Here is a 143,772-nt window from a genome sequence, read left to right as displayed (position 1 = left end):
TGTCCTGGATGGTGACGATGCAGCAGCTGTGGGGTGGGGGTGGGCTGAACATTACACCAGACAAGGGGAGAAAGGAAGATGCAAATTGGAAGCTGAATGTCCCCAAGGGCCTGACTGACAGAAAAATCTTTCCATTGATTGTGCCATAAAAGCCAATCCCTTTCTGCCTTCCGGGGCCAAATTGGCAAAGCCTGGACGGTGTTTGCTACAAACCAGAGCACAGAGGAAGCCATTTCTTGTCAACAGAACAGTGCTTCCCAAACTCACCCAATCTTAAGAGTTACCTAGGAACTTAAGAACGAGGAATCCCAGGGCCCCTCCTGCAGGTTCTGGGTGAGTAGGTCTGGGCCCCCGGTATGAACATTTTTATGTGTAACAAGTACCCCAGCTGATTGTGCTGATTAGGCAGGTTTGGGGACAGGCATTGGATAGTTGGCCCCATTTCTCCTTCTTTTGCTGATTCACCCATCTTCCAGGCAAGCCCCAGCAGCTGCCTTCCCAATCTTTGAAGAATCTCAGTATGCTCTCTTGGTTTACTCATTCAGAGCTAGAGTGTGGTTCTGCCAACAGGACTGTGGTGGAGATGCCCCAGTGTTAAAGGTGGAACTGGATGTGGAGGCAGAGGTATCAGGAAAGAATCCCTTTAGGGAGGGAGCAGCCTTCTCCACCTCTAGGCATTCTCGAGGCCTCTCTTTATGCTCCCAATCCAATCACCTCTCCCCCCACAATTTCCTCCACCACCTCTAAGCTCATTCCTGAATCTTTTTCTCTGTCTTTTGGAACTTCACAGCCTTCTCTTCATCTGTGCGTTTCCACGTCACACTCTACTGGTTCAACTCTGTACTCATTTGCTGTCCTCTCCAACCCACACCTGTTTCTCTTCCTGAGCTCACCTCCTGAGTTACTTCTTCTACAAGTGGAACCCTCATCCCCTTAGTTACCCAGGCCTGGATCCTGATGTCTCTCTCTTTCTAATTCCTTCCATCCAATTCTAATTATCTGCTTATGGCAGTGGTTTGCAACCCAGGCTGCAAAACAGAATCATTTGGAAAGATTTTAAAACATAACCATGCCTGGGCTCCACTCCCAGAAATTCTGATGTAATTGGTCTGTGGTGAGGTCAGGCCATGGAGAGCTGTTAAAACTTCCCAGGTGATTCTACTGTGCAGCTTGGGCTCCCTCTCCTTTCCCGCTCACACCCTTCCACAGGAGGCAAGTCTGATCTGCAGGGCTGGGGTTAGGAGAGCCAGGCACTCACCTTGGGCACAGAATTCCAGGGAGTGTCCAAACCCTCAGTAATCACGATCAATAATATTTTATACAAAAATTTAATAATGCAAATTAATGCAAAAAAGTCCATGATAAACAACACATCAAAATTTTATAAAACAGGCTGTGTTGGTGTGTTTGCTTTATAACCCTGTGTTATTTTGCAACAGGAGCAATTGTTCCCAATCAGGCTGGGGTTCCCAGGCTGGTGTGGCTGTCACAGTCCTCTCATGGGTTTAGGAGGGTTGACCAAGGCTGCAAACAGATTAGGCAATGAGGCGCTCGAGATTTTTCAAGAGTTTATTTTACTTTTAATTTTTTTAGTCATTGATTTTAGAGAGAAAAAGGGAGAGAATATGAGAGAGACAAATGTTGATTTGTTGTTCCACTTATCTATGCATTCATGGGTTGATTCTTGCATGTGCCCCAATCGGGGATCAAATCCGCAACCCTGGCTTTGGGACCATGCTCCAACCAACTGAGCTACCCAGCCAGGCTTGAGAGTTTATACTAACTTTTTTCTATTTGATTTAAAACATGGGAGAGTATTTTGATAAGATCAATATTAGAAATTCATCATTCAACTCACTTCTTCAATCGGACAGTTTAACCCTCATAGTAATCCAGTCCCACTGATTTCCTTGAGACATCCTTGAAGGCAGTCCAGGAAAGGCATTCTAATCAGAGTTTAAGCAATGGTGCATCTCTGTGTCTCCTGAGGTAGCCACTTTGAAGTTCTTTAAATAAGCGAGTTCTGCTATATGTTAAAATGCAAACTTAATTCTAACTAATCTATCTTTGAAGAGCAGCAAACATGATCTCTCAGAAGAGACCAGTAGCTTCAAACTGGCCTGAGCCATTAAGACATTTTTAACAATTCCAAGAAAAGTCTTTCTTTGCTCAGATGTCAAGTATTACTTCTCAAAGTCAAGGTCTTCATGATCACTCCCATTTAATGTTAATTGAGAAGCATCTCCCTCAAGTGCAAAATACAGAGGCTTTTCTACCAAGGAAACAACATAGATTTTCTGGTTTATTTCTCATTGTGTGCTTTTAAAATAGATGATTAGGCTTATTCTGAGAAAGGTGCTACAGAAGTATCTTGTTTACTATCTAAGTGTGAAGAGAAAAAAGGGAACCTCATTGTGCCATAAGTTAAGTTGGTCTTGGTGTGTGACAACTCTGTGTCCCCATGTCTCTAGAGGAAGTGGGTTAGAACTGATTGTGGGAGGATGAAAAGTAGGATAAAAAGGCACAAATCTGACCAATACGAAGAAGATATAATCCTAGGAAAAGGGAGCATTGATGTAAAAGAAGAATGAAGAAATAATGGGTAGAGAGAGTGAGGGACAGTTAGCCTAACCACACCACAGGTTGAAATAAGGGATGATAAGTAGAGACCCTTTAAGTTTATGGGGCGATTATGAGATTTAATGTGGAGGGACATAAACCTTTGATGCTCTTTGAATTAGGAAAAAAAGCATCAAGATGAAGGATATATTAAATAATACCTACCCGGGCAGATATTTTGTTAGCTCTGTGCTCTAACTGAGCTAACCAGCCATTTTCATTAGGAAGGTATTTTATAGTGAAGTTTTTCATTGATACCCTTTCTTTTGGATAAATAAATGAAATTAGAAGAGGACTATTTAAAATACTTAAGAGAATAAGTGCCTTTCAAATTATGTAACCCATTACATATAAGTAAATGAGTTTAGATCATCAAGTAATACTTATTGAATTGAGTAATTGAGTACAATAGGTAATCATAGTTTTATTTATTCTTTTAAATGGTTCTTCATAAATTTCAACTTAGAAGACTATTGGGGTTTTTAGCTTTATGTGAATTGCTTCATAAACTCAAAAGGAATAAAATTGTATTTTCATTAAAATATTCTATAACTTAATAAAATTTTATTTTCCTGGATTAATCTCTCCTGAGTTGGTCAGTCATGATGCATGTTATGCCTTCCCCTGTTGCCCAAAGAACACTTCTCACTAGGGAGCAGACATATGTGACCAAGTCTGTACCACATGACCAACCCAGCTGAATGGACCAATGGTGGGTACTGGACCCAAGGGCATCCAATCCACAGGCTGATTGTAAATTAAGAGGAGGAACAACGCAAAAGAGCTACCAATCAGAGACAGTGAAGAATAGCTGGACCAATCAGACCCTCTCTTAGGAGTCTGAATTATGATATATAGGGAGAAAGTCAGTCAGCTGATAGTGGCTAAGGAGGGGTTGTGGGACCAGGGCAGGGGACAGCAAGCTCCTCCCAATGCCTGACAGTAGTCCATCTAGATTCTAGATGAAGCCGGATGAGTGACTATACTGGGTTCCCAAAGAGGGTTTTGTCTCCCTGCTGCCATGTGTAACCTTACAGTACAACTTCATTCCTGAAACAGCCTGAATGAAATACTTGGAACATACAGCCCCCCAAATCTAACTAATACATAGTCCAACTTTTGGTTGAATTGTGCTATATACACTTCAGAGGCAATTTGGTACAAAGACGTTAATTTTACCTCTACTAATTTTAGGACAAACGTTTTGGGAAACAGTATGAGCTATCATATATGTCCTCAATATGTTCATTAAAATTTGTGAGCTGACTCAACAGAAACATTTCCTGCCTATAAAACAAACAAAATAAACAAAATTATGTCAAAGGTGTCATTGCTATCATTTGGGGGTTAGAAACAAGGAGACTCAGTGATGATGGTTTTCTTCCAGAGATGGGAGATTGCATGGATTGCCATTCCCTCTCAAATTAGGGTCTTTATGTGGTTTGTTAAGTAGTATGCCACCTAATCAATAGGTCCAAGGCTTAATGTTTGGTGGTTTTTTTTTCTTATTACCAGTAAAAGCAGAAGGTAAAACTCTGGTCACGTAACCTAGGTACTGGTTTGTGCTGAGCACATTGCTCAGGGCACAGATTTAAAAAAGGAGCAGCTAATCTGAGGGTAGCAGAAAAATATATGAAAATGGAACATTGTGTAGAAGGTGAGCATTTGAACAGAAGCTGGGGACCTGGATTCTAGATGGTTCTGTCACTAACAAGCCATGTTATCCTGGGCAAGTCCCTTTCCTCATCTCTAAAAGGAGAGAGCTGTTGCCTTGGCTGGTGTAGCTCAGTAGGTTGGGCATCCCATGCACCAAAAGGCCGTCGGTTCCATTCCCTGTCAAGGCACATGCCCAGGTTGTGGGCTTAATCCCAGTACGGATGTGCAGGAGGCAGCCAATCGACGTTTTGTTCTCTTTTTCCTTCTGCCTTTCCCTCTCTCTAAAAATCAATAAAAATAAAAAAAATATTTGCATTGTGTTATCTCCCCCACAAATAACGTAAATCTACCAAAGCAGTGCTGTTTGCCCAGGACCGAGCCTGAGAATGGTTCCGGGTACCTTGCACATGCTCAGGAGATACTGCTGACATAGAAGAAGTCCATGCTGTACATTGGTCATTAAAGAGGCCTCCCCCCCCCCCCCCCCCCCCCGCACCCATGTATGGAGTCTTAGCTATCTTTCAAAGACCTTTCACACAGCAGCGCTCAACACTCACTGGTCTGAAATATCCCATTTGCTTTTCAGGGGAGGAGCACACCTTCCTTGTAAATACAGAAATGTAGGCATGGACAGCCTCCTGGAGTGGGACAAAAGAGTTGTCTATGTGTTGGAAAACCACTAACTACTGTGTGATTTGGGGCAAGTCATTCCATCTCTCTAGGGTTCTGCTTCCTCATCTGCAAGGTCATTGGGCTGAATTAGATCCTTAGAACCCTTCCGGAAGCACACCTCTGACTCTGTCCTGGTCTACCTGCTACATGTTACAAGTGGGTACTAAGGACAGATGAATCCATGGGGAAGGACGTGGGGCTGCATGAGGAATGAAGGCAGAGTTATTAGTACAGAGGCATCGGTTCATTAGAAACTTCAAGACAGGCAGACCCTGCTTTTTATGTGCAGCACCTAAAATCCTTTATGAGCATCAACTGGGTGGCTCTTTCTTTGCTGTTATTGGTTCATCAAAGCAGGTCACTGACCTCAGCCGCATATGCCATCATACTCGCTGTCTGGGATGAAGACATCATGGGAGAGAGCCTGCCAGCCTCCAAGTCTATGAAATGTCCGCGTTATTTAAAATGCCCAACTGTGGGATCCTGAGGATTCTGCTATGACTTTTATCACAAATGCTGGGTCACTGATATGTAAGGGCCCCTTATAAAAAGTGACTAGCCCTGGCTGGTTAGAGCATTGGCCTGTACACCGAAGGGTCTCGGGTTTGATTCCCTGTCCAAGGCACGTACTTACCTGGGTTGCAGGTTCAATCCCTGACCCTGGGCAGGTGCCTGTGGGAGGCAACCAATCCATGTGTTTCTCTCACATCGATATTTCTCTCTTCTCTTTTTCTATCTCTTTTCCCCTCTTCCCTCCCTTCCACTCTCTCTAAAAATCAATGGAAGAATATCCTTGGGGTGAGGATTAACAAAACAAAAAAACACACAAATAAACAAAAATGACTAGAAGAGTATTCCAAAAGTGAGTTGCTACTGACCTCTAGACTTTGTCATATTAGCGTGACCCTAATTTCTTCAGACCAGGGTCTTTCAGTCCCATTGGTAGGAGGAACCAATTTGTTCTAGCATTGCTAAGGAAGGGAAGCTTTCAGTTACAAAATGAAGAAAGAGACACATAGTCAGGTAGGGTGGCCAGCAAGACTGTAATTATGCTTGAACAGGCAGTCTTCTGATGAAGGGTCCAGATGGATGGAGAGGACCAGGAAGCAGAGCAGGAAGGATGAGGCGATATTTGTTGGCAGTGTGATTCTGTGGGCTCCCCAGCGGCCCACCAGGGCTACATTAGGATGGTCTTCTGGGTTTTCACTACTCGTGATTCCTGGGGACTTTATAATTCTGCAGCAGAGTTTAGCCGTGGGATGACATACTCTTGTGTGAGATCAACAGTCTAGAAAGGAAGAAATGCCGTCATAAACTTTCTGAGCCAACATAGGGAATGATATTCTCTAGAACTATGCTTAAAATATTATTATTTCACCATCATTGAATGCTTTCTTAATAAAAAAGGAAAAAAACATCGAGTCTACCCATATCAGAACTTCTTTACTCTTAGTCATTAACAAGAATCTCTGCAAGATTCTTGAATAGCTGATCACCGGAAGTTAAAAGTAACCCAAGAGATTCTCACAGGGGATACTAAAGATTTTCCCATCATGTAAAGGCTCCCCAGAGGGTTAATTATAGCAAATGATACAGTTATGTCCTGGACTGTGCATCATTCTAGGAAAAGGCCGAGTCTCAGATAACAGACCAGAGGGATTAGCCTAGAGTTGCCTAGTACAGTTTGTGACTTTCACTCTTGCATTTTAGTTACTTCTGATCCCCATAGTACAAGAATTGTGTCTGGATTGTGTGACTTCAGGCCATCTCAGCACAAAAACAAGTTTCCTCCAATTCTACTCAGCAGTGTTCCCTCTGCTTTTGCCCAGAAGGATTAAAATTGGTACATCCATCTGGACATGCAGATGATGATGTCAAGACCTAGCCCAGCTCTTGGGGCAGCCTGGGCAGCTGGAGCTGGACAGTGACTCAGACAGGCAGCCAGTGGGGCTCAGGGGATCATTTCGACAGCTGATACTAAAAACTTACTTACAATCCCCCGCTCTTGTGCCTAGGGCAAACAGCAGGCTTCTCTGCAACCTCAAACAAACCCTCAAGCTACCTTTTCTTTCCAGGGACACTCACTGCACCAGAATATACTGTTGATGGCAGTGGCGATGGGGATTGGGAGGGGCTTGGGCAGAGGCAAAAGGCCTGACTTGCCTTTATTGTGCCACTCTGGTATGGTTTAATCTAGAAGGCTCAAGCTCTCTCAGGTCAGTAGAAGCCATCGGAGACGTAGCCTGACCGCTCTCCTAAGGTGGGAGTGCTTGCTCTGGGCCTCTCTGGTGAATGTAGATGAGCACATTTACCTGTAGCTGAATATGAAGTTAATGCTACATCCTCCTCAGCTCCATCACTGTCTCGGGCTGAAAGCCAAAGGAGGGAAGGGCTGGGTTAGTGTCAGAGCTTCACTGGGAAACAGCACACGAGGACTAGGAGAAGATTTCATGGTTTGCAAAGAGGCTCTTGGCCCTTTAAAAAGGAATTCTCCATTGAGGCTGTTCGAACAACAACAAAAAATCTGTAATTTAAAAAAGAGTATTTTTTAAAGCTTCTGAGGAAGATTGTCTATGGAGAGCCTTTTGTGTTCAGGAGAAGCTCATCTGTGGTTAGTAATTAAGGGGCTGAAGATTCCTCATTGCTTTCTAGAGAAAAAACACGGGCACTGGGTCCGAGCCTTGGCTCTCTAGTATCACCGCAAGACCAGGGCATCTCACTGTCTTCAACAGCAGAATAAAAAACCTCAACCAAGTCATCTCTAAAGTCTCTTGAGGCTTGACACTACACATTTTGATTCAATGTAAAAAAACTGGACGTGATATAAAACATCATTAAAGACAATTTTATATTGTTGTAGAATATCACACATGTAGTTATTTGTTGAATGTCTGTCTCCTCAACAGGACTGTAGCTTTATGAAGAAAGTGGCTGTGTTTGTCTCTAAGGCTAGGCCCTGGCTCGATACACGTTTGTTGTTTGATGGTTACAGACGTAGCGAGGCCACTAGTATTCACACTTGGTGGCTGTAGAGTTGGCTCTGCTCTCTCATTGGTTAGCTGTGTGACCCAGGGCCCAATTCCTTAACTGATTGTTGCCTTTGTTTCCTGATGGAAGTAAAAGAGGGATCATGATGATCAAAACAGTAAATCTATTTCATTGGTTTGTTTTGGAGATTAAATCAACTAATAGATATAAAGCCCTTGGAATAGAGTATGATATATAAAAACTGCCACAGTGCTATCCCTTATGTTTTATTATTGGTGGTAGTGCTGGTGGCATAGTTATAAATGATGCTCTGGCATCCTCCTACTGGCATTTTTTAGAGGGGTTGGGTCCGGTGATATATGAAAGGCTCTTTTTTCCTTCACAGGAGAATGAACTGAATTTTTGGTTTAACTTTGTTCCTTGTGGCATAACAAGACTCCTTCACACTCAACCCCTTGGTAACCAATGTTCATTCAACATTCTTATCAGACCAGATCATAAATTAGAGAAGCCCAATTCTCCAGCTCACTGCCTTCCTCCCCACTTTATGCCAGTTCTCTCTCTTGAGGGTGACAAAAGAGTGGCTTTGCAATTTGTTCCCATGAAAGAACAAATGAAAGTCATACCCCCTGGGACCATTCAAATTGGGTTTCTCATAGTAAGGTGGGTGCCTTGAAGAAAAAACTGTTGAGAATTCTCAAAAAGAACTATGTTCAGCAAAAGTGAGGAGTTGCTATAAGGAAAACAACCCAAAGGGCCTATGTTGGCAAAAACATTTTTCTCTTGGTTCATATTATTTTATAGTCATTGACCCATTTTTATATTACATGGATTTATTACTTTTGTCTTAAAACCTTCAAATGAGATAATATGAGGTTTGTTTGTACACATTCAAACACTGGACGGAAAAATGCCCACAATAATGTGATACTTTCGAATATTCATGGGTCTTGCTTTTACCAAGCCTGATACAACAATATTCTAATTAGTCTAAAACAGGTAAAGTAGGCAATAATTATAAAAGGAGCTTTCCCATCCTAAAAAAAAGATTCATAGCTGATATTCTACTATACTTAAGGTCTCTGCAAATTCTATCACATTTAAAATTCTCAGTTAAAAGAACAACTAATTTAAAAAGATCAATCAATATACTGCTTTTTAGGAACACATTTGTAACAGGGCATAGAATATTTATACCCAATTGTTTGGTGTCCTGTGGCAACATGACTGCATTGTCATTCTTCATCCAGATGTTTTTATATCTTGGAGTTAAGTCCGTAAGCCACTTCAGAGAGATAAAGCCTAATCTTCTTTCGAAAGCCTTCCAGGGAAATGGGGTCCTTAATCCCCTTTGCTGATCTGTTTCAGTGTTTACCAACCCTTATTTTCCTATTTCATCTAAATCCCTCATGCTTTGGTTTGAGTCCATTTCTACCCATTGTCTTCAGTTGGAGACAGAAAATAACAGGACAACAGCCTCTGGGAGAGAGGTTTGTATACTTGTGTGAAATTCCCTGCTAATTCCCTCTTGGCTTATTCTTCTTGCAGTTGAATAATTCTGGTCCCACAACCCAGTGGTAAATCAAATAATTATGTGGCTGGAGTCACAGCTACGAACAGTATTAATCAGAAGAGTCGCATAACAAACGCATACTTCACAGACTCAAACAAGATGTCATGTTTTAGTACAGAACTGAGAGAGAGGTAATTTAAACAGTCTACGCGAATGGCACATCCAGAACGGCCATCTCAGTTTCATTGTCTTAGTCTTTCCGAAGAGGCCTGACGTTCTAACCCTTTAATCATCACTGTGGTTTCCCACCGAAACCTCTCCAAGTTCCCCACACTTCTCATTAGTGGATCCCAGGACTGGAAGGGGTGTTCTTGTTAGAGACTGACCCATGTTGAGTACAATGGCCTCATTGTTCTTGCTGACCACATGTCTGTTTATATAGAACGGTGATTGTTTCCTGAGCAAACAAAAACAAAGAGTGCTAAGCTGCTGTCCCACTGTCAGCTCATGACCTATGACACACTTAGGATTTTTCAAGTAATTGTTATTATACTGTACTTACTATACTATACTTGCCTGGTTCTTATCTATTTTGTGTCTCTTTGTATGTTTTTCCTAGCTAGGTGTAATCCTGTACTTTTTATTGAATTTTAATCATTCTTCTAATATTTGATATTTGTACTTTTTCCAGGTGACCTAAATTCTGATTCCATTCTCTAAAACTGAAGGTTCTGGTTATTCTGCCTGATTTTGGAGCATGATCTATGTGTTCTTTACTACACAATTGTCCCCCCCACCCCACCGCCCCCAACAAAGTATCAAACTACGCTGACACTGACTATCACCGGCAGGCTATTTTCTGCTCAGAAATGGACTTTCTAACCATGCTCGAGAAACAGGGCTAGTCCCAGGAAACACTGTGCATTTGCAAACTCTTAATCTTCCACAAGGACACTCCTTCAACAACTTTAAACACTGGCCCAATATTTTTGAGGTATGGAATATTGATCATTACCAATTCCAGTGTGTTTGGGGTTTATGAAACTAAGACTTCTCTTTCTCTCTCCTCCTCTCTCTGACTTTTGTTTCCTGGAAACATGAAACAACAATAAAACAAACACAGGAAGTTTTATCCTATCTTCTGGTGAGAACTATGAGAAGTAGTTTCAAGAAAGATGGACTCGGCAATTCTGCCACAAACCTCAGCGAGCTGATTACACAGCATCGGCAAGCAATGAAAAACTTCTATCGGAAGGATATATATATACTGTCAGGGTCTGATTCTCGGTCATCTGAACTGAAAAGAATTAATGGATGCATCTATCTGAGAAGGATTTAATGGGAATGTGTAATTAGCCATAGATTACAGCTTTAAAAAGTGTATGCACTTGGAAGGAAAGTTTCTATTAATTTTTTGAGCCTAGTGAACATTATATGTGCTTTGCAGTAGTCTATTAAATAGCATCATCTTTGCACATTAGAAATAAATTGTGAGAAATCAGATGCCTATTAAGACACAGGAATTGATGTACAACTATGACATTTGGTTATGAATGATATGCCAGATGTTTTAGAAAGGAAATAAAGAATTTTGACATATTTCCAGATGACTGAAATTAGCTACCATTTTCCCCAGGTTGTTGGTGTCCAAGCCTCCTTATTGGCATGGATAATATATTTTATTCTTTAATAAAGGATAGTCAGGTGGCTTGCTCTTACATAAGGATCAAAATGTGACCTAGAAATTATCATGAAAATGTCACAGAAGCACATTGCTTTATTTCTATTAATGATTGTACATCTGTGCCTTGACTCAGGATTCTGATTTAATGCCTCTTCCTGTGCCTTTTTGTAAACCCTGAAGGGTTTTAAGCAGTGAACACTTTGAAAAGCAGAGATCCAGAGTTATTGGGCTTTGTGACTTTAACGAGGTGCTGAGTCCTGCAAATCAGTTTATTATGATGTTTGGGCAAATTAACTTTGAGACTTAACTTCTAAAATGTCAATCACTGTTGCCAGGATTGACTTTTGTACTTGACAGCCACAACATCTGGATTTAGCATTATATGTCATGCAATTGCGTGGTGCAAGCCTAATTTGGGGCTGATTAGCTCATTTTATAGTGGGTGCCTCTCTTTACCCAGCATGAGCACTAGAGCCACACCCTCTTTACTTAGGGCCTTTGATTCATTTCTGTCTTGGTCTCATTCCATTGGTCGCTCTGTATTTTGGAAGAACTCATTTTTCAAAACAGTTTAACCTTGATTCTGGGGTCTTCATTTCCATGCTTGAACTATTTAGCCATCCACTAAATTCTGACCACTCCCTTTTTGTTCCCTCTTGGCTATCCTCTTGTCCTATGTCTCTCCTGTTTCTCCCACAGAAGAACCTCCCTGCTCTCTGAATACCCCCAGGAAAGTACCTCTTGAGAGTTCCTGGTTCTCCGCTCTGAAGCTGCATTGGTAGACGGGGGCTGAGCAGGCGTTGCCCTGTACAGAGCAATCCTGTTTACACGATCTGTAGAGAATGCAGAGCTCAGGTATGATGTAAAGCAGCAGGAACACCCATGCATTGGTGACCAGGGCAATGCAGACGACAGGGTCATCCCACTGGGGCTGCCGCTGGAGCTGTGGGTTGCCTCTCAGGAGCATGGAGATCCACACCACCCAGATAATGATGGAGATGAGCATAGTGGCAAAGATGAACTTTCCATGCTGCTTCCAGTTCTCACACGGGCCACAAAAGGTGGCTTTGGAGACGAAGAAGGTGATGGCCATCAGGAGAAGGACATAGACCAGGAGTACCACAAAGTCCACATTGAGCTGACAGGGTGCCATTTGTACAAACATCATACATCTGGTCGTTATGAGAGTCACATACTCAATGGCAATGATTGTCTGCAACAGGCTACAACCAATAGCAATGCACAAAATTGTCGTCCAAGAGAAGGAGACCCCACCGCGGACTAGCTTCACCAGGTTGGAGGCATGAGCCAAGAGGCATGAGAAACAGAGAGCAAAGAGAACCCCAAAGAAAAAGTAGCGGACAGGGGCAGTCTGCTGATTGAACTGGAAGATGAAGGCAAAAGCAAGGCTAAAGAGCCCCAGCACACCCAGGAGGAAGAGGACCTGGGTGGGGAGGACATTCCACCGGCAACAGTCTTGAACCTTTCGCATGAGGAAGAGAAATGCCAAGAGCAGAATAATTGTAACCACTATGCCAATTATTGCCAGGCACTCCAGCACGATGCCCCATGGCCCCTCTGTGTCACAGAGGAAATAATAGTCCCCAGTGGACTGGCTGTAGTCCTCATACATGGTGACTGTAAGTGGACCTCACGAGAATGGACTTCTGTTTTCCTGCAGAAAAAAAGATGAGACAAACTTATAACTTTACATCTACCCACAAGAATGCATGTTAGGTATATGTATGTCACTATAATGTCTCTCAGGCTAAAATAAAGACATCTGCACATACTAAAGGAAATAGCCCCAAACTATCAAGCCCTCAAAACTATCCTAGCTCTCTCCTGTTGGGAAGAACAGAACAGTCTTTCCAGATAGTTCATCCATTTCTATGTTACTATTTCTCCGTTATAAGGCTTTTTGAAGTTAATGCAGAATCTTTTTCATAAATTGGTGTGTTTGACAAGGTATGCATGATCTATAGGATTCCAGTTAAATCAGGCTCCAGGGCAAGGGCTGTTGACATTAATGGATCATTGGATCACTCAAGACACTGATGCACTGCTTGAGGGAGACAGACAGGTGATTTTTCCTAGTAATATTAATGACTGTTCCTTCTTTAAATTCAAATCAATTCAATGCATCATGTTATTGTTCAATATTTATTATTTGTTCACCAAAGAATGAACAAATACAACATGGTCCCTGCCTTTAAATGACTTTTTGGATAGTTTAGCACCAAAATCTATGTCTTAACAGAGGTTGTCTAGGAAAAAAATTCCACATATTCATTTGGAAAAAAAGTACCTTGCAATCGAATACTCCTAGCTCTCCTCCTCTTCAGTTATTCCCAAGCCAGATGGCTGGAGTGACCCAGGTTTACAGATGAGGGCATGGTCCCTTCATTCCGACTTACCTTCTCTGTGTCCACCCTGGAAGCTGAGGCTGTGGTGACTGCGAGGTTGTAACTGCCAATGAGTAAGAAGGAGACAACCTCAGCTTCTTTATTCTCTCCCCAAATGGGCGGAAGGACTGAGGCCCTCACTCAGATTCCTGCAGTGCCTATAAAAAAACCCGGAAGGTCAGAAAGACACACCTATTCCAGTTTCACAGCAACTTTTCTACAGAGACTTCTTCGGTGATAACAATTATTTTCCACTCCACTGCTCACTCCAGGCACCTTGGCCTTAGGGAGGTCCTGAAGCGGGAGTGAACTTAGGAACGACTGCTTGCTCCCCATATACACCAATGTGTTCTGGAAGCTGGGAGAAGCCTTCAGTTGGTCTTACATGAGGACCCTTCATTCTTCTCCTGACCTACTTCCTGCAAAGCTGTCTCCAGAGTCTTCCTCACATCTTGATTTTGATTGTAAGATCCAAAGAGCATTCATTCAACAAAGGAATAAAACTTTTACTGGGCCAGAAAGAGGGTATGGGCATTTAAAGAGCCAGTCATTGGCAAAATTGTGAATTGGGGGAAATTTGTCTTCTCTGCTACTCTCTTTTAGAAGTCCTTGCTCAAGTCTTGGCTGTCCATCAAGTGTGGGCTTTGGCTTAAGTTCCCTCTATCCCTCTTCTCCTCACCCTGTATCAGAATGTATTTGTTCTGGCTCTCATTCTACTGGGGCATTCCTAGGGCTCAAGATAGAACCCAAAACTGAAAGTTACCAGCTGATGTTGGCAGATCATATTCCTTTTCTCTTGCGGTCACATATAGTAGAACACACAGTACTGTGTCCCACCTATACTGGCTATGGGCCCCCTCCTCATCCTTCCACTCCTGCTCCCAATGTACTCCTTGGTTCTTTTCCTGGATATTTGTAGTTTGACAGAGACATCTGAAGACCCCAAATCAGTACCTCTTAGTCTCATTTCAAATTGCTCTGTGACCTGGCCCTACCTTTCTCATCCATATTTCTTTCAGGTCTCCTGGCCCTGTGGTTTATCCAGGTTGGTTTTCCCACTGCCTCCCAAGGAAACAAGCGCCCATCTGCTTGCCTTCTCTTTGATGTTGTCCCTGACCTGGACTGCCTTTGCTTTATTCCTGTTTATCCTTTGTGCTTTATTCCCATTGATCCTGTTTCCTACCCAAATACTTTCCCTACCTTTAAAATCTAGCTCAGCCCTAGCTGGTTTGGTTCAGTGGGTAGAGTGTTGGCCTGCAGACCGAAGGGTCCCAGGTTTGATTCCAGTGAAGGGCGTGTACCTCAATTGCAGAATCCTTCCTGGCCTGTGCCCTGGTTGGGGCGTGCGCAGGAGGCAACCGACTGATGTATTTCTCTCACATCGATATTTCTCGCTGTCTTTCCATCTCTCTTCCACTCTCCCTAAAAATCAATAGAAAAATATCCAGGAGTGAGGATTTAAAAAAAAAAAAGAAAGGTCTAGCAATCAGTGATGGCGAACCTATGACACGTGAACTCATTTTTTTGGTTGATTTTTCTCTGTTAAATGGCATTTAAATATATAAAATAAATATCAAAAATATGTCTTTGTTTTACTATGGTTGCAAATATCAAAAAATTTCTATATGTGACACGTCACCAGAGTTAACTTAGGGTTTTTCAAAATGCTGACACGCCGAGCTCAAAAGGTTCGCTATCACTGGTAGCTCATCCTATCTCGTCTATGAGCTTTCCTGCCTTCCTGATCACTCCAGCTCTCATTTGTCCCCTCTTTCTGTGAACTCAACAAGCAAGCACATAGGGCCTATCTGTTCAAAATTAAAGAAACCATATTTTCTGCCTATTTTAGTTGCATTAATTAATTTATTAATAAAATAAATGTATTAAAAATAATAACTACATTTATTAATTTATTTTATTTGTATTAGCCTCATCCTCTTGATTAGATTGATAGCTGCTTAGGGGTCAAATTCTACATTTTATGTACCCATAGCACCTGGCCCCAAGTGGAGTACCTCCTGGGTGGTGGACAGATTGTTTAATTGGAGGATCCCAATGATAGCATTCCAGGCCTTGTGACGGTACTTTTCATCAATGTGCTTTTCCAATAGATGCTTCCTAATGAAACCCACTTTAAACAAGTCAGGACTTTAACTGACCCCAAAGTCACCCTGAAGTGGGGTGGTTCCATTTTAGAGATGGCTTAACTTTAAAAAGCCGTGCTGTTGTTGTTGTTTTTTCCCTTTGAGAGAAGAATATTCTAGGGAGGCGAGTCCTCCCCTTTACTTGCTTTAGGAATAATTGTGGTCATACTGAAGCTGTGAGGCTAATCTAAAGTTTACATGAAAGGGTAAAGAGATTTTCTAGATGATGAAATGTGACATCCATGAGAATTCACTCAAAAAGCCTAGTGAGTGGTTAAATTGTTGTCAGTAGACCAAGAGAGGATTTCTCACTTAATTCTTCCAAGAGAATTATTTTGGTGACCTTTTCCCTCCTTCCAGCCCCTCTAGTTAGTCAGTCATTCCTCACTGTTGTGATGTTCTGGCCAGCCTGTCTTCTAAGGAGATTCCTCCTCACCTGAGGGCTTGAGGCAGGGAGATTAATGGGTTAACGACACAAAGCCCTTTGAATACCTGAGATAAAAGAACTTGTCCTAGGTACTAATTATTGTTACTTAAACACCTGGGGTGATAGAATTAACCCATGTGCTGCTAGGCCTTAAGGAAACGAAGCCTCCTTTTGCCTACGCACCTCCACATGGCACGCCTCATTTCTTTTGGCTTTTGTGTGGCAACAACATCACACGAAACAGTTCAGATATGGCTTTGATGAATCTAAGTGTATTGATTACCACGAGTCCATTAAAAATGGAGATAAAACAGTCAAGAGGTCAAATGCCATTTGTCAAACATCTATTTGTGTTGTTTCCTTCTCCCAGAGACAGAGCTGGAGGAAATATTAGAGGTCACCTGTCCTAACCCTTTCATTAATAATTCATAATAAGAAAGCCAACTTTATTACATGAGGAGTTAAATAAAAGGAAGCAGAGGGCCAGAGAAATGAAGCAATGTAGCAAACATGTGGAAAGGTAGAGAAGCAGCCAGGGTTGCTGACTCCTGGTCACATTTCTTTTTTTTCTTCTTTCTTTATATTTGTTACCTGGTCACATTCTTGCTGCCAGGAGGACAGGCTTCCTACCTCAGGAGGACACGTGGGTCATAATTATAAAGAAAGAAAAAAAGAACCACTGTGCTGTTTACCTAAAATTAATACAAAATAATATTCTCTTTTTAATACAAAATAATGTTGAATGTAAACTGTAATTGAAAAAAATAGTTACAGGATGTAAAGTTCAGACTAGGGAATATAGTCAATAGTCCATAATAATAAAAGCGTAATATGCTAATTAGACTGGACAGCTGAACAACCTTCCAGACGTCCTTATGGACAAAGCTGGGGCTGCAAGGACTGAGCCCCTTGCACGAATTTTGTGCATTGGGCCTCTAATATTGCAATAACTATGTATGGTGTCAGATGGGTACTAGACTTATTGGGGTGCTCACTTTGTAAGTTATATAAATGTATAATCACTATGTTGTACACCTGAAGCTAATATAATGTTGTATATCAACTGTTAATTGAAAAATAAAAAGATAGAGTTCAATACAAAACAACAACAACAACAACAAACCCACCCCAAAACAAAACAAACAAACCCAGAAAAGAATAGATTATGAGAGAGAGTGCATCAGATATTCTTCATTCTGCAACAAATCCTGCAGCTGTCATGACTGGCCATGTGCAGGCTGGCTGTGTGAGACGGGGTGCGCTGGCCAGGAACACATCATTTGCTCTTTTGTTCACAGTCATTTCCAAGGCTGGCTTTGTGGGGGTGCGACCAGTGCAGCTGTTCAGGGCCCCTCACTCAGAAGGATCCTGTGCTTGGAGTTTAATGCTTTGTGGTCACCATCTTGAAATTCTTAAACATTTTATCTCTGAGTTTGTGTTTTGTAAGTGAAGTCAGATGGGACAGTGGAGCATGTGCAGGGGCTGAGAGCCTTGGCCCATGTATGATCCTGCCTCCATTGCCTCCCAGCATCCACTCCATGCTACCCTTTGGTGCCCTGGGTTACCCCATTTCTCCTTTCTGCCTCTGCCTCATGGATGCTGCCACACTCCCCCTGGGGTCACCTATCCATCATGGGTTGCGCAGTGGGCTCTTGGAAAAATGGATTGACATCAGCATGTCTAGGCAGGGTGTCACATTTTCATTTGGCCCTGCAAATTAGGTAGCTGGCATGGGCATTAATTCAATTGTCTGATATATGGTGGTTAACTTGATTAATATTATATCAGGATGTAAACATGGTCCGTTGAATTGTATATTATGTAATGTGCAGTTAGTTGCGAAGAACCTCAGTGTTTTATCTGGATCAGCAAATCGTCAAGACTGGGTGTCATTTATGAATGTTCAGGATATTTTTTGGAAAGAAAGTTTTCTGACATTTATAACATTTTGAGTGAAGTAGTATACATTGTTCTTATATTGGGTTGTTTTATCATTATTAGAGGAAAGCAGATGGTGTGAAAAGTATAGAGGCATGTTTAAGGTCAGTTGCTGGATCTGGAAGTGTAAATACAACAATAGTGAGAAAAATGTTAACTAATAAAAATTTTGATTTTACTTGGGCTGCATTATAAAAAGGAAAAGTAGATATAGACCCTTATAATAAATATTATTTAAATGTGACTTATTAAAATAAGCAAAGTTTAATAAAATGACAGAGAGCATATAATTTATAATGAAAATTTTACAAATGAAAACTTAAAATCTTCAAAATGAAAAACATACCTGGGGAAACAACATGCTATCTTATCAGTAAGTCCCTCACATGTTTCCAAAGAAAAATACGTAAATTTGTCAATAGTTTTTAAGTTGTCATCTACTATTAATAAAAAAGCTTTATAATAATTTAGTAGTGTAGTAGGTGGCAAAACAAAAATGGGTCACACAGCTGTTAAAAATTATTCTTCCAGGATGTATGGAACAATCTATACTAATAAAAGGGTGATATGCTAATTAGAGCGGATGTCTTCCGGACGTCCATCTGGACAAAGCCACAGTGGCTGCGAGGCCCAGGGCTCAGGCCTTACAGCTATGGCGGCGGCAGTGGCAACAGCAGCAGGGTGATGGGGGTGGTGCCTTCCCCTGACTGGTCCTGTTGCCTCCCACAGAGGAAGGCCAGACTGTGGCCTAGGCTAAGCCGTCAGTAGGACATCCCCTGAGGGCTCCCGGACTGTGAGAGGGGGCAGGCCGGGCTGAGGAACCCCTGACCCCCAGTGCACAAATTTTCGTGCACTGGGCCTCTAGTACATATGATATTGATGATAAAATGATCAATCAGCTGACAAAATTAATATGATACCTCTTAATATACCATAATACCTCATCAAATCTGTACTATTATAGAATATAGGAAAGCCATTTTATGACAGTACAGTTAACATGCAAGATTATATTAGTTTCAGGTGTACAACATAGTGATCTGACATTTATATTCCTTATGATGTGATCACCACAGTAAGTCTAGTAACTACCTGCCACCATACAAAGTTATTATGATAATATTGCCTATTTTTCCTCTGCTGTACATTATATACCTGTGACTTATTTGAAAAGCAATGTTTTAACACAATTACAATCTGATATAGATTTTGTGATTCAAGTTAATGAAAGCACTAATGCTATCAGTTGTCAATACCTGCAGTTAGATCAGATATGAGTGATATAGTTTTTACAGAAGATTTTTTGTATTGTTTAGATTTAATTTTATTTACAATTGGATTAGGTATAATCTCCAAGTTGGAAAAGTGCATTGTTGTTGATTCAATATTATTTAATTGTAAAGGGATTACAAGCTTGGACAACAAAACTGGAAAAATTGGTAAAGGGATTATAAGCTTGGACAACAAATATGACCAGAAAATATGGCAGTTATTAAAAGTTGTTCAAAATGACTAACAACCATGGTTTATTCATCACAAAGCATTGGCTCCTAAATAAATTTTACTTGAACCCCATGGATTTATTGAAATCAGATGAGATGTCAGTAAACACAACTTTTAGAAATATTTTGTTCAGATGTTGGAGCCGACCTTTTCCACTTAGTATTCATGGTAGAATTGCTGGTTGTCATAAGGTAAAGTATTAAGCTAAGCATGATACATAAACTTAGATTTCTAGATTTGGAAAAGAATCTCACTTGGCAAATATTTTTGGACATGATATCTACACTAATAAAAGAGAAACATGGTAATTAGCGTACGACCACTACCCTTCCCATTGGCTAATCAGCATATCCTTATGCAAATTAACTGTCAGCCAAGATGGCGGCCGGCAGCCAGGCAGCTAGAAGCAAACATGAGGCTTGCTTGCTCCAGGGACTGCAGACTCCAATGTTCCCTGCCTGCGCTGCCGGCCTCTGAGCTGGCAGTTTGAAAGATTCTAACAAATATAGCCGGCGGGATCTCAGAGCTGGAGTTATACATTGTTTCGATTATAGAACGCTCAGCAGCGGAAGTCTCAGAGCTAGAGCCAGAGCTAAAGCTGGCCCAGAATAAAATAAAAAAAAGAGAAAAAAAAAGGAGCGGTTGGGAGCTTCCGTCAACAACCACCAGCCTGAAAGCAGCCCTCAGCTCCTCACCCAGACTGGCCAGGCACCCCAGTGGGGACCCCCACCCTGATCCAGGACACCCTTCAGGGCAAACCAGCCAGCCCCCAGGCTTCTATCCTATATAGTAAAAGGGTAATATGCCTCCTAGCACCAGGATCAGCATGACAGGGGGCAGCGCCCAAACCCCCTGATCATCCTGCGACTCTGTGTATGACAGGGTGCGGCGTCCCAACACCCTGATCCGCCCTGCTCTGTGTGTGACAGGGTAGAGCCATAACCTCCCCATCGGCCCTGCCCTGAGTGTGACAGTGGTGGCGCCCCAACCCCCTGATTGGCCCTGCTCTGTGCATGACCGGGGGTGGCGCTGCAACCTCCCCATCGACCCTGCCTTGAGTGTGACAGGGGGCAGTGCCCCAACCCCCCAATCGGCCCTACCCTGAGCGTGACTGAGGGTGGCATCACAACATCCCACTCTGCCCTGCTCTGTGCATGACAGGGGGCGGTGCCCCAACTCCCCAATCGGCCCTGCTCTGAGCCCGACCAGGGGCTGAACCTAGGGATTGGGCCTGCCCTCTGCCACCCAGGAGCAGGCCTAAGTCAGCAGGTCGTTATCTCCTGAGGGGTCCCAGACTGCGAGAGGGCACAGGCTGGGCTGAGGGCCCGCCCCCCCCCCCCCCCCCCCCCCCGCCGAGTGCACAAATTTTTGTGCACCAGGCCTCTAGTTTGGGTAATAAAAGCGCACACTTAGATAACTCTTGGGCATTCTTAACTACAATTTTGGGAGAAAACTGATATATTTTAACATGTCAAACACATTCAAGGATTCCAAGAGAAGTGGAAGTTTTTAAAAATGGCTGTGATTCTCTGAGATTCCTCCCATCAGGGGTCGAATTTCCCTTCACTTGAATCTTGGCTGGCTTTAGTGATTCTCTTGTAACCCGTAAACTGTGGTGGAAGTGGTGATGCATGAGTCCTGAGACTAGGTCAAAACAAGCCTTGCAGCTTCTGCTTTGCTCCTTTGGGATACTTGGTCTCCAGATGCTATCTCCTGAGACACAGCTGCCATGCTCTGAGAATCCTGAGCCACACAAGAGACCACACACACATAGGTACTTTAGTCAACAGCACCAGCAGAGCCCAGCCTTCCAGTCATCCTTGCCAAATCACTGGACATGGCAATGGAAACGCCATCTGGGAAATGGATCCTCTTGTTCCCACTGTTCAACTGAACCTTCAGAGTTTATATACATACTAGAGGCCCAGTGCACAAAATTTGTGCACTGGGGAGGATCGATCCTTCAGCCCAGCCTGCACCCTTTCCAATCTGGGACCCCTTGGGGGATGTCCAACTGCCAGTGGGATCTGGTCTAAACTGGCAGTTGGACATGCCTCTCACAATCTAGGACCTCTGGCTCCCAACTGCTTGCCTGTCTGCCTGCTTCTGCCTGCCAGCCTGATCACCCCCTAACCACTCCCCTGCCAGCCTGATCAATGCCTAACTGCTCCCCTGCTGGCCTGATTGCCCCCAACTGCCCTCCCCTGCTGGCCTGGTCCCCCCCAACTGCCCTCCCTTGCAGGCCTGGTCACCACACTGCCCTCCCCCGCCAGCCAACTTGCAGCTGTGGGCGTTGCCATCTTTGAGGGTGGGACAGTCAATTAGCATATTCCCTCCTTATTGGCTGTGGGCGCTGCCATCTTTGCAATGACGCGAGGGTCAATTAGCATATCCCCTCTTTTTTTTTTTTTTTTAGATTTCAAAAAGTCTTTTATTTTATTTTTTTTTTATTTTTTTTTTTTCGCTTAAAGTATTACAAAGGGTATTACATAAGTGTCCTTTTTTCCCCCCGCCCTTGACAAACCCCTACCCTCCCTTACCCCCCAGTGTCTTATGTCCATTAGTTAGCATATCCCCTCTTTATTAGATAGAATTTACATGTAAGAATTATTAGGATTGCTATGAGTGTTCTACAGGTTAACATCTATTTCTATTGAGTTCTAAAAAGCCTAGTCAAAGCCAAAGGCACACATCCATATAGGACCAGATAATCCCAAAGGCACCAGCATTCCATTGAAAGGATGTTCATTCCATTTTTCTAATAAATATAATAATTTTTGCTGCTGTATGTTCCCAATATTATTATAACACATAGAAGGGAACATTATAAAGTCAGTTTGAATAAAATAAAATTAGAGATATTTTACCTCACTTTTCTCTCAGTCACAGTCATGACTTTTTAGAGGAAAAGTTGAAACTGTAAAGAAAGACATTTGAATAAGCAATCTATTTGCATTTCAAAACTCAGTCAAAAATTGAATTAAACTTGGTGAACAAGGAAGAGAATAAATGAATTTAATGCTTATACTGAAGAATGATTAAAAGATATTATGGCCCAGGCTGGTGTAGCTCAGTTGGTTGGAGTGTCATCTGGTACACCAAGAGGTGATGGAGAGAGCCAGTAAGATTCAAGACACTTTGGAAGTGGAATCTCTGTCTTGCTGGTGGTTGGGAGAAGAAGAATGAAGGGAACTGGGTTCATGATACCTCCAAACCTGTTCCACAAGCAGCCATCCATATCTCAGTTTATAGCAAATCAATTCTTCAGTTGCTCAAATAAAAAATCCTCGAGTCACCTTGACTTTTTCATTCACCCAGAATGTAGTCGAACAGGAAATCCTGTTGGTTCTACCTTGAAAATATATATATACAGACTCTGATCACTTCTCACCACTGCAATGTCACCACCTGGGTCCTGGTAACTGTCATCGCTTGTCTGCATTGCTGCAGTAGACTCCTACTAACTGGCTATCTGCTCCCACTCTTGTCCCTCAACCCCCATCCCAACTTGAATCTCTTACAGTGTACAATCAATATAGTTGCCAGAGGGACCCTTTGAAAAGCTGGGTTTGATTATGTCACTTCTCTGCTTCTAATCCTGTAATGGGTTTCTCCACTTTATATAGAGAAAAAGCCCAAGTCTTGAAAGTGGCCTCAAAGGACTTAAATGACCTGGCCCTTCCCATTATCTCTCTGATCTCTTTTTGTGCTCACCCTGCTTTAGCCTCTCTGACCTGTCCCTCAATCACATAGACTCACCTTGTCTTGGAGCCTTTGCACGGGCTGTTTCTATGCCTATAATATTTTCTCCCCAGATACCCACATGGCTAACTCACTCACTCCTTTCAAATCTTTCTTCTCTATGAGGCCTTCCCTGACCATACTAGTAAAAATTTCACACCACCGTCTTCATCCCGTACTCTCAAACACTGTCTATTTTCTTATCCTGCTCTACTTTTTAATTCTGCCATAGCATTTATTCCTTTCTAAAACACAAATCAAGAAACAATTTATTATGCCTATTGTTTACTATCTATATCCCCTATTCTACAAGGATGGGTCTTTGTTTTGTTCACTGGTAACTCTAATTCCCAGAACAATGCCTGGCATATAACAGGGGCTTGATGAATATTTGCGAATGAATGAATGATGAGATGGAATCCAAGAATGTATTAAGCCAGAGCGTGGAGACAAGCACAGGCAAACCAGGGTTAATAGAGAAGAAAGACACAGAGGGTAGCAAAATGCCTGTGTTCTTCTAAACCAGCGGTCGCCAACATTTCAGACCTCATGGACCACCAGTGGTCCACGTACTACCCGTTGGCGACTGCTGTTCTAAACTCTCACTTTGGCCAGGCATGTCTGGAGGCACTGTTGCCTTGTGTTGTGGGAGGATCACTCTCTACCCCACCCACCCCTTCATTTTAAGTAAGAGAAATTGGGAGGAGACAGAAAACAACTGGCCAACTGATCAAGTTCACAGTAGGGCTATCCAAGGTGGGGCAAATGGCCTCATTGGCGAGAGAAACATTCTGATCTCAGATGATAGCTGCACGGGGGAGGACCATCCAGCAAACAGGGAAACTCTGTCTCTCCTTAAGATGATTTCCAGTGTTTTGACTTGAGCAAGTAGGTGAATGGTGGTGCTATTTAGAGAGACAAGGAAGAGTGAGGGAGGAAAAGATTTTGGGGGATGGAAGAGTCTGAAGCAAGAGTTCAGTGTTGGACATGTCAAGTCTGAGCTATCTGTGAATTACTTGTGTGACTATGTCAAGTGGGTCATAGCATCTGGGAGTTATAGACTTACTTCTTTCTTTTTCTACTTTCCTTTATGTGCCAGGTTCCTGTTGGCCTCCTAGACATGTACCAAGCTGTGTGGTATACAGGCAGACAGGTTAGCCCTCTTCATCCTCATTTCTCAGTGATCTTTCAGCAGTTGCATGAATTGGGAAACACATTCATTCATTTATTTCCTCCCACAATCATATACCGAGCTTTTTTTGCTGTGAACTAGTATTCTGCTGGGAACTAAAAGTGGGAAAATACATAATACTAAATATCAGCACTTAAGAAAATCACAATTAATTGGGGAGATATGCTGACAAATCATTGAAATCTATGTATTCTTAGTAATGTGTAACTTGAAGAATAAATTAATACTTCCATACTAGTAAAAATTCTACTGGAAAGAGACCCCTCCCCCAAAGAGAGGGACTCATCAATTCCTTATGAGCCCTCATGAGTAATAGTTTCAAAGCTTTAGTTATTTGTTTGTGTTCACTAAGGGAGGGACTATTCAGTGTATGTCTTAGCAATGGATCCATTTCTTATTTCAGCATTGGTGAAGGTCACATTTTGAAAGGAGATGGTATGTAGAAAAAAATAAAGTCAGGAAGAGAGGTGGGCTGGAAATGAATCCTTGGGAGTCACCAGGACATGAATGTCACAGAACCTATGGGCATAATCCAAATCGTCATTGATGGGCTCATCTTGGGAGAGTGATTAGATATAATAGAGGATAGTATATGTCCCCCGGAGAACACCAACATTTAAGGGCTGGGCAGGGAGAGAGAAGACTGTGAAGGAAGTAGGGGAGTAGGTGCACCTGGAGAATGACAGGTCACAGGTGCCAAAGAAGGAACACAAAGGAGAAAGAAGAAGCTGTCTTAGTGTCAAGTGATACAGAGGAGCCAGAGGAGCCAGCTAACTTGATAAAGACTAAAAATGCACCTGATGGATTTTGCAAATGGAGGTCCATTTCAGAGGAAGTAAACGTGGATGAATAGAGTGAATGGAATGAAAGGAAAGAAAACACTTAGTGAGTAATTTGTAAGGCAATCCTATATAATAAAAGCCTAATATGCAAATCGACCGAACAGCAAAAGGACCGGTGGAACGACTGGTCGCTATGATGCACACTGACCACCAGGGGCAGATGCTCAATGCAGGAGCTGCCCCCAGCTCACAGGCCCCAGGCCAGTCAAGGTGGGTGCCAGCGGGGCCCCCCAATTGCCCTGCCAGTAGCCCCACAGAGGGAGGCAACTGCCGGCAGCAGTGGGGGGTGGGGCTGGTGAGCGGGCGGCTCCAGGCTGGGCAAGGCAGGTGCCACCGGGGGCCTCCTGATCCACTCCAGTCATCCCACAGATTGGCCCTGATTGCTGGCCAGGCCTAGGGACTCTACCCATGCATGAATTTTGTGCATCGGGTCTCTAGTTGGTGAAGAAAACGAGAGAACTGAGGTGGTACCTAGAAAGCAAGATAGGACTGAGGGAAGTATTTTTTGTTTTAATTGAAGAGTCTGAGCATGATTATATGTTGAGAGGAAAGAGCCAGGGAAGAGGGAGACATTGAAATCACAAGGACAGAGTGAAATAGAATGGAATTCCTAAGGAAGTGGGAGAGCTGACCCCCAGCATAGGTGACAAGATTAACCTTGGTTGGCAGGTGGGACACCTTATCCTCTGAGAGAGGAAAGGAGTCAAGGATGGAGTTCTCTAATGGCCATCGAGCTTCTTCTAGGAATGAAATCAACTCCCTGAGCTTCACTTCCTTCATGAAGCCCTTGAGGAGACATCCAAGTGCTGAAAGTTCCTCTTGATTCCTCGAATGGTCGAGCCTCCACTGAGCTCTGCTTCTAGCTTAGGGCCCCCCACTCATAAAACACAGGGTGAATATCCACAACCTGTTAGCCCATAAGAAAGGGCTCTAAAATGAGAGCAGAGACAACATGATTACAAGCACACATTATATATTTAAAAGTTTTTTATAAACATTATTTTTATTTAAGGAGGGGAAATGGTCCTGTGTTTGTATTGGTGGCATAAGAACTTCTTTTAGCTGAACTAGAGAGGGAAGGGGAGAAAAGATAGACAGGGCTGCGGATCTAACAGGTGGCACGTAGGTGGCTGTTGGGTACCCGTGCTATTTCTGCAGCATACACCCTAGGGACATAGGGTTATATCACTGCCTCCTTGGCTGAGCCTCAAAATAACTTCTACAGGGAGGCGGGAGCATCCACCCAGTGTACTCACTTGTAGAGTCACATTCTGCCTCATTTCCTTTCTTGCCAGACAAGGAAACCAGACACCGAACTGAGTGTTTAGTAGTATTTGGTTCTGGAGTTAAACTGCCTGAGTTCAAATTCTGGCTTTGTCATGTACCATCTGTGTAGCCTGGAGCATGTTAATGAACCTGCTGAGCTGCCCCAGTTAATCTGTAAATGGGGTAGAGAATACAGTGCCTGTGACTACCTCTTAGGGTTATTGTGTCAAATAAATAAGGCAGTTCATGGAATGAGTGTGCATAGTGCCTGGGACAGGGTGAATGCTCAATAAATGTGAGCTATCAACACCTCTTATTTTGTAAATTAGTAAGTTTTAAAACTAATCTACATTAATAAGACTGAGCATCTACTATGCACATATCTTTGTCCTCTGGGGGTGATATAGGGACCATAAAACACAGAGGAAGAGGGGTGTGACTGGAGGGATCAGGGAAGAATTCAAAGACTCTGAGGCTGGGACTTGAGGGATGGGTACAGGATGGACAGGCAGGCATGAGGGGATTCAAGGTGTGGGAGCAGTGTGAGCAAAGGCTTGGAGTGGGGAGGTGAGGAGTGCCTTAGGGGAACAAACATTTATTCTTGTGATACTAGGAAAAGGAACCCAGGAGGGAGGATGAAGCATGATATGAGAGGAGGCTGGGATTCCAGCCCGCTCATAAAATGACTTTTTGATGAAAGTCTAATTAATTCATTGCCAGGGAAAACTTAATTCATGTTCTACCTGAAGTTTGATTATGAGGTAGGTCTACACAGCTCACACCAATTCCTACCACACCTTCAGTCTGCTCTGGAATTCCTACTTGACATGAATTGATTCTTGATTCTGCATTTCTGGATATTGCTTGGGTGTTTCCCCAAATTCCTAGAGTGATGGTTGCTATAGGAACAAAATATTTCTAAAGAAAACACACACACACTAGAACTAGTCAAGAATATAGATTCTAAGGCAAAATCCATGGCACTCAACCAAATAAATACCCAGCAATGTGGCATGCTGTGAAGCTTTAATTACTGTGCTCAAAGATCAAAGTGCCATTACTCAAGAGTGGAGAAGCCAAATGTAAATGAGGGAGGTCTTCCTTAAACAAGTGGTGACCAACTCCCTGAGCTCAGCCAAGGGTTCCACAGTGTTTATACACAGGATCAGCTGGTGGCCCTTAAACACTCACAGGAGATGGACAATGTGGTATTGTGCTGTGTTGCTTACAAAATGTACAAGAGGGTTAATGTCACAGGAAGATGGCTTCAGGCAGAAGGCGGGGCATCTTTATATAAGCAGTTCCAGAGAGGCTGCAGCCTTAAGCCTGCCATCCTGAGCACTAACCCCAGAGCATAGTCTGGATACTTGTTCATTAATATCTGTACTCTACTGCTGATGGTTTTCCAACTTAATTATACAACAATCTAAAAACTGGCCATATGCTCTACTCCAGACCCTGGGGAGAGGAGGAGTGAGATGGGACCACAGGGTGGTCTTTTCATCAACATTTATTTTGGGAAAGATATTGATAAAAGAATGGGCTAGAGCAGTGGTCGACAAACTTGCGGCTCGGCAAACCGCAGCTCACGAGCCACATGCGGCTCTTTGCCCCCTTGAGTGTGGCGGTATTTTGTGGAAGACCCACATTCAAGGGGTCTTGCAACCACGGGGCTAGAGTAAGGGAGAGAGATTGCTTTACTGATTGGCAATTAGCAATCCTGGTCTCTGTGGTTCTGTTTTTCATTATTGAATCCAGAATGAGGATAAACAACTTATTTCCTTAGCTCCTGTCCCTCTTTTTCCTTTCTTTCTTTTTTAAAAATCCTACCCAGGATATTTTTCCATTGTTTTTTAGAGAGTGGAAGGGAGGGGGAGAGACAGAGAGAAACATTAATGTGAGAGAGACACATCAACTGGTTGCCTCCCACACATGCTTAAGCCTGCAACTGAGATATGTGTCCTTGACTAGAATCAAACCTGGGACCCTTCAGTCTGTGGGCCAACACTCTATCCACTGAGCCAAAACTGGCTAGGGCCCCTCTTTTTTCTAAATCACTATATCCACACTATCCAGCCAACCTATGTCCTCACTGTGGGGGAGGGGACAACCACTTCCTTCTTCACCTTGAGAATGTTCCACTGTTTTGGATTTTCTTTTCTTCCTTCCTTCCTTCCTTCCTTCCTTCCTTCCTTCCTTCCTTCCTTCCTTCCTTCCTTCCTCCCTCCCTCCCTCCCTCCCTCCCTCCCTCCCTCTTTCTTTCTTTCTTTCTTTCTTTCTTTCTTTCTTTCTTTCTTTCTTTCTTTCCTTCTTTCAAAATATGTTTTTATTGATTTTAGAGAGAGAGGAAGGGAAAGGGAGAGAGATAGAGATAGAAACATCCATAAGAGCCCTAACCGGTTTGGCTCAGTGGCTAGAGCGTTGGCCTGCGGACTGAAAGGTCTCAGGTTTGATTCTGGCTAAGGGCATTTACCTTGATTGCGGGCACATCCCCAGTAGGAGGTGTGCAGGAGGCAGCTGATCAATGTTTCTCTCTCATTGATGTTTCTAACTCTCTCTCCCTCTCCCATCCTCTCTGTGAAAAATCAATAAAATATATTTTTAAAAAAGAAGAAACATCCATAAGAGAGAGAGAAACATTGATAGGCTGCCTCCTGCATGCCCCCTACTGGGGATCTAGCCTGCAACCCAGCATGTGCCCTGACAGGGAATCGAACGAACCAGCAACCTCTTGGTGCATAGGACAATGCTCAATCCAGGGCTGTTTTGGATTTTCATAGGGGGAGAGAGGAGAGATGGGGGGAGCAGGAGATACTGGGAAGAGAGCTTATTTGGTGCTCCTGATCCATTTGCATTGGCTCAGAAGTTAGAATGTAGAACTAAAACCTTTAAGATTCTGTGCAATCTGGCCTCAGTCAGTCTCTCCAGCTGTCCCCCAATTCTCACCTTCCAAACTCTTGACTCAAGGTGTACATACCTACTCACTGTCTCATTGCAGAAATCACTGTAGATTAACTGCCGTAAAGCCATTCTGAATATCATTCACCTTTGCTGCTCCCCACTAGAGAGGCTGGAAAACCAGACACATACACTTTCCCATCTCCACTGCAGTTTCAGGTCTGGACCATTAGAGGTAAATGGAAATCTTCTGGGAACTCTTGTTTCTTCAAAAAGTGAGACAGATGCAACAGAGACAGCTTTGCCTCCTCTCCCCTTTTTCCTGACTTGAACGAACATGGCAGGAGCTGCACCAGCCATCTTGCAGCCATGAGGGAAAGAGGGAGGCAAGTGCAGAGATATAATCATGTAGCTACTAAATCTACCTCTAGATTTCTTGCTATGCAAGAAAATAAAACCTTAGTAGTTTAAGCTACTGTTGGTTCAGTTTTCTGGTACAGTTTAATTAATTCCTAAATGATATATGACCCCAGGCTGGGTGCTGGGGGTATAATGAAGAAGAAAGCAGGTATGGGGGTTCTTCTTATCAAACATAATCAGTATGAGGCACAGAAAAAAAGGAAAGAAATAAGTCCAAAAACTATAAATGGTGGTTTGTGTTATGACATAAAAAATAATGCTATAACAGAGAACTCTGGGGGGGGGGGGGGGCACTTTAGATCAGGGGTCATGAAAAGTCTCTTGGAAGAGGAGGAGGTAAAGTTAGGGCTTGTAGGATGAGAAGACCCTGCCATTCACAAAGGAAGTAAAAAGGGTTTCAGGCAAACTTAACAGCTAGTGCAAAGGTCAAAAGAGCGAAGTATATGCAAGGAAGTACAAGCTCACCATGGCTGGAGGATAGTAAGGGAGAGATTCAAAAGACAGGAATTGGAGAGGTGGTCAGGGGCCAAAGCACACAGGCCTGGCAGGTCATAAAATGGAGTTTGTCTTTTAGTCTAAGGGTAAAGTGAGTTTTTAAGCAAAGATCCCCCTGGATATTGGGTAGAAAATGGAGCAAAGGGAGGTGAGAGTGGAGACGTGGAGACCAGTCAGGAGGCCGCTGCAGGAATCCAGGGAAGAAAGATGGCGACGTGTCCTAGGATGGTGCCAGTGGAGATAAACTGGAGATCATTTAGGACTTGCTTCATGGCAGCTCTTGATGGAGTTTAACACTCACTGGGCACCTCTTTCTTTTTAATTTTCTGATTTCCTTCTATACTACTGGCTGTTTCTTTTAGATCATTGTTCAGGCTCTTTTCCTTAGCTCTCCTCTAAATATTGGGGTTCCTCCCGATTCTTCTCTAGGCTCTCTTCTCTCTTTACTCCATTCAGGGTCCATAATTCATGCACTCTGTCTGTATTTTGCTGATATCACCCATATCTTTAGATTAGGTTTCTCTTTTTAGCAGCAGACATACTTCCAGCTGCTCATGAGATGGCGTCACTCAGATGAACCACAGGCCTAAATACCCTCTTGTGGACACGGTTCTCCAGTCAACCTGCTTCTCGCCTGTGCTTCCTACTCAGAGAGTGGCAGCCCCATCCTGGGCACTTTGACCCCTGCTCCCTTATCTCACTCACCTGCTGCTCACCAGGTCCGGTTGATCCTATTTCTCTCTCCAAACTGTCCACTTCTCCCCATCCCTACGCCATAACCCTAATTGAGGCCTCTATCATCTTTTACTTAGAATCTTGTGATTGGCCTCCCTGCCTCCTGTGTCATCTACTTCCAATCCACTTTCCACATTGAAGATGAATTTTCCCTCTTACACATGAAGTATCATGTTCCTGCTCAGAGCCATCGACTTGTCATTTTTCTAAGGATAAAATTCAAACTCCTTGACATGACCTAATGCAGCTGCATTTTTGGCCCCAAGTCTGGTGCCTGTCCTCCTACCCCAGGATTGTTGGGTTTACATTTGGGAGGATTTTGGAATTCTAAATACAGGATTCCTGCCACAGTAAACACCATCAGTAATACTCATAACTGTATTATTTATAAGATGGTAAAATCATTTTTTTTTTATTTTTCAATGACAGTTTACTTTCAATATTGTTTTGTATTGATTTCAGGTGTACAGCATAGTGGTTAGGCAATCATGTACTTTACAAAGTGTTCCCCCCAGTGTTTCCAGTACCCACTTGGCATTATACATAGTTATTACAATTTATATTATATTCCCTATGCTGTACTTTTACACCCCTGTGACTATTTTGTAACTACAAATTTGTACTTAATCCCTTCCTTTTTCACCCAGCCCTCCAACCCCTTCCCTTCTGGCAACCAAGGACTGTAGAATCTTGAAATAATTACACTTGGATTTGTCTTAGCTATTTAAGTCAAATAACTTTATTTTTAGTTTCTTTTTAGACAAAGCTCTTATAAGAATCACAGATAAAGATCACACACAAATTACATTTTCCCCTCAATCACAGAAATACAGATTCGGTAATTTTAAAATATCAATTTTTTGAAACCCAGATAGCTGGGAAAATGCTGTTGGGGCCTATCTCCGCTGTATTTCCCACCACGAGGAAAAGAGCCCTATTGTATTGAACATGCTTATTTCAGAAAATGGGCAGTAACTGGCTTTGAAGGAAAGTTGGTTGAGCTGATGTTGCAGTTCGAAGCCCCTCCTGTCCGTCCAGTGAGTGGACCCAGCACACATTCCCGAAGTGCTGGCTCTGAACAACTCATGTCTTCACCAGCCAGACCTCATTTCGACGTCCAATGGGTTTCATAGGCGGGTCATACCCAGTGCAGAAGTAGATGTCACTCCGGTAGGTCGCTGTGCCCTCCAGGGCGGTGCGTAGCTGGGCGGCTTGGGCTACGTAGTCGGCTTCCTTGGCATAACCTCCAAACTGCCTGAGGGTACAAGAGCAAGAGACTGGTTAAGAAAGGACGTGGTCTCTGAGAGAGGGGGATCTTTCAAAAAAGGTCACTCACCACACTTATTATGACAATCACGTTATGATGGTGAGATTGTGAACTTCCTAGATGAGTAGATTTGAGCTTTCTGACCCTCAGATCCTCATTTGTAAAATTGGGATATGTTTTCTTTTTTCTTCAAGGTTTTTATGAGCATTAAGTGCAATAATGGATGTGAAAAACTCTAATGCAGAGTCTGAAACAGAGTAGTTCCATAGGAAATGTGAGCTTCCCCTTCCCTCTCTGAAATTACCCCGAGAGGGCAGGCTGACCTTCTGCCCCAAGGCACACCCTTTTCTCTAGCTCCCTCTACTGTCCAGCGGCTCCTCTTCTTGGCCTCTATCTCCAGCTGGGGAAGGAGGAAGGATCAAGGGGGGTCAGGGTGCAGCTGCCGGTAACGTTTCTCCCAGAGCAGAGCAGTTTCCTAATGAGTGAGCACCTCATGGCAGTGAGAGGTAGCAGCCAGCTTTGTTCAAAAACAGAGCTGCCAAAGGCAGGGACCTGAGGAAGTTTTGGAGGACTCCTTGGCAAGCTTTAAGCATGCCCAAAGAAAGAAATGGCTTCTAATAAATCCCTTCCCCTGCTCAGATCACGAAAGCCTTCTTTTCCTAGTAAATAAAGAGACTTTCCCTAAATCAGGCTTTTCTCCTGATGGCAGAAGGTGGGAACAGGAAAGCAACAAAGTCTCTCTTTTCAAGATTATTATTCTCTCCTTACGTCATGTGCCTACGCTCCAAAATTCATCCTGTGGCCTACCCTAAATATACCACTCTAAATATGTGTTGCCCTAAGATCTTTATGAGAGTCAAATACATTCCCATTTCTAATGAGCTTTATGACTCAGAAGTCTGAATCCGCATCAGGCCAAGATTAGGCCAAATGCATTATTTTTGGTGGGGTTCTCTGACTCATGCTTTGCTCTTTTATAAGTGGTTAGTCATGTTCCACAAGCATTCAGCACGTTGATTACAGGGCTATTGACGTGAAAACACCCAGGATTTCATCTTTAAGAGATTGGTTATTATAATGTCTAGACAACAGCTACAGAACGTGGACAGTGCTGAGACCAATTTGGAATAGAGGAGGCTTGGCTCTTCAAATATATCGAAGAAAAATTATGAGGCAGGAAAAAGTTGAGCTCTAGCTTCATTGAGGCTCAAATGAGAGGAAACTGGATTAGTAGACAGAGGATGGACATGAAGGAAGTATTTTTCTGGCAATAAAAGCCTGCACTGAGGCTGAGAACCATCTGTCTGAAAATAATCAGATGCTGGATGTGGGAGCAGGTGTTGAGTGTTCTCTGTAGCCCCTCTCATGCTGTGATACTAAATTGTTCTCTTGTGAAAATGGATGGTGTTGGCTCTTTAAGCTACTGGTTTTGGGAAACATCCAAAGGAGTGGTTCTCAACTATCTTCATTTGTCAGTTGGAGGCAAAATGGCTAGTCATGTGCTCAACTCCTGCCTTGGCTACTTTCTAGCTCATGGGTTTGGGCAAATGCTTTAATTTCTCTAATCTTTGGTCTGTAATCTGTTAAATAGGGATGATAGCATCAATCTTTGAAGGCTGTTGTAAAGCTTAAAGGAGAAAAAACTATGCAAACTTCTCAGCCCAGTGCCTGTCACATAGTAAGCTCCTGTCACAGGAAAATGTAGCTATTATTGTTATTTCATAATTTGTTCAGAACAACCATTCAATTCCCTGACTCCAGAGGTGAGGGAAAGTAGTATATGAACACAGGAAGAAAGCCTAATAATAAAGAATAAACTCCATTAGCAATCTCACCTTCTCAGTTAGATTTAATCTCAAAATCCTGATTAATCTTATACACCTTCTTCTGTTCCTCTTTCTTCTTCCTTTGATCATTTTCTTTTTTTAAAAAATATATTTTATTGATTTTTCACAGAGAGGAAGGGAGAGAGATAGAGAGCTAGAAACATCGATGAGAGAGAAACATCGATCAGCCGCCTCCCGCACATCTCCCACTGGGGACGCGCCCGCAACCCAGGTATATGCCCCTGACTGGAATCGAACCCGGGACCCCTCAGTCCGCAGGCCGACGCTCTATCCACTGAGCCAAACCGGTTTCGGCTTGATCATTTTCTTTACTCATCACGTTCATAGCTTATGGTCTGAGTTACCTGATAGAATACAAGCTCCATGAAGGCAAGGATCTTTGTCACTTTTTGTTCACTGGTGTATCCTGAGCACCTAACACACTGCCTGACACATATTAGACTTCTTGTAGATAGAGCAATTCTGGGATAAACAATGGAAGTTACTGTCTTCGGGTTGATAGACCTCAAGCCTGTTTGCCTCCATGTTCACATACTCATATAATAAACACTGGAAGTACATATTGAGGGGACGGTAGAGGGAATTCAAACAGGAAACGTGTATTGACTGGAGGTACATTGTGAAGGGTCTTGAATGCCATGCTAAGGACTTTGAACCTTACCCTAGATGCAAATGTAGACTTACAAAGGGGCAAATATGATCAGATTGTACTTTGGACTGATACTTCTGGTGGCAGTGGAGGGATAGGAGAAATGAAGTCACTGGAGGCCAGGAATAGCCAACTATGAGACGACACAGGCCTGGACAAAGGCAAATTTGAAAGCTGCCTGGGTGGGTGGGGACTGGAGGGCTGGGAAGAGGAGAGTTGGGATGATCCAGGGCTTCCAGTTAAGCCTCTGGATGGATTGATGCCACTAACCAGATTAGGGGTTCTAGGCTGAAGAGTCACTTTGGAAGGAGGGTTGGGAGGGTTAATAATTTGTTTTTTGGCATGCTGATATGAAGTTGCCACTGTGAAATACATTCATGCAACAATTATTGTGTACCTAAGCATGTGGCGGGCACTGTGAAAATCTCCTTAGATTTGGGAAAGAACTGGAGTCAGAGCTATTGATTTGGGAAATAGATGAGAGAAATGTGGGAGTCACCAATGAGGAGGTGCTAGTTATAATCATGGTAAGGAGGGAGACCAGGCATAGATGGTGAGCAAACAGAGAATCAGTAAACTGCTTTTGGGGATCCTAGGCCCCAAGTGGTGGGAAGACTGAGGCCTTGGCCAAGGACCCTGAGAAGTTGTCTGAGAGGTATAAGGAGATTGGCAGAGAGTGATACAAAGAATGTCATCATTTGGGATTTCCTAAGTTCATTATTGGAAAGAACATCCCAACTGTTTATATTTGCCCTCCGGTGGACTGAGATGCTGGTATAATGAGCATAAAAATTTCACTGTTGCTTCATCCTGGGAGCCTTCTACTAGAAGCAAGCAAAGCTAGGTGGGCTATGGAACAGATACTTGTGTTATCCTTTCTGCCAATCTAACCACGTCATAGAACTGCATGAATCAGCCAGAAGACCAAACCCTACCAGGCACATAACCCTGATAAATGGAGGAAGCCCAGCTCTGGCTGCCTCGTTTGTGTTCTGGGACAAGCTCCCTCATTCCTCCCTGCCTCAGCTTCCAAGCTGTACTCGAGGGTAACATCACAGTGCCCACAGCTCTCCAAGTTCACCAGCATGTATGAGTATGAGTTAAGGCATGCTCGTAAAGTGCCTTGAGCTCCTCAAAGGAAATAAACATGAAGTCTACACATTATTTTTGTAAGCCTATTAACAAGTCTCTAAGTCTCCATCTTCAAAGAAGCTCTCCTGGGGGCACTGTATTTTATCTCACCCAGCATCAGAGCTCAGCATTCCTAACAACTACTTTTGGTTACCATGGGAACCAAGGAGCTAACACCTGTCTTGGATTCCAGAAACACAAAAGACTTTTTGCCTTGACTAAAAAGGAATGGGGGTGCCCGGCTAGCTCAGTCGGTAGAGCATGAGACTCTTAAAAAGGAATGGAAGAGTTGGAGGTGGAGTGCGGGGAGGAGATGATGCAGGCTCAAGGATGCAAAAAAATCCTAATGTGTTGTCTTTCAAGGAGTGTCTGCTGCAGGCAGATAGTGAGGAAGAAAGAAAAATAAAATGACTCTGAGCCTGACCATCCAACTTGGTCTAAAACAATCAACAAGTCAACACAGATTTGTGGAGAGTCTGATATGCATGTAGCTCTGTGCCAGACCAAAGAAGTGTAAGACTAGCAGCTGACAATCTCATGTTAACAGAAAGAGGCTTAACACTGTAAGACATGTCCTTCTATCAGGTTGAACCAAGCTTAGTGAGCTGAGCATCACTGAGCACAAAGCACAAGCTAGATACCACAGAGCTGTAAAGATGATAAAGACGTCTTTTTGCCCTTGCGAGGTCTAACTGTAGCGGCTGGGACAGAGAGACATATAGATGATACAGGGCAGAAGGCACTAGACTGGAGGTTAAAGGCACCAACAGAATGACCTGAGGATGGGCAATAGAGAATGATCTGACTTTGAATACAAAGGTAAGGCACTATGAAAGATGAGATATTAAGCAACTATTATTGAGTATCTCTTCTTAATACTAGCAATGAAGAATTATGACAAAAATTCCTGTCCTCCCAGAGCTTCCAATAAGCAGAGACTGGGGAGAACATTTGAGAGGAGCTGGGTCAGTGTGAGCGGAGGTATGGAAGTGAACATTTATGTGTCGTTAGGGGGCTGTTGGGAAGTGGGGTGAGAATGCTCTGAGATCAGGTGGACAGTGGAGTGGGGCTATGTGTGGAGGGCAGTAAATGCCACATCAAAGCATTTTTACTAGGCTTCCCTGCCGGGTCAAGCATTTGGGGACCCAATCCAAAGTTCACCCATTCCCCTACTCATGGCAAAGGAGCATTTTATGACTAGCTTGGCCTTTGGTCCCAGCCTTAATGTGTGCCTGGGTCAGAGGCAGGCCGAGGCCCACAATCAGAGCTGAGCAGCAGGGGGAAGTAGTGTGATCAGTCCTGTGCTTCCAGCTGGCCATGATCAAAGGACACCTTAGAAAGGGCAGAGGTGGAAGAACTAGAAACAATCAGGAGGCCATGGTTGTAGTGTAGACAAGAGGTGATGAAGACCTGTGGCAGTGTGGATGGAAGGAAGGGCCAGCTAGGAGGTGACTAGAACTTGGCCAATAATTAGGTAAAGGAGTCAGGGTGACATTTGCACAGGGTGGGTAGGAGGATGGAGGGGACCTTCGGTAAGATGGAGAACATGGGATCAGGTTTGGGGAGGAAAGCTGAGTTCCATCTCAGACATGTTGATTTGGAAGATGGTTGAGGAGGTTGATGTGGTGATACCTCCTGGTGAGAAGGAATGTAAGGCTGGTGCTTGGGAGAAAACAATAAACTTGGGCTTATCACCCAGAAATGTCATCCTATATAATAAAGAGGTAATATGCAAATTGACACCCACACCCTCACAAGATGGCTGCCTATGACCAGGCCGGCAGGGGGGTTAGTGAGGGACGACCAAATGACTGAATAAGCAGGCTGCGTGGGGCGACCAGGCCGGCAGGGGTGTTAGTGAGGAATGACCAAACGACTGAACAGCAGGCTGCCTGGGGCGACCAGGCTGGCGGGGGTGGGGGGGGGGGTGGGGGGGGGTGGGGGGGGGCAGTAAGAGGTGACCAGGCCAAGCGGGGGTGGCAGTTAGGGGTGACCAAGTTGGTGGGGGGGGTGGGGTGGTGCAGTTGGGGGCAACCAGGCCAGCGGGGGGGCAGTAAGGGGTGACCAGGCCAGCAAGCGGGGGGGGGGGGGGGGAAGTTAGGAGCAACCAGGCTGGCAGGGAGGGGGCAGTTGGGGGCGATCAGGCTGGTATGCAGAGGCAGTGAGGGGTAATTGGGCTGGCGGGGGGGGGGCATTTAGGGGCAACCCCCCCCCCCCCCCATACACGAATTTCATGCACCAGGCCTCTAGTCATTTATAAAAGACTGGTGGGACAATTGACAAGTTGGGGGGTAATAAATGGTGATTAATTTAAATTTTAGGTGATTAGGTTTTAGAAATAGAATCTTATCATTGACAGTGCTCTTGGAGGTGAGGTAGGCTTATGTATCAGAGGTACTCAATAAACATTTGTCAAATTGAACCAAACTTCCCACCTAGTACAAATGTTACATAGCATAATTGTCATATGTCTGTCCAGATCAGGGGTCCTCAAACTTTTTAAACAGGGGCCAGTTCACTGTCCCTCAGACTGTTGGAGGGCTGGACTATAGTTTAAAAAAAAACTATGAACAAATTCCTATGCACACTGCACATACCTTATTTTGAAGTAAAAAAACAAAACGGGAACAAATACAATATTTGTATTTGCATGTGGCCCGCGGGCCATAGTTTGAGGACCCCTGGTCCAGATGGTGCTTGAATTCCTCCAGGGCAAGGACTTCATTACCTCATCATCTGTCCATTTTACTGATAGATACCTTATGCCAGAATGTTTTTATTTTTGAATAGAAATATGCTTTCCTATAATTTCAATCCATAGAATACCAGTTCTTATCTCTGAAACAACACAGTTCTGAAATATCTTGAGGCATTTGTTTCTTTTGTGATGTTCTCCCACTTCAAGGAGCAGTTCCTTTGCTTGGGAGCTAAAACAATTCCTGGTACAGAGTAAGTAAAAAATGAATATGTGATTTTTAAAAATAAACGAATGAATGAATGTGTAAATGCCCTTGCCTTAGCATTCATGATAAGTCTATGAATAATAAGACATTCAAGGGAGATGGACAGAGGTCAGGTTGGAGAATTACTGATGAAAGGCAACAAGTGATACCATGGAAGGGGACTAAGATCTTTAGAGAAGAAGGAAAAAGAGAGAAATGCAGAGAAGACAAGGACCAAAACCCTGGACCCTCACTACAATGCACCATACATTCTATTTTATAGCTCAGAAAGCCCAAAGTTATAAAACTCAATTATTAGAGTTGAGGTTTGAACTCAAGGGTATCTGCAGTAACTTGACCTTTTTGTTGTTAATTCTAAGAAAACTAATCTTAGAGGGAAGTGAAGTCAAGAAGTAGACAACATTTCCGGAGTGTTTACCTTATATCTAACATTGTGTAGGCATTTATAGGTATCATATTCCATCCTCACAACACTCCCATTTTACAGATGAGAAACTGACGTACACAGAGGCTCAATAACAAGCAAAAAGTTCTAGCTATTAAGTTGTAGAGCTGGGACTAGAGGACAGGTTGCTCTGACAATGATCTCCATGTGTCCAACCCTTTCCTTTATACCCAGACATACTATTAAAACCATGAAAGTTTCATTAAAATTATCAGACCTCAGCTGCTGTTAGTCTCTTTTGAGAACCCAGTGCTGAAATGAGTAGAGGAGGCTTAGCTTTAACCTAAGTGGTCTTTACAGACGACAGAGGGAGGACAGTGTGGTGGGATGTGGCCACTCATCTAAGTGTAAGGATAATTCTTTGGTCTTTTGTGAAAATGAAAAATATTCTGATAGTGTTATTTCTTCATAGCCTTCTATTCATTTTAAAAGCACTTGTAATGAATACTGTGAATAAATGTATAATCCCTTTGTGGACATCCTTCACAAGGTCATAGAACAGGAAGACTGAATTCAGGACACCAGGCTTTCCTTTTAGAACGAATTTTGTCATCCAATGCACTCATGGTATATTTGAAATAGGGCTTTTACCATCTACTACCTCATTCACTCTGCCTTCCATCCTAAGGTACTCTTAAATGCACATTTGACTGTGCAGCGACACCAAGTGGCTAGTTGAGGAATGTTTATATGCTAACTTAAGACTATAGGTTAGGTTAAAAAAAATTCACTGAGCCAGGCTGCACACCATATTTGTTACTTTCATCTGTTTAGATCTCAGAGAATTAAAAGGAAACTTCCACAAACCTGGCTTTAACAGTACCTTTTAATAGATACCTTTTCCCACCACAAGGAACCAGGGTTCCTTAGCGAAATGGCTAATTCCAGCTGTAGAACAAGAAATGTCAAGGTGTGCTTGAAACATACCAGAGAGCAACACTATCTCACCTCTGGAGGCTGCTAAGGAATGGAATCATTATTCTGAAAACTGATTAACGAAGAGAAGGTATCAAGCTAAAGAGAAGGCATCTTGCTTTTTCTCTCCGACTCTGTCTCACGGGAACTAAATAGTAGGTAAGGGGAAATTTTTCTTTAGCAACGGACTCCAGCTAATAAATGAAGAGGAAAAAATAGAGGATATTATCATTTTACAACCTCTGGTGAGACAGGGCATCTAGGTAAGAGTGAGCTCTATGACTAACATCACAAAAACAGAGGCAAGCAGATGTTATGAGCCAGTGATGGAGGAATACACCACCCATGAAATATCTTGGCAAACACCTGAATCTAATCATGCCTCTAGTTCCAACTACTAATTTACAGGCAACGCAGAGGACAGAGGGACATGTTAAAAAGCCACAGAAAGGCAACCAGCAGGATTCAGACTATGAAAAACAATAGGACAAATGATTCATAAACAGCAGGAAAAAATGAAAAGGTGTGGCGGTGAGAAAAGCTACAGATTAATAAAAATGTAAAAGGTGTACCAACCAATTGAAATGGATGGATCTTATTTGGGTCCAGATTTAAACAAACTAAAAACAAATGAGCTATGGGAGCAGTCTGAACGCTGGATGATTTATATTGTTATAACATTAATGAATGACTGCTAAAATTTTAGGAGTAATAAGTTAGTCTGATCATTTATTTAAGAGTCTTCAGCAGTCACACTGAAATATTGACAAATGAAATAATACAATATCTGGAATTCACCTAAAACTGACCCAGAGTAGGGACTGGGTGGAAGTTGTGAAGGTACACATGACACAGAACTGGCCTTGAGTTAATTATTATTGAAGGTGAGTGATGGGTGCATAGGGTTTCATAATCTTATTCCTGTTATCGTGTTATGAGTTGGAGAGTTTCCATACTAAAAAGTTAAAGACAAATGAAAAAAATCGTACCAACTCATTATCCTGGGTCTGGTCATACATATGATTAACAAGGGTGGGGAACATCCGGTCCTTGGGACATATAAGGCCCACAAAATCATTTGGTTTGGCCCTGCCAAGGCATTAGGGGTGAGTTAATTAAATGTTTGACCAAATATAGCAGGCTAGTTTCTAAGTTGATAATTTTGTATGGCCCGCGAATGATGTTATAAATATCCAAATGGCCCTTGGCAGGAAAAAGGTTCCCCACCCCTGAATTAGAAACTAGCCTTAGAGTCTAATGTGAACAAATTTAATCACCAACCTCATTCCTTATGGAATAAGAAGGGAAAGAATTATTACTGAGACCTATTACAGGTCATAAACATTAAGTAACTTATAAATAGCATCTTAGTAAATACTGAAAGATACTCTTTAACAGTAATCCTATGAGGTAGATGATAGTATCAGTACTCAACGGATGGGGAAAGTAAGTCTTAAAAACTTCCCAAGCATCATCCCGGAATTCAAACTATACTAAAATATAACTGTTCATTATATTGCACCAGGTTGCCTCCCAAGACACAGGAAAGAGACACAGGAGAAGAAGAGCAGGAACTAGGGTGAGTCAGCTGAGACACCTAGTGTGCAAGATTTAAGGAGGTACCCACTCTCAGTGCCAATCCTGTGCTTGGACAACTGTGAGAGCAAGTGCCTCCTTAAATCTTGCACCACAGGTGCCTCACTTCCCCACCCTAGTCCCTGCACTGGAAAGAAATTCTTTAATTAGAGTTTACTTTCTCTGCAGCCTCTATAGTGAAGGCTGGAGAGTCTGAATGAAGATTAGAGTGGAAGAGTTGGGGGTCTCCATTTACTGCTGCCCAGCTGTAGTACCCTCAGTGTCCTCTGGGGGGCCCTGGGTCTCCTGGACTAACTGCCCAGTTCAGCCACGCTCACAGTATCATTATGCATCGTCTACACTACAGAGAAAACTGCACCCTCAGGTGTAGAGTTGGAGCAAGTCTGCCAAATAACTAAGTTTGGAGGCCCCCCTGCGAGCGGACTGAAACTGTCCAGTGCAAGATTAATCGTATATTTATTTTTCATGAGGTTGTTCTATGGTAACTAGTGGTGAAACTCCTGGTGTCTGCCTACATGTGGTTGGGTGCCCATCACACTGTAGGATTTTAACACATAGTCACTGATTATCTAGAAAAGACTTGGTTTCTAAGGGGAGTTGGAGTCCGAAGAATAAGAGCATGCAACCATTTGCACCTGTTATTCACTGCAGTCACGGGAACTTGGCCACAAATGAGGCCCTGGAAACAGGACCAGGATGAAAATAGGATGCATGTGTGCTCTGCTCAAAGGACCACAGATCATGAACCACCAAAGGGGATGGCAGTCCAGCTCTGGCATATACTCCCTGCCCTCCCAGCATTTAGGGAAGTGTGAGGTAAAACTGAGGTATCCCAGCCTTATGCCTCCTATGTATTTATGACCCTAAACTACAGCTTGACTTAACTTTTTTCTGAGTCTCCCAGAACCTTGCTGTGGTTAATGTTCAGCTTAAGCTGAAAAGATATTCTCTATAGTCAAGTCAACTTGCCAACTGACAAAAGTGTGTATTCAGATACAATGCATATGTTTGTGTGCTGTAGGCTGAGGAAATGGAAGTGAGAAATCATCTGGACTCAGTATTTCTTAATTAATCAACAATCTGAATTTAGAAAGTGAGACTAAGAAATAATCCTATTTACAATTGCATCAAAAAGAATAAAATCTAGAAATAAATTTATGTAAGGAGGTGAAAGATCTATACACTGAAAACTATAAGACATTAATTAAAGAAATTGAAGAAAAAACAAATAAATGGAAAGATAATCCATGCTCATAGATTGTAAGAATATCATTAAAATGTCCATACTACCCAAGCAATCTACAGATTAATGCAATCCCTTTCAAAATCCCAATTTTCACAGAAATGGAAAAACAATCTTAAAATTGTTATGGAATCATAAAAGATCCTGAATAGCTAGAGAAATCTTGAAAAAAGAACAAAGCTGGAGGTATCACACATTTCCTGACTTCAAACGATATTACAAACCTATTGTAATCAAAACAATATGGTATTGGCATAAAAATAGATACATAGATCAATGAAATAAAATAGAGAACCCAGAACTAAATCCATGCATATATGGTCACCTAATTTACAATCAAGGAGTAAAAAATATATAATGAGGATGGGATAGTTTCTTCAATAAATGATGTTGGGAAAACTGGACAGCCACATTACAAAAGATTGAAACTGAACCCCTATCTTACACCATATATAAAAATCAACTTAAAAATATTAAAGACTCTAACATAAGACCTGAAATGTAAAGTTTCTAGGAGAAAACACAGGTGGTAAGCTTCTTGACATCAGTGTGGCAATGGTTATATTTGACAGCAAAAACAAAGGAAACAAAAGCAAAAATAAACAAGTGGGACTACATCAGACTAAATAGCTTCTGCACAGCAAAAAAACAAAAACAAAAACAAAAACAAAAAACAACAACCCAAAACACAAAACCATCAACAAAATGAAAAGGCAACCTACCAAATGGGAGGAAATATTTGCAAATCTGATAAGGGGTTAATTTGGTAAGAGCCAAATCTGAGGAGAGGTTAAATCTGATAAGGGGCAAGTTTGAAGAGGAGTAACATTTGCAACTCTGATAAGGGGTTAATATCCAAATATAGGGTGTCCCCCAAAAATGTATATACAACTTTGAATAATGATAAAGGCAGTGTGTATTAAAATATATTTCATTTTCAAAACTGAGCTATCAGCTGTTAAAGTGTGTATACAATTTTTGGAACACATATATATAAAAAACTCAATAGCAAAAAAGCCAATCTGATTAAAAAAAAAAAAAGGCAGAGGATCTGAATAGACATTTTGCCAAAAAAGATATGCAAAAGGCCAAAAGGTATATAAAAAGGTGCTCAATATCACTAATCATCAGGGAAATACAAATCAAAGCCACAATGAGCTATGACCTCACACCTATTAGGATGGCTATTATCCAAAAGACAAGAAATAACAAGCATCGAGGATGTGAAGAAAAGGGAACTCTTGTGCACTGTTGGTGGGTATATAAATTGGTGCAGCCACTGTGGAAAATGATATGGAGAGTCCTCAAAAAATTAAAAATAGAACTTTTGCATGATCCAGCAATTCCATGTGTGAGTATATATCCCAAGGAAACAAAATTACTACCTTGAAGTGATATCTGAATCCCCATGTACAATGCAGCATTATTTATAATAGCCAAGATCTGGAAATAGCCTAAGTATCCATCTGCTGATAAATGGATACAGAAGATGTGATACATCTATAAAATGGAATATTATTCAGCCACAAAAAGAAGAAAATCTTGCCATTTGTGACAACATGGGTGGATCTCGAGGGTATTATGCTAAATGAAATAGGTCAGACAGAGACAGACAAATACTGTATGATCTCACTTATATGTGGAATTAAAAAAAGAAAAAGAACTCATAGATACACAGAACATATTGCTAGTTGCCAGATAAGGGGGAGGGGTGGAGAAATGGGCAAAGGTGGTGAAAAGGTACAAACTCCCAGCTGTAAGATAAATTAGTTCCGGGGATGTAATGTACAGTAAGGTGGCTACAGTTAACAATATTGCATTGTATATTTGAAAGTTACTCAGCCCTAACTGGTTTGGCTCAGTGGATAGAGCATCAGCCTGCGGACTCAAGGGTCCCAGGTTCTATTCTGGTCAAGGGCATGTACCTTGGTTGCGGGCACATCCCCAGTAGGTAGAGTGCAGGAGGCAGCTGATAGATGTTTCTCTCTCATCAATGTTTCCAACTCTTATCCCTCTCCCTTCCTCTCTGTAAAAAATCAATGAAATATATATTTTTTTAAAAAGTGACACAACAGAATTACCAGGCAAGACAGCAATCAAAGGTAATTTAAGACAAACCAAATAGAAAAAAAAAAAAAAAAAAAAGAAAGTTACTAAGAGAGTAGGCCTTAAAAGTTCTCATTTCAAGAAAAAAAATTCATAACTATGTCAGGTGATGGATGATAACTAAACTTATTGTGGTAATCATTTATCAAAGCATTATGTGTACACCTTAAAGTAATACAATGTTATATATCAATTATACCTCAGCAGAGCTGGAAAAAATATAAGTGTAATGCAAACGCTCAAGTACACCCTTAGATGCTAAAAAATGGTCTCCTTACGTGGAATAGACAGTGATGCTTTCCCTCTCCTCGATTTTAATGCTGTTGTCACTGGGAACAGGCGGGTCGCTCTGAAACTGGTTTGGAATCCGGAACCAGACTTTGATTTTCTTCTGTAGGGAGCCATCGTCACTGGGGAACACGGCGAAGGAAATGGGGACCGTCATCCCCATCCCAATTCCTGCAAACAGAAAAGCCCACGGAGTGAGGTGGGATTGAGAGACAGGACTTGCTCAGGCCTGTGAAAATCTGCTAGCCTCCTTCTCCTTCCATGACAATATTCTCTGATCACGAAATTGATAATAAACACTTGAGGCATTAAAAAAAATTTGGTGGGCACACTTCATACACACAAAAGACCTCCAATTTGCATATATTGGAAGTAGGGGGTGTAGTAATTCAACTCTCTTAGAAAAAATTATTTAGTAATATATATCAAAACCGTAAATATTATCAGTACTTAATTACTTCCTATCTAAATGTCAATTTTAAGGAAATACCCAAAATACGGAAAAGGCTTTTAGTAATAGGATATTCATTGCAGCAGAGTTTATAATTGTGAGAAACTGGGAGCCATATAAATAGGCTCAAAATAGGAATATGTCCTAATAAACTGTAGGCACATGATGCAGTACAATGTAGCTAGTAATAATTATGCTTAAGAAGACTATTTCACAACAGTGGAAAAACAGTGATGCAATAAGTAACAGAAGCAGGATATATGATTACACAAACACTACGATTATATTTTAAAAGCCTATTAAAGAGCCCTAAAGAAATACATTCAAAAGACAACAATGATTATACTAGAAAAGATGGATGAGGGGGGCTGTTTTGTGATTTTCTTTAATGAGTTTTATAATTTTTACACATATTTTATTATAAAATATGTTATGCTGATGTTAAGAAGAAAAAGATTTCTTCTTGACCTCCTATGGGTCAGCTTATTGTTCAAAGCCTGATTACTGTGGTCCTAGTAAATGTAGCTAAGGTTAATACCAGTTTCTAGCCTTCTAAGCGATCAGCTTGAGAACTACCCTAAAAATTAACCATGCCATCTCTTTTTTCACCTTGCTTTCTGACCCATTTTAAGTTTTCAGCGATTCCAAAGTATAGTAGAAATTAGAGAGTTTAAGAGTTAAATTCATATTTAAATGTGGTTTACATGCTAACAGGTACACAGAAACATCAGGCCTATCATTTTAAAGTAGGGAGGTAGCCCATACAACTGCCCAGTCTTTAGGAGTGGGACAGGTTTAGAATCCTCAGACCCTTCCATTGTCAGGGATCTGCCACAGTCATCACTCGCTAACTCTCAGGACCCCTCAAACTCTGAGCTACCAGGGGGCTGACCGGAGATTTCCATTCTTGGAGTTAAGATCTCAAGTCAGAGGCTGACCCCCTCTTTGTGGCTTGACTTACCGTGGGCACACTTCACTGAGTTCACCAATCCGAAGACATGATAAGCACTGTACGGTTAAAAAACAACCACAAACCACCCTGGCTGGCTCAGTGGGTTGAACATCATCCAGTGCATGGAAAGGTGGCTGGTTCGATTTTGGTCAGGGTACATGGCCAGGTTATGGGCTCAATCCCTGGTAGGGGTGTATGTGGGAGGCAACTGGTCAATGTTTCTCTCCTCCCATTCTCTCTCTCAAAATCAATAAAAAACATATAAAAAACCAAAAAAACCAACCTAAAACAGGTAGAAAGAGGTCAGTGCAGCAAGTTCACATGTCACTGAAACAGGTAGTGACAGGTGCACTGTGGCCCCTCCCTGTGTTTTCCACGAATGAAGTGAAGACCATGCAAGGCTCGCCTCTGAGACCAGAGCCACATCCTTCAGGGGCACTCACCCTTGTCATTGGTGCCTCCCACATACTTCATGACTTTGGGCATTGCTTCCCGTAGAGCCTCATCCACAGGCTTATCTGTCACTTCCACTGTGGCAAACTTCCCACCTTCACAGGTCCTTTCCTCATAGGTCACTTCTTCCTAGAGACAGAGAATACACAGTTCTTATGAGGTAGATGAGAGCAACCTGGGATGACTTTTAGAAACAGAAATAATCCAGTTACAGGAGGCACGAGCTGCTAAGGAACTTTCCATAACAAGCTTGGGTATGTCCACAGGGTAGAAGAAACAGCCTGAATATAAAGGGCTATGAGAAATAGACTCTGGGATTTCTTACGATGTAGAGACAGCAGAAAAAACTTCATGCAATCAGTATTCTTAGAGAGGTAAGAGAAGACACTGCTTCCAACACCATCCATGAACATCTCCAGAAAGAATGTTCAGAGATCAAAGAGCCCTTGGAAATGAAAATACAACAGAAATTGAAAAATTCTGTAGAAAGGTTGGATGATTACGTTGAAGGAAATCTTACAATGGAGAAACAAGTTCTCACTGCAGAAAGCTAGCAGGATCTTTTCTTCTTTTATTCATTCAGCCAACAACTACAGAACATTGACTATGTGCTGAGCACTGTGCCAGGTGCTACAAAACAGAAATAAAAGATATGATTTCTGACCTCATGAGAGGCACGGTCTAATAGAAGTAGCCAGGAAACAGGTTATAACATGATGACATGTTTAAGGGGAGAGGAATGTAAGGGCAGTGTGGGAACACAGAAGAGAGTTAGTTAGGTTAGTTTAGGGGGCATGGGTGTGTGTGTTTATGTGTCTGGGTAGGTTATGCTGACTTTGAGGTGCTTACAGATCATCCCACTGGACATTCAGTCACTGCTGCATTGATTCATTGAGTAAACATTTATTGAAAACCTCCGCCAGGTGCTACATATTTTAGAGTTCAATATGACAGAGGCAGTCTAGTTGGGTGGTGAGAAGAATTACATGATTGTTATACAATGTCGTAAATGCTTGGATAGTTTAGGGAGGGCAATTCCAGACAGTAGGCATCACAGGGTGAAAGAGAAGAGTTAAAGAACAGTGTGTTGATGGTGATGAATACAGGTGGTTCTTAGTGGCTGGAGCATGACTGTCCAGCAGGGCAGGGCAAAAGAGGAGGCCAGAGGTCTGGCTGTGGCCGGAACCTAAAGAACTTGTAGGCTGTCATGGGGAGTTGAGTTTGTAACTAACAGTCCAATGATGGTGATCTGACAGCAAGTCAGTTTCATCTGCCCCAAATTAGTTCAACTGATTTTGTGTGATCTAAATATGGAATTTTGCAAGTGTGTCTGAATCTTGAGTTCTGGGAAATGGTATAGGTGATCTGTGCTCTTAGCCTGTTCCCCAGGACGGCTGCCAAGGAAGCAATCCAGTTTGGTGCAGAGGGTCAAGGGCCCCATGAAAAGTCTACCATCATTTAAGGCTTAACTCAACCTCTTCTTCCTAAGCGATCCTTCCTTCCTATGAACTCCAAAGGCAGATAACTCTAGAACTGGAAGGGCCCTTCCATATCTGTCCGTTCACCTGCCTCCTGCTATAAATGAGCAAACTGTCCACTGTGCAGCTGAACACACAGGTCTGGAGCTCAGCAGGCGACTGGCATAGGGATAGGAATTTGGGAGTCATCAGCATACAGAGTAACTAAAGCTGTGATGAGGATGAGCTTGCCCAGAGAACATTTATGGAACATTTTATATAAATCCAATCATGTTCATTAATCGCCTGTCCACAAGCCTTCATTCACCAAGTTCTTATGGTCCAGGGACCACCTAGCTTCTACCTGCCTTGCCAGCTACACCCAGAGCACCTCTTCATTGGCCTTCTGCTATCTCTTTAAATGCCAAGGTCATTCCTGCCTCAGGGCCTCTGTATCTGTTGCTTCCTCTGCCTGGAGTATTCGTTCCTGTCTCTGCCCCTACTCATCTAAAAGTCACTTCCTCAGAGAAGATCCTTATTAAAAACAGCTTCCCAATGATATTTTTATAGGCCATTGTACTTTCACAAATTGTAATTATAACTGAATGATAATGTTTTTAACCTCTGCCTGCAACCATAAGCCAGCCTCATGGGGTCAGGGGATTATCTGTCTTGTTTATCACTGTATCTCTTAACACCTAAGCACTACGTCTACGTCTTGCACATAGTAGGCATGCTATTTGTGGGAAAGAAGGCTGTGGAGTGAAATCTGGTTTTTACTCTATTGACAAGGGATACAATAGGCATAGCTGGGTGGAGAGATGAGAATCTTGTCTAGTTATATTTATCCTAAAGAAAAGGTGGTTACAGTGTCTTAAGGTGGTTCTATGGCAGCTATTGCCTGTTTTTCACAGCCTCTGTGTCCCTAACCTCTCACTGGAATCACTGGATCTCTGAGAAAATTTAGGCTTGAAAAATTGACATTATAAAACTATTTTAGTTCATCAGGGAGCTGAATTTAAGTAGAGTTCACTCTATTTTTTTGCAGAAAATAAAGCAGCTAAGTTAATACAGTTAACACATTTGATTTTTTCAAGTCTAATATCTGTAAGTGCATTTCCTTGTTACTTGAAACATGAGAATAGTCCTTCTCCACCCTATATTCAGCTAGCTCACGCTCCCAATTGTTACTAGATGAGGATTTTGGCCTGTGGCCACAAACACCAATTTTCAACATTCATTGGGAACCCTGGTCAAGTTCAAGTCCCAGACAGAGGCCTTACAAGAGTGCTTCTTGGTATGGGATTTGCAAGGTCCTCTGCAGGGTCAGTTTTTTCCCTTGTCACATGCTGATTTTGGAAGCTAACTTTCTCATTATAAGAAAATATCAATCATCGTTATCATCATCATCAACAACAACATCAACCTAACTGAGTACTGTCTGTGTGTCAGGTATTATTTTAAACATTTTACCTGGATCCATTCATTCAATCCCTCCAGCAACCCTGTGAAGAAGTTAGTTTTTTTTTTAATCTTTATTTTCAGATGAAACAGGAGCACAAGAGGTTAAGTAAGTAATGTGCCCAAGTTATAGTGGACAAGTGGTAGAACCAGGATTCAAACCCCAGGCAGTTAGATGCCAACCAGTGTGCACCCAACTAGACACAAATCCAATAAAGATGTCAGTTATTAATATCAGTCTGCTCTGAGCATCCACAAGGCCCACCCAACCCAACACAGAGACCATGTGTCCTCCCCCCTCCCTGAGCAATGCAGAAGGCGCATGATAAGGTCTGCAGCAGCCTGGGCCTCCCCTGTGGGTGCATGGAATCAGTCTTGAACATCTGGTGAGCCCAAACCCAAGTTACACGGGACACATCATGTGCCACCCATGTGCCCAGGAGTTTCTCACTCAGACTCTTTCCAGGGTAAGAGATAATTTCAGGGAGAGGCTCTTTTCAAAATAATAATACCCTGGATTTTCATATATATATATATATATATATATATATATATATATGAATATGTATGACAGGCTTACAAGTATCTGAACATTTAATTGTTACACAGATATTATCATTCTCATAATTGTGGAATTTTAGTATTCAGAGTGGTTGAGAGGTTAAGTAACTTTCCTATAAAATTACCTGTAAAACTAAGAGGAAGCTAACAGTTACCACCCCCCACCAAATGCTAGGTAGTGTGTTGAACAACTTATAATTGGTTATCTCATTTAAATTTCAAAACAATCTTATAAAATATGACATTATTTTCTCTCGGGATTAGCTTTAGAGAGGTTAAGAAAGTTGCCTGTGACCACACAGCTAGTAAGAGTGGAAATGAGGTAAGTTCTGACATAATGATATTACCACCTTGGTAGGTGGTTTACAAAATATTTTCATGTTTTTTTAAAATTTTAATATTTATAGTAACTCTGGAATCAGATGGGAAGGGCATTTGTATACTTATTCTACAACTACAGAACCTGAGGTTCGTTCAGGTTAAATGAGTTGCTTTGGCCTGGTGACAATATCCCATATTGCCCCATATGCCCATCAGATGCTGAGGGAAGATGCTTATCAGGCAGCTGCTTCTATCCCTAGAGGCATCAAATCAGGGGCAGGTGATGCTGTATCAATAAACGTCTAAGAGGAAGCAGAAACTACTAGAGTATTTTTAACAGAGGCATCTTAATTCAAGGACTTGATTTCACAGATAATAAAGGACTGAGATACATAACAGTGGACAGTAAGGCAACCCAGAGGTCCGTAAGCGCCTTAGTAGAGGTAGAAGGAAGATTATCTGTTACCTGAGTTCAGGTACCTGGATCACTTGGTGGAAGCTAGAACCATGGTGACTTGTCTAGCAAGAGCCACAGAGAAGCACCTTGTGCCAGAAATATGACAGGGTGGACAAGGAGAGGGAAAAATACCCTGGCTTCTCCTTTCCTCAGGCCCTCTTATCTCCCGCTAGTGCCTCCCACTGGGCGAACCTCGATGGGAGAGAGCGGATACTGCAGCCTGGGAAACAGCCCACAGGGGTCAGTTCCCACTCCAGGTGCAGACACAGAGAGCGGAACAGGAAATGGGGGCGGGGGGGGGGGGTTTGGGGGGCGGGCCAGGAAGGGATCTGAGGGCAAACAGGCAGCAGACCAGCCCAGACCATCAGCCTGCATTTGCACTGTCTGTTAACCCAAACAGACCAAGTGAGCCAGACTCCACCACAGAAAGAAAAGCTCTCTGGGAGCTGATGGTGACATGTGGATTCCTCAAGTGTTAGAGCCAACAGGGACCCTAGAGACCACTAGGCTGAGTTCACAGGCATTTGAATGTCCCCCTTGTTCAGGGCTAAACTGCTCATCCTATAGCCGAGGAAACAAATACAGACCGGTGAAGTGACAGCTATGGCTGCTTGGAGAATCCAGAATCCAGTTGAGGGCTTTTGTGTGATGATCACTGTACTAGGTACCAGAACTTGACCCCAGACAACTCAGTCTTTTAACAAACCAGGCGCTGAGTTGGCAGCTGAGTATACAGCCACTAAGTGCACAAAGTACCTGGGCAAGGAAAGGCTCATCTAGTGGCAGACTCCTTGTTTTGAGGGGGCAGTCCAATTTGCCTGTGTTAGCAGTGATGTCAGTCTCAGGGGAGCACAGCAATTATGCCCTGCTCACTCCTCCTGTATTCTAGGCACCCAACTCTGGGAGTCCCACGGGCCAGCAGCCGTTTTACTGGGCCTTTGCACACGCTCTCGCTTTTCTGTGCACTCTTGCACATTCCCAAGGCCCAGCTGACCACACTTCCTCCCCAAGGCTCACCCTCACCCCCAGGCGATATGATTGCTTCTCCCCTGTGCTCCGGCCTTGCACATTTACCTCGATCTTGTTCTTAAGGGTGTGTCTTAAGGACAGCAGTTTTCCAGTCCTTTCTGCCACGGAGGGTTTCTCGGCAAACCCAAGTTCAGGATGTTTAAATGCATTCAACAGGCGCTGTCCACCTCGCCGAGCTAGGATTCTCCCTGCCAATCAACCTCGCCTGTGTGTGTGTGTCCCCTCCTCAGCAGAGCCCTGAGCCCCGCTGCACCGGACCTCCCCCTTCCCTCCTTCCCAGTCCAAGTGCTGGGCCATGGAGGGCCGTGCCCAAGGCAGAAGCCATAACGCACGATCCGGGGCACATTTCTGTCCCGCTGGCCCCTCAGAACCCGCTCCAACCCCTTCCGGGTGCGCGGGGCGCAGCCACCCAGCAAGCCCTGCGGGCCTACCTTGCCCCCTTTGCTCAGGACCTGCCAAGGCCACGTCTCTACGCTCCCGAACAACGAGTTTCTGATCATGCCCAGCATGGTGTCGCCGCGGCAATCGGGACAACCGAGCGGACGTGGGGTGGCGGGGGCAACTGGGTGACCGGGGGCGACCAGTGCAGACTAGCTCGGCAGCGCGTACGGGGGCGGGAGGGCGGGGAGCCTCGGGCTCCGCCCGCGGTACAGCGTTCGGTGGGGCGGCCCCGGAGCAGGGCGCCTTGGGCGGGGGAGAGGCGGGAAGAGCCGCGCTCCGCCTCTGCCTGGAATTCCTCCAGGTCCTGGGGAAGTCCGGCCAGGCCGCCTCCTCTGCTGAGTCTGACTGGTTCGCGGGATGTCTGTCTGCAAACTGATTGTCTCCCCGCTCCCCCCCACTCCCAAATGATTTAGGCAGGGGCGGTGTAGAACTTCCCACCTCTCCCGCCCCCCATCCTCTGTCCACCGCTGTGGCCTCTCTCATGCACCTGGGCGCCAAACTTGGAGGACACCCCTCTCCTCCCGCGGGCTCTCCTCGCCCCCCATTCCATTCCTTGCGTGCTTTTCTGAGCCTCCACCCTAAGGCTCGGTCCCGGGCCGGTACTGCGCAGTCCAGGTTCACAGTCTTGATTCTCCCCCGCCCCCACCCCCCCCATCTAACTGCCACATCTCCACCCTCAGATACCCTTAGTTTGCCACTCTCCCCCCTCACCTCCCTTCTGGATGATTGAAAAAGCATCTTAACTAGCTCTCTACTTACCAGTATTTTCCCCTCTAATCTGTTTTAATCACAGATTCTACATTAATTTTCCAAAGCATGGCTTTGCTCATTCACTCCTTCTATTCTAACCTTCTAACCAATGCCATTACCATTCATTGAGTGCCTACTCTCCCTGCCAAGTGTTTTGCAAATATTATTTCTACTCACACAACTAAACATAAATATTTTACTAGGGAGGAACCCGAAGCTCAAAATAATTAAGTGACTTTCCCAAGGTCAAAAGCCAGTGTGTGGCTTGGCCAGGATTTGAATCTCACTCTGTTTTCAATGTCCATCACGCTGTTATTACACCCTGTCACCCAACCTGCTACATGTCCACATATACCCTCTGTATATTCCTGACTCTGTGCCACACTGATGCCTCCATAGGACATTTTCCCCCTCTGATTCACCCCTTGAAGTCGGACTTCTCTGAAAATACAACTTTTATTGTGCCTCCAGGAACACTGGGTCAGATCCTTCCATCTGAACTTGAGCTATTTTGTTTATTCTTCTCACAGGCAGCTCTGAACCAATGCTGAGGGACTTCCTGCTACACCTGCATCTGAAGAGAGGGAACATTGAACTTGAACCAGGCAGTGGGAATCAATAATGGTGATACTGATGACCTCTAGTTTTGTGGTAACAGATATTAACTTAATTAACTGCATACAAAAAAGGTTTACTTTTTGACAAATAGATATTTGCTGATTGCTATAAAATAAATGGCCATTTAATTATTTTATATTTTCTTGACTCTAAGATGCCATTGATTATAAGAGACACTGTATTTTATGTGCCACCAAGAAAGAAAACAAATGCTACCAAGTAAACTATGACATTCAATTGATTTGAAAGCATCCAGAGACCTCAACGTGTGAACTGGCATACAGCTCACAATTCATGAGATTGTATGTTGCTTTGTAAGAGTTCCTGAGTATTTTTCCTGCTCACAGCCACATCGTCTCCTTTTTAGACTAATCTCTTAAAGGGCAAAGACGTATTTTCCTTTAGCTTTGATCTCACTCGCCACTCCTAGGGGTTGCTTAATAACTGCGGAATGATTAACAAGACTTCTTGATATTAGATCTAATTACCTATTTTAGTTACTGAACTAGGTACAGTGAAATGGCCTATTACTCAGCATAGTCAAGTAACAAAAGCATTTGGGAATCAGAAGACATTGGGTCAGAAGAGCTGGGTTGCAATATGACTCTGTTCTACTACTGTGACTAGTGTCTTTTCTGCAAATTTCCTAACTTCTGCAGGCCTCATTTTCTACATCTGCAATATTGGGGTAATAAGGTCACCTCACAGTGCTGTTGGGAGGATTAAAGGAGTTCAGGAACTTAAAAGCCCTCTGTACACTGTTAGGGGATAGACTCTCTCCACCTCTAAGGTCAAGTTGGTTCTGCTACCAAGAACTGAACCCAGCTGCTTCAAGAGCATTGGATGGTACATCATTTTAAAGCACAGATTACTAGATGTTTTCCTTTACCTAAAGACTTTGATATGCTGTGAAATACTTTCTTTAGCAATTTATTAGGTATTATGATTGAATAACATTGAGTGTGTGTGTACTGTGGACAAATGAAATTGTATGTGTTGTTATGCAATGGTTTTACTAGTAAGAATAAAATGAGCCAGTAAGCATTCTAAGTGCTCTGCTTGGTTTATCTCATTTAACCTTGACAGTAACCTTGGAAGGAAGGTACTATTATTTCCCCAACGTTGTAATTAGGAAATTGTGGCATAGAGAGGCTTGATTATCCAGCTAAGAGAAGACAGCCAATAATGGTGAGGGCAGGGTACAAAGGCAGGTATTATATGGCCAGTCATGTTGCTCTTAATGCTCCTCTAAGCACTTAGGGCAGCGGGGCAGGAAGTATGAACCCAAACTCCCAAATCCCCAAATGCTGAAGAGGATGGGAAAGAAGACACTAGGGCAGTGGTTCTCAACCTCCCTAATGCCGCGACCCTTTAATATAGTTCCTCATGTTGTGGTGACCCCAACCATAAAATTATTTTCGTTGCTACTTCATAACTGTAATTTTGCTACTGTTATGAATTGTAATGTAAATATCTGATATGCAGAATGTATTTTCATTGTTACAAATTGAACATAATTAAAGCATGGCGATTAATCACAAAAACAATATGTAATTATATATGTGTTTTCTGATGGTCTTAGGTGACCCCTGTGAAAGGGTTGTTTGACCCCCAAAGGGGTCGCGACCCACAGGTTGAGAACCACTGCACTAGGGGACTTCACAGTTAATCAGAGCAATTGCTGCAGCTGCTTGTAGTTGTTTCCCTGGAAATGATACCCAGGATGAGAGATTAGTTCAAGGGATCCCGGGTGAGAGGTGGAGGCTGTTATCTGCAGCAGAAGAACCTACTCAAAATATGAAGCTTGATGGGCAGAGCACTCAGAAGCCGAGTACACCTTGCCTGAGAGTGAAGTAATGGAGGCAGTAATATCTATGTGCAAAGCAGACCCTATCAACAAAGTTGTATGCATGTTAAATAGTCTACTAAAAATTTACAAGGGCAGGAATGCAAGACCAGGGGCTATGGGAAGAGAGGCTGGTGAAGAAAGTGTTAAAGAGAGAGCGAAGTCAGCCTCTGAGAAAAGAGGAAGATTGTGAAGAAAGAGACTTTAGGGGGAAGGTGTCCTTCCTGATACGTGAGATGATTTTCCCTTTTGTCTGACTTTTTTTTTTCCCCTATGTTTCTGATCTGGGCACTACTGGGGGCACTTACTGCCCATGCCAGTGAATCAAGATCAGCAGATTCTCTCCAAGAACTGTAGCACACCAGGACAATAGCTGTCAAGATGTGACTCTAGAGAGAGAAACCAAGATGGCGGCATAGGTAAACACCGGAGATTGCTGCCTCGCACAACCACTTCAAAAATACAACTAAAAGACGGAATGGACATCATCCAGAACCACAGGAAGGCTGGCTGAGTGGAAATTCTACAACTAGAAGGAAAGAGAAAAGCATATCGAGACTCAGAGGAGGTGCGGTACGTAAGTAAAATACAGAGGTACAGAGGCGCATGCGGAGAGGGTTGGCAGCTGAGGACACGGTTGTCTTTTTCAATTGGGAGGGAGTCTCAAGCTCTGAGCTCCAGTTCCGGGCGAGTCTCTGGGGACCCAGACTCATACAGGAGAAACTGGACTGTCTGGCATCGGTCGGAACTCGAGGGCAGCTTTCTCTCAGGGGTGCTTGCAGCGATTGCCAGGACACTGAGAAGCAGGGCCTCTGAGGGCAAGACTGAGAGCAGCCATAACTGCTCGCTCCGCCCTGTTGATCCCCTGGGACCCCGCCCTGCCCAAGCCACAGAGGCTTTTGCATATTAAAGGCCTGGCCCTTTGCAATCTGATAATTACCTAACAAACTGCAGCTTGCCCAAGGCCCCAGGGCAACTTGCATTGTGTCACAGCTGGCTCCTGCTGGATAGCCTCAGGCAGAGGCTAGATTAGTACCTCCTTAGAGATCCAGGAGCCAGTGTGCCTGGTGGTCAGAGTGGGACCATCCAGATTGCAGCTCCTTGGATTCATGAAGGACACACTCAGGGGGCAGACTCAGTGAACACCAAAGCCCCATTGAAGCAAGTCTTGCCCCGGAGGGGTGTCTCCAGCACAGAAGTTATCCCACTGCAGACACAACTGATTCTCACAGCCAATTGGCCTGGAGGTCAATCCCTCCCAGTGATACCTACAACAATCAAGGCTTAACTACAACAAGACTGTGCACAAAGCCCACAAGGGGGTGCACCAAGAGTGTCTACCTCAGGTAATTGGGGAGGCTGAGCCACTGGGCCCTATAGGACACCTAGTACAGAAAGCCACTCTATCGACACAGCGAAGCATAAAAAAATGCAGAGACAAAGAAACAGGTCACAAAGGACAGAAATGGAGGAAAGCAAACTACTGGATATAGAGTTCAAAACCACACTTTTAAGGTTTTTCAAGAATTTTCTAGAAACCGCCGATAAACTTAATGAGACCCTCAAGAAATCTAATGAGACCCTCAAGGTCGTGATAAAGGACCAACTAGAAATTAAGCATACACTGACTGAAATAAAGAATATTATACAGACTCCCAACAGCAGACTAGAGGATCGCAAGAATCAAGTCAAAGATTTGAAATACGAAGAAGCAAAAAACACCCAACTGGAAAAGCAAAAGGAAAAAAGAATCCAAAAATATGAAGATAGTGTAAGGAGCCACTGGGACAGCTTCAAGCGTACCAACATCCAAATTATAGGGGTGCCAGAAGAAGAGAGAGAGCAAGATATTGAAAACCTATTTGAAGAAATAATGACAGAAAACTTCCCCTACCTGGTGAAAGAAATAGACTTACAAGTCCAGGAAGCGCAGAGAACCCCAAACAAAAGGAATCCAAAGAGGACCACACCAAGACACATCATAATTAAAATGCCAAGAGCAAAAGACAAAGAGAGAATCTTAAAAGCAGCAAGAGAAAGACAGTCAGTTACCTACAAGGGAGTACCCATACGACTGTCAGCTGATTTCTCAACAGAAACTTTGCAGGCCAGAAGGGAGTGGCAAGAAATATTCAAAGTGATGAATACCAAGAATCTACAACCAAGATTACTTTACCCAGCAAAGCTATCATTCAGAATTGAAGGTCAGATAAAGAGCTTCACAGATAAGAAAAAGCTAAAGGAGTTCATCACCACCAAACCAGTATTATATGAAATGCTGAAAGGTATCCTTTAAGAAGAGGAAGAAGAAGAAAATGGTAAAGATACAAACTATGACCAACAAACACACATCTATCAACAAGTAAATCTAAAAATCAAGTGAATAAATAATCTGATGAACAGAATAAACTGGTGATTATAATAGAATCAGGGACATAGAAAGGGAATGGACTGACTATTCTTGGGGGGAAAGGGGTGTGGGGGATGCAGGAAGAGACTGAACAAAAATCGTGCACCTATGGATGAGGACAGTGGGGGGGGGGGGTGAGGGCAGAGGGTGGGGTGGGAAACAGGTGGAGGGGAGCTATGGGGGGGAAAAAGAGGAACAACTGTAATAATCTGAACAATAAAGATTTAATTTAAAAAAAAAGATGTGACTCTAGTCTTGGGCTTGTCTGACTTTTTCCTCTAGAATGTACACATCATAAGAGGAGGGACCTTGATTAGTAATCTGTCTCCAGTACTTAGAATCATGCCAGCCCTAGCTGGTTTGACTCAGTGGATAAAGCCTCGGCCTGCAGACTAAAGAGTCCCAGGTTCGATTCCAGTCAAGGGGACAAGCCCGAATTGGGGGCTTGATCCACAGTGGGGAGCATGCAAGAGGCAGCAGATCAATGATTCTCTCTCATCATTGTTTCTATCTCTCTTCCTCTCCCTTCCTCTCTGAAATCAATAACAAATATATTAAAAAAAAGAGAATCATGCCAGAAACATAAGCTCTCAATAAGCATTTGCTGAATGAATAAAAGTGGGATGGTGTGGGAGGGGCAGACTGTAGGAAGGGTGGCAACATGAGCAGGGTTACTGGAGAGGTTGTGTGTGTGTGTGTGTGTGTGTGTGTGTGTGTGTGTGTGTTAGCATCTAGGGTTCCGTCCTACACCAAATACATTTTTTAGAAGGGAGAAGGAAATAATATGCAAAATATGCTTATATTTGAAACTTAGAGGCTGATCAGCAATTTTGGAGAAAAAGAGGAATCAAGAGAGAGGAACTTTATTATGTCCATAACTCAACTGTAACATCAGCTATTTCTTTTTGATGACAGAGTCTATATTAAAATTGCATCTAGAATGGTAGAAGGATCTAGTTTCCATTTACATCTTAGATCATAGCCCCAGCTTTCTTTTCAGTTGGATTTTCCTGATGCCTTTTCCTTATTTTATTTTTAACTTTTTCTGAATTTGGGGCACACATATTTGAACTATGGACAAAGAATCCTACCTCTGCCTATATGTTCTTTAATGTACCCTATATCTGAAATCACACTTTTCATTTGCAGAGATCCATCCATAATTGTATAATCAGTATCAGAGAAGTTTCCAAATTGATTTGTGACATACAAAGGTAATATAGGGTCAGGGTTACCTTTAGGGGTAGCATACTCCTCTTGACTCAGCTCCTACTGAGCAATGAGAGATTCGTTTTCAAATGGTCAAAGCAATATTCAGTAGAAAATCTCCATTACATGTGCCCTTATACAGAGCAGAGTTTCACTTTGTGATCTAATCTGAAAACTTTTTCTTTTAAAAGGCGAGTTTAATAATTTCACATTAATTACAAGACTAATGTTTGGTCATAAAATTTTAAGTTATATTTTCTGTTTTCACAATTTATAGCATCTTTGTTTTTTGTGTGTTTCTTCTGTAAACACTAAAGTATTTGTGTTTTTGTACAAGTGGTTTCCTTTATAACTATGTTAATTATAGCACTCTAGTTCACCTGTATTTCTTGAGATAATGCTTATTAATTCCCTACAATGACCAATAATAAATTTAGTATATTGATTTTCTGCCTCCCTCTTTGAATTAGTGCGTTAGAGCTGCTGTAACAAAGTACCACAAACTGGGTGGCTTAAGCAACAGAAATTTACTGTCTTAATAGAGGCCCGGTGCATGAAATTTGTGCATGGGGGGGGGGGTCTCCTCAGCCCAGCCTGCACCCTCTCCAATCCAGGACCCCTTGGCAGTCGGACATCCCTCTCACAATCCTGGACTGCTGGCTCCTAATTGCTCACCTGCCTGCCTGCCTGATTGCCCCTAACTGCCACCCCTGCCAGCCTGATTGCCCCTAACTGCCCCCCCTGCCGGCCTGGTTGCCCCTCATGCTCGCGCCCCCCCCCCCCCCAGGCCTGGTTGTAGGTAGCCATCTTGTGAGGGCATGAGGGTTAATTTGCACATTATATCTTTATTATATGGAATAAATTTAGGGGCTAGAAGTTCAAGATCAAGGTGTTGGCAGGGTTGGTTCCTTCTGAGGATTGGGAGGAAAAGGTCTATTCTAGGTTTCTTTTCTAGTTTCTGGTGGTCTCAGATAAAAGAAGGAAGAATGAAGCAGAAAAGGAGGAAAAGATTACCTGAAAACACCTCACTGAGTTGATCCCACTGTGGGGAGCTAGAGGTTAATCCTTCTTGGGATTCTTTGGGAAGCAATGTAGAGTACATGTGAGAATTGTCTGCTTGAAAGGGAAGAAAGGAATGTTTATCACTCACTCCCATTCTTGTATGAGGATTGGCTATGTGGTATTAACTTCCTTGCATTTTCAGCTTTTAGAAAAATTATTCGGTTCTTTTGTATCCGCTAAAGTTTAGGTTTTAAAAAAAATATATATATATTTTATTGATTTTTTACAGAGAGGAAGGGAGAGGGATAGAGAGTTAGAAACATCGATGAGAGAGAAACATCAATCAGCTGCCTCCTACACACTTCCTCCTGGGGATGTGCCTGCAACCAAGGTACATGTCCTTGACCGGAATTGAACCTGGGACCCTCAGTCCGCAGGCCAACGCTCTATCCACTGAGCCAAACCTGTTAGTACGGGTTTTTTTTTTTTTTTAAGTATCATAAACTTACAGACTTTATCAATGTTATATGTTTTTATTGCAATCATTATCCTTATTGATAATGTTCTATATTTGGCTATTGGGAGCCCTTTCAAACTGTTTCAGTTTTGACCATTGCAAGCTTCTTCACATTGGTTCCTGTGATCTTTCAAAGTGACCCCAGTGGACTTCAATAGCGCCCTTGTTTCCTAGTATGAGTAGGTATTCCATCTTATTCCTGCTCACACAGGAACTCATCCATTCCCCAAGGAGCCCAGGTTCTTTTTCATGAGAAAAGGTATTTAGAGATTGCAATCTGGGCACTAGGGGTCCTCATTGGGTTGGTCATTGCTTTGAGGCCTTTTCCCTTGATAGAGCTAGAAATATGTATTCTACGAAAAAGGAAAATACCTCATGAGTTAATACTCATATTTCCAATTCAAATACAATGTTATTTATAGTTTTCTTTATCTAACTTCTTTGATTTTATATCTTTTTACTCTTACTCAGTAACATAATTACTTAATTTTCTTGAGCTTATTCTATGTGTATATGTGGTAGTTTCAAACAGCATTAACAGATTTCTTATTTGCTTTATCTTATTATATACATGCGCATAACAGTTTCATACTGTTGTTATTAGCAATAGGACCTCTGCATGGAATTTAAGATTCTTTTTGCAATTCTAGTTTTCCCTTTAGAATGTATTCCAGTAGGATGGTATAGTCAAATTGCTGTATTTTAAGTTATCAAATTAATTCTTCTCTATGTAGTTAGTCTATCAACATGATATACTTGATATTTTGTTTTCCATTTTCAAGGATTGATATTCTATCTTGATTTAGTTTTGTTTTAAAACTATTTAAATGGTTTTTAAGTTAAAAGCTATAAGGCAAAATATATTCAGAGAAGTTAACTTCTAACTCTATTCTTTCTAACCTGCTCCTTCCTTTCTCCCTTTTCTATTACATTTTAATATATTCTTCCATTTTTGAAAATATGTGCATTTTTTTTCATATTTTCTCTATTTTTAGGTAAAAGGTGGAGTCTATACACTTTATCCTGCACTTGCTTTTTTTTCACCTAATCACACATCAGGGAATTCACTCCATACAGGTGTGAATTCCTTTCTACATCTGCATAGTTCTCCATTGTGTGAATTTATAAATTGAATACAGTACCAATAGATTTGGAATCAGTAACTAGACAGATAGAATTGTCACTTATTGCAATAGGGAAGGCTGAAAAATGACCAGGTTTTAGGGAGAATATCAGGAGTTTGGTTGAGGATACATTTTGTTTGAGATGCCTATTAAAAGTCCACAGAGAGTTATGAATAGACAGTTTTGTCTGTATGAGTCCGGAGTTCAAGGCAAGGTCCAGACTAGATGTGTAACTTGGAAGTTAGTCGGGAAGCATGGTGAAGAAATGGAGGAGTACATGCTTCAGGCCCACAAGTTCTCCACTGTTTTTATTAACTCCTAACTCTGGCTGAGATTTTGGTTGCCTGATTTTATTTGCTGGTCCCCTATTTCACTGATTTCCCTGGTGAACACAGAGGCAATCATTGCCTTAAAGCAGAATAGGGAAGAAGCAAAAGGAAGTGTAAAGTTGTTGTCACTAACCTACTTCCCTCTGAAATATTCTGCCCCAGGCTATAGCCAACCCCTGCCTCACCCCCTTCATCTCCCCTGAAGTTTCTTACTGTCCACGTCATTAGCTTCTAGAATTCATGTTCCCTTTAAGCTTTTCCTTGTTTGATTCTCGGGAAGGGAGACAGCAATCTGTGCCAGGTTTTCATCTTTACAGGAACCAGAAATTCTGTTTGATTTTTAATTAAACAAGGGAAACAAATATTTATTTATTTTTAGGAGAAAAAAGGTGGAGAAACTCTGGTTTATCATCTCTTTCAAACATCCTATGAAAACATAACAAAGAGATTGAACCTGATTAGAGTCAAGTCGAGGAAAACAGGGATTCAACAAAGCTGGGAACTGCATACTGCATCAGAAAATGAAAAATTGACTACTGCTAGAAAAAAAGTCTTTCTATGTAAAGAAATATTATAACAAAAAATTCTGAAATTCTACCATAGATAAACTTGTGTAATGTCTCCTCAAGAGATACTTTCCCTGTCTAAGTATGCTGAACCCAGGTCCAATCTGACCCCATGGATCAGACACCTGATGTGCTCCTGCTACCTACAACAGAAATTAGTATTATATAACTTCTCTTGATTGACTATATATATATATATATATATATATATTTTTTTTTTTTCTATTTCTGTTCTGATGGCAACTTAAGATTTTTTTTACAAGAAATATATCCTTTCAGTCCATTAGTACAAGTGAATATAGAGTCAAAGTGAACGTTTTCCTGTAACAGTAATCTCCCTTCATGGGTACAAAGCAACATACTTCCCAGAGATAACCACTCTTGACTGAGTATTTATCTTGCCTACCTTCATCTGTTCATGCTGCTACAACAAAAGCATCATAGACTGGGTGGCGTATAAACAACAGAAGTTTCTCTCTCACAGTTCTGGAGGCTGGGAAGTCTGAGATCAAGGTGCCAGTGTTGTAGGTAGTGTCTGATCCATGAGGTCAGATTGGACCTGGGTTCAGCAACCTCAGTACTTGGGTTCTGGCTAGGAAAGAATTCAGAGCCAAGACCCAAACTGTAAGAGAACATTTATTGGGTAAATTACTGAGGTAGAAAAAGTAATTCCTAGAAGAAATGGGCTTATGAAATAACTTCTAGAGGTAAAGCAAGGGCCCTTGGAACTTGGGAGTGAGGAGGGTAATGGTAACGTGCCTAGGGGGTAGTGGGGAGAAGGTGTGGGCATGCATGCTCCCAGGAGGGAGAGGGAGAGGGAGAGGGAGAGGGAGAGGGAGAGGGAGAGGGAGAGGGAGAGGGAGAGGGAGAGGGAGAGGGAGAGGGAGAGGGAGAGGGAGAGGGAGAGGGAGAGTACACTGGGTCCTCTGTCCTAAGAGTTTTAAGGGTGGTGATTTTAGCAAAGTTTCCAGGGGGAAGATCTTAATAGAATATTCAGTAGCTTTCCAGGTGTGTCCTTTCAGGGTTGTGGTCTCCACTGATTGGTTGGCTGGCACCAGGGCAGGGGTTATTATTCGATGCTGCTGGTCCTGAGGCTGTTTCTGTTGCTTATCTGGGCCTAGAGCTGAAATACAACTTGAGGCTTAGATGTTAGCTCTAGGGAAGGAAGGTCAGCGGGTCCAAACCACAGGACCAGCGATATGCTAGGGTAAGAAAGTCACCCTAGAGGGGAGGTCCCACTCTACAATTGATCTTCCGTTGCTAGGCACCTGGGGCTTTCCACCCTAGTGACCTTCTGTACTTGGCTCATCATCCTTGCTCCGCTCACATCTGTCTAATTGCCTCCCACACAAGTAGATTTGGTGTCTGGTAAGGACCTGCTTCCTGATTCAGAGATGGCATATACTTGTGTCCTTGCATGGCAAAGTGGGGAGTGGGCTCTCTGGAGTCTCTTTTATCAGGGCACTAATCCCACCCCTTTGCCCTCTTGCCCTTATCACCTCCCAAAGACCTCACCTCAAAATACCATTACACTGGGGATTAGGTTTCAACATACAAATCTGTGTGTGTGTGTCTGTGTGTGTGTGTGTGTGTGTGTGTAACAAACATTCAGTCCATTGAATCTTTTTATATGTATCAGACATTTTTACATGTACACATATTCCCACGGTCACATTCCCACGTTAATACATTTAGATCTATGTCATTATTTTAGGTAGCTGAAATGTATTTTGTACATATATTAATACACTACATTTTTATTTTATTGAAATGACACACAAAAAATAACATTGAAATGAATCATACCTTCTTGGTTTTTTTAAAATGAAAACATAAATATAGGGTGGGGCAAAAGTAGGTTTATAGTTGTGAATACTACACAAAAGTTTATTCTTGAATTATTTATTAATTATTGTATTATTTTCCATATGAACAACTGTGAACCTACTTCTGAATAAGTAGTGCATGGTCATTGGCCCCAGTTGTATCTCTTCTTTTCTAAGTTGCTATGATATGTATATTTTGCTCACTAAAAGAGAGAACAAAGCCACAGATCTATAATGCTCAGGGGTAAGAAGCAATACATTAGTAACAGAAAGCATCCTGATCTTTAAGACTGGTGAGTGGAGGAAAATGTCTTCAACAGTTTCTCAGATCAGGAAACAAAGGTGCAGGATTAAAATGAACATTAAAGAAATAATTTGTAAAAGATTATATGGGGTGGGCAGAAAAGCTTCATGCAAAATTCCTTTCTCTAAGGTGCTTTCTCTTATTTAAGGTTGGCCTGTTAAAGAAGAAAGGAGCTGCATGCTTAGAAATGAGGACAAGACCTCAGGTCTTTAAGGTTAACATGGAAAAAGAAACAAGGAGAGAATTCTCCTTAAAAAGACTGCTCTCTATCGAATGTGAGGCTTGATTGCTGAAGGATAAAATTAATGTCAAAGGAAGCCTCTTGCATTAGGAGACAAAACTTCATGTACTTAAAGCAAAGGGAAGGGGACGGGGGAGGAAAAATATTTTTTATAAAAAAGAGGAAATAACTTCCAGTGAAATTTCTTAAGAGCCCTGCCTCATATTTCAGGCATTTTAACAATTGCCATATGGACCAGGGATTAGGCCTTGGAAGGGAGAGTTAGTATTGCTGGGTGTGGTCACGGGTAACAGGCACAAAGTTATCCAACCGTATATATCTACTGCATGCCACCCCCTCCCAGGATCTGATAATGTCCACGCAGAGATGAAATGACTATTACAGAAGCAATTCCTACTCAGTGGAGATTAGATTTGCAGACCTCTGAGATCCCTTCCAATATTGAGATCCAATGTTATTAAAAGAAACAACCATGCATAGTCAAATCCCCTTCAGCAGGGCTGACACTGGACATGGGGGTGGGAGTGAAGTGGGGTGCCTCTGTGTGGTGGGGAGACTATGGGTGGGTGGAGGAGGGGCTGTGGAAATATTTCTAGCAGGCCTCTTCAATCAAAACACTTTAATTTAAAAAAATGAGACATATGCAATACTTTCAACAATAAAGAATTTAAATAAAAAAAAATGCGTTGTGAAGTTCACGGGCATATGGGTGGGAGCAGGGTCGGAGAGCTCCCCTAAGGAGAGAAACAGGAGCCCGCAGGGATATGCTCCCCCAGAACGGTACCGAAGCCCCCTTGGTCCCAGGTGTTGGAGGGGGCTTGGAGCATTTCAAGGAAGATACTTCAAAGCCTGGGGTGCCTTGAGGCATAAGGCCCAGAACAGTAGCCCCTTTTGCCCTAGTGTGAAGGTGTGAAGGCCGTACTGCTCTTAAGACTGAAATTGTCACCCTGTTACTGAGGCCTTTCATTGAACACCCCACAAAACTTACCACCTATAACTTCTATACTTCATTCTTCTTCCCTCTTCTGTTTTTCTCCATAACATCTGACACCTTCTCCCCTGCCTGGCTCCATACACCATGAGGACAAAGATTTTTGTCTATTTTGTTTGATCTTACAGTTCTAGCATCTAGAATAGGTTCCAGAAAGTAGCAGTCACTCAAATATTTGTTGAATGAATAATTTTAAAAAATGAACGAATGAATGAGTCCCATAGGGAAACAGAGAGGTAAGCATGTTCTCCTTCCTTCTTCTGACTCATCAGAAAATTCACTTCTTCCATGGTGCTCAAGCAGAAATCTGAGGAGTGGGAACAAGCATTCCCCTAGAAAAGTAATGAAGGAAAAATATGACAACTTATTTGAAAATATTCCCTCAAACAAGACCATATCAAATAAGGTGGCATTTAAAACTGAGGAAATAGAAGATTAGCTTCATGCAAAATCTTCTAAGTGAAGAACAAAACTCAGGTTTTTAAGATTAACTTAAAAAAAAAGACACAAAATGAGACAATTTGTGTTAGGAAGGAGGAAATACCTTTACACAAAATTTCATCTTTAAGCAAACCACCTTGGTTTTTAAGACTGGGGTAGGGAATAAAAAGTAAATACTCAGATGAAAGAATAAAATTTAAAAGTCTTGAAGATTAAGGTATAAAAAGATAGTATTTATAAGAGAGAGAGAAAAAAGGAATGAGTAAGATTTTAGAAACTAGATAAGTAAAAAGAGAAATTTCCTAGAGCCTTTAGTTCTTTAAAGACAAGCTCTTGGGAGGAAAACAAAATAGAAAAGAATGAGTGAAAATATTTGTGGTGGCAAAGGTAGATTTATTTCTCACAACCTCTGCATGGTTTGTGGCCACATACATCCCATCCGTTTAGCTCTGCCATTGTGATTGCTCCTCTCAAACTCTCAAACAACAGCTGAGAGATGAATTAAGCATCAGATCAAGTACTGTGTCATATTAAACCTCAGACTGACAAACCAAGCGTGTTGCCAAACCCAGAAAGTCAGCCAGATGAAATGATGATCGGTTTTATTAGATTATTATAGAGGCAAGATTATAATAAAAATATGTAAGAAATAATTTTTAGATCATAAGATTATAATGAAGGGCATCTAAGAAACAATTTTTAGGTCAAATATTTTTAGGTTTAATGTAATTTCTGAAATTACATTATAACACTGTGCTTCCAATGAGGAAAGCTGAAAATGTTCATTGTATAGAAATGAGAATAATCTATAGTATTTAATATAATTGTGTGTTAGAGAGAACTTTTATCTCATATCATGCTGTTTATCTTTCCTTCAGGACAGATCAATATGGAGGGAAAGACATCGTGTGTTGGGCTGTCATCTAAGGGGATGGTTCCACATAGCCCAGAGGCATCGTTCAGGGCTGGAGTGAGCCAGGAGCCTCAGTGTCTGTGTGGGTTGATCTAGTCCTTTGACAGGTGAGAGCAGGGAGACTGGCTGCTGGAGTGGCAGGTCCACCCTTCAGGCTGGGTATAGGCAAGTGTGCCATCTTCTCCCAGGAGAAGAAATATGAATTCTGTAAGGTTTAATAGTTTGTGTAATAAGAGGAAAATAAACAGGAACCACCCTTTCTTTCTTGCTAGAACAGGAAAGCAGGTAGAACAAGTCAGAATCTGTACACGAATTGTGTGAGAGAGACAACGCATGAGTAACTTAATTCACTGTGACCTCTTTCTTGTAACTTGGTGTGACCAGAAGCAGTGACAGAATTTGAGAACATTTGGATGACACGAATCAAGGAATGTGAACTTAGAATAAAAGGGTTTTATTAATTATAAAGATGTCTTCCCTGTTTTTAAAACTTTTCTCTAAGTTGATTTCATTTCTCTTCTATAATGTGCTATTCATTTGTGAATTTACATTTATTCAATAAACATCTGGGGCAATGTGCTCTGCATTGTTTAGGGCTAAAAATATATACAGATTTCATCTTATTCTTAAGAACTCAACATTTAGTAGGAGAGTTTGAATATGGCAGACATATATTCAAATAATTACAGCACACAGATTCCTGTGATAAATACTCTAAGGAGAGAACAATGAAGTGCTCTGGCATGCCAGTGACACACCAGTGGCACCCTAATTACTGACTTTTAGAGGATTACTTAGGACTTAACCAGTGAGCTAGAAGTACAGAACTAAAAAGACTCAACCAGGGGTGTAGTCTAAATATTAACAAACCAACACTGCCTGGGTCCTGACCATCAATCAGAACGTGTCGGACTCATCAGCTAAGACTCCCAACAGAGTAGAACAAACGTTGGCCAAGTATCAGCTATAGTCAACACTGAATACCTACCATAAATCAGGTACTGTCTTAGCAGGGGTTTTAGTCTGGTTACTATGATATATGTGAGGCATGGGTTATAAATAATTTTCATTTTTTTAGCCAAGTCAAATTGATAGGTAGTGGCCCCCTGGATAGCTGAGTTAGGGATTCTAAAGCTGAGTGTAGGCTCCCTGTGAAAGAATGTGGTGACTGATGTGTGCTATGGATGATGAAAGGACAAATTGTACTACATGTGCCATGTATTTGATGTATTTGCTCACAATTAAATTACAGACACCCCTGCATTCAAGTCCTCCTTCAAGCACATAGACCCTGTGACTTTGGGCAAGTGGCTTTATCTATCTAGCTTAAACATTCTCACTGTAAGACTCGGGTAGTAATACTTACCTCATAGGATCATCGTGAGAATTAAAATATAAGAATATATTGGAAGGGTAGTGTGAGCATTCCATTGTATGATGTGGCAGCTTCCGTGAAAATATTCTGCCATCTGTGAGATGGAGGTGAAATTCTAGCTTTATTTTGAGGCTAATTGCAGCGGGAGGCAGGAAAGGGAAGAGGAGAAAGATTAAAAGCAGGACACACCTGAGAGTGTCCTGGTGGAGGAGGTTGCAGTGATGGAGCCAGGAGCAGAGACCTGGGAGAAGAGATGTATCTAACAGATTTTTAGGGGGCGATAGTCTGTGTGCCCTGTGATCCTCCCCCTTGTCCCCTTGAATCTTCAGGAAAACTACACAAGTCACAATATGCTTGGTTCACTGTTCTTTTTTGGGGGAGGTTGGGGGAAGCTGCTGGTCAACATGGTGGTATTGGTTCCAGGAGGAAGCAGTGAAACCTACTGGGAGGCTCAGGACCAGCAGAAGGGCCAGTGTTCAGGGAATGGTAAATATTAGATGACCAGATTTGATCATGAGCCCATGCAGGACACTTAGCGATTCCGAGCAACATTTGGGATATCATAAAGGTAATAAGAACCAACAAATATGGGTTTCTGCTGGAAGCTATTGGAAGCTTGGAAGCTTGGGAAAGAAGACTCCCTTGCAGATCAATATAGGAAGAATAGAATCACCACTAAACCAGTATTATATGAAATGCTGAAGGGTACTCTTTAAGAAGAGGAAGAAGCCCTGACCGATTTGGCTCAGTGGATAGAGTGTCGACCTGCGGACTCAAGGGTCCTGGGTTCGATTTCAGTCAAGGGCATGTACCTTGGTTGCGGGCACATCCCCAGTGGGGAGTGTGCAGGAGGCAGCTGATCGATGTTTCTCTCTCATCAATGTTTCTAACTCCCTATCCCTCGCCCTTCCTCTCTGTAAAAAATCAATAAAACATATTTACAAAAAAAAAAGAAGAGGAAGAAGAAGAAAAAGGTAAAGATAAAAATTATGAACAACAAAGTGACAACAAATACATATCTATCAACAAGTGAATCTAAAAATCAAATGAATAAAAAATCTGATGAACAGAATAAACTGTTGAATATAATAGAATCAGGGGCATAGAAAGGGAGTGGACTGACAATTCTCAGGGGGAAGAGGGTGTGGGGGGTGTGGGAAGAGACTGGACAAAAATCGTACACCTATGGACGAGGACAGTGGGGGCGTGGTAAGGGCATGGGGTGGGTGGGAACCAGGTGGAGGGGAGCTATGGGGGAAAAAATAAAGAATAGAGGGGGCTCTTCTGCCTCCAGTTGTGATTTGCAGAAGTAGAATTTCTCTTCACAGCAGGCACAGCAGTCTGGCAAATTAATCCCCAACCACTCTTGTTTCACTTGTCGGAAAGGTAAGTCAAGAAGCCCTGGGGTGGGGTGTGACTTCAGAGGATGTTTAGGCAGTAAAGACACTCATGTTATGCCAAGTAACTTACTAGTAAAAAGGAACTCACAGGTTTTCTTGATGTAAAAGGTAGGGATCCTGATACAGTTGATGGCTGCTTTGAATTTTTCCTTTAATTGGGAGAAAAAAAACACATTACATTTGAGAAATGCTGTTCTAAACTCTGGTTCCTGTGTTAAATTGGAAAACAATGTGGGGGGATGGGAGAGATTTCCAGAGAGCAAGTAAAGCAAAGAGGAGGAAAGTTCCGGGAGCCAAGACGGGAGCAGTAGTGCCTTAGTGTCTGCTTCCCCCTGAAAAGCATTTGGGCAAAGCTGGGGTGATTATAGGGAGAGTGGCAATGCCACAGAGCGTAGGCACGGAAAGCCGAGGGGCTGGAGATGCCACATCTGTGAGATGTGTACACACTCACACAAGTTTATGTGGACACATAGGACTGTGTTTATATACACTGGTGCGTAAGGTGACTACATCATTTAAAGCAAAATTATAATCAAACTTTAAACTGTACAACTTTATTTTACTTCCACTACATAGGAAGGGGCTCTCCTAGGATATGCCCTTTCACTAAGAAAGTGGGCAGATTTCCTCTTTCCTTCTCTCCCGTGTATCCTGGCTATTTCAGTCCATAGTACCGTCTCCTAGAAATGCAAGTTCTTCTTCTGCAGATAAAATGGACATTTTCTACATCTTGCTCACCTGAAAGGTTCTTTTTTTTTAAAAATCAATTTTCATATCTCAAGAATGTGTTCAAATGAACTAATCTGATCTGAGGCAAACCGCCACTGACTTACTGTGACTAGTAGTGTTGCTTCTTCTCCCAGATGACCTACATAGATGTAAGATAAGATATACTGTGTGTTTTTGCAATATGGAACCTTTATTTTTTAGGTGATTTCTGTACATCTGGAGTATGAGAGTAATCCTTTTACAAATGGAACCGACTACTAGAGGAAATGACAAAACCAAGCTGGTGCTTCATGTGAATCCATAGGCGTTTAAGCTCCAAATCCAGCCAAGAAGTTTGTTACAATCTCAGCTTTGCATCTGACTGTTCTGAGGTCTTTCCATCAGCCCTGACATTGCTCAACAGGGCTTGGTGTTGGCTGATAACAGGAGACAAGAAAGTATTCTCAAACTTTGTGATCTTGCTGGGCTCCAGTTTATCAAGATACTCCCTTACACCGACATAAATAGCAGTCACTTGTTCTTCAATGGCCATGGGAGAATACTCTGCTTGCTTCAGAACAGACGCACACCAAGAGTTATTAAGTGGCAGCATTGAGATCAGAACAGAATTGAGCCCTAACCGGTTTGGCTCAGTGGATAGAGCATCAGCCTGCGGACTGAAAGGTTCTAGGTTTGATTCTGGTCAAGGGCATGTACCTTGGTTGCAGGCACATCCCCAGTAGGGGGTGTGCAGGAGGCAGCTGATCAATGTTTCTCTCTCATCGATGTTTCTACCTCTCTATCCTTCTCCCTTCCTCTCTGTAAAAAATCAATAAAATATATTTTTTAAAAAAGAACAGAATTGAGCAAAAGCAGCAACTCCCGATACCAATTCTAGCTTCATGGTACCTGCCACTTGCTTCATGGCTCTGGTTTGGGCAGCAGATACACCTCAGGACATAGACAAACCAATGTTAATGGCAGGGTGGATACTTCCGTAGAACAGTTCTGTTTCCAAGAAGATCTGTCTGTCAGTGATGGAAATGACATTCATTGGATGTAAGCAGACACATTACCAGCTTGTGTTTCTGTGACGGTTAGAGCAGTCAAGGAGCCACCACCGAAAGAATCATTCATTTTGGCTGCTCTTTCTAGCATATGGGAATGCAGGTAGAACACACATGAGGATAGGCCTCATGATCAGGGATTGGCACACAGCAAAAACATCTGGCGATAAGCAACAGCCTGTTTGGATAAGTCGTCATAGATGATCAAAGCATGTTTGCCATTGTCCCTAAAATATTCTCCTACAAAACAGCCAGAATAAGGAGCCAGGTACTGCAGTGGGGCAGCCTCTGAAGCAGTAGCTGAAACCACTATGGTGTACTTCATGGTATCTGCATCTCTAAGTCTCTTCACCAACTGGGCAACAGTGGATCTCTTCTGACCAGTAACAGTGTAGATATAGCATAGCTTCTTCTTTTCATCAGACCCATCATTGAAACATTTCTGCTTAATGACTGTGTCAATAGCAATTGATGTTTTGCCAGTCTGTCGGTCACCAATAATCAGCTCACACTGACCACGACCAATGGCACCAAGCTATCCACAGCCTTAATGCCAGTCTGCATTGGTTCTTGCACAGAAACTTGAGGAATGATCACAGGGGCTTTCAGGCCAACTCACCCATGGGTCTTGGAACCAATTGGACCCTTTCCACCAATGGCATGACCAAGGGCATCTGCTACATGGCCTAATAGCTCCTCATCAATGGGAACATCCACAATGGCTCCTGTTCGCTTCACAATATTTCCTTCCTTAATTAGTTTATCATTTCTAAACACAACACTAACATCGTCGGGTTCAATGCCTGAAGAAAACGCTACCATTTCTTCTGCTTGAACATTCCGCAGCCCATGTACTCAGGCAATACCATCACCAATACTTAAGACATGCCCAGTCTCTTCACGGTCAACAGAGGTATATGAGCTCCAAGAATCTGCTCTTCAATAATAGAGAATATCTTGGCAGTGCCAATCTTCTTAAGACGAGTGTTAGAGGCATGGAGATTACTTGAAGCAATGAAGGATGATTCCCAAAGCAGTTCTGGAGATCAGCCTGGCCCGCTGAGGAAGAGTGCAAGCCACAGCTACGGCATCGCACATGGACAGCATTTTTCAGCTTCTCAGTAGTTCCTCTGCAGTTGCAGCCTCTGGAGTAACTCAGATATGGTTTTTAACTGTATCCCCAGAAAAGTGGCAAACAATAGAAATTTTGGGTATCGTAGAAGGCAAAACAAGAACAACCCCCCCAAACTCCACCACCCATTAAATTACTACATTTATTATTAAATTGTAAAAAATTAATAAATTATTATTAAAAAGAAGAGCTAACACTTATAAAACACCTACTAGGTGCCAGGCACTGTTCTCAGTGCTTTGCATGTATCCATTTAATTCTCAGGACAACTCTGTGGAATAAGAACTATTTCATCCCCATTTTGCAGATGAGGAAATTGAGGCAGAGAGGGATTGAGCAACTAGCCCTAGATTTGACAGCTGGGAAACGGTGAAGTTGGGGTTTGAACTTGTGACCTGGCTCTAGTGTCTGTGCTCTGTCAGAGTCAGTGATGTTTTTTCCCTGGGGAAATGGGTGATGGGGATGGCTGTTAAGAGTTTCTTAGATTTCCACAGGATAGTCCTACCTACAGTTTTTCATGGGAATGAGGCAGCTTCCAAGTTGAGAGGCATCTTAGAGCTTTTGTTTTGACACTAAGAAGTTAGGTCACCTTTTTAGAACTCAGTTTTCTCTTCAGTAAAACAAGGAGGATGGATCAGATATCTTCAGCATTCCTGCACTAAAGCACTGTTCTCTTGGTACCTGTGAGGGAGAAGCAGGTCAGTTTCTGCTTCCTAGACCCTTCAAGCTGGGAGCTGCAGGTAGGGTGTCAAGTACTTAAACTGGTAATAAGAAATTAGGGTTACAGCTCCAGGAAGCCTCGACCTTTTCCTAAGAAAGAAACAGTTGCCTATTGTGCGCTGTGTTTTAAACAGATTATATAATCAATTCTCAGAGTAAACCTGTGAAGTAGATAGTATTGTCTCCATTAAAAAAAAAATGAAGCTGAACTTTCTCCTTCCAGGGAGCACACCCATGTCTTTCCCTTTCCCTCCCCACCCCCCTTCCCCCAACCTTACCATTACCTTCCTCACTCCCAAGCTCCAACGGCCCTTCCTTTACCTCTAGACTTGTTTCCTAAGCCTATTTCTTCTAGGAATTACTTTTTCTACCTCTGTAATTTACCCAATAAATGTTCTCTTACAAAAAAAAAAAAAAATAAGCTGAAACTTAGTCATACCAAGTAACTTGCCCAAGAGGGCCTTGCTGGGAAGGGATGCAGGCAGGATTGAAATCCCGTTTGTCTTGTCTCCAAAGCCCAGGGCGCATTTCTCAACACAAGAGTCGGTTATGTCATACCGTTCTCACTGCAAACCTACGTGGTAGGCTTCATCTCCCCACTTCACTGAGGATAAGGCGAGACTCAGGTCACTTGCCAAGTAAGGGGCCTGGCTCCGAGTGGGCGACAGAAGAGCCCGCGGCAGCTTGCAAGTGGGCTCGGAGGCCGCCAGCCGGCCCCTCCTCCTGACCTTGACTCCCCGCGCAGCTCCTACCTTTTCGGACCCAGCCCAGCGCACCGTCCTCCCGGAACTACATTTCCCGACAGGACGCGGGCGCGCGCACGCGCACCGGGGCCTCCGCCATGGCGACAGTGCTGTCCAGGGCGCTCAAGCTCCCGGGTAAGGAGTTGCAGCCTCAAGACCACCCCGCCCCCGCCGGGCTTGGGGAGACGGGGAGACGAGGCTCTGCGGGTGAAGCCGGTCGGGGCCTGGCCCTCACCCAGGCGGAGCTGCAGGCGCGCGGAGGCGAGCGGTGCAGCCCCCCTGGGCTGGGGTTAGTGGCGCCAGGCGGGTCGGGGACCGCGGGCGCGGGGCGAGCCCAGAGCCTGGCAGGGAGGGACGCTGGAGGCGCGCTGGGCAGGTGGCCGGGAGCGGGCTGAGCTGCTGCGATGGCGAATGTCAGCGCGCGCGCCGCCGCCTCCAGGGAAGGGTTGTGAGGGAGCATCCTTTCCCGAGCGTCTCCAGCTCCTTCTCTCCTGGGTTGCACCTGGGCGGGGGCGGGGATGGGGGGCGGCCGAGGACTTGTGACCCTCTGGAGCAGCCTCCCCACCTAATGACAGGTCTTTAACCTCCGAGTTTACAGAAGAGGAAAATGAGAGTTATTCGGCTGAATCGACTTGTCCAAAGTCGCTAAGCGGTATTGGAAAAACCTGAACTGGAATGCCGGGGAGTCCTTTAACGCTAGATCCCGGGCTTTTGATTCCACTTGGTCAGCCTCTGGCTGCCCAGGCTGAGCATTTATAGGAGGGGGATGATTTGGCACCTGCAAGTTGCAGATAATGTATGGGCTATTCTTTAAAGAGGCACTGGTGGTGAGGACAACTTCCAGAGCTAATTCAGTACTTTGGGCAGCAGCAGCTCCAAGTTGTTGTTTGTTGTTTTGTTTTCCACCCCCCTAAACGGAACTGTGCTGCTAGAAACTCGCTACTTTAGCAAATGTCTATTTTATTCTGCCCCAATAAAATTTAAACGTTAAGACTTCAAAATTTTTATGATTCCACCTAAATAAATTTTAACATTAAGCTATACACATTTGTTTGATGTTAACTTAAGGGTTTAGGGGGGAAAGCAGTTGCTTTTCCTGGCATCCTGAGAAGGGCTAGTTGTGTATCTGGTGGATATCCAGCATAAGGTGCTGCGGGGGGTGTAGGGGGGGGGGGCGGGGGGCGGGTGTTGGGTTGCAGGGTCAAGGAGCTTGCAGCCTGGTACACTGAGCCTTGGATGACTGCGTTGGGTATGGATTTGATATGAATTTGCATTTCTGTCTCCAGACTTCATGATCTAAGACATTTCTTTTCACATGGGCTCCTTAGAACATTGGAAGGAGCATTGATAATATCTATTTTGGAATGTGTATGTAACATTGAAGGGGGCATGTCTCTATACCTGCAGGATTAATTAACTTTGAAGAGAGTAGCCTTATGTATCCTTAGTGTAATATGATATTCTCCTGAGGGAGGTAATGAGATGGTCAGACATATTTAGCTTTATTTCTTTTTTCTTTTAGTTTCCAGCATAGGTAATAGTTATTCTCTGAGGATAGGAATGCAAGAAAATCTTGCATTCAAAACTCTTGAGCTCTTCTGCATTCTCACATCCTGAGGCTGTGGCATTTCTACTCCCTGAAGTATTCAGTTTCAGTAAATTGGTCATCTGATAGGGTAGAGAAAACACAGTCTGGTACTTGGACCTATGTTTGCACAGCAGCTTGCCCTGAGCAGTCAAGTATTTTGATACTTTTTAAGGCCCAGATACAATAGCCATATATTCTTTTATGTGATATGGGTGTTTTTTTTTTTTCAGCTTGTACTTTAGCGTGGCTCCCTCTTGCTGTTTCTCCCTTCCACTCCAAATACATTTTTTTTTTTTGCTTTTATATTAGGTAAAAGTTGCTTTCTGTTAGCTTTTTTTGGATGCACTGTAGTTATTTGGCCTAGGGGTTACTGTCATGTTACCTTTGTTAACTTACAATTTTTTTTTAAAGGAGCACAAGTGGCATATAACATTATTTTTAGGTGTATAACGTAATGATTCAGGATTTGTGTATGTTGTGAAATGATCACCACAATGGTGTCCTTCCTATTTTTACATGTAAGGAAGCCGAATAGAGTGGAGACTAAGAGCATGAGACAGGCTTGGATTTAAATCCGGTCTTTACCAGATTAGTTACTTAATCTCTTCAAGCTTCAGTTTCTTCATGTGTAATAATAATATTTTTATGAAACACTCACTGTATTCCACACACTCACTACATATTGACCTCATGGGGTTATTTGGCAAAGTATAAGAGACGGATATACTTGGGAGGTTTGTTAACCTTTGACACATGTTGGTTATTCAGTAAGGGTTAGCTGTTATTATCATCATAAGCACCATGATCTTCTATGAATGTGATACTTGAAGGAAGGCCTGATGTAATCGTGAGGTAATGACAGATATCCTCATCCTTGTGAAGAAAAAGCAGCCATGTTTCACAGCCTCAAAACCTTCCACTAAGCTCAAGATAGAAAGATGTTTGGCTCACATGCATAGAATGAGGTTAATCAATAACAGAAGGACAATGTGACATTCATAAAGCAGCCTGTGGGACAATTATCTCTTAAGTATATATTTTCTTAGTTCGTTTTAAAGTTTGAAGGTCAAACACTAAAGGGAACAACAGAGCATAATGTTACTGTAGTGATTTGTTTTATTATGTATAATTTAGAATGATTATGTACCCTGGATCAACTAATCCATGATATGAATTATTTACCTTTCATTGCAGTAGAGTCTATGTAAAGTATAGACTCAAGAATAGTATATATTATAGTATATTTTCCTGGAACCTTTGTGGATGGTATAGTTGCATCTCTTTGCTATTTATGTTTTCCTCCATACCAGTGGTTCCCAAACTTATTTGGCCTACCGCCCCCCTTTCCAGAAAAAATATTACTCAGCCCCTGGAAATTAATTTTTTTAAAATTGTAAGAGCAGTTACTCATCACCCCCAAATGCACCTGTGGCCATCACCGCCCCCCTGGATCGCTGCAGCGCCTACCGGGGGGCGGTAGCGCCCACTTTGGAATCACTGCTCCATACCATTTTGGGAATGGTTATGTAATCAGCATCCTCAGTCTTTGTACGGGGAAAAGTGATAGATATGGAAAATCAGTGTCTTCCTTATTCTTTGAAAATCTTCTATTGGTTTGAAACATATGGGTGATAACTGAAATCATCAGAGAAGAGAGTGCTAAAGTACCCTGAGCTTAGAAGCATGGTTTTGATGTTATCTCCTCAACCCGAAGAGTTGATGTTTATACACCCATGCTGTCTTTCTGTGAAACATAGAAAAAATATTTACTTAGGAGTTCTTAAACCAAAGCTTGCAGTCTATAATAATTAAGCTGAGGTTTGTCTTTGAACTACCTGGAAAAATATGTACTGTTAATACTGTAAAAGTAAATATTTATCTTAAGAGTTTGGACAAGAATGGGTCCTATTTTCTATGATTTTTAAGAGAAAGACACAAGAGTAAGATAGCCTGAGTTCTTGCATGCTTGCCTTTATAATTCAGAAACGTCATGTCTGGATGAAAGTTCTTGCATTGCACACCCATGTTTTTCCTCTCAGAACTTTTTACATATTGTGGCATGACCTTTTAGGAATGTATGTTATTGTGGAGAAGTCAGCCTGATATTTGTTCCCATTATTAGTGACTTGATTCTTTTTCCTTTGGCCTGGTTGCTCATATGATTCTTTCTTTGTCCTTGAAGTTCAATGTCTTTACTAGGATATGTTTCAATGTTGATTATTCTGTAAGAGTTTTCTTTTTTTTAAAATAGATTTGTATTGATTTCAGAGAGGAAGGAAGAGGGAGAGAGAGATAGAAACATCAATGATGAGAGAGAATCATTGATTAGCTATCTTATGCATGTCCCCCCACACTGGGGATGGAGCCTGCAACCCGGGCATGCCCTGACCGGATATCAAACCATGACCTCCTGGTTCATAGGTTGAAGTTCAACCACTGAGCCACGCCGGCAGGACTGTATCAGTTTTTCTTGGGACTCATTTTATCCTTTATTCTGCAGTTTTAGGTTTTGCTTTATTGCAGGAACTTTTTTTGTATATTTTTAAAGTACTGTTTTTGTTTCCATTTTCTTTTCTGTTCTCTTCTCCATTTATGCATATATTGGATCACCTTTGTTTTCTATAGTCATACCTTTCTAGTTTTCTTAAAAAATATTTTCATTGATTTTTTTAGAGAGAGAGAGGAAGGGAGAGGGGGAGAGAAACATCTACATGAAAGCAAAACATTGATTGGCTGCCTACTGCACACTCCCTACATGTGCTGACAGCCTGCTTCTTGTGAAGATAGAAACCACAATTCCACTTTCTGTTTCTGTGACTTTGACTACATTACATGGAATCATACAGTATTTGTCTTTTTGTGACTGGACTATTTCACTTATCATAATGTACTGAAGATCCATTGTGTCAGAATTTCCTTACTTTTTAAGGCTGAATAATACCCATTTTTGTATATAGCACATTTTAAAGATCCTATTAGGTATATTCATTTAGTTAAAAGAAGCACTTAAAAATATTAGGGTTAATATTATTACAACAACCTGTGGTCCTGTTTGTAAATTATTACCAAGTTACCTGAGATGGTTAGGGCATGAAATGCCCTAATTAATAAAATAACTTGGCTCATAGAATCCTATATAATAACGAGCTAATTTGCTAATTAGACCAAACAGCAGAACGACTGTCCAGATGACCGTCTGGACGACCTTCCGGACGAAGCCAGGGCTGCGAGAGCCAAAACCCTTGCACGAATTTCATGCATCGGGCCTCTAGTAGATATATAAAGTAGATGAGATTAGCTTGAACCTGTAGTGACTCTATGGCATATCCTGAAGTACTATTCTGAATGAAATTCCTAAAAATTGTTTTTTAAAAATAATTTATGCCTTTAAAATCAAATATAATATTTATCAGACAAAATGAATAGGTTTGAAGGTGAAAATATATAGAAATTTGTAGATAACAGAATGCTAGATTACTCAGTATTTTCTGTGTGTGTGTGAGTGTGTGTTTTCAAAATACTTAATGTTATAAAATTATTCTGTGGAATGTTTATTTTTTTGAATGTTCATTTTTAAATCAAACATTTATTGACACTCTATATACCAAACACTAAACTTTACACTAAAGACTTTACTTCCCATATGGGTCTCCATATAGTGTTTTATTGCTTCATTTCACATCTTGAGCAAACTGAGACGTAATGTATGAAGTAACATCAAGATCACAGTGACCAGAGACAGAGATTAGGATCGAGGATTCTTCTTTTTCCCTTTTTAATTAGATTTTTTAATATTTCTTCTTAACAAAAGATTTAAAGTAGCATTTACATTAGTAACAGCTTACCAGGTAATTTCCAAAACAGAAACTTTTTCTTGTTTTTTACTTGGTTATAACAAGAAATGAAGGCATAAGATCATCCAGTCATTGGCAGTGAGGGCAGCAAGGGGTGGCTTGCAAGGTGTGCTTAAGCCCTCCTGTAATTTCTGCCTCTTTCCACCTCCAAATAGACATAAGGTTTAAGTAAAAACAGGTGCTTGTTGTGTAAACCAGTTTCAAGACAAGTCCTCTACCTCTGTGTTCCTGCTCCCTCCTGGAATATGTGCTCAGAATAGCATTTTTAGAGATAAACACTATTTACTGAAACATGTACTGAAAGGCATTGGGATCCCAGTGAGGTTCTTAGGAGTGAATTTCCGGTGAAACATCTCCAGGTGGCATTTAGTGTTCAACTTTCTAAATTGTTTCATAGAAACAATTAGGAAGCCACAAATATTGGACTGTGAGAAGCAAGGTATAGAGAATCATTATTCTAAAAGTGTAGGGAAGTCCCAGGAAAGATCAGAACATCACATATCTAAGAACATCAAAGAAAATAATCATTTTAGGCCTATGGAAGGTTGATGATATAAGAGCCATGGTTTTTTTCATTAGTGAGATTGAAACAAATCAAGAGAGTTTAAAACAACAACAATAACAACAACAAAAACCTAAAAAGGTATTTGAAATTTCCTTTCTCCATTTCTTTTCCAGTTTCTTAAACTCCTGAAAGCAGTGATTCTAGAACAGCGGTTCTCAACCTGTGGGTCGCGACCCCTTTGGCGGTCGAAGGACCCTTTCACAGGGGTGGCCTAAGACCATCCTGCATATCAGATATTTACATTACGATTCATAACAGTAGCAACATTACAGTTATGAAGTAGCAACAAAAATAATTTTATGATTGGCTCACAACATGAGGAACTGTATTTAAAGGGCCAGAAGGTTGAGAACTACTGTTCTAGAACCCTGTGATTTCTCCCCTCCCCCATCCTTTCCTCCATGCTGATGTCTGTTTTGCAGAGCCATGAAGATCCAAGGTTGTAAATCTAGATTTGTGTCAGTTTGCTTAGTTCTGTGTGTTTGCAGTTGCCATGCACTTGGTGAGGGTTTCTTCTTTCTTGTTCCCTGTGAAGCCCTCTCTTTCTGTCTTTTCAGGGAAGAAGAGCCCCGACCTAGGGGAGTATGATCCCCTCACACAGGCCGACAGTGATGAGAGTGAAGACGATCTTGTGCTGGACTTGCAGCAGAAGAACGGAGGGGTCAAGAATGGGAAGAGTGCACTGGGAGAAGCCCCAGAGCCTGACTCAGATGCCGAGGTGGCAGGGGCTGCAAAGCCACATGTTTCGGAGGGCCCCACAGAGGGGTACCCCGCGGAGCCCCTCGGAGGCCTGGAGCAGAAGACAACCTCTTCCATCGTGTCCTATGTGCGCACATCTGTGTTTCTGCTGACCTTGGTGATCTCGATGGTCCTGGTGCTCGTATGTGCGTTCCTGATCCCCTGTCCCCCCAGAGATCTGCACAGCACTTGGAGCCGCCACTTGAGCCCCCAGGGAGGTGAGTTGCAGGATTTTTATCCCTAATTCTGTAAAGCGTCTGATTACATTGAAAATTTCCTCCAAGTCTTTAATGTGTGTCATATAGCATTTCTTCCCCTGTGTGTAGAGCTGCCTTTAGGAGGTTAAGATTTGAAATAAAACAAAAAGATGGATTGATACAGCTCAAAAAACTTGGGAAGATCACTGCTTTGTTGTGTTTCTGTTGGCGTTGTATTTTTTAAACTTTGTATTTTTCAATTACAATTTACTTTTAATATTATTTTGTATTGGTTTTAGATGTCCAGCATAGTGGTTAGGCAGTCATATACTTTACAAAGTGTTCTCCCCAATATTTCTAGTACCCACCTGGCACCATACATAGTTATTACAATATGATTGACTATATTCCCTTTGCTGTACTTTCCATCCCCATGACTATTTTGTGACTACCAATTTGTACTTCTTAATACAACGGAATATTACTTGGCCATAAAAAAGAACGAAATCTTACCATTTGCAGCAGCATGGGCCTACAGGGTATTATGCTCAGTGAAATAAGTCAGTCAGAAAGACAAATACCATGTGATTTCACTTATATGTGGACTCTAAAGCACAAAACAAATGAACAAACAAAATTGAAACAGAGTCATAGACACAGAGAAGGGCCTGGTGGTTGCCAGAGTGGAGGGGACAGGGTGAAAGAGGTGTTGGCCTTGGTCTTAATTAGATGTAGATAGGATAGAGCATTGGCTTGCTGGGTTCCTGCTATGCAGCCAGCACTGTTCCTATTGAGCAAAGCTGCAGGAAGGACAATTTAAAGAGAAAAGTAAGGCTCAAGGCCTGGCCAGACCTTCCAGAGTCTTCTCGTATTTGCTTTATGGATAATGCCCAGGGATTATGGCTGTGTTCAGTGAGAGGAACAGGCAGAATTGTGTCTATTCTCTCTTATCTAGGAACTGAAATTCTGCCTTGTTTTTATGAAGTGCTGGCACTATGTATCCCTTTCTTTTTTTAACTGGTTTGTGGTAAGTTGCTAAGGATTTTTTTTTAATGTGTTTATCAGGTGGGGACCTGTCTCCATTGCAGTTAGCCGATGTGAATGGAGATGGCCTGCGGGATGTGCTTCTCTCCTTTGTAACTTCAAGGAATGGCAGTGCCGTCGGTAAGACACTGTTAATTTTAGAGGCTGCTCCAGGAGAAGCTCAGTGATTGGACCCATGTGAGCGAAAAGAAAGCTTCTCCCAAGGGGCCGTGTAGAAAAGGGCCTGCCCTGAATAGGAAGGCACCACGAGCTGTCACACAAGATAACCCCCAGCAGGAAGTTCCCGCTTCTAAATACCACTCAGTCAAGGAACCATAGAGCTCTCCAGCTGGAAGGAACTCTTCGTGGTCACCAGTCCAGGGAGGAAGCTGAGGCCAGAGAGGAAGCAACTTGCCCACGTGCCTGCAGTGCTCAGCATTAGTACTGAGGTTTCTTGAGTTTTCTCCCAATCCATTTTCCATTGCCTCTTAGGTTACAGTAAATGTTGACTCTCCTACCTTCCCATCCCCAGCAGAAAGCTTTTGTTCACATACTAATATATCACACTTACATCTTGCCTAGTAGTTTTCCTTTTACTCCTGTTTACTCTCTTTGTCTCTGTTCTCCATTCTGCTTTCTGCTTGGGGAGGATTATGCATGGAATATGTCAGCATCTCCCTTGCCTGTGGAATTCCAGTTGGGTTTGGCCAATGGGGAACACAGGGAAGAAATTGGAATGAGAGGGAGGGAGGAAGGGAGAGAGAGAGAGAGAGAGAGAGAGAGAGAGAGAGAGAGAGAGAGAGAATGAATGAGAATTCCTCTGGCTCCTCCCTGACGGATTACCTCAGCCTGGCTACATCCTTGATCACAGGTTGCAGCTCCTGTCAAGGTGGTCCTCTTACAGGACTTGCTTTTTCTGGATTCCAGTAATCACTTTCTCCACTGTCCCTCTGGGCCTGGGAGCAGTAACAGTTCTGAGGGCTTTACTATTCCTGGTGGTTTTCCTATACCTTGACCACATCTTGTCTCTTTAGTAAACCTTTCACAACCTATCCTAATTGAATGTCTGTTTCCTGGGACCCCAGCTGTTACACAGATCAACTGCAGAAGAAAGAAATAAAGTGTTGGGTTTTCAGCATAGGTCCACGGGAGCTTTGGCTGGTCTCGCGGCCTCTGTTAAAGGAGTTTAGAACTATAGTCTGTGAGCTGATAGAGGAACTCAAGTTTGAGGTTGAGGATGCACTAGTAACTACTCTTGAATCATTCAGGCCCTGGAATAAACATCCAAGTCTATTCTAGAAAATTCTAGGCTATGTGCCCCTCTTATAAGAAATACCTTTTGGGGGCTTGTGCCCTAAGTAGAAGCCATTTGGGGATAAATCTGTTCCAGAGAGAACCTCCAGGCAAAATGCTGACTATGTGATTGAACCTGAGTTATATTTTTTTTCCTGCCTATGACTCATTAGCTAGCCTTTGAAGTAAAACTTTTCCCCGACCCACGCTTAGATTTAGAGATTTCTTTTTCGTCATTTGTTATTTGTATGGTTTGCTACGTATCAGGATTCACAGTGACAAGGTCATAGGTTTAAGTTGGATACAATACAAACTAGCCTGATTTGGCCATAGATTGTAAAATTAATAACATCACTAATGTATGTGCTGTGCACCATATGAAGTCTATAACATATATGATGGATGAATTTATCCCTCATCTCAGTCCCATGAGGTAGACAATATAATTATTCCCTGTTTGCAGATGAGGAAACTGAGGCATAGTGAAGCTAAGGAACTTGCCCAGTGTCCCCCAGCCGGTAAATGGCAGAGCTGGGATCCAAATCCTGGGAGTCTGGCTGTGGAGTTCATGTTTTTTGACCCTATGTCAAACTGCTGCCCTTAACCCCAGACAGTGGGTTCAAAGCTCTGTGCCCCTGAACATAAGAAGGATTGCATTTTTGTTTGTTCTGTTGTCCATCCATTCATTCAGTGACTACGTATTGAATGTCTGCTGTGTACCTTAAGCAGAGCTGTGCTGGTTATATTGATCTAAACAAAATGAGTGTGGTCTTTTCCTGAGGGAGTCATGGACTAATGGGGAAGGGATAACCCATCACCATCCAGAAAAAGATGTCAGAGAATTGATGTAGAGTCATTGGGCCCCTTAGGGGGAAGGGCAGTATGTCAGAGCATCCATGAGAAGTCAGGCTGTTAACATTTATCACCACGACTTGTCATGTGTGCCACTGCTTCTGGCAACCACGGCTGAAACTGTGAGCTACCGTTTGACCCTTGTTTTCAGCTTGTGATTTTAATTAGCAGCACTGAGGAATAGGGGCCACGAAGCTGTGTTAGTTGTTGCTGTATCAGTTATTGCTGGAGGTGGAAAGTGTGTGAGATAGGTTAGTACTGAAAGTGATTGTAAAACTGGCACCAGAGAAAGTTACTATTCTGCTTTTGATTGACATAAAGGATTATTTATTGAAGAGGTGAGCTACTCCAGTCCTTTACCAGCTATCCTTGGACCTAGGTATTAAATTTTCCCAGGTAGTATTCTTTATTGATTGGGGCCAAATCAGCTAATTTCAATGAACTCTAGGCCAGGAAGACCTACCTACTGATTGTTGTTAAGTGTAATCTTAAGGTTTATTTAAGAAAATATATATATTTTTGCCCCCAGAGAGCATTTGCTAGTGATAATTAGAATCCAGGTATTTTGCTCCCTGCTCTGCAGATAGTCTAGTCTAGTAGCCTCATTTTTCTGAGCATACTTTTCCCTCCCAGTTTGGTTTTTTTATTGTTGTTGTTGTTCTCAACTTTTTCACATTCTCAATTTTTTTTTGTTCCTGTCTTTATTCAGACAACAATTGGTTGCCATGTACCAGTATTTTGTAAGGTACTGGAGGTACAGAAATTAATGCAATAGCTTTTATCCTTAAGGATGTCAGTATTTTGTTGGGCTCAGGTGACAGGCATGGGAGCAAAGGTGTTGGGGGAGGTGCAAGCGTGGAGTTGCATAAGGCAGCCTGGAGGAGGTCCAGGGCTCTTGTCCTGGACGAGATGTGTTGAGCAGACAGGACGGGACAAGCTCTGTTTTCAGACCTTGTTACCAGAAATATGGGAGGGAGCCGAGTACATAGGTGTGGGTTGCTGCCTTACCACCACTTACTTTTGGTTTTCTGGCCTCCTGCTCATCTCTACTTCTTTCCTCTGCCTCCTTTCATTTCTTCTCTCTTTTGTGTGCTTTTAGGTGTCTCAAGGCCACCTGCTGTTCTCGTGTGCCTTTCGGGGATGAACGGCAGCACACTCTGGTCTAGTCCTCTCCCTGAGGAGGCTCGAGATATTACATGTTTGGATCTGATGCCAGGAAGCGTGGCCGGGACCATCTGCCTTGTGACAGGGATGCACAAGATGTTCAGTGCATTCAATGCGACATCAGGTGAAGATCATTTGCCACAAAAAGTTTCTGCTCCAGTGAGCCATGGTCTCGGATTAGAACAGTCTGGTGGGGGAGGACCTTTCCACTCTCACATGGTGGGAAATCTGATTTACTGCTTTGGAAGGTGGTTATTTTAGGGAGATAACAGAAAGGGTTGGAATAGGTTGAGTGCTAGATCCACAGTTTAACCTGAACGGAAACTACCTTGAGGCCTTTGGTTGCTAGATAGTCTCCTTACTCTGTTCTTTGCACAAAAGACAGCTGAGCGTTGCCTCTTCATATTTGATAGCTATGGGGTCCATGTGTGAACTTGGGCATCAACTACTTAAAAATATGTCAGTGGAGAAAGTAAGGTTTGTTGAGGCATGTTGTTTGGCTTTTTATCTTCCTATTGCATGTAGACATACATGACAAAAGGTATGAAAAAGAAGTATATGTAATGAAGGCTCTTTACAGAGTCATAAGTATACTGCCGGTATGCTTGTTAACACCTTGGACTGAATAAATATCATCCTTCCCAATTTTAGAGGTTGGAGTTTGGTCCTGGGTAGTTCTGAATGGAAAAGGATTGCATGCAAGTTAACTCTAGAGCTGAGGTCATGTTGAAAATCTACGCTTGATTTCTCTACTCAGGTGAACACATGGTAGGAGGGAGAGAGAGTTAGTTTTCTGGTTGGCTGCCCTGGTGGTTCCTTAATAGTTGTAATAATCCCAGATCAATTCCTCTGTCCCAGACAAATGGGCTCCTCTCTCCCGGGGAGACGTTAGCTAGGTACTTGGGGATTTCATCTCACACTCCCTGCTCCATTCGTCCTAGTAAGGTAAAAAGGAAGTAGGAGTTACTATCTGTTGTTTGGCCACTGAGTTTCTCTTTTCTGGCCTGGTGGTGTTGTGGCCACCTTTTCAGGAGGCAGAAAGCCATCACTGTGATCAGCCTATTTGTCCTTCCCTAGGGAAAGCCATTTGGACTTTAAACCCAAACTACCTATCCAACGGTACCCTGGCTGCCCCAGGGGTGGTACTGCCAGATGTGGACGAAGATGGCGTTCGAGATCTTGTGGTTCTGGCTGTTGGGGACTCACAGGTATGCTGTATAAAATGGTCCTTGTGTTTCCTACAGGGAGCACTTTAACTTTAGTTAGTTCCTAGTATTGTTGTTATAAATGCTGCTTGAAACCTCTTATTACAAGGGCTTAGCTTTAAATCGAATGGATAAATTACCATTATGAACCCATTTCCCTGGCGGTTTCATTATGGTTCCACTAACTCTGACAGGTGGAGCTTTGCAGCCAGAGAGATCTGTGTGTGAATTCTGAATAATTATCACTTTGTAGCTTTGTGGCCTTGCTATAGACTTACTATGGTGATGTTTTTATTTTTACAGTCTATGGCCAAATCAGATTTGGTTCGTGTTGTGTCCAATCAAACCCATGACCTTGATAGGAATGACGAATAGTATTGGGACAAAAGCAGAGTGCTGTGACATTCCACTAAAACCTCCCTCTGCATTGTCACTGACTCCTCCTCTGGTACACTGAAAATCACTTGTCTTTATCTTATGCATAAGAACTCAGGATGATAAACTTTGTTAAAAGCTTTACTGAGGTCAGGATATTGATACAGTCCTCATATTTCCCAACCAGTGACTCTCACTAAAAGAAAATCCTCTAGAGTAGGGGTTAGCAAATTATTGCCTGCAGGCCAGATGTGGCCCATTGCTGTTTTTTTTGTAAATAAAGTTTTATTGGCACACATGTATTTATTATCTATGGCCACTTTCACACTGTAGTGGTAGAGTAGTTACTACAGAAACCATTTGGCTTGCAAAACCTAAAGTATTTACCATCTGGCCTTTCACAGAAAGTTTGCCCATCTTTGTTTGAGAGTAAGGTTGAGAGTGGCCAGGCCAGGTATGTGATGTTATGATGGGGGATCAGTGTCTGCATTGATTCTTGCTGGGACCAAATATTACTGAGGATTTCTGGGTATGAGAGCAGAGACCAGGGGTCAGCTGTCGTGTGTTTAGCTCTGAGCTAGAATTCTGGTCTCAAGAGACTGTTCATCAGCCAAAACTGTACTTCAGAGAAATTGCCTGAGCTACCGTCAAGATGCCCTTTGCGGGTGTCTAACATTTGCCTCTCTTTCTTACTTCCAGGGAATAAAGTAAAGCACTTGGGCTAGGTGTTTTCCAACTTTGGAAAGTGTTTCTGAATCCTTAGCTAACAATGAAGCGATGATTATGTGGAGAAACTATGATGGGGAAACAGTAGGGCTTCTGTTGACTGGACCCCCTTCTTTCAATTCTTCAGCCAGATGTGTGCTTTCTGCTGGTGTCTGGCCAGACAGGGAGTCCAGTGGGCCGGCCTGTGAAGTACAGCATCGTGGGAGAGGGGAATCTGATTGGTCCTCAGGTCTACATCACCGCCAATGGGGCTGTCTACATCCTCTTTGGCTTTGGTAAGAAGCAAGGCTGGTTTTTGCTACTGTTCCCCATGGATGTAGGTGATTAGGCTTCTTTTGTGAGACTGGTGAAAGCTGGGGAATTGCTGACACCAGCCCTTTCATCACCTCCTATAGCAGGGAGTGCTCACTGCCCCGCCTATTGTAGGTCATTCACTCTGCTCCCCCTTTGCTGCCTTCTCCAAAGAGAAGACTCTTTGTCCAGCACCTATATAATCATTCCCGGTTCACTCCTTGTTGGACCAGTCTGGGCGGGCTATGGTAGACCCATCTCATCAGGCCCTAAGTCTCTCTCAGATCCTCATCCTGGGGGAGGCCTATTAAATTCAGCTTCTCAGTGTTGGCTCTTCCTGTGATGCTAGGAAATATCCAAGCTGTCGCCCTGCGGGACATTTTTGTTCAGGCCCAAAATCGAGACAGCTCACCACCTTCTCTGCAGATAGAAGAGCCAGAATGGGAGAAGCGAAGATCCATCAACCTGTCAGAACTCATTGACATTTACAGGTAGGACCTTGTCATTGAGCTTTCAAGCTCTCACGTGCCATGGAGTCTCTGAGTTTGGTTGGGCTGGTGAATATGTGGGCAGAGGTTTGGGGGGAAGCAGTGATAGTCTTAAGCTATTACCTTCTTTTCCGGTCTCAGTGAGTGAGAAATTTTCTCGATAACATACTGTGTTGCTATCTGTGTGTTAGTGACTATGATGTGTGACCCCTTTGCACGTAGGTTGGAAAGAAGGATATTGGTTTAGGTTCTGAGTTGGGGTGAGGCTGGGGAACTTTAAATTAGGGGGATAGGTTTATTTAAAATCACTGTCAAACTGCTGAAATATCTACCCTCCTTTTCCTGTATTTTTCTCTTAGTTGAAGAGTCATTTTGGCAGAAGCAGGAATAGCATGCATGAAATTTTTTTTTTGATTTTAGTTTCCTTCTTAACTAAAAGCATGTAGTTTGTCATATGCAGTGGATTTTACCCATCTACACTAATAAAAGACAAACATGCAAATTGACCGTACCTTCACCACGCCTTAAGCCACACCCACCAGCCAATCAAAGCAACTATATGCAAATTAACTCAACCAAGATGGCGGCTGGCAGCCACTGAGCTGGAGCAAGCAGGAGGCTTGGTTGCCCCAATGATGGAGGAAGCCAAGCTTCCCGCCTTCCACGGCCCAGCTCTGAGCTCCACTCAAAGCAACAATATTTCAATTATAGAAGGTAAATAAACCCCAGATACCTGCTTTCAGCCCGCCGTGGCCACGGAGCTGGAGCGAGCAGGAGTGGGTTGCCCCTGGTGATGGAGGAAGCCAAGCTTCCCTCTTACCCGCCCTAGCTGGCTCTGAGCTCCTCTCAAGGCTACAAAGTTTCAATTATAGAGGGTAAATAAATCCCAGAATTAAAAAAAAAAAAAAAGGAGAGGCTGGGAGCTTCTGTCGTCAGGGGGGCTTAGCCAGCCTGAAAACGGCCCTCAGCCCCTCACCCAGACTGGCCAGTCACCCCAGTGGGGACCCCCAACCCTAAAGGGGGTGTGGCCAGCCTGCAAACAGCCATCAGCCCCTCACCCAGGCTGGCCAAACCTCCATGGGGTGAGGGTCCCCATTGGGGGGGGTCTTGACCAGCCTGCAAACAGCCATCAGCCCCTCACCCAGGCTGGCCAGGCACCCCAGCAGGACCCCCACCCTGATCCGGGACACCCTTCAGGGCAAACCAGCTGGCCCCCACCCATGCACCAGGCCTCTAGCCTATATAATAAAAGGGTAATATGCAAACTGACCCTAACAGCAGAAGGACTGGGAATGACTGGTCACTATGACACACACTGACCACCAGGGGGCAGACGCTCAATGCAGGAGCTGCCCCCTGGTGGTCAGTGCGCTCCCCGAGGGGGAGCTCTGCTCAGCCACAAGCCAGGCTGATGGCTGCCAGTACAGCGGTGGTGGCAGGAGCCTCTTCCGCCTCCTCAGCAGCGCTAAGGATGTCCGCTAAGGATGTCCAACTGCAGCTTCGGCCTGCTCCCCGCTGGCAAATGGACATCCCCTGAGGGCTGCCGGGCTGCCAGAGGGATGTCTGACTGCCAGCTTGGGCCCGATCCCCCAGCGAGAGGGCCTAAGCCAGCAGGTGGACATCCTCTGAGGGGTCCCAGACTGCAAGAGGGCATAGGCCGGGCTGAGGGACCCCCCCCCCCCCCCCGAGTGCACAAATTTTTGTGCACCGGGCCTCTAGTTTAGTAATAATTGTCTTCATTCTTTGATACTGGGAGTTTTCAATCATTTTCTGAGGCAGTGTCCTATTGTTCCAGTGAATTTGACAGATGTTAAATGGTCCCAGTTGTGCAGAGAAAGAAATAATATGATGCTGTGTGTATTTACCAGAAGTCGCTGTCCACGCTTAATGGCAATTTCAGGACTCCTGCCCAGATCCGCACCTCCCTTCCCTGCTGCTCTCTTTGGCTCTGTTTTCTTTCCCAGAGTGTCCAACATGAGTGGTGTGTGGCACCTCTGTGAGTTCCTTATGAACTTGTGTGGATTTTCTAGGGATTCTTGGTTTCTAAAGGTAGGAAAATGAGAGTTCACTGAACAGCAGACTTCACCTAATTGTGGGAGATGAATATAGAAGTTATACAAACCTATATACCAAGAGAAAAGGTCAGAACAAGTGGGTCAGGAGCCTCATCTAATCCAGAGACTGACTGTCGGGGTCTTGGTGATTCAGCGACGGTGTTGAGCTGCTCCAGATGGTGAAGGCACCGGATTCCAACTGCAGCAACCTCCTGATCACAAGCGGACAGGCCCTCGTCCTGCTTCGGGGGCAGAACCTCACACCACACTGGACCCTGAGTCTCCAGGGCCTACACAGGTTGGCAGTGCGCTCCTTCTCACGTTTGCTGCTTTGAACCACTTCCCAGAACAATTGTTTGATATCTGGGGCTGATGCAGGAGAAGGGAGGGAAGGAGGTCCTTGTTTTTCTCGTTTTCTTACTCACCGTCACTCTCATACCTTGTTCTCATTTGTAGCCAGCCCACTCCTGGGTATTTCACTGACGATCAGACGTTAGACTTCCTCCTGCAGATACAGGATGGAGTCGGGATGAAAAAGGTAAATCCCTGGGACTCAAATCAGTCAGAACACATATAAAGTATATACGTTGTGTGCAGCTTTGCGCTAGGCACTGGGAGAAATAAAGAGAACCTAAAATAGGTTCCTTCCTTCAAAGAACTCAAAGTCTAGCTGAATGGATCAAGTGAAAACTCACAACTCGGTGCTAAAGTCTGTAGCATTGGAAGCTTTTCTGGCTAACCTTCCTCCTGCACAGGAGACCTTCTCGTGGATTCCTCACTTACAGCGAGGCAGTAGGAGCCTTTTGCCATGGGGGAAGGCAGGTGTAAATAAATGTAATACTCTGTGCATCCAATATACACCTAAGATTTCAGAGAAGGCAGGATGTCTGTGGAGGCTGGGTTGTTATGGAGGACTTTATAGAAGAGGGAAGGATGAGCAGGGACTTGAAAGTTGAAGTGTATCCTGTGAGAGGGGTGGATGGGGAAGCATGCCAGGCCAGGAACACCAAGAGAGAGGCCCAGCAACAGAAAGGCATGGCATGTCCCGAGGACACGGGATAGTTCTTTCTCATTTTACGTGAGTTTGCGTAACGTGAGGATATAACGATTGGATAGGCAGTTTTCATTTCTTGAACATTAGAAGCAGAACAAGAGTTTTCACGTTTTCCTTTTGATAATTGACCTAGCTTTTTGGTTTATCTTCACTGTAAAATATGGATCTATATATTGCTCATAGTTCCCTGAGAGCGAATTCAACACACACTCAATCATCACCTCTAAAGGGTGCCCAATTCTGTGCTGGATACGCAGATGATGTGCTGGAGAACACTGTGAATGAAGGCCAGGCCACTGTCTGTAACTCATAGTCAGTGGGGTGCTGTTCGCACACAGCTCTACCACATTGTGCTGTAATGGAGGCTCCACTGCCGCGGGGACATGGAGAGCAGATGAGTGAAGGAGTCAAGAGATGCTTCATGGTGGTCGGGGGTTGGATGTGCAGAACCATAGGGGCAGAGAAGAGGTTTCCTGGATGGACGGATAAGGATGGGCTGAGAGTTCCCGCCAGGGAGGTCAGGATACAGTCAGCTGATGGAGGGTGTTGAAAGCAAAACTGCAGAATTTGGGTGAGGTGTGGACACTATAGGGTTTTTCGGTCACGAGCAGAGGACAGATCCGATGATCAAGTGTCACTTCAGGGAGAGCCTTCTGGAAGCAATGTCTGATTGTCTTTCAAAGGAACTTCAGGTAGAGATTGGAATGTTCATTGGCATTCCTGGCAGGACTGAGGGAGAGGGTATATAGAGTAGGTTGGTTAAGACCTGGGTTTTAATCCTGGCTCCACTGTTTATTGGTGACCTTGGGCCATTTACATAATTTTTGCCTAGCTGAAGTTACTGCATCTGTAAAATGGGTAACAACACTGCCTGCTACTTCATAGGGTTATTGTGGCAGCTAAATGAAATAATACGCACGACTGGATAAAATTGTTCAGTGCTGTGTCTCTAGACTTCTTTTCTTCCCAAGACTATCAAAGGGAATCTTGAACTGTGAGCCCATTTTCCTGTCTGCTCACTCAGAGGAGTTTGTCTTCCCAGGACCTATGTGAGGCTGAGTCTGAGCATGGGCGGAGAAGGGCAGGACCCTAGAGACTGGAAGAATAGGGAAGTGATGGTGGAAAGAGGTGTATGTAGTCTTTTCCCCACACTGAGGAACAGAGACACTGAGGAGAACGGGCGAAAGACACTGGGCTAGAGGTAGATGGGGGAGTTTTGTCAGGTGACAGGCTCTGCAACTGTTGGGTGCGAGGTGTTTGTGGGGAAGGGAGCTAGAAATGCTGCCAGGGATTATGGATTCAGTTTCTAAAATTATCCTGTGAGAGATGCAGCTAAGGAGTGCGTTTTCTCTTAATTTATTTTTCGCCTGTTTGGACTGTGCTCTTTTAAATGTGAGACTACCCTGGGGCTGAGCTACACATGCCACAAAGCTCTCAGCACAGCGCACAGGACACGGTGTTCACTACATCATTGTTCTGAAGCGTTGCTGCCGCTGTAGGAGGGAAGGAGCAGGATGGAGCGATGCTGTTGGCGTCTGTTTCAGCCTGTTAATAAATGTTATTTGAGTGTGTGTGTGTGTGTGTGTGTGTGTGTGTGTTCCCTGGGCCTGGTGTGTGTGTGTGTGTTCGTGTTCCCTGGGCCTGGTGTGTGTGTGTGTGTTCGTGTGTATGTTCGTGTTCCCTGGGCCTGGTGTGTGTGTGTGTGTGTGTGTGTTCGTGTGTGTATTCGTGTTCCCTGGGCCTGGTGTGTGTGTGTGTGTGTGTGTGTGTGTTCCCTGGGCCTGGTGTGTGTGTGTGTGTGTGTGTTCATTCCCTGGGCCTGGTGTGTGTGTGTGTGTGTGTTCGTGTTCCCTGGGCCTGGTGTGTGTGTGTGTGTGTGTGTGTTCGTGTGTGTTCGTGTTCCCTGGGCCTGGTGTGTGTGTGTGTGTGTGTGTGTGTGTTCGTGTCCCCTGGGCCTGGTGTGTGTGTGTGTGTGTGTGTGTGTGTGTTCGTGTTCCCTGGGCCTGGTGTGTGTGTGTGTGTGTGTGTGTGTGTGTGTTCGTGTTCCCTGGGCCTGGTGTGTGTGTGTGTGTTTTCCCTGGGCCTGGTGTGTGTGTGTGTGTGTGTTCGTGTGTGTGTTCGTGTCCCCTGGGCCTGGTGTGTGTGTGTGTGTGTGTGTGTGTGTGTGTTCATTCCCTGGGCCTGCTGCCCTTCTGAGGACGGGCTCTCCTCACTGTCTTCTCTCTCACAGATGATGGTGGTGGATGGGGACTCTGGCTCTGTTATTTGGAATTACACTGCTCCATGTCACTTGAAAAGAACACCGACCACCTCAGCAGTTACTTCAGACCAGAAGTCCGTCTTCCTCTTTTGGGCTGAAGGGCTGCCAGCTGCACCTTCCAATTCCGTGAGTGAGCCGGGGAGGGTCCCTCTGTCACTTTGTCGGGTGGTGGCCACTCTGTGGGGCTGGCTGGGTCTGAAGTTGTCGTTAGACCAGCCACACCTCCAGGTGGTTGTGGGTAGAACAAAGCAGCCTTTGAGTGGGCAGAGCAGGAGCCTGCTTCCTCCTGAGCTCTGCTTCCCGCCTTTGCCTTCCAGCCACGCCATGGGGCAGCCAACCACAGCCCCTTGGCTGCTGCTACAACAGAGGGGCCCAGCTCGGCTGAAGTGAGAGTTCACTTGGGGAGACTGTGGGAGAGAAGATCTGACACATAGAAGGCGGATTTTAGAACGTCTTACGTGCCATATTGTAGTATTTTGTTGCTGAGTCAGGCAGAATAAGAGGTGCCGCTGAGTTTTTAGGGAGACCCACCTTGATTTCGTTCAACACATGTTGACCAGTACCTACTCTGTGCCAGGTACCACATTCTCTGTAGGGACCTCAGGACACACTGGAAACAGTGCTGAACCTCTAGAGAAGAGAGATGGTCCCCAGTGATGGGGGCACGCAGAGACCGAAGGAGGAAGAGCCCTGAGCTCACCAACTGTGTGCTGTCAGACAAGTCAGTTAACTTCTCTGAGCTTCGAGCTCTTTATCCGTGAATGATGGTGCTAATATATTCCCTCTTATCGAGGATCAGATTGACTTAATATCTAGATTATAGTCTTAACTCTGCTATTCCCTAACATGTGACCATGGGCAGCTTACCTAACATCTTAACTTTTGGGGTTTTCTCATGTAATAAAATGAGGGGTTTGGACCAGATGACTCAGATGTAAGCATCTGAAAAGAACAAAGGCGGATGTTACAAATGTGGAAATAGGAAACAGAGAATTTCAGATGGAAGCGAAAAGGAGATTCATTTTGTCTGGGAAGATTAGAGAGTTTTTCATGGAAGAGGTGGCATTCAAGTGGGGTTCCTAAGCGCACACAGTGTTCTAACAGGAGGAAAGGAGCTGGGTAGGGGAGTTGTCTGAGGGAAGGGGGGTAAGATGGGCAGAGGTTAAATAGAGCAAAGTGCAGCATGTGTTTAGGTAGTCACCAGACATTCTCGAAGCATGGGGTGGGCAGGTAAGTCATTGTAGGAGGAGGCTGGAAACAGCAGATTTGGATTAAAGGGTGTAAGACCTTGGTTTTCATGCCAAGGAATTTGGGCCTATGCTGTAGGTGGTGAGGAAGGAGTTTGGCTGTTCTCTTGTCCTGGTAGCTAAGCCAGAGATCTGCCCCATCATGCCTGGGACCTAAGGGTGTGTGGAAAAGCCCTCTTCCGCTCTGTGAGCGTGTGGTGGGAGTGTGGTGGCTGCTGGCCTCCCGCCCACACTTCTCCTCAGTGGACTCCATGTGCTGACAATATAGAAGCAGGGGGGATAGTCATTTTTCAGGGTTTCACTTCCTCCTCGAGGGGAGACCCAAGAGGATCCCAGGAAAGGGGTGGTGCTCCCGGGGAGCTCAGTAGAGCAGCCACGGCATTTTTGTGCTGTAGCCACTGCGTGGCTGCACCGCGTGCTCCTGCCGGAGATCATCCCTGCACAGCAGTTACTCTGCTACAGGAAGTTCCAGTGTGCATTTATCCTGCCACAGGGAGCTTGGAGACTGGCACTCAGGCCTTGGAATTTTTGTTTTATAATCAATGACTTGCTCTGTCTGGTCAGCCTTCTCTTCATTTCTGTAAATAAGATTTTTGTGACTCATATCCTGACACTTGCAATTGGCTTTACTATCCAATGAGAGGAAATGTCGTTAGCACATTATATTTCATACATAGATAATCGCTGTCTGCACACATCCCCACCTGCTGCAGGGTATGAACCAGCACTGGAATGCTCCCGGAGGTGGGAGACTGTGAGGTCTCTACCTCAGATTTCTGTCCCGGGGCATGTGCATTACCTGTCTTCCTTTTGCTTTTCTTAAAAGGGAGAAAGCATTTTCTAACCACAGTGGTTTGAAGAAGTTATTGATAAGTTAGTATTTTGAGCTCTTTGGAACATGTCTCATACGTCTGGGAGTTTCTCCTTGGGATCAGGGCTTAGCATCTGAGAGAAATGAGTAACCTCACTGTCTCCTCTGAGGACTGTCACGTGTGGGAATACAGAATTACTTTTCCTTTTCCTTTTTGCTCCTCATTGTCAGGATGTCATCCTAGGAACTGAGCCACCCAGCCTTCACCACCTTTACCTCCTGCATCCGGAGTTCCCCTCAATTCTTCTGGATCTGGCCAATGCCACAGGCACAGTAACAGCTGCAGAGGGTCAGTCCTGGTGACGGTGGGAGTCTGTGTACACAGAGAGGGGAGCGGATGTGCTGCTGTGTGTGAGAAGACCGGGTCCCCAAGGGAAGGATGTGTGCTTTCAGACGGGGGGTGCTGAGCCACTGGTTTTCCTTGGTGTCTCTGGTGCCCAGGGCCATTGCTGGAGCGTTCCCTTTGGGAAGTGCACCAGGCTCACAGGGTGAGGACCCACCTCCTCTGCATCTGCCACAAGCTGAGGGGGAAGTGCAGTGCCATTCCCAGAGGGCTCTCAGTGGTGGGGATTCCTGCAGCCACTCACTCAGCAGATGTTTATTGAGCACCCGTTGTATGCCAGGCACTACACCAGGGGCTGTGAGCACAATAAGAGTAGTTTCTTGACCCTCGAGGAGCCCAGGCTTAGAAAGAATTAACTGGAGGGATAGGATGGAGGTAGACTGTTTTCTCAGGGCATGGGTTTAGGATCAGTGGAGACTCTTTTGACTAGTAAAAGGGAACATGCCCATTGCCTAGAAATGGCAGCCAGGAGAAAAAGCAAAGGGAAAAAGACCACTCGTCATGACTGTTAACATTTGGGGAAGTGTTTATATATGTATCTAAATAGTATCATATAGCAAAATTGGGGTCATATATTAGGGACCTTTAACTCCAGAAACGGAGCCCTGAAAACCCAGCCACTGCTACCTGCCAGTCTGGAGGTGTCTGATGGTCTTGCCCCAGAGGTTCCTTCTTCAGGCTGGCCTCAGGGAATCTGTTCCTGCTGGGGGTGGACGGGGAAGACCAGGCTGGTCACGTTCCTTACGTCTTTCCATATTCTCTTGCCCTTCAAAGACTTGCTTTCTCCTTAGAAACTTATTTGCCTTAAGGTCGAAGTTAATGCATTCTGGACTTACTGGGATACATTGGGAACTTGCAGACACCTCTCCACAGGATTTGTGTGTGGTAGGGGGCCAAGTAGGGAGCTGTCAGCTTACAAAATCCTGCAATTTGATCTAAATGAGCGATTTTTTAAATATTAGCATAAAATACTGTTAGTGCACATTTAATAATGGTAATCAAGAATCAAGACCATTTTTATTACAACACATATTTTAAAGATGAGGCGAAATAAACACTGGCTAGGTAATAGCTTATATGATCATGTGCTGACAATCTAGGATTTCTCAGAGTTTCTAGCTTGTTGTGCTCACTTTTCTACCAAATTGGCACCATAGTTGGTATAGCCTCTAGTTTCCTGATTTGGGGCTTTCTTAGAAGCAGCTGAAGAGAAACTATGGTACAGTTCGGCGACCTTACCGAGTAGCTGGCTGTGCGGGTCACAGCAGCCCGAGACGTTGGTCCTGTGGCGAGATGTTTCAGAGCCTCATTAAAAATGTGTGGGTCCCCATGAAGCCCTACTACCCCCAGGTTTACCAGGAGATCTGGGTGAGGATGGGGCTGATGGGCCTCATCGTGTACAGGATCAGGAGTGGGGATGAAAAAGCTAAAGCTCTGAAAGGTTCGAGTGCCCTGGCTGCTCAAGGTCATCACTAGCAGCTGAGCCCAGTGCGCAGCGGGGGAGCGTCAGCTCGCATACACCTTGGCTGTTAGATGGGGGCGAGGGACACGCCGTATCTAGAAGTGCCCTTTCCTTGCTGGCATGAATAAACATACCTGTGAGACAAAAAAAAAAAAAAAAAAAAAAAGAGAGAGAGAGAGAGAGAGAGAGAAAAAACTATGGTACAAAAGCTGAGAAGAATGTGTTGCTTTGCTGGCATCCAGCCCTTCGCCACTACACCCCACCGTTTAGCTCAGTGCCTTGCGTCTACAAGGTGCTCAGTAAACTTCTTGTATGAGTTACTGAAGGAATAAATGAACGATTGAATCTGCTTGCCGAACCAAACCACTCTTCTGTTAGTGGAAGTCTCTGGTCCTTGTTAACTGCTCTTGTTTTTGTCCTTCCTCAGTTGGAATTAACGACCTCTGGAAAGATGCCTTTTATGTTACCAGGACAACAGGGCCAAGCTCCAAAGGCCATCCAGCACCCCTGGTGGTCAGCAAGCTTAGTCTGCGGTGGGCACTGATGGAGGGCCAGATGGTCCAGCTCAAGGAGACCACCCCCAAAATTGGCCGTGGGGAGCTGCGACGATTCCTCTCTAGGATCAAGTTTGTTGATTCTCCCTTGCAGGTGAATAGCTTCTGACACAAATATTTGGTTACTATTGAGGGTTTAGGACAAATTCTACCAGCTTCAACAGTGCTCTTTAGAAAAGAGAGAGAATGGGAGCCTCTTGAGTAGCTGGGTGTCAAGAACCAGTTGTTTCAGACCATTATTATTCTCTAAGGGTGCTTCATTACCACTGAGAAATGATGCTCAGTTCTTTTCAGAGGGAGATGGTACCACCTCCCTTAAGGGACATTGGTGGGGCCATAGTTTTTATTGTCCCAGTGACCGAGGTGGGTGGATACTACTGGTGTTTTCTGGGTAGAGGCTAGTGATGCTGACATGCTGGGCTTGTGGCAGTTACATAGAATTTACCTTGCTCAAATGCTAAAACCCTCCTCTGTGGTCTAGTTCAATATTGAAGAGCTTATCATGGAAAAAAGAGCAAGTCTCTAGGCCTTTATGGAGGGACACTTATGAGCTGTTGGAGCTGCACAGAAGGACAGGAAAATAGAGGAGTATTCTGACCTTTAGGTTTCCTCCATTTCTGTAGCATGAAGAAAATTCCAGCCACTGATACTTGCACCTTTCCCTAGATCTAGTCGGATGCAGCCTTTAGTTTAAGAAGAAGTGAGCAGAACGGATGCTGTTTCTCTCCTGTCAGTATAAAATCAGTGCTTTGGAGAGAAGGAAGACGACTTCACCCTCCTCTTGCCACCTCTGCGTGGTGGTGGCAGAGCCCTTTGGAAGGCACGTTGGAGTTCTTCGTAACGGCACGAACCATGTGGTCGGGGTGTTTCACCTACTTTTTCAACCTGTGCATTAACCCCCCCACCTCTAGGCACTCTGTGTGGATAATTTGGAAATGTGAATCTAATAATTGTTTTGGTTTTTGTATGTCTAACTTATAAACTCTTGCTGGGAGGTTCCAGGGAAGTTCCTCACTGGAGCATTTTGTTTTGCATCATGCCATATGTGTGTGGTTTTCAGCGTTGGGATGAAATATTTTCTAGCTATGTCCTAAGCTCCAGGGACTCAGTTTCTTGTCCTGAAATACATTTGGTTTGTTTGGTCATCTTGAGGCTCCCAGAGGCCTGCCTCTGATGGTCAGAGCCACTCATCATTCCTCTCCTCATACTTTCCCCACCTGTTCCTCGGCTTTTTCCCAACCTCAGCAGAGTGAGAAAGACTGATAGCGGGAGCCAGGGTGAGCCACCCTACATTTACCTCTTCCTTATGTATCCTGTCTCCTCACCCTTCCCACGTCTATATATTGACCAACCATAGAACCACCATATTCCCATCAGAAGGGGAGCAAATGATGAGGTCCACATGTTACCCTGTGGTTTTAATTGTTCTGCCGGTCCTCATCCTTTTTACTGCAGTAACGTTGAAAGTGCTTATGTGTATGCTGTCCTCAACATCGAGGAAAACTGAAGTCGGGAACAACTGAGGCAGATCCGCTCCTCTCTGCTTCATCTCTACTCTGATTCCTTAGCATTTCCTCCTTACCGCTTCTCTTTTGGTCTCCTTTATTCAGGGATATTTTTGCTTTGCTTGCATGAGAGCAGAGCTGTTTCTGGATCTTTCCTCTTGCTCCTGAGCCCAGGATGCATCTCTTTTGCCCTGCACACCTCTTTTCTGGTAGAATCTTTGAAGCATTGTATTTTGAGAAAAACTCCTATGTAAATACTGTAACTTTTATAATTGGTTAAGTTCTTTAGAATTTTCTCCAGTGGTTCTCCCTTCTTCTACTAAGTTCTCTCCTAAACTTCTAGGTCATGTCTATTTAGCCGAGATCCCGTGTTAACTGGAGGAGAACTGCTTTCCCTCGTGAATAGTTTCGATAAGTCATCTCTGAGTGCCACTCGGGTTCTCTCTTTACTTGAGGCCATATTTTTTAACTTGTGTTAATAAAGGAATTCAGAATAGAGAGAGATTACAGAAAATTAGGGAGCCTACATTGATGGGATAGGATAGTAACTACCCTGTTAGGCATTATGACATCACAGAAGGTTGGTAGCAATAGCTCCCCTCAGGCATGTAGGCTGGCCTGAGGTTGGCCTTGCTATAGGTTTCTGGGCACCTTGCTGCCTTAAGTCTGTGAAAGCAAATTTGGTTTCAATACTTTGGAAGGCATGTGTTGGGGCATGAGTAGGTCAAGCTTATTACAAACTTGAGGGACCATTAACAGTATACCCAGGAGTCTGGGGATGATTCCAGATGTACTTCTAGGGTTTGAATCTACCTGGATAGAAAAGAGTAAGGTCTAGTAGAGAATTCTAAGACTCATTTATAGTTGACAGAATACCTAAAACTTGAGGCCCATGTGGGCCTCAGCCTGGTTCTCTATCCATGTTGAGGCCTTTAGGCAGGAGTAACATGTGAAGTTGTTTTCTGAGGACCTGGTTTAGGGGGATTGTTTTAGGTAGTTGTGCTGGGTGAATCCCAGAAACAATGTAAGAGGAAGCTAGAAAAACATAATGCCCCTAAATTCTTCATGGTGTGTTTGCAAATTAACATAGATTGTTTTTACTGTGATAAGTTTGACTCTCTTTGCTAAACATGGTACAAGCTCTAGGTTTCCTCTCCCTCTTGCAGCCAGTACAGGAGGTGTAAATGGCGGCAGAGATGGTGAAAGCTTCATCTGACCAGTGTGGCTGCGGGTTTCTTGTTCAGTGTGTCTCTAAACAACTTTTCCTCTCAGGCAACCACCCACCCAGATTTCATTCTTCATTTCCAACATGGGGTTGCCAGCAAGGCCAATGTGACAGTTCCCTAGAAATAGTACTGACTTCTGCAAATGCAGGGGTCTTTCTCCTCCCAGTCTCTCCTCTTTCCTTCCCTTAGAAACCCTCTCCACCCCCCAGATGGTGTCTGCTACCCTTGAATGTGAATTGCTGTCCTTATTGCCCATGTTAAAGAAGAGCCAGCTGGTTGTGTTGTCAGGAAGTACTATTTAAAATGTGAACTGTTAGGTCAATGGGGGGAAAAGGAGACATATGTAATACCGTCAACAATAAGGATTTAAAAATAAATAAAATGTGAACTGTTACAGAACAAATAAATACCATGAATAGGAACATACTTGTGTGCCATTCTCATTCTTAACTATCAAGGATGGTTTGTTTTCCCCTGTGGATGGGTGAGAAGGTGGGGATCGAGAGAGGAGCACAGCCTGCAGCCTGTTCACTGGGGAAGTCTCCTGTATGTTCTCCACTGGGGAGGCATGGTCCTGCCTCAGTAGCCTCAGTGGGCCATTTCTGGAAGTGGGCCTGTCCCTGCATGTGGTTGGAGCCTTCTCATTCACACTCATCTCCTACTGGCTTCTAGGATCATACTTAATTACACTTTCATTGGGTGTCCACGGTGTGGAGGCAGAGCATGTAAGAGGCAGCGTGAGGGACATCTACATGTCACAGCCCCTAGGATTGCCTTCGTTTCCTTCTGTGACTTCCAGGACATTCAAGTGCACCACGCATAATTGAGCCACAATCATCGACTGCTGATTGCCCACCTCTATTGCTCCAAACCCCAGACAGATGACCAGATTGATAAACCCCTAAAGGGCAAGAACTGCATTTTACTCCTCTTTTTTTTTTTTTTATCTCCATTGCTTAGCCCAGAACCCAGCTCATAACAAGCAATGAGTAAAGGAGAGAACGAATCTGAACGCGTGAGGTATAGACAGTGAAAGATTGAGCTGTGAAGGGAAGGGGAGCAGTGGCACCGGCACGCCCCACACAAACACTTTGTACTTGTACTTGGACATACCCTTGTCCTTAACCTCTAAAAACCATGCTCAAGAAACAGACTTCGGCTTAAGCACGTGTTGACAACAAGCATGTAAGGTGGGGCTCAGCCTGCTCTCCAAACCCACTTACTCCTAACACTATTCTTCTACAGGAGGCCCAGCCAGTTCTTGTAGCCCCCGGCTGGTGTCTTGTTGGAATTCCTGGTTGCGTAGCTCTGCGTAGAAGTCAACTCCTTCGGAGACAGGGCGGCTGGGCTGATTGTGGTTCTGGTGGTAGCTGGTCAGAGGGCCCCCGTGTGGGCTGCACTTGGCAGCGGTTGGAGGGAACACTGGTGATGGTGTGGCAGGTAACTCAGGTTTCCTTTGAAGCTCTTCCTGTGCTTGCACTTGAACTCCAGCACCAGCTTGGTGTACGTCTTGAAGGTGGTGACAGCTGATGCCATGCAGCAGGTGAAGGAAATTCAGGCTGTACGAGGAACAAACATACAAAAAAATTTACACGGAATCTTTCTTACAGGTTTGAAAGAAAAATGCCCTGATCCCTCCCTTACTAGTAAACTAGGCTGATGCCTCGTAGGGACTTAGGGACATGACTGTGCTGTCTTCCACTGTGCAGCAGGGAAAGAACTGTGGGTAAAAGGACTTAATTTGGTCTGTCGTAGTAGGTTACACTCCGGATGTTTCGTAGTAAAAGAGAATGACGCATGTAGTATTAATACCTTAATCAATAAAGAAATTAAAAAAAAAAAGGCAGACAAGGAGTCGAGCAGATTCCTTTTCACGGAATGGATTACTTGTTAATACTGTGCCTGTTTATACTTGGTGTGCCTATTTTTTGTATATAAACACACACACGTAGCGTTGTTGCCTACTGTTTCTCAAGCTGCAGTTACCCTTGTGTAATCTTCAAGACTCCATAGATCTGCACCACCCACTGTAATACTTCCTTGCCCCCTTCTCCCTGACCCCTCCCCTCCCACACACACTCTGCCAAAGATTTTCCTTCGCTTGGATGCTGGAGTGATCATCTCTCCTCCCTCTTCCCTTGTTCTGAGCTTAGCAGTTTTAAGGGCCCACAAAGTTGAGTCTCAGGAAGCACTTACTACAAATTTGGATGTATTAACAGGTTGCACTAAGTGGAATTTGCCTATTATGAAAACAATTTGGTTCTCGACTTTAGGGAGTTTACAATGGATGGAAGAGACACTAGAGATGAAGGGAAGCTGGATGGATTCAACAAAGAAGAAAAGACATCAGGGAAGTTTATCAGACACGGCTCTAAACACTTGGAAAGTCAAATCCTAAATCTCCCTGTGATTCTGGGTGGCCCAGGAAACAGGAAGTTGTGTGAGGTTAGTGAGAGATTTCATGAGTCCAAGGGATGGTTAAAGCCAGGCCACATGCTGGTACTACGTGTTCCTGTCTGCAGCCTCTGGTGGTGGCCCCCATGATGTATTCTATTCACAAGTCTTCCAGGCAACTGCCAACGGGTCCAGAAGACTGGAGGCCACATGCTTGGAATTACGGGTGGACAAAGTAGACTCAGGCTGGGGAGGCTTCTGATGGGAGTTTTGCAGTCTGAGCTCTATAGTAAGGCCAGCAATGGCTTGGAGACAGGCAAAGACGAGAAACAATGAGTCTGGGAAATGAGCTAAACTGATACGGTGGCTGGAGAAGTAGACCAAAGACCCAGCCTGAATCAAATAGCATGTATGATGCAGCGAGAAAAGGGATAGGATCTTGTAACGACATGTGGCGCTTTCCATATTGCCTGCTTTAGCGTAGAAACTCGAGCTGGCGCTGCATCTTTTCAGCACTGTTAAAGTCCATAGCACTATCCAAATAGTTACAGTCAGTTCAGGTTGCCCCTGTGCCTGAATCGAGCATGTGCTTCAAGGGAGAAAGTGAGGAACTCTTAAGCAAAGGGGATGTTTATCTCGACTATATTTGTTTTGTCATGGTTTTCTAAGGCTTAGAGAATGACTGTAGGGGAAGTTTTATTTCTAACACAGTTTGGTGGAATCAGAATGGAGGTAGGAAGAAGTTAGTCTTCATTACAGGAGAAGAATAAGCCATTCACAGGGAATAGAATTCAATCCAAATTTCAAGGCCAATTGACCATTTCTCTGTCCTCTAATACCTCAAGTCATAAAAAATATAAAACATAGAGCATCATTTCCATAAGCCATACACAATCAGTCTTGTTTCCCAAGGGCAACATACTTATCAGGTAAAGAAGCAATTGCAACAGTTGTACCAGCAGAAAAACTGGGCAAGACAACAGCCTCACAAAACAAACTAGAACCCTCTCTGTACCTGTTCAGAAGGTGGGGGAAGAATGGGTGTGGCCTGATGGTCTAGCCTTCTGTTTGATTGACAGGCTTCTGGGATGAGAGGTGAAGAGAAGGTAGAAGAACACAAAGCAAGTGTCTATGTGAGGGAAGCAAATCTAATGAAAGTTGGCTGGTGGAGGGGCCAAAGGTTCAGGAGATGATGGTAAGCACTTCCTAGAACAGTGATGGCGAACCTATGACACGCGAACTCATTTTTTTGGTTGATTTTTCTTTGTTAAATGGCATTTAAATATGTGAAATAAATATCAAAAATATAAGTCTTTGTTTTACTATGGTTGCAAATATCAAAAAATTTCTATATGTGACAAGGCACCAGAGTTAAGTTAGGGTTTTTCAAAATGCTGACACGCCGAGCTCAAAAGGTTCGCCATCACTGTCCTAGAAGGTCCACCCATAATTCTAAGCATGTGGCCTCCAATCTTCTGGACCCAAGTTGGCAGTTGCCTGGAAGACTTGTGACTACATCAGGTGGGCCACCATCCCCAGAAGGCCTGCAGAGGGAGCAGGAAGGCAGCACCTTTAGAGAAAGGCTGACATTGCCATCTACAGGGAACTAGAGACTTAAGAGCAACCTTCTCATTGTGTATCAGGTGCAGCCACAGGTCTGGGAAGACGAATCTGTCTGGGAAGACGAATCTGTCAGGGAGACTCCCTGAATGCAGGGGGACTTTCTGCATCAGGCTGCCCCAGACTTTAGAGCTATGGAGAACGTCTGAGTCAATGCTGCACTCAGGGCTACATTCCCCTTGACTTCTCTCCACCCATACCCCAATGTGAGCTTTTTTCTTGATCTGATATATGCATCTCTTACTTCAGCCAACAGTCTTGAAAAGCTCTGTGTGTCACAATGGAAAAGTAAACCAAGCTAATTTACACATCGAGGCATTTGCAAAGAAAAAGAACCTAGGGATAAACCATTTCACAAAGTACATCATGATCTAAGATGACATTTCACATGTTAACTCAATTTAAGATGAAAACGCTTGTAATGTAGCTCATACCTCTTCCCTCCCCCACACACCCCGCCCAAGGTTCCTCTTTCCTCTCCTCAGGGCAGAGACCAGCCAGCCAGCTAGTGCTTCAGAGGGCACAGAGGACACCCACCTTCTCCAGCCTTGGGGGCGCTCACCTGACATGACAGAGGAGATAGCGGCAAAGGCTCTCTCAGCTTGAGCCCACAGCCAGGGTTCCCGGTGAACAGCAAGTCCGTTAATAGGAGGAGGAAACCGATGAGTTCAAGTCTGATGCGGGCAAACTGGGCTCCCAGTAATAGCCATAGGATCTCTGTCGGAAAGCAGAGGAAGAGGTACCCTCACCCTGCCAGTTAAATAACTGGACGGTGAACCATCAGATGGGAAATTAGGTGGTGCCTATTGAAAGAGAAAAGCCTTGCAGCACCAGAGAAGGGGAGGGTGAAACAAAGCTGAAACCAGCTGGGAACATTCCTTAATTTGGGGTTCTTTTTCTAGAACCCCACAGCTCTCACTCTACTCGGTCCCCAACATATAATCAAGTAAAATTGATTGGCTGTAAATACTGTTAGAGAGATTTGAGAAGTCATTGAAATCTTGCAGTAATAGGCTTTGCTATTTATCATTGTTTTTTCTCTTTTCTTAATTTTGGACAGCCAGTTTTGTTTCTTCCCCCCCTCCATGCCTTCCCTTTTCCTTCTATTTTACACAGACACAAAAATATTATTGGAGAAAAAAAGGAAAAACCTAAGCTTTTCAACATGGTTACTTGGCAACAGGAGTAGGTCAGAGCTGTGGTTTTCTATTTGTGAACTTGATTTGTCCCTGCTATTTCTTTCCTTGCATGCCTGCATGTGAATGAAAGGCAGCTCTAGAAGGAATCTGTGTCAGCCCTTGGGAGCTCAGAAGAAGAGAAAAGCGGGAGATCACGGTACGATTTGGATCCAGAGAAGTCCCAAAACTCACTGGCAACTAAATTTGTTATCAAACCCACATACTTGCCACAAGCCCCAAGGGAGGGTGGGGGAGGAAAGCCTTCTCCATTAACCGCTTCCCTCCATATCGGAGAGTGGGGTGATGTAGGCGTTGCAACGTGGCATATTCCAGTAGTCCTTTCTCACCTCTCTTGGTTGATGGTGTGAGTTCAAGGGAACGTCGGCATTTCTTCCCTGAAACAGACAAGGGTCAGTTTCTTTGAGGTGCTTCCTTGGACAGTTGGGAGGAAATCTGTCCCCAGTCCCATACCCAACACCTCTCCATTTGTTCTGACGCAGTGCCTGCCCAGCAGACAGTAGGCAGGCAGTAAATGGCTCTTTGAAAGTAGTTAAGAATGCATGGAAGAATGAATGGCATAGACAAGAGTCACCCGAAATTAATTTCTCAATTCCTGATAATGAAGATGACAATGTTACCCTGAGAGGGAAATGTTCTCGTTCCTGTTAATGACCCCAGGAAGAGTTAATGACTCCAGTGTTAACCCAGGCCATTTGCTGAGGTGGTCCACTGGTCTGAATGGCTCTAAATTGTTTAGGGACTGGGGTTGGAGTGGTATTAAGTGGCACAATACACGTTTATATTCCTCTTCTGGCTCCTTTTCCCCTTAGCCCAAGCCAGGAGAAGAAGAAGATTGCAAACTGTCTGTGATTTGGGGCCTTAGAAAAGCTTCAGTAGCAGGTGACATTTGAATGCTTTGAGCAGGAAGCAGGGAGGGTGATCTCGACCTAATTGCTCTAACCTAAGGACCAGGGGTGAGGGTGCATGCCGACACCGGAGTCCTGACATCCTTATAGGGCCTAATTACTCTCTCTGAGCTTCAATTACCCTGCTTTCAACATTACAAGTAACTAGAGGCCAGGTGCACGAATTCGTGCACATTGAAAGGAAATTAATTAGAAGAAATATTTTAGTATTGCTATTCGCCCTTTCTCTATAATAAAAGTGTCAACCAAATTCACGATTGACAATGACAGATGGAAAGACATGCATTCAATGGCACCAGTGATAATATATATATATATATATTCACATTTGCTTAATTAGACCTGCTTTCTGATTTAGCTAAACCTTTTCCAGCCCAGTGAGGCACCCCAACTTCTCTTTCAGGTAATTGTCAGCAACACAGCAGTAAATATCAACATGAAGCAGATTAGTCTTATAGATCATGCGGTAGAACAAAGGGTGAAATATTTAACTGTAGCAGTGTTTGACTATATTCTGTGCAGTAAGAAAACCTGAAGTCATTTTCAAGTTCCACCATTTCTTACTTCTTTTCAGTTGGGTCAAGTTTCTAAACTTTTTAAATCTCTGTTTTCAAGTTAATGTAAAGAAAATAGGATTCTACCTAGTCTCCTATCTACCTACTCCAGGACTTCTGTGAGGATCAAATGAGATGAGGCATGTGAAAACACTTCATAGACATTTGGTTAAAGTGTGAAATGTTTGCACCTGTCTCTAAAGCAAGTTGTGTCCTGGGCTGAAGAAACTCCAAGGAGGCTAGTCACTAGGGAGAGGAAGCTGGGCATTGCTACATGATATCATTACCTGGTGCCCACAGCCACCGTTTTTGGGCTGGGCTGGGCTGGGCTGTGGGCTGCATTTTGCACCATGGGGGTCTCGACAGCATTGGCTGCAATTTGATGGGCTGTCGCTCCAGGGTGGTGATGGGCCTGTGTCCCACTTGGGGGAAGCCGAGTGTTGCTTTGTCGGCACCAGGTCTGTAAATGGCCAGTGACTGTCCCGGCAGCTCCTGCATTGATCATCTGCCCTCTGGTGGTCAGTGAGCATCATAGCGACTGGTTGAACAGCTTAGCATATTAGCCTTTTATATATATAGATACTTAGAATGAGAAAACCCTTTTCCAGGAGGGAGGGAAAGAAAGGGGCTTTAAGGGCGATCTACTCTGATCCATCTCATTGATGAGAAAATCGAGGCTCATAGAAATGAAGTTATCCCGATAAAGTCACAACTGGGCAGAACAAGGCTGTTCCTGTAATATCATCTCTCCTTTTTTGTTTCTAAACAGCAACTTCAATTTGCTAGAATGGAAATCCTTATACTGTTGAAAGTCTAAATGGAACCCTTTAAGGGTAATGCTATTTTAACCCAATGAATCTACTAGACAGGCAGGAAATGAAAAGCCAGATGGACTTCCATCCTTATTAAAAGGGGGTTCCCTAAAGAGAAAGCACACAGTACAGTGGTGGAAAATGCTGAGCTTGGGGATGAGGCCGATGTGGTGTGGGAGAGGGCTATAAGATTCCATGGGGGGAAGGAGGTGGTCAGGCAGCTGGGGATGAGGAGTCTACCTGGTTCTTCCACAGTTTCCTCACAGGATAGCCGCAGGCCACTCCGGAAGGTATGGCAGGAGAAGTGGTCATCCCCAGTCTCCCAGGTGCATTGCACCACCTCCTGGGATGATGTGCTGCTGCTGCCCCCATCCAAGGGCACTGGCAGCTCAAAGCACTTGGTTGCCAGACCTTCTCTGCACAGGGGCTTGGGCACCTTCTGTGTGTCCACAAACCAGGAGTTGCTGAGCAGGAATGCTGTGGAGAGGCCGAGTGATAGCAGGTTGAGGATGGCAGATAGGAATGTCCATTGGCCAGAGAAGACCTTCGGGAGCTCCATCTGTAACAGACAGACAAGGGGAGAGCCTGCTTTCAGACTCTCCTGGGAGATCTGGACACCCCTCCCCGCGGCTCCCTAAGCTCAGGCCCCTTTCCTCCAATCTGCCGGTGCCACCAGCCGCTTTGAGTTTCCTCCAAGGAGCCGTGTGGAAGGTGGGCTTCAGCTGGCCTGGGGCAGACACCCTAGTGATGATGTTTATTTAAGCCGGACTGTATTATACTAAAATGCTTACTGAGGATGATCCGAAGAGGCATTAGAGAATACCTCAGTCAGAATGGGATGAAGCCACTGAGGCTAGGCTATAGATCAGGTTGGGAAAAAGAATTGGGAGCACTCTAAATGCTCTCGCTGGTCATCATTTTTGGTGTTGTCTGCATTGAAAGGTAACACTGCATTTAGTAGCACTGACTCGCTGAGGTGTCTGTTATGGTAACTGAGTTTTCCCTGTCCTCTTCCCTGCATCATAGGTTCCTCTGAGAGGGGAACGGGGGTGGGGGGATGGGGAATGTGTCCTATCAGCCAATGATTAACTGGATCACGGGGGTGGGGCCTTGAGGATAAAAGGAAACAGTGGACCCACTGGGATGGAGAGCAGAGGGAGCTGCGGGTTCTGAGAGACCTGGTTATCTGGGTCCAGCTTTCCATCCATGGCCACTGAGATGCAGGAATCAAATGGGAGATGGCTGCTTGGTGCCCATGGAGGCTGCGCACCAAGTGCCGAGGCCATGGAGCCACGGAAAGGGTGACTTTGGCTGGTGGAGGGGCACTGCTCGACGCACAGCGAGGACACAGGGTGTGGCAGCAGAAAGGTCCGTGGCCCGTGTGGCTCTGGTGGGAGCCCCTGACCTCGTTATTCTTAGTCTAAGAGAAGGGCTATTTGAAGAATGACCAATGCTAGACGTTTCAACTTTGGGGAGTGGTGGCTTGGAGCCAGATTTAACAAAAATAAATTTGTCAGGTCTTGCACTTTGTGTAATGGAATGGTTTATACTATTGTGTTAATACGTTCTGAATGGAAAGGAAGCCCATACTTAGCTGCTGACAGATGCTTCTTAAAGTAAACCATCTTGAGCTTTCCAGGGGATCTCTCATAGCAGAATTAATCAGACCCAAATCTGCTTCGCTTAAGAGACGTAAATAAAACCATAGCTAAATGGGATAGGCCCATTAATCTGCCTCTCTCATCATCTCCAGCTTAACATTTTCTACATTTAACAGAGAACTTTATCTCAGAAATATAACAGTTTGTTCTTTAGACTTTCCAGGGACTAAAACAGTGCAGGCTACAGACAAAACGTGGATTATTTTATGGCAATAAGAAATACACAAGACTCTTATGTATATAAAAACTAATATACAAAACATGATAAACTGTTTCTGGGAAGCAATCTGCTAATTCGGTTTTTCTTTTTCAAGCACTCAAAACAAATTAAATGCACCAAGAACTGTCAGACTGTGCGAGACTCTGGGTGACCTTGGTAAGGACTGAAAAACCACAGCACCTGGAAGGGAGAAACATCTTCTATTGCTAGATATGGGAATCATATGTTGGCCCATCACCCCCACCCGCCACCCTCCCACCAAAAAAAAGAGAATGTTTTAATGTTGTTTTTAGTCATGAAAATCCTATTGGTTTTAGTTATTATTCTGTTACATGAGTTACCCTTTCTAATTATCTTCCTGTCCATTGCCTGAATAGGAAATTGATTTCAGATAAAATACCTTCATTAATCATTTTGTCTAAGGATTTAGGCAATTCTACATTTTCAACAACTTTATTTTCAGTCTTCGGGGGCTTGGAAATTAGTTTGTCATCATCATATCACATCAGATTTCAATTGTACCTTTGCTCCATTTCAATTTACACATATTTTTAAGTTCTGCAGGTTATTCAGAAACAAGAATAATGAACCCCACACCATGTACAACCACTTTGCAGCACAAAGTGACAACGAATTTAAGGAAAGGTGATTTGAGAAACAAAAGATGAAAAGAGCTTGGAATGAAGCCCAATGAGGGTGCTTTCAGAAGGAGTGTCCACCAAGGATAGATATGATGACCCTCATTCAAGAATTATCTTTGACACCTATAGTACTGTACTTCTCATCACATATTTTATTTCCCCCCCACAATATGCCTTTCCCCCCCCTCCAGGATCCACATACCTCTTGAATCAAAGAACAAATCTAATTTTTCAGGGGTTTCCTTAAGGTGATCATGAAGAAGCAGCAGCCATAAGGAAAGTTATATCTTTGCATATGCTGACAAGCCCCATGCCAAGGTCATTCTACTCCACAGAAAAGGGACAATGAGTGACTTCCCAACACTTGGGTTCAAATCATTAGGAAGTACATAGGTACCAAAATGTCACTAATTCTTCCATCAACATAGGTTAACAGAAAAACTCGTAATTAACATAGGCTTAACATAGGCAACAAATGGGTGAGACAGTCATACCTCTTTGAAGAATCAGGTGCAAAATAACTATGCAATGTATGTTCTGAGCAATGGGAGGGTGAAGCTAGTTAGCTTGGCCATGGTCAGACTCTTGAAACTTGTGTGGAAGGACTGCAGGATGCCATCTGGGTTCCAAATCTCTTTGGTTTAATGTTGAAAAATTGGAAACTAGCCTTCCCACCCTCTTCTCCCAACCCTTACTATCCCTCCTCTTCTCTCTCTCTCTCTCTTTGGAGCGCCTCATGATTAAAGGCTGCCTTGCAGGAAACTTGGGCATTTAATAATTGACAATATAATCATGGCCCAGCTGTTCTGGGAGATTATGTGGGAGCGTTTGCCAATGGGGATCTGGGATTAATCACAGAAAAGCAAAGACCTGCACCCACAGAAGGACATTTCTTTACAAAATAAGTGATGATTTAGTTTCCATCCCACTGCCATTCCCTAGGTAACTGGTGTGAATGGATTGGGCTTCATTTTATGGCAGACACACAAATATTACAGGATCACCATTGATGCAAAGGTTTTCATTCCCTTGTGTAGGGCTTTCCATCTCTTTAATAAGCTCTATTATCTGCAATGTCAGAGCTTCATAGAACTCATGGATATGGAATAGCTTCCTGGTATCTTGGGTGGTCTCCACCCTCCAGTTAGCATCATTACTAATGATTATTAACATTGTCCCTTTGCATGGAATGTGGAGGCAGTCAGAGAGTGTTGGGTGGGGATGTGGTGAGGATGCAGATGGAGTAGGAGACAAATAAATTCCAGGGTCAGCAATGCTACAGCTATCTACCATTTCTCCCTGATCTCCAGGCCTGGTGCACAGGATTCATGCACTAGTGTGTGTTGGGGGGGGGGGGGGGGGGGGTGGTCTGTGGGGATTGGCCCGCAGTGGGAGTGCCGCTCATCCTGGTCAGCCTAGCAGTGCTCCCACTGTGGGAGCCCACTGACCACCAGAGGGCAGCTCCTGCATTGGGCATCTTCCCCCTGGTGGTCAGTGAGTGTCATAGCGACTGGTCAACCAGTTGTTCTGGTCGTTCCACTGTTCGGTCACTGGGCTCTTATTATACAGGATGGTTTCTAAAACTTAAAAAAAAAAATCTGACAAATGAATAAGGTGTTGATTGCATATATTCTTGTTCTGGTCACCTAGAAGTTCATGTTGTTCTTTCTGTCCTCAAAAATCATACCAATTAGGATGACAAGGGTGGGAAACATCCTGTATTACCTTTTTACTCGGTGATCTGCCTTTCATCAAGATTAGTGTGAAAGTCACTCATTCTTTAAAAATGAATGGGAGCTGTTCCCTCCTCTCTGTCCTTGTCACACTGTACCCCTCTCCTAACACTTTGTCTTGATTATAAATATCTCTTATTGAGAGCAGTAATTCTTCATTCTGACTAAGCTTCAGAACTATCTGAAACTTTGGAAAAGATGTAGATTTTTGGACCCCCATCCTGAGATTCCATAGTAGTTCTGGGGTGAGTCCCAGGAATCTGTAATTTTAGGACACTCAGTATATACCCAGGATGGACTTCTTGTTTCTGGCTCCACATGTAAGCAACTTATATATCGCCACTCTGACCTAACAATTGATGAAAACTGAACAGACTGAAAAAATATATAATCAGGGAATTAAGATAACACCTGGCTTAACTGGTGTTGCTCAATGATTGAGCATTGACCTATGAACCAGGAGGTCACTGTTTGACTTCCGGTCAGAGCACATACCCAGGTTGCAGGCTCCATCCCCCGTAGGGGCGTGCAGGAGGTAGCCGATCAATGATTCTCATCATTGATGTTTCTATCTCTCCCTCTCTTTTCCTCTCTGAAATCAATAAAAATATATTTTAAAATAACACCTGTTTAACTCATTTTGGGTTTATATTTAATGAAACCCTCTATTCCCTGCCCTTCTCCCAACTCTTCCAGATTCACCATCAACCAAGTGAAGGTTTTTCCCATTCTGTGTGCCGTCAGCTTAGGGAATCAAAGGCAGGCTCTCCTCAGAGTGTTTGAATTAGTCTACCTTTTAGCCAAAGGAGCCTCTCTGGGTCTCACTTCTGCCACCCAATATATTCTCTATTCTTCTCACACTGATGTGAACAGCCTATTTGATGCAATATGCTTGTGCCCAGACATAATTCCCATATCACCCAATGACCCTTCATTCGTTGTGACAGAACTCCCTATCTGCTGGGACCAGGGAGCAGGAATTCTGTGGTTACAGCTCATGATGGAATTGGCTGCTGGTTTCCTGGCTACAGTAGTCATCACAACGCTGGGTGGCACCATCTCCTCAGATTCTTCCTCTTTAGTCATGTGCTCCCCACCAGTCAGCAACTGTGGGTGAGGTGGCGGCTCCTCCCTTCGGGATTGTTCTCTTTTCCTCGGTTGGCCTGCTCCCTACACTAATCTATAGAGCACATGTGTCAGCCTTATGGAATTCAGGGCTCCCAATGAGCCAGGATTGTTTCCTTTAGCACATTTTTGTGGCCAATGTCAGTTTTCGGTGATTCAGTTGATCCTTAAGTATTTCCCATGGGAAGTGCTATGCCACAGTATCAGAAAATACAGTTATCTTTGTTTCCCGATGAATTCTGTGCACATTCTTATTTACTTAGTTGCACCCTCGTTCCCTGTCCACCCTAGAACAGTGAACAATTCTTTTCCCTTCTCTCTGCTGACACCCTTCAAATACTTGCAGACACTCTCATATCCCGCTTGAGTCACCATTTGGCACAGTCTTATGTCTTTGGTTTTTATTGCCTCTGCTCATAAACCGCACCCCCTGTGTCTTAATAGACTGACATTTGCCTTCTCCAGGGAAAAGCGGATGGGAGTGGCTGAGTCTTACACGAGGAGGCCTAGAGGTGGATTAAGCTTCATCGTTCCGTTCCCCCTCTTATGCAGGCCCCTCCCAAGACCCTGCTATCTAATTTGTACTTGTCATGTTGTATTGTTTTTCTTAAAGAGTGCCTCCAAATCATGCTATTTTAGGCCTCTCCAAAGCCTGAATCTACCCCCTTAAGAGGCTGTGCATTTTGTGTGAGTGCTTAGCTGGCTGGCTGGCTACGAGTTGTGATCAACCTTGAGATCCCACACCCCCCATCCCAAGGATCTTGGGCCACAATGTCTAATTTCCTCTCTTTGGCAAAACATGAGTTTTGTGCCTGGCCACAAAAATCAGAGGCTAGCATCCCACTCACTTCCTTTCATTGTAATTTAGGCGTGTTAATATTTTTTTTTCTTCTCTTTCCTCTCTTAGAACAGAAGAAGTACTAATTGCTAGTCAATGCAACATAAATATAATTAGGTTCAGCTCTGAAGCTCATGATTCAGCACAGACATGAAGATTTCACATCTCAAAACAGTATTTAACTTCTGTATGTTGGACTGTTACCATCTCAGGATGAGCCCCACAGGGATAGATATGCAACTCAGTGCTGATGACATCACAAAGCCAAGGGTTGGGACCAACCTATATTTGTAAGGTTCTCAGTCACTGTTCCCCACACTGTACAAAACCATATTTCATAGGCATCTATGAGAAACAATGGTCTTGGGACCACACATACTGTGTAAACAGGAATTCAATTTGTGAGTCCACTGTAGATAAGAGGTGATTAGAACAATGGGTAAGCACGCTGAGCCAGAGGAGACTGTATAGCACACCACTTCCCTGAGGTCAAAGCCTGGGGCTCAGGTTTCCAGCTAGTTTTTTTTTTGTTTTTTTTTCACTATCCATACTGGAATATTCTCCCAACAAAGATTCACTCGCCCTTCTGGGCAGTAGTTCTCTGTCCTACTCCCAAGAGTCAGATTTCTGGCCCATGCCCATGAATGCCCTCCTCCTTGTTACTCAGTAGGTAAAAGGCTGGAGTGGGGTGTCAATGTGTGGGCTCTCACTGGCTCTGATCGACATGCACCTGTTCCTGCATGTTCTGTGTGCCTCTGTCATGTAACTCATCACATGGTTTACTTGTCTGTTATGCTCACATGACTTGAGTAGTTAGATATGGTAGTAGCCAGGTTTTATTCATTGTTGATCCTCGGAGCCTAGCCCTGTCTAACATCCATGAATGAGTGAAGTGTGTAATGGAAAGGAGGCCCATGAATACAGGTAGGGAGTCTATTAGGTGAAATAAGATGTGAATAAAGAAAAGTGTCCCAACAGCCTCCCATTGCTGAAGGAGAGAGGAATCCTCCGGATTCACATACATAACAGCAGTGAGAGTCCACAGATCCACAGACACACCCTCTGCCTTTCTACACAGATGCACCCCTAGTGTCACCAAACAGATCCTGGCCAATACATTTCCGCCCACCTGTGGAAACATTCCTGCTTTTGGATGACCAAAGCCCCGATAACAGCAATGATCTCATGAACAAGTATTATCTTTAGTTCACAGAGACCAGGGTACAAACACATTGCTCAAAAGCCAGAGACAGTTGGGAAATGTTTTGTCCTTTCCCAAGCCCGGTGATTCCCTAGGGATTGGAGCCCTTATGGATGATGTATCTTGAAGCATCTGAGATATTGCTGCTATAATTATATATATTTTTTACTTCAGTGCCTCATATTTGAGTGTTCACTGATGAAGATCACAGAAGGTCTTCACACAAGACATGTTGACACTGGAAAGGAAGAGTAATGCCAGCAACATGCCCATGCTGAGTGTCCAAAATATTCACGTCACTCTTGGACGCTTAGCTCTGGGATGTCCCAGCTTCGAGTCAGTCTCGACTGTAACCATGTTTAATGTGCACATGGCCTCAAATGCTCACAGAATGAAAACGACTCCTTTCTTCCTAACGTGGGTCCCAAGTTCTGGGAACACTTCTACTTATGTTCAGTGGGAAGGACCACAGAAAAGCATCTGGGGGCCTCTCCTGTGCGTCGCCTTTCCCTTTCCGCTTTTTAATGTAATTGTTTGAGGGCTTTAGCTCTAGCAGTCATTTCCAGGAGAGGAAGCGGCCTTATTCAATGTCCCAAGCATCTGGAGTGAATCAGCGGGTCAGCCACATTTGCACATCCTGTGGGGCAATCGCTCACGCGCGGATCACGGACTCCTCGGGCCTGCTGGGCCCTGGGCTCTCGGGGACGCGGGGCGGGGCAGGGCTGCGGGCCCAACGTCAGTGGCCTCTGGAGGGGCGCTCAGGGCGCGGCTGCGGGCAGGCACGGCGGGGCCTCCCCATTTCCGTTCCTGGTGAGCCGCCCTCATCCCTTCTATTCCTGCCCTCCCTCCTTCCCTTCCCCCTCTCCTCCTCCCCCAGCAGTCTGGGTGCGGGAGCCCGGCAGAGTCCCCGCCAGCTCCCCATCGCCCCCCTCCCTGGATGAGTAACACCCCGCACGCGGTTTACTACGGCGCCGGGTCGCCTAGCAACGGGCGCGCGTTACCACGGCGACGCGCCCGGAGAGTGTTTTGCATTGTTTGGCTGGTCCCGCCCTAGCGGCCGGGGCCAGGACTTCCCGGAGGGCGGGGCGGGGAGCGGGGGTCCTTTCTCCCTCCCGCCCTCGCGCGTCTGAGGAGAACCGCGTCGCGGGGCCCCTCCCAGCGAAGGAACCTTCGAGAGCGAGCCGGAGGGCGGGCGGTCTTGGGGCCAAGGCCGCGATGGGGCGTGGCCCGGGGCGCCGCCACGTGGACGCCGAATTGGGCGGGGGCTGCGAGCGACGCCTTTCGGTGGGGCGGGCGGCAGGGAGTGCTGGGGCGGGGTCACCAGAGGAATTCTCCTACCCGGGTCTGTGGGTCCCAGTGTCAGGCACCTCCCTGCGCCCATCGTTCCTGGTCCCTAGCTCCTGTTCTAAAGCCAGGCTGTGTCTTCGCCTCACTTCTGTGAAATTTTGGGGCCACGAATCCCTAAGCAGACCTGAGTTCTAGTCCTTTCTCACCAAGGGACGATTTCCGGAGTTAAATTAGGAGAACGAGCTGAGGAAGGGAACCATACTGTGTACCAGACACCTTGCCAGACTGTTCACCAGCACCTGCTCGCATCCTCAGCACCTGAGGAATCAGATTCGGAGCAGCTGGCTGCGCAAGGCCAAGCTAGTAAATGCTCCTGACTCATCCGCAGGCTGCCCTCTCGGGAAAAGGGGAAGGCACGGCCACCTTATCACATGGTTCACTTTGCAGGCCGGATGGTGGAAACTCACCCAGAATGAGGCAATGGGTTACGTGTACTTTATACTTCAGGTAAAGACTGATAACCAGACTCTCCCACATTCCCCGAGCCTCTCCTCATAAGCCAGTGGCAAATAAAATTTACTCTGGCTGGCCCTTTCTATCATATTCTTACCCACTTTTGAGGATTCTTCAGTTGACCATCTATTCACTTTGGGGCTGCTACGGAGATAGGGAGCAGTCTGAGCCCACACTGATGGCTCCTCAATCACTAGCTCTGCTCTGCAGTCCCACTGTGTCCCCTTCTTAGGCCCTATCTTATCCTTTCTTCTGAGATCCCTAACTTCTAGCCAACGAGCAGCATGCCACATGGCTCTGTGCGTGTATTTCTCTAGCGTTAACAGTAAGCTTCATTTTTCTCTCTTGAGAATGGCAAGATATATGATAATGAAAACTCTTTCTTAGGAACCCTTTGAGCTGAAGGTTGGTAGTCCCCAACTTTTTCAAATGGGAGGCAAGTTACTTTCAGATATAGGTTCTTACCTAAACAAGCCAAGATATCTTTGCTGGCCCTGAGGGTCTTCCAGGGTCTGGGAGGACTCCTGCAGATTCTCTCAGATTCTCCGAGACCAAAAGAGCATAAGGTTATGCTCTCCTTAATTCCAGCAGATTCCAGGCTGGAGCTGGCTTCCAGCAGGACCAAGGGGGTGCCTCATCATTCTTTGGAAGAGAACTTAATATCTACTCTTTCAGTTCAGTAGGGTCATATGCATCTTTTTCGTTTCCACCACCACTGGGTCTTTGAGCAGGAGCCAGATTTTGGCAACGGTAATCATACAGATGGAGGGAAAAAAAAAAAGCTAGGGGCTGTAAGCAGCCCTGGGAACAGAGAGGAAAAGTAAGATGAAGAGGCAAAGGAAGAAGAAATGGACATTTTCATAGAAGAGGATGAAAGAGCAAGAGGCCACGGTATGGACATCTCCGGGTTTATCAATAAAAACTGGGCTTGAGTAATATATTTTTATTCCATTTTGTGTAATCCTATAGTGTGTTCTCAAGTTCCTTACCATAAGCTCGTGAAATAAATTGGTGAATTTGTATAATCTGTATTACAAATCCAACATTCCGGGATACACATGAGAGAAGGGATAACACAAGAGGTAGTCATGAGATGTCAAAAATAAAGGTACTTACCTTCTGGGTGGGACAAACATTTTGAGTCAGTTGAGAGGACTTGTTCATTCACTTGAAGTTCTGAGTCAAAGATGTTTCAGTTTATCTTCTCTGTTTCAACTGGTTGAGTGGAATGAGTATCTAGTGTGAAGATGAATCAGGCTCCCTCTTGCCTGCAGAGTGCTAAGGTGGTGTAAGGTGGTCTGGAGAGGATGGAAAGGATGTCCTGCAGCTAGTACACCAGTCAGGGTGGGGCTGGCTGACACATGAGGTTTACTCTGTGACATCACAGTGGCAGGCAGGGATCTCCCTGCTGCGCCCTCTCCCCTCCCCCAACTCCCAGAAGGACAGGGGCCACTCTAGGGTACCTACCAGAGGCCTGTATGCCTTCTAAGGCATTCAGCTCAGTGCTTCTATGACTGAGCATAAGAATCATCTGGTGGGGGAGTGTCTTTGTAAACTACGGAGTCTGAAGGTCTGGGATGGTTTCCACATGATGTTGACCAGACCACACTGAGTTGTTTATTTTTTTAATATTTTTTATTGATTTCAGAGAGGAAGGGAGAGGGAGAGAGAGACAGAAACATCAGTGATGAGAGAGAATCATTGATCAGCTATCTCCTGCATGCCCCCCACTGGAAACATGTTAATGTTCTACATTTTCAAAAATAAAATTAAAGCAAGATGAGAAGGGAAAGAAAAACCTAAAACTGGAAATAAGTGGAAACAAATGAACCCAATTATATTTCAAATAAATACTACAACCACACTGAAGAGGAAAAAGCAAAAGAAAGAAAAATCCAAGTAACTTATGAACACAGTATTTGACTATTTACCTTCCTTCTTGGGTGAGGTTGAGTAGGGGAGAATTGAAACCAACTACTGGATTTTTTTTAGTATATATACCTTATTCATCTTGTGGTAGATATGTTTAGCAATTTTGAAACTATTTTAAATGTATTGTGGCATTGGGCAAATGAGAAAATGTGTTCATGCTGTTGGGAGCTAGAATTCTCACATGGGAAAGGGAAATCAAATATGGGTGGGAGAGTAAAGAAGGAACCCTATGTGGGGGTGCACTGGAATTAGAGGCATTGGTGTGAATTCATGAGTTTATATATATCTATCACACATATGTATTCATACATATATATACGCATATGTATACACTAGTGACCCGGTGCACAAAATTTGTGCACATTAAAAGGGAATTAATTAGAGGAAATATTTTAATATTGCTATTTGCCCTTTCTCTATAATAGAAGTGTCAGAGATGAAAGAAAATTAGTAAAATGTATATGAAAATCTTCCTCCTGTCAGAGTCTGGGGCACGCCACGGAAAGCAGAGTCAAGTCCCTGCCCACCCACGTGCACCTTGAAATTGTGCAAGACCCAGACCTGGTTGGCTCCAACCCCATTGGGCTAGATCCAGACCCGGCTGGCCTCACCCTCATCAAGCCCTTTTGGGTGGTGCGGCCTCAGGTCTCCTGGCCTGGTGCCAGGGTGGGGGGTATGGCCTGAGGTCCCCTGTCAAGCCTTGCCAGGTGGGGGGGCGCAGCCTCAGGTTCCCCAGTCTGGGGCTGGGTGCACGGCCTGAGGTACCTCGGCCTGGGCCAGGGCAGGGAGCACGCCTTGAGGTCCCCTGTCAAGCCCCACCAGGCGGGGGGTGCAGCCTCAGGTCCCACAGCCTGGTGCTGGGGTGGGGGCATGGCCTGAGGTCCCCCATCAAGCCCCACCAGGAGGGGTCACAGCCTCAGGTCCCTGCTGATTGCTCCTTAAGGTCGTTACAGGAACTTGGCCACCACTGTGGGCGCAGCCATCTTGACTGTTTGGGTATAATGGTCAATTTGCATATTCACTCTTTATTAGATAAGATAAATATATATATATACTAGGGGCCTGGTGCACGAAATTCGTCCACTGGGTGGTGGTGGGGGGAGTGTCCCTCAGCCCAGCCTGCCCCCTTTCACATACTGGGAGCCCTCAGGCGTTGACCCCCATCACCCTCCAATCGCAGGATTGGCCCCTTGCCCAGGCCTGATGCCTCTGCCAGAGGCGTCAGGCCTGGGCAGGGGACCCTCATTTCCTCCCGATCACTGGTTCTGCCCCCCGCCCAGGCCTGATGCCTCTGGCCCAGGTGTCAGGCCTAGGCAGGGGACCACCAGACCCCTCTGATTGCTGGCTCCGCCCCTGGCCCAGGCCTGAGGCCTCCGGCAGAGGTGTCAGGCCTGGGCAGGGGACCCCCAGCTCCCTGCGATCTCCTGCTCTGCCCCTGCCCAGGCCTAACGCCTCTGGCTCAGGAGTCCGGCCCGGGCAGCGGGGACCCGCAGCTGCAGCGGCCCCGCGATCGCGGGCTCCACTTTAGGCCCAGGCAAGGGACCTCTAGCTCCCGGGACTGCCAGCTTCACCCGTGCCCAGCTCCCATCGCTGGCTCCACTCCTACTTCCCGCTATCACTGGCCAGGGCGGCAAAGGCGCCCGATTCTCCGATCATGGCTGGTGGGCAGGGCAAAGGCGGCCCCCAGGGCCGCCTTTGCCCTGCCCCCCGGCTCTTAGCTCCCCCCTGGGTTTCCGATCACTGTCAGTGGCAGGGGGCTTCTTCCTGCTTTCCCTTTCGCCTCCCTGCATTGTGCCTACATATGCAAATTAACCGCCATCTTTGTTGGCGGTTAACCACCATCTTAGTTGGCAGTTAATTTGCATATTGCCCTGATTAGCCAATGAAAAGGGTAGTGGTCGTACGCTAATTACCATGTTTCTCTTTTATTAGTGTAGATGCATATATATTTGCGTGAATATATGTATATACAAATAGTATGCATATTTGTATTATATTTGTGTATATGTAAATTCAGGTATGTTTTTTCTAGTTTTGTCTATAGAAAGACATGTCCTCTCTGAGCCTTATTGCTTTTACTTTAGAGTTTAGAACATAGAAAAATTGAATATGTAGGGATTCTGTGAGTAAAGAAAAAAAGGTCTCAAAAACACAACCCCTTCATGCAAGCCTTTCCTCCCTCTAATCCAGGTAAGTGGTTCTCAGCCTTGCCTTCTTTTCCTGATCCATTCAGGCATCACAGGCACAATATGATCCCATCTGACTATATGAATAATCCTACCTTTTGTCTTTTTCCTTCTTAAACCATTGTTGGCTGAGAAAAGGATCCAATTCTGGATTAAAAAAAAATAAATATACAATTGCATGTATGATTAGTCATACTCTTCTTAATTAAATTCAATATACTTAAACTGCTCTTCAGAAGCAATAAGAATAATATTATATTTTAGTGATTATACATGGTGGGGCGAAAGCAGATTTATAGTTGTGAATACACAAAACAGAGTTTATTCTTGTATTATTATTTATTAATTATTGTATCATTTTCCATATGAACAACTGTAAACCTACTTTTGCCACACCTTGTATAATATAATGCAATATAATATTGGCTAGCTAATATTTATTGACTACTTACAATGTACTATACTATGGCCTTTTGATTCATTGTCTCATTTAATCCCCATAATGAAGTCAAGTAGGCTTATTAATATCATTTTACCCAGGAGGAACCTGAGGATGTGACTGTACAGATGGTGATGTGACTTTCTGATCATTTACAGCAGAACTACAATTCCCAGAGTTTTGTGCAAGCAGGGGTACCGGGGACTGGACACACTCAACTAACTGGGGTGATTAACCAATATGGCAGAAGTTCAAAGAAGGTGAATCACCAAAGAGGCGACTTGAGAGTGGACAGAGCTGTGGAGAGGGATTCCACTGGACTTTCATGTCTGCTGAGTCATCAGTGATTTCAACATAACTGCTAGTTTTAAATGGATAAGTGCTCAAGGGAGCCTGCTCAAGGTTCCAACCATCACTGGTATGATGTGGCTTTGAGAGAGTTCAGGTGAGGAGTGTTCTTAAATGTGGGTCATTGCCAGCTTGGCTTTGAAGTTCCAAACCATCTGCATTCTCATTGGGTAAAGGGTAGATTTTTAATATTTGAATGCGATGCTACCCATGTAGCAAAGAACAATTTAAAACTGCATGGATTGGACTACTTATACTTCTTTCTGAAGGATAATTAGAGTATTCTGGCTTTCCCTCTTGATGTGAGTAGTTTCTGGTACCATAGAAAGACAATGGGGTGGATTCTAAGTAGAATGGAGTTGTAGGGTTACTGTCCAAAATCTTTGTTGTCACTGAAACTTTGGATAAATGTTTTCTCATCTTTAAAATGGGGTTACTAAAACCTTTCCCACTTCATGAGGATGCCATAAAGCTAAAATGAGGAAATATAAATTTTTAAAAAATATATTTTTATTGATTTCAGAGAGGTAGGGATAGAAACATCAATGATGAGGGAGAATCACTGATTGACTCCCTCCTGCATAACCCACACTAGGGATTGAGACTGCAACCTGGGCATGTGGCCTGATGGGGAATCGAACTGTGACCTCCTGGTTCATAGGTCAATGCTTAACCACTGAGCCATGCTGGCTGGGCAAGAAATACAAACTTTAGAAGAGCTTTGCATTAAAGCAGATCTTGGTTCAAATGTACTTTTTTGACTTACAAGCTATATGACTTTGAGCAAGTGTATTAAAAAATCTCTCTATTCCTTATGCTTATTTTGTAATTGCTGGTTTGTACTTCTTAATCCCTTCACCTTTTTTACCCAATTCCCCAACCCTCTGCCCCTCCTATCTGGTAACCATCAGTTTGTTCTCTGTGCTTGTTTCTGCTCTTTTTACTCATGTTTTATTCTTTAGATTCCACATATATGTGAAATAATAAAGTATAGCATAGGGCAGTGGTTGGCAAACTCATTAATCAACAGAGCCAAATATCAACAGTACGACGATTGAAATTTCTTTTGAGAGCCAAATTTTTCTAACTTAAACTATATAGGTAAGTACATTGTTATTAACTTAATTAGGGTACTCCGAGGGCTTAGGAAGAGCCACACTCAAGGGGCCAAAGAGCCGCATGTGGCTCGAGAGCTGCAGTTTGCCGAACACGGGCATAGGGAATATACTCAATAACTATGTATGGTGTAAAGTGGATACTAGACTTAGCGACAGGATCACTTTATAAGTTATATAAATGCCCAGCCACTATGCTGTTCACCTGAAACTAGCATAATATTGAATGTCCACTGTAATTGAAAAAAAATCTCTCTAGCCCGGCCAGTGTGGCTCAGTGGTTGAGTGTCAACACATGAACCAGGAGGTCACAGTTTGTTTTCCGGTCAGGGCACATGCCCTGGTTTTGGGCTTGATCCGCAGTGGGGCAGGAAGCAGCCAATCGATGATCCTCTCTCATCATTGATGTTTCTATCTCTGTGTCCCTCTCCCTTCCTCTCTTAGAAATTAAAAACATTTTAAAAAATAATCTCTCTAATCCTCAATTTCTATAACTGAAGAATGAAGATAATAGTTACTTCATAGGGTCTTAAAGAAATTAAGTAAGATATAAGTATAAAGGTAGTAAATGCATTTTATAGTGCAGGCACAGAATAAGCAACTCATTAATGGAAGCTATTTTATTAACTAGTGGCCCAGTGCATGGATTTGTGCACATTGAAAGGAAATTAATTAGAAGAAATATTTTAATACCACTATTCGCCCTTTCTCTATAATAGAAGTGTCATAGATGAAAGAAAATTAGTAAAATGTATATGAAAATAATATATAAATTGATTAATAAATAAACCATAATAACATGATATAACAACAACAAAGATATGATATAAAAACAATAAAAACATGAAATAAAAACAACAAAAACATAAAAACAGCATTGGTAAAAACAATGACTAATAAATTGATTAATCTTATTCTAATATATTCCTGTATACCACATTAAGAGTAAAAACACTTTCAGAGTGCTTGACTAATTTCCCTTGTGATGAAGTATTTATAGCTTTAACTTGAATGTCACATGCTCTTCGAACTCTAGAGAAAGCAACATATGACTGACCATGTCTGAAAATGGGTTCAGGTAGGAATATTCCTACTGTGTCTAGAGTTTGTCTTTGTGATTTATTAATAGTCATCGCAAATGCTGGCATCATGGGAAACTGTCTTCAAATTAATTTAAATGGGAGGCCAGTGTTAGACGGGGATAAATTCTTGGAATCAGAACAACCTCTCCTGCAGATCCTGTTAATACTTCAGCTTTGATTATGTTAGGTTGCAATCTTGTGATAATAAATCTAGTACCATTGCAATGACTCCATTTTCTATTAAGATTTCTCAATAGCATGATGATTGCACCTACTTTCAATTTTAATTCTATGACATGGCATTCCTGAAGGAGTAATACTATTAAGAAATTTGATGGGAAAATTTTCCTTTTCAGCATCATCCATTGAATTGATGGAATCGTCACTCAAATGGTACATTTTGCCAATAGTTAGTCTTTAGATATATTCTGTTGACAATGCCAGCTTCTTTTGGCTTCAGAGGTAGTTGTGCCAATAGTTGGTTTTTAGACATATTTCATCGATGCTGCCGCTTTCTTTCATCTTCAGAATGTCAACAAAACAACCAAATTCACGATCAACAATGACAGATCAAAATGCATGCGTGCGATTGGTGCCAGCGAGAGCTTTATATATATCACGCATGTGCGAGTCAATGTTTATTTTTAAATTGCCAGTGCGCATGTACCAGCCAGTGAGTCAGACGGTTGGACGGACATACGGTTGGTCACTTAGCCTATTATATATTTATAGACTAGAGGCCTGGTGCACGAAATTTGTGCACTCGGGGGGGGGGGGGGCGGTCCTTCACCCCGGCCTATGCCCTCTTGCAGTCCAGGAGCCCCACGATTGATAGCCCCGCAGAGGGAGGCCCCACTCACCACCGCTGGCCGGGTAGCCTGGGCCTCCCTCTTTGGGGTGATTGAGGAGCACATCAGCCAGTGGCCTGGGCCTCCCTCTGTAGGGCAATCATGGGGCGATGGCAGGGGGCCCCCTGACCAATTGCATTGCACCCGCATTGGTGGTGGCAGGAGGGACCCAGAGGTCAGCAGTTCAGCCCTCTCACCAGTCCCTGCCCACCCGAGCCTGTTGTGCGTGCAGCCTGGTGTTTGGTTGTCCGTTTGGTCGTTTTGGATGTTACGGACCCTGGCTCTTTATGTATTAGGATAGTCATAATCGACATAAAAAGGATTAAAAGGTTAAAAGGAATTATGTGGTATAATAGTTGTAGTAAATGCAAGGCTTGCAAAATCTAAGCATGCCTTTGAAAATATGCAAATATGTTTTTATTTACTAAGGACAGTGAGTAAGGCAAATATTTTCATTCAAGTAATTATCTTTAGATATAGAAGTATGACCAAACCCTAATGATTCTTCCTCACTTGAGACATTGTCCACCTATAATTAGATTTCATATACTGTTAATCCTGGCGTTTTGTGAAACATTTTATCTCATGTGTAACTTGATATGCATCTTTTCCTACTTCCTCTTCAGACTGTAAATTCCTTGAGAATAAAGACAGCCTTTTCTCTGGGGCCACAAAGCCCTGCGGGGCTTGGTGAGGACTGCGTGGGTGTTCAATACATCAAGTACTAATTGGTGTGGGAGTGCAGCAGGACTTGTTATTAACTTTTCCACCCAGTGCGGTTCTGGGGAGCTGTGTAGAGTGGCGAGTGAGCAGGGAGGGGCTCCTGATTTGCCAGGGACTCGGAGCCTCTTACACAGGAAAGCGCACACACTTTTCTCCCTGGGGTTGACACCCACAGTGCCAATGAATGAAAAATTCTGGAGCAAAGCAAAGATGATTGGTTATGTCTCCTTTCCTTCTTTTGTTGAAGTACTGGCTTTCATTAATTCAGACATCAGAGCTTATGCTCTGACGCCCTAGCTGTGGGAGCTTGACTATAGCATTAGGCCACTTTGAGCCTCAGTTTTCTTATTTTTAAGATGGGGTCGATAATATCAGTTTTATTTACTTTGTGGGGTTGACAGAAGCATCTGATGAGATAGCATACATAAAAGCTATGTACACTGTAAAGCCTGGTACACAGACATTAATCTACACAGGTACTATTATGATGTCACCCACCCGTGGGCCTGGGTCTTTATTGGTGGCTTCTTGCTCAGAGATGACCATCAGATACATTCAAAGCATCACACACTTTGCTGGCTTCCAGGAGGCATTGCTGTACAGGGCAATTCAGGAGATGTGCCCACTCAGCGGCCCTCATTCTCGGTGCTCTGACAGACCCAAACCTGGCTCTCCAGAAGCAAAAGGGGATGTGCTTGAATATATTCTCTCCACCCAACACTCGTGTGTTTGCACTGACTAGTCGCTGCTTGGTCCAGAGGCCCCTGTGGCCACTGGCAGGCATTTAGGTGGCAACTGCTGTGTTTGGGGTGCTGTTGGAAGACTTCAGAATAGAATTTCCCTGTGGAAAGGTGACCAGTCCCCAACTGTTTGGCTTCCTGGTGCTTTAAGGGTATTTTACCCTAACACCTCCCCATTCCACATTTTGCTAATTTTCTCCTTCCAGATTCTTTGCTTTAATTTATGGTGATGGGTGACTCACTTGTCTACCTGGTCCATGGAGCTTGACGCCTGACCTGGCTAATGACAAAATCAGTTGCTTATGCCACAGAGGTCTCCTATCGGTGCTTCAGGTCACTCAGGAGAAGGGACCCTGTCACCACGACCAACCATTTTTGGAGGGGATTTCCAAAAGAGAAAGGGCCATCTGAAGTTGCTTTTGGCCCATGTATTGACAATCATAAGACATGGAGTAGGAAAGAAGTCATTGATCCCCTGGAAAAGTCTAAAACTTCCCTGCTTGCATGTCTCATGGGCTCAATTCTTTTTTGCCAACACTTGAAGACACTCATGGGCAAATTCTCTTTCTGCTACTCTTTCCATTTCATTACTTGACCTAGAGAAAGACGTTCCGGGGCAATTACAAGCTCCTTTAGACTTTAATCACTGATGTTCAGAGTTAGAAGGGACTTTGGAAGCATCTCTCATAAACGTTTCTTGGGGACACATGTGGACCTGGTGCCTCAAAGAAATGAGGTGATTTGAAGTCCCAGAGTCAAGCAGGGGATGGACCAGGGGACTCCCAGCCAAGTGCTTGCTGCTCTCTCACTGTGCACAGGGCTGAAATGTTTCTTCACAATAATTATCATAACATGGAAGGAAACTCAAGTCTAGTCCTCTGACTGAGGCAGCGTGGACCTGGTACCCAGACTGTCTGAGGACTTACTCACTTCATCTTCCTATATGACTTTCTTTAACTGAGGTCTCTTATAAGTCTTCCCATAAACTGTAATTAAAAATGATTATTTTACAATCAAGACTCAACTACAACAGAGAGCTCACATTCTTGGAGCACCTAGCTCAGGTGATTAGGGAGACTGTGCCCCACAAGACACCTACTACATAAGGCCACTGTGCCAAGATTGGGAGGTATAGCAGATCTACCTAGTACACAGAAACAAATATAGTGAGGCAGCCAAAATAGGGAGACAAAGATACATGCCCCACATGAAAGAACAGGAGAAATCCCCAGAAAAAGAACTAAATGAAATGGAGGCAAGCAATCTACTAGATAGAGTTAAAAACAATGGTTATAAGGATGCCCAAGGAACTTAGGAGAAGAATGAATGAACTCAGTGAGAACTTAAAGAGATAATAAACATAAAAAAGGACATAGAAACCATAAAAAAGAACCAGTCATAAATGAAAAATACAATAACTAAAAGGAAGAATAAACTAGAAGGAATTAATATCAGGCTTGATGAAACAGAGAATCAAGTCAGCAATTCGGAGGATAAGGTGGCTGAAAACACCAAATCAGAGTAGCCAGAAGAAAAAAAAAGAATTTGAAAAATGACTATTTTTAGCCCCTAAAATAGTGATATATTTTCTTTAAAAAACAAGAAGCACAAAGCTAAACTAAGAGGTGCCACAACAGGAAAAGACAACTGCACCCCTGTGCAATGGTTGTTCCCTGGCACACAGCAACCCCAGGCCTGGTCTGGCTTATCCCTTCTGCCCTTCCCTCCCATTTGTTTTCAACTTAGATGCTTTCACCAAGTTCCCTAGGCCCCAGAGAACACCCTGTTCAGAGAGCTCAGTCACTTCTCCACCCTGCCTGCCACATGCCGTGGAATTCCAAGTCAAACAGCACTTCCCTGCCTTTTCCATTCGGCACAACATTCCTGGGCTTGTTTTCTCTGCTGGCGTGGAGCTCATAGATGGAAGAAAATGGAGCAAATCTGGGAAGAAATAGGCTTAATTCCATAATGGAAATGATGGAACAGTAGATAAAAAGTATAATTCTTGCAATGACAAGTCAATTAATAGGACCATTATCTTAAAAAATCTTGGATATGCAAATTTAAAATGACATGCTTGGAAATGTTTTGAAAGCTACACAGGTTATCCAGGAGCTCAGAGGCTGTGTTCCCTCTTCCTGGTGACCATTAATTTAGATCCAAACTAGAACTCTTTTGAGAGTGAAAGGATATTTTACTAATAAGGGGCCAATGGTCTTGAGTTTGAACTTAAATACCTTTACTAAGACTAGGCAGTCTATGCGTCTTTGGACAAGCTCTGAGCAGTAGCTGGAATTAGCTTCTTTACCTTTGTGTGAACTCTCCCTCTTGGGGTCGTCTCCCTCTTGAGAACTGATCAGTCAGATATTTAAGGCTAGTTCCCTCTGTCTTCTGAGTCTTTTCTTCTTCAGTCTAAACATCTCTAGTTCCTTCAGCATTTCTTTTTTTTAAAAAAAAAAATATATTTTTTTTTATTAAATTTTTATTTTCAGATTACATTTGTTCCTCTTCCCCCCCCCCCATAACTCCCCTCCTTCCAGTTCCCGCCCCACCCTCCGCCCTCACTCCCCACCCCCTGTCCTCATCCATAGGTGCATGATTTTTGTCCAGTCTCTTCCCGAATCTCCCATTCCCCTTACCCCCCCAAGAATAGTCAGTCCATTCCCTTTCTATGTCCCTGATTCATTATAATCACCAGTTCATTCTGTACATCAGATTATTTATTCACTTGATTCTTAGATTCACTTGTTGATAGATGCATGTTTGTTGTTCACAATTTGTATCTTTACCTTTTTCTTCTTCCTCTTCTTAAAGTATACCTTTCAGTATTTCGTATAATACTGGTTTAGTGGTGATGAACTCCTTTAGCTTTTCCTTGTCTGTGAAGCTCTTTATCTGACCTTCAGTTCTGAATGATAGCTTTGCTGGATAAAGTAATCTTGGTTGTAGGTTCTTGGTATTCATCACTTTGAATATTTCTTGCCATTCCCTTCTGGCCTGCAAAGTTTCTGTTGAGAAATCAGCTGACAGTCGTATGGGTATTCCCTTGTAGGTAATTGAGTCTCTTTCTCTTGCTGCTTTTAAGATTCTCTCTTTGTCTTTTGCTCTTGGCATTTTAATTATGATGTGTCTTGGTGTGGTCCTCTTTGGATTCCTTTTGTTTGGGGTTCTCTGCGCTTCTTGGACCTGTAAGTCCATTTCTTTCACCAGGTGGGGGAAGTTTTCTGCCATTATTTCTTGAAATAGGTTTTCAATATCTTGCTGTCTTTCATCTTCTGGCACCCCTATTATTCTGATGTTGGTACGCTTGAAACTGTCCCAGAGGCTCCTTACACTATCTTCACACTTTCGGATTCTTTTTTCATTTTGCTTTTCCAGTTGGGTGTTTTTTGTCAAATCTTTGGTTTGATTCTTGTGCTCCTCTGGTCTGCTATTGGGTATAATATTCTTTATTTCAGTCCGTGTATGCTTACTTTCTAATTTCTTTATCGTAGCATCGAGGGTCTCATTAGTTTTCATGAGGCTCTGCACAAGTTTATAGCAAGCCCTCAAAATTGTGATTCTTAGCTCCATATCCTCCATTTCTGTCATGTTTTTTTGTCTCCGCATCTTTTATGCTTTCTTGGTGCACCCCCTTGTGGTCTTTGTGTGCAGTCTTGTTCTAGCCAAGCCTTAATTGTTGTAGTTAACACTAGAGGGATTTGACCACCAGGCCGACTGGCTGTTGGAATCAGCTGTGTGGAAAACTTCAGTCCTCTGGGGAGGCGCTAGTCCAGCCTTTGCCTGAGGCGATCGGCAAATGGCTCTGCGCAGGGCCTGGGCGGGGCGGGCTCAACAGGGCGGGGGGAGGGAGCAGCTATGGCTGCTCTCAGTCCCTCTCCAGGGGCTCTGCCTCTCTGTCCCCACAACCGCTGCAAACCTCGGAGGGACTGTAGCCAGACAGTCCCGCTTCTCCCGTTTGAGTCTGGGTCCCTAGAGACTCGCCCGGATCTGTAGCCCAGAGTCTGAGACTCACTCCTGATTGAAAACGACAACCGCGCCCTCAGCCACCAGCCCGCTTTGCGCGCGCACCGCTGCACCACCGTACCTTTAAATTTTCCACACTGCGCTTCCTCTGGGCCTCGTAATGCTGTTGTTTTTCCTTCTAGTTGAAGAGTCTCTCCTCAGCCAGCCTTCCTGTGGTTCTGGGTGATGTCCGTTCCGTCTTTTAGTTGTATTTTTAAAGTGGTTGTTCAAGGCAGCAAACTCCGGTGTTTACCTATGCCGCCATCTTGGTTTCTCCCCTAAAAAAAAAAAAATATTTTATTGATTTTTTTTACAGAGAGGAAGGGAGAGGGATAGAGAGTTAGAAACATCGATTAGAGAGAAACATCGATCTGCTGCCTCCTGCACACCCCCCACTGGGGATGTGCCCGCAACCAAGGTACATGCCCTTGACCGGAATCGAACCTGGGACCTTTCAGTCCACAGGCCGATGCTCTATCCACTGAGCCAAATCGGTTAGGGCCAGCATTTCTTTTTTTAGGAGGCCAGTGCCTTGTCCACTGGGTGACTGGAACATTTCTTTTTTTAAAAATTGATTTCAGAGAGGAAGGGAGAGGGAGAGAGAGAGAGAGAGAGAGAGAGAGAGAGAGAGAAACATCAATGACGAGAGAATCATTGATTGGCTGTCTTCGGCCTGCCCCCTTTTGGGAATCAAGCCTGCAACCTGGGCATGTGCCCTGACCAGAATCGAACCATGACCTCCTAGTTCATAGATTGACTTTCAACAACTGAGACACACCAGCCTGGCCCTTCAGCATTTCTTTATTTGGTGTAGTCTCCTGGTCTTTCATTATCCTGGCTGCTCTTCTGAATGAGCTCCACTTTGTATCTGAATACAAGCTAAACGCAGTCCTCTTCAGCCTCTAGCTATTAGATGTCTCAATCTGACCTGACACAGTAGCTTCTTGGACAGACTTAAGAAGCAGATGTTCAGCAGGTAGCCCCTTATTTTCTGGAGCTTCGTTCCACACACTTTCTTGGGCACAGTGAAAGGATTGGCGTTCATCTATGACGAGGCCAGAGGTACAGAGGAAGGAACGAGGGCAGAAAGATGGGACCCCAGGCCCACCTGAGCTGGCCAAGTCTTTATGAAATGAACAGGATTAAATAGCTTTGTCTCTCTTTCTGTCAAGAATTTAGTTTCCAGAATCAAAACTAATTGGATTCAAATCCTTTCTTGTACCACTTACAAGATGTTTAAAAAATTTTAACATTTTATTTTTCAATTACAGTTGACATTCAATATTATATTAGTTTCAGGTGCAAGATGTTTACATTTGAGCAAATTAATCTTCCTGTGCCTCAGATTCCTCATCTGGAAAATGTAAAATTACACTGTTGTTGTCAGGAGTAAATTAAAGGATCTGAGAACAGCATCTGGCGACATGGTTAAGTCTCACCCATGCTATTATTGTTACAAGTGTTATTACTCTCCCTGCCCATTTTTCCTTGGTGCTGTCCAGTCACTCCTGGGGAGGTTTTCTGAAGCAGCAAAAACTGCCTGTCACCTGAGTGCTTCAGGCTGAAAACTCACCCTCTGCCCTCTTGATTGCAGGTGTCTCAGTGGGAGGATAATAACACCTAAAGCCTGTCATTAATCCCTTTCAGGCTCCTGGGGCCTCTCATCCTACAGGATTCAGAGGCCCTTGAATAAAAGAAGCAAAAACACTCATTAAAACATTAACATTTGTATGGCAGGTACAACAAGTTGTTTGGATACAGCACCTCATAAAATTGCTGGTTATCTGAAGTTTTGCTTCTAAGAGGTTAGTTTATTCCACGTAATCTTTAAATTTCAGTGACTTAAATTCAGAGCTTAACCCAGAGTCTCCATGCCATACGTATCTTTCCTTCCTCTCTGGCAAACCAGAGATGAGGGATCTGAGCGCCCCCTCCAGCTCAGGCACAGGGGGGAGAGAAAGATTCCTGCAAAATAACCTCACAAGCGGCAAAGACAACTGGGCCTTTCATCTCCAGATCTCAAAGCTATTTATACCTGACATATGTGGTACCTGCTGTCAGGCATAATTGTACTTAATTTACAGAGAGAGTATTTTGACTTGCCCAAGGTTAGAATTTCACCTCAGGTGTAAACACCAACAACAATAATATATTGGTTTGGAGATCAGTCCCATTGTTTCTGACTTTTAACTAACTCTGCAATGTTCATCAGTCAAGGATGTGCCTCGTTGCTGGTCCCAGGGCTGCGCTGGTCCCAGTTCTGGGAACATGGTTGGCCTGGCTGTCTGCACCAGAGTGACGCATAGTGGGTGATTTGGAGAATGTCATGTGCACAACCTAGAATGGTGAAGGCTGGCTCTCAGTCTAGCTCTCTAGCATTCAATCGCATTGCAAATCCCTCATGCTCTAGTGAAAGAAGGAAATGGCAAAATTCCCTTTCCTGATGGCTCATGTGAATACTCTTAATGGGGTGTTCATTTGCCTGGAGATAACCTGAACCTAAAAAACCAGGACCTATTAACCTAGGCGGATCTCTTCACAATACAGGCTTTTACAGATGTGTTCCCATCTCCAGTGGCAACAGATGCCTGGGTCTCCCTCTTGACCTTTGCCCCACACATGACTGGCTGGATGAAGACTGCATTTGATGAACTGGCTGTAGACTCTCACTGTCACTGCCCTTTTGGGTTTGGTGGCACATTTTTATCCCTGATTTATGTATTTTTTTATTTTTAGGGAGAAGGAAAGAAAAGTAAATTAACATTCAGTGAATGCTTACAATGAATAAGAGATATTACATACATGACTTCACAGGTTGTAATGTTACCTGAAAGCCGTGTTTTTGGAAAATCCAAGTTAAGAAACAGGTGAGTAATATGTACTTTAGACAAGAACATAGGAAATAAAGGACGGGAAGATTCTGTAGGGTTTCCTCTCCATTCTCCCTACTCACAGATGAAAATGCTGAAGTGTTGTCAGAGTCTAACACTAATATACTTCCACATGGGGACTTTGGGGAGTACAAATCCCCATTTGCAGGTTTGTGAAATGATAGCTTTGTAGTACTTTGTGGACTATCATACTCAATGACAGCGGCATTTTGAATTGGTGCTGGTGACTCTATAGAAACTAGTATCTTAGCATAACTCGTTGAGAGCATTTTCAACGCTTAGCTAACCATGTGTCTGAGATGCATAACTGTTAGACTCTGAGGCCAGGGCCAAAGCACTGCTACCCACCTTGCAGGACAAGCATCTTGAAGGAAATAAACAACCTGAACACCTCAAATATGTATACTAATGGCAATAACACAATACTTATTTATAGTATTCTGTGTATTATTATGGTATTATTTGTAGCTTAATTTTGGTTCTTACTGCTTTAGTTTTGCTTTTGCTCATAAGAGTTATTGCTTGCTGACCATAATAACTCAGAACTTAATTCCATGAACATCTTTTTGGAATGGATGACATGTTTTGTGGTTCAAAGATCTCAGGAACAGGGTGAAGATGTGGTTTCTGAGTTCTGACCCTGACTGTTTTCTGTGGGTGGGCAGATGGCCTGTTCCACATGATGAGCTGCTGAAAAAAACTCAAACAAATCATTGCAGTTTACTTTGCATATCTAAATACTTAAGTCTGTGCTTAATAATACACTTGATGCAAATATCCTATGAACACATTAACTGCTACATCAGCCTTTCAGATAAGTTCAATGGGATTGCCATCCCACAAACTGCTTTTACCAGCCTGCCTTCCCCAGGCAATAGAGCCTGTATCACAGGGACAGTAAGACTGATTAAAAACAATTAACATTCTTTCCTGTTGACTTTCCTTAAGCTTCTCCTGGTAATAGGTATGAAGAATGATGACATATGAGATTCAATCAATTTACAGGTGTCTATTGGACATCTTTACCATAAAGCTAAGTGTGGATGCCTGATCCAGAAGAGATGGGTGATATGATCTCTGTCTTCAAACACAAATAACCAAGTCAGGGAGTTAAAGACATCACTAAAGAAGTGAGCATAAGACTTCTTGACAATACATATAAATTATGTATTGTGACTAACTTCTATCCTGGAGTATTTGAAAAGGTCATCATGAAGACAAATGAACTGGGTCTTGAAGAAGGTTTAAAATTCATGTTATTATTATTATTTAAAGATTTTTTTCCATTGATTTTTAGAGAGAGTGGAAGGAATGGGGAGAGACAGAAAGAGAGGGAAACATCGATGTGAGAGAGACACATTGATTGGTTGCCCCCCACACATGCCCCTACTGGGGCCAGGAATCGAACTGTAACTGAGGTACATGCCCTTGAGTGGAATTGAACCTGGATCCCTTCAGTCCACAGGCTGATGCTATAGCCACTGAGCAAAACCAGCTAGGGCCAGAATTCGTATTATTAATAAATAGAGGCCTGATGCACAAAGATTCGTGCAAGAATAGGCCTTCCTTCCTCTGGCTATTGGCACTGCCTTCGCTCTGGCCTGGAGCCACCTTTCCGCCTTTGTGCGCTGCCCAGAGGCCTGGAGTGGCCGGGGTGGGGCCATCTTTGTCATGTCAATTTGTATATTCCCTCCTTATTGGCTGTGGGTGCTGCCATCTTTGTTGCTAAGTGATGGTCAATTTGCATATTCCATCTTTATTAGATAGAATAATCATTTACAATGGAGCAAATTAACATTTAGAGTAAGTTCTTTTTATGATTCTTATACCTTCGCTGTGAGCTATTCCCTGCTTTTCGAAAGTTTGCATTTCACCACGTTGCTTTTCCAAAAGACCTACTACATTAGTACCTGTTTTCCCTAGCCAAAAGAAGTTCCAAGGGGATTTTTGCTTTTAAGAAAAAAGATTAAAAGTGGGAATAGTGTTCAGTGTTTGTTTTTCTGCCAGCCATTAGAGGCAGTGGACACCCCAAGCAGCAAGAGTGGCTCCTCAAGAATCACACCCAGCATCTCAGCATCAAGCTGCCAGAGCTTTGAACTGTGTCTGTGAGCATCTGGCTTTACCTCCATTTATTCTGTGCATCTGTTAGCAAGATGTGCCCTAAGGAATCAGAAAAGCCTCAGAGAGCTCATGGGGTGTCACACTTAGTGCAAAACTGGATGTAAGTAAGCATGCTTGGTATAATTTGGTAGGTTATTTTTTGGATCTGGGAACACTCAACACTTTTTTCATATAAGGTAATGGTAATCGCATTGTCACTTTGTGATGTTTTGGCTTAAACAGGCTTCTACTTTCAGGAAGTGGGGAAACCTATGCAAGATCTAGTGCAGTGACTTCAAAATTTAAATACCACTGACTGGTAGCTGTTATACACTTATCCTTATGGAATGTTTGCCCTGGAATAGGACTTCGGGTTTATTTAATCTAACACTCTTATTTTAGACACGAGACCAAATGAGGCACAGAGTGATCAGCAAAGTGATCTGATTTCCCAGCGTTGCCAGCTAGTGACAGAATCTTACTCAGGGGACATATTATTTATTAAACACTGTGTGATAATGTACGGTCAGCCACTTACTAGTTGGTGGCTTTGCTGCAAGCAGTCGGGAGCATCCCCTGGAGACACGGACAATGGGTTTAATTCGGGCTTACCCTGTGCTGGTGGAACTTTCTTTTTTAGCCATTGGCTTATCTAGATGTCAGCCAGTTAAGTGCTCCTATGTGTAGCCAGCCTCCCAGCCCTTGGGCCTCAGCACCTTTCTTCCAGTCCTCAAACCTGCCTCACTCTTTGCTGCCTCTTAGGGTCACTTCATTCAGCTCATTTCTACTCATCCTTCTCGTTCCTATTCAGCTTAAGTGCATTTTTCTCAGGGAAGTCTTCCCAGATGTCCCCAGCAAGGTAAGGTTGCAGGTCACATGCTCCTGTAATGCCCTGTGCGTCTCTTCACAGTGCTCCTTGTGTTCTTATGACATCATCAACACCCATCTTTCCTGCTGGGTCATCTCTGTGAGAACAGCAGCAGCTGGTTAATCTTGGTCTTCGGGACATACCCAGAGCTTGGAAGAAAGTAGATGCTTAATGAATGCTGGTTAAATGAATACATAAGGTTTCTAACTGCAATAGTTGTTTCAGAATTTTGGAGTTGGGGCTTGGAATGTCAAAAATACTCTTAAAATGGGAAGATAATAGACTCAGAATAAAGAAAAGTTTTTCCCAAGAAGGCAATTAGAAAAGTCATACTGACATTTACAAATGTATGTGATGTACTGTACTTACACACACACACAAGCACATTGCATTGCTCTTATTTTTCTCATTTCGTCTTGCGGTGACAGTTCATCATGGACTTAATTGGCCTGAGGACTGGCATTTGGAAACTGCTATGCTGCTAAAAGTCATAGCTGTTAATTAACAGTAGCAATTGCCATGGCTTCACATCGCTGAAGAAAGCAAATTTGAGCCCCAAAGGTTTTCAGAACAAATGTACCAAATATACATCCATCTTTTATTTCCTCTTGGTCCAATATTTACCCCTACTTCTACTTAAAAAAAAAAAAAAAGAAAAAGAAAACCCCAGTTCATCACAGTGACTTAGTTGGTTCCCAGGGCAGTGCACACTGTCCAGACCAGGGAGGTAGCAGCACATGCAGAAAATGACCGTTCCTCTGGGAAATGTCATTTGACCTGAGTGGAACACGACCCAGTCAGCAGTTGCAATCCCTTTATGAATAATGGTGCCTTTGAATGGGCCCAGTTCTGCCTCAGAGTGAGAACAAGGGACGCGTGCTTGGGAAATGGGGCATGGGGAAACCAAGTACAGCTGTGCTGGCTGCACCTGCTAAGGGTCCCCAGCTCTCTTGCCAAGTTCAGCATTGAGGTAAGGGCTAGCTTTGCTAGGAATACAAGGCCACATGTTTCCAGGTCATTCAAAGGGGGAAGGGCTGGAGGTAGTGGCAATTCAGTGAGTCCATAGAGTGTTTTAGAGGAGTTGGGCTTTGCAGGTAGAGAGACAGGATTTAGATCTCTGATCCACCACTTACTATGTGACTTTGAGCACATTTTTAAGCCTTAGTTTCCTTATCTGTAAAGCAGGGATAACAACAATATCTCTTTCATAAGGGTGCTGGAAGGATTAAATGAGATAATGTAGGTCAGCAGAGTGGCAGGGCCATATTTAGAGCATCATAAATGCTGCTTATGTTGATCATTGATGATGCCATGACGTCCATGGCCATCTAAGAAGTCCTTTTGGACAGATAATTCATATGCCCTTTGCTCTTTTCTCCTTACCTCACTGGCCTCTTCCAACCTGTGACTCCCATTAATGTCACCACCAGCCTTATTTACTAAAACCAGAAACCCAAAATATCATTCATTTCTCCCTCTTCTCTAATATCTCAGCAGTCACTAAAGTCTGTCAATTCTACCAGCTCAGTCTCAATCTCCTGCTCTCTTACCCCTGCTATTCAGCCCAGAATAACATAATTCTTCTCTTGGACGATGCAGCAGCCTCCAGGCTGGCTCCCATCCCCATTCTTTCAGGAAAGCAAATTTGATCTCATGTTTGCTCTTGCTTAAGACTATCTCTGTTTATATATAGAATAAAATCTGACGTTCTTTGGAAGTTAATTATGGTTCTGCAAGATCTGGCTTGCCTCCTCACTGCTCCTACTTCAATGCCTGAGTTCCAGAGACACAACACTCTCAGTGAACTTCCAATAGCTACAGTCTGTGCGTTAGACATGTTGTTCCCCTTCTTGGAATGCGATTCATGGATTTGTGCACTGGTGGGGTCCCTCAGCCTGGCCTGCACTCTCACAATCCAGGACCCCTCTGGGGATGTCAGATAGCTGTTTTCATCCTGATCCCTGCAGGCCTGATCCAGACAGGAGGGAGCCTGATCCTGTGTGTTGAGCGTCTGTCCTCTGGTGGTCAGTGCGTGTCATAGTGACCGGTTGTTCAGTTGCTTAGGTTTTATCCTATCTAATAAAGAGGGAATATGCTAATTGACCCTCGCACCATTGCAAAGATGGCAGCGCCCACAGCCAATAAGGAAGGAATATGCTAATTGACTTCCCTGCCCTCAAAGATGGCGGCACCCACAACCAATGTTATAATGAAACTATAGGCCCAGTGCACGAAATTCCCCTCAGCCCAGCCTGCACCCTCTCCAATCTGGGACCCCTCAGGGGATGTCCGATTGCAGGATCAGGCTTAAACTGGCAGTTGGACATCCCTCTCACAATCTGGGACCGCTGGCTCTTAACTGCTCACCTGCCTGCCTGCCTGATCCCCCTACTGGCCCCCCTGCCAGCCTGATCACCCCTAACCACCTCTGCCTGCTGGCCTGGTCGCCCCCAACTGTCCCCCTGCCAGCCTGGTCACCCTTCATTGCCCCTCCTCTACTGGCCTGGTTGCCCCTTACTGCCCCCATTGCAGGCCTGGTCACCCCTTACTGCCCCCATTACAGGCATGGTCACCCCCAATTGCCCCCCCCCCCACTGGCTTGGTTGCCCCCAACTGCCCCCCTGCCGACCTGGTTGCCCCCAACTGCCTCCCTGCTGGCCTGGTCACCCCAAACTGCCCCCCCTGCTGGCCTGGTCACCCCTCACTGCCCCCTCTGCCAGCTTGGTCACCCCACCCAGCCTGGTGCTCAGTTGTTGGTTGTCCCTCACTAACCCCCCTACTGGCCTGGTCGCCCCACGCAGCCTGCTTGTTCAGTTGTTTAGCCATCCATCACTAAAACCCCTGCCAGCCTGGTCACCCCATGCAGCCTGCTTCTCAGTTGTTTGGTTGTCCCTCACTAACTCCCCTGCTGGCCTTGTCACCCCACCCAGCCTGTTCGGTCATCCGTTTGGTTGCGATGGCCCCTGGCTCTTTATATATATAGACTAGAGGCCCGGTGCACAAAAATTTGTGCACTCGGGGGAGGGAGGGGGGCCCCCCAGCCCGGCCTGTGCCCCTCTCGCAGTCTGGGACCCCTCAGGAGATAACGACCTGCTGGCTTAGGCCTGCTCCCGGGTGGCAGAGGGCACGCCCAATCCCTAGGTGCAGCCCCTGGTCAGGCTCAGAGCAGGGCTGACTGGGGAGTTGGGGCGCCGCCCCCTCTCATGCACAGAGCAGGGCGGATCAGGAAGTTGCGATGCCACCCTCAGTCACGCTCAGGGTAGGGCCGATTGGGGGGTTGGGGCACCGCCCCCTGTCACACTCAAGGCAGGGTCGATGGGGAGGTTGCGGCGCCACCCCCTGTCACGCACAGAGCAGGGCCAATCAGGGGGTTGGGGCGCTGCCCCCTGTCACTCACAGAGCACGGCCAATCAGGGGGTTGGGGCGCTGCCCCCTGTCACTCACAGAGCGGGGCCGATCAGGGGGTTGGGGCTTCGTATTTGTCACACACAGAACAGGGTCGATCAGGGGGTTGGGGAGCTCCCCCCTGTCACGCACAGAGCAGGGCCCATCAGGGGGTTGAGGAGCTCCCCCATGTCATGCACAGAGCAGGGCCGATCAGGGGGTTGAGGAGCTCCCGCCTGTCACTCACAGAGTAGGGCCGATAGGGGAGTTGGGACACCGCCCCCTGTCACACACAGAGCAGGGCGGATCAGGGGGTTGGGACGCTGCACCCTGTCACACTCAGGGCAGGGCCAATGGGGAGGTTATGGCCCTACCCTGTCACACACAGAGCAAGGCCCATGGAGGGGGGTTGGGGCGCCACCCTCTATCACCCACAGAGCAGGGCTGATCAGGGGGTTGGGGCGCAGCCACTGTCACACTCAGGGCAGGGCTGATGGAGAGGTTATGTCTCTACCCTGTCACACATAGAGCAGGGCCCGTGGGTGGGGAGAGTTTGGTGCACTGCACCCTGTTAAACACAGAGCCGCAGGGCGATCAGGGGATTGGGGAGCTCCCCCCTATCAGGCACAGAGCAGGGCTGATCAGGGGGTTGGGGCGCCTTCCCCTGTCACGAACAGAGCAGGGCAGATAGGGAGGGTGTGGTCCCGCCCCCTGTCACACACAGAGCCGCAGGGCGATCAGGGGGTTTGGGCACTGCCCCCTGTCACGCTGATCCCGGTGCCGGGAGGCCTGGCGGCTCCGCTGATCCCGGTGCCAGGAGGCATATTACCCTTTTACTATATAGAATAGAGGCCTGGTGCATGGGTGGGGGCCGGCTGGTTTGCCCTGAAGGGTGTCCTGGATCAGGGTTGGGGTCCCCACTAGGGTGCCTGGCCAGTCTGGGTGAGGGGCTGAGGGCCGTTTTCAGGCAGGCGGGTGACTGAAGCTCCCAACTGCTCCTTTTTTTCTTTTTCTTTTTTTCTATTCTGGGCCAGCTTTAGCTCTGAGGCCTCGCTGCTGAAAGCTGGTTTCTGGCCTTTACCTTCTGTATTTGATACAATGTTGCGGTCCAGCTGGCTGAAGCCCGGCTGACTAACGCAGGTTTCTGGGGTTTTGTTTAGTTTCTATATTTGCAACATAGTTGCTTAGAGTTGCAGCTGAGAGGCCGGCAAGTCAGGCGGGGAACATTGGAGTCCGCCGTCACTGGAGCAAGCAAGCCTCCTTCGCTTCAGTGCATGGCTGCCAGCCGCCATCTTGGCTGACAGTTAATTTGCATAAGGATATGCTGATTAGCCAATGGGAAGGGTAGCGGTCGTACACCAATTACCATGTTTCTCTTTTATTAGTGTAGATGATATTGAATAAAATAACATTATTTGAGGACCTGCTATCTACTTTGGTAAAGTGTCTGATTAAGACTTTTGCCCATTTTTAAATAAGATTGTTCATTAAATTCTTTGTATATTTTGGATGAGTCTTTTATCAAATATATCTTTTGCAAACATTTTCTCCCAGGCGTTGTCTTATCTTCTCATTTTTTTTTGAGCTTGTACTCAGTTTCAAAGCACAGCTCAGAGCTCAACTTCTGTGACAATGAACCTGTCTTCCCTTCCCCAGCATTCCATCTCTGTTGACTTTGTGCTGTCACATACCTTTCACAAACATCCATGGTATTGTAAATACATGCCCACCAGATTGTGAGATTCCTAGGGAGAGGGTCACGCTCCTCATTTGTGCATTTCCAGAGGAGAGCACAGTCTGTCACTAAATTAAGTACTCAACACAAGTGTGTTGAGTGAACTGAGGTGTAAAATGAGGACATACACGTGAACAGGGCATCCCTGGCTCTCTCAGAAGCGAAGGGAGAGGTTTTCCTTAAGTAGAGGTAGTGAGAAACAAGCTCTGCAGACGGCAATCTGGTCTTGGCCACACTACATCTTTACCCGAACATGGGTATTTTTGCCACATCCCCGTCGCACTCTCTACTGGAGAAGCCACAGGTGGGCAAGAAGCTGAATGCCCGCTCCACTC

At 44.1% G+C, this 143,772-nt stretch overlaps 5 protein-coding genes, 1 non-coding gene and 1 pseudogene across 7 annotated transcripts in view; 2 read left to right on the top strand and 5 right to left on the bottom strand.

Annotated features, from left to right (window-relative positions):
- The window catches only part of GPRC5D (G protein-coupled receptor class C group 5 member D), a 16,157-nt gene extending 3,392 nt beyond the window's left edge, over window positions 1-12,765 (bottom strand). Inside the window, exons 1-2 of the mRNA XM_070408827.1 lie at window positions 11,871-12,765; window positions 7,260-7,316 (exon numbers count right to left, since the gene is read on the bottom strand). Coding sequence (XP_070264928.1) covers window positions 7,260-7,316; window positions 11,871-12,765 — 952 coding nt within the window. The remainder of the gene's footprint in view (window positions 1-7,259; window positions 7,317-11,870) is intronic.
- A 19,096-nt stretch (window positions 12,766-31,861) lies between these two features.
- Window positions 31,862-53,339, bottom strand: HEBP1 (heme binding protein 1). The gene is made up of 4 exons (XM_070407834.1): window positions 53,162-53,339; window positions 47,435-47,573; window positions 45,579-45,759; window positions 31,862-32,393 (listed from the first exon to the last, which is right to left on the bottom strand). The coding sequence occupies exons 1-4, from the start codon at window positions 53,237-53,239 to the stop codon at window positions 32,222-32,224; spliced, it is 570 nt and encodes a 189-aa protein (XP_070263935.1). The 5' UTR covers window positions 53,240-53,339; the 3' UTR covers window positions 31,862-32,221.
- Window positions 53,340-56,656: 3,317 nt separating this feature from the next.
- LOC139007864 (small nucleolar RNA SNORA3/SNORA45 family) lies at window positions 56,657-56,780 on the bottom strand. The gene has a single exon (XR_011471005.1). It is a non-coding gene; the product is annotated as a small nucleolar RNA SNORA3/SNORA45 family (small nucleolar RNA).
- A 14,846-nt stretch (window positions 56,781-71,626) lies between these two features.
- Window positions 71,627-75,476, bottom strand: LOC139007321 (ATP synthase subunit alpha, mitochondrial-like; annotated as a pseudogene).
- On the top strand, window positions 75,471-102,760 carry FAM234B (family with sequence similarity 234 member B). 2 transcript variants are annotated; one of them, XM_070410661.1, is made up of 13 exons: window positions 75,471-75,538; window positions 81,968-82,366; window positions 83,411-83,509; window positions 86,613-86,801; window positions 87,755-87,885; window positions 89,111-89,258; window positions 89,624-89,765; window positions 91,971-92,114; window positions 92,273-92,354; window positions 95,101-95,256; window positions 97,420-97,537; window positions 99,481-99,701; window positions 100,274-102,760. In XM_070410661.1, the coding sequence occupies exons 1-13, from the start codon at window positions 75,502-75,504 to the stop codon at window positions 100,277-100,279; spliced, it is 1,872 nt and encodes a 623-aa protein (XP_070266762.1). In that variant the 5' UTR covers window positions 75,471-75,501; the 3' UTR covers window positions 100,280-102,760. The 2 variants fall into 2 exon arrangements, with proteins under 2 accessions (XP_070266762.1, XP_070266761.1); XM_070410660.1 differs by having other exon boundaries at window positions 100,231-102,760.
- Window positions 97,550-99,470, top strand: LOC139007320 (ATP synthase subunit ATP5MPL, mitochondrial-like). The gene has a single exon (XM_070410662.1). The coding sequence runs from the start codon at window positions 98,885-98,887 to the stop codon at window positions 99,065-99,067; it is 183 nt and encodes a 60-aa protein (XP_070266763.1). The 5' UTR covers window positions 97,550-98,884; the 3' UTR covers window positions 99,068-99,470.
- A 596-nt stretch (window positions 102,761-103,356) lies between the features above and the next one.
- GSG1 (germ cell associated 1) lies at window positions 103,357-120,205 on the bottom strand. The gene is given in 8 exon segments (XM_070407832.1): window positions 103,357-103,724; window positions 103,727-103,897; window positions 106,160-106,276; window positions 106,915-106,948; window positions 106,951-107,069; window positions 107,878-107,925; window positions 110,063-110,381; window positions 120,158-120,205. Coding segments are annotated over 8 exon segments (1,011 nt in total). The 3' UTR covers window positions 103,357-103,569.
- Between the last annotated feature and the right edge of the window lie 23,567 nt (window positions 120,206-143,772).

This window comes from Myotis yumanensis, unplaced genomic scaffold (genome assembly GCF_028538775.1).
Source record: "Myotis yumanensis isolate MYYU_CA2020_CCGP unplaced genomic scaffold, mMyoYum1.0.hap1 SCAF_3, whole genome shotgun sequence".
NCBI lineage: Eukaryota > Metazoa > Chordata > Mammalia > Chiroptera > Vespertilionidae > Myotis > Myotis yumanensis.
This window is presented reverse-complemented; position numbering and strand designations above follow the sequence as displayed.

Excerpts from the sequence above, each read along its gene's own strand:
- HEBP1 (XM_070407834.1), bottom strand. The coding sequence starts at position 53,239 with ATGCTGGGCATGATCAGAAACTCGTTGTTCGGGAGCGTAGAGACGTGG. Across the intron at positions 47,574-53,161 it reads TCCTGAGCAAAGGGGGCAAG|GAAGAAGTGACCTATGAGGA; the intron begins GTAGGCCCGCAG and ends CTCTGTCTCTAG. Across the intron at positions 32,394-45,578 it reads AGCATCACTGTCTATTCCAC|GCAGTTTGGAGGTTATGCCA; the intron begins GTAAGGAGACCA and ends TTGTACCCTCAG.
- FAM234B (XM_070410660.1), top strand. The coding sequence starts at position 75,502 with ATGGCGACAGTGCTGTCCAGGGCGCTCAAGCTCCCGG. Across the intron at positions 86,802-87,754 it reads TGCATTCAATGCGACATCAG|GGAAAGCCATTTGGACTTTA; the intron begins GTGAAGATCATT and ends GTCCTTCCCTAG. Across the intron at positions 92,355-95,100 it reads ATGGAGTCGGGATGAAAAAG|ATGATGGTGGTGGATGGGGA; the intron begins GTAAATCCCTGG and ends TCTCTCTCACAG.
- LOC139007320 (XM_070410662.1), top strand. The coding sequence starts at position 98,885 with ATGTTTCAGAGCCTCATTAAAAATGTGTGGGTCCCCATGAAGCCCTAC.